At 42.2% G+C, this 110,767-nt stretch overlaps 3 protein-coding genes across 5 annotated transcripts; 2 read left to right on the top strand and 1 right to left on the bottom strand.

Annotated features, from left to right (window-relative positions):
- Positions 1-1,772: 1,772 nt before the first annotated feature.
- On the top strand, positions 1,773-24,975 carry myg1 (myg1 exonuclease). The gene is made up of 7 exons (XM_052075659.1): positions 1,773-2,109; positions 4,397-4,509; positions 12,964-13,123; positions 13,914-14,063; positions 15,753-15,875; positions 16,007-16,188; positions 24,087-24,975. The coding sequence occupies exons 1-7, from the start codon at positions 1,822-1,824 to the stop codon at positions 24,274-24,276; spliced, it is 1,206 nt and encodes a 401-aa protein (XP_051931619.1). The 5' UTR covers positions 1,773-1,821; the 3' UTR covers positions 24,277-24,975.
- Positions 24,976-28,118: 3,143 nt separating this feature from the next.
- Positions 28,119-36,162, top strand: LOC127607399 (leucine-rich repeat-containing protein 3-like). 2 transcript variants are annotated; one of them, XM_052075662.1, is made up of 4 exons: positions 28,119-28,739; positions 31,020-31,116; positions 32,981-33,094; positions 33,689-36,162. In XM_052075662.1, exons 2-4 carry the CDS (start codon positions 31,089-31,091, stop codon positions 34,480-34,482), a joined length of 936 nt encoding a protein of 311 aa, XP_051931622.1. In that variant the 5' UTR covers positions 28,119-28,739; positions 31,020-31,088; the 3' UTR covers positions 34,483-36,162. The 2 variants fall into 2 exon arrangements, with proteins under 2 accessions (XP_051931622.1, XP_051931623.1); XM_052075663.1 differs by lacking the exon at positions 31,020-31,116.
- Positions 36,163-40,312: 4,150 nt separating this feature from the next.
- Positions 40,313-98,632, bottom strand: col2a1b (collagen, type II, alpha 1b). 2 transcript variants are annotated; one of them, XM_052075625.1, is made up of 54 exons: positions 98,282-98,632; positions 94,733-94,942; positions 92,035-92,051; positions 90,779-90,811; positions 89,600-89,632; positions 89,453-89,506; positions 85,764-85,865; positions 84,641-84,721; positions 82,240-82,284; positions 80,809-80,862; positions 80,205-80,258; positions 78,828-78,881; positions 78,526-78,579; positions 78,372-78,425; positions 77,320-77,364; positions 76,432-76,485; positions 76,306-76,350; positions 75,578-75,631; positions 70,253-70,351; positions 70,125-70,169; positions 69,919-70,017; positions 69,746-69,799; positions 68,567-68,674; positions 66,829-66,882; positions 64,553-64,651; positions 63,649-63,702; positions 63,191-63,289; positions 62,147-62,200; positions 62,017-62,070; positions 61,854-61,907; positions 61,115-61,168; positions 60,627-60,671; positions 59,670-59,768; positions 58,404-58,511; positions 58,248-58,301; positions 57,016-57,069; positions 56,876-56,929; positions 56,746-56,799; positions 55,972-56,079; positions 55,782-55,835; positions 55,639-55,692; positions 54,657-54,818; positions 54,028-54,135; positions 46,480-46,587; positions 45,179-45,232; positions 44,987-45,094; positions 44,845-44,898; positions 44,157-44,264; positions 44,011-44,064; positions 43,820-43,927; positions 43,450-43,738; positions 42,400-42,587; positions 41,235-41,477; positions 40,313-40,571 (listed from the first exon to the last, which is right to left on the bottom strand). In XM_052075625.1, exons 1-54 carry the CDS (start codon positions 98,370-98,372, stop codon positions 40,425-40,427), a joined length of 4,476 nt encoding a protein of 1,491 aa, XP_051931585.1. In that variant the 5' UTR covers positions 98,373-98,632; the 3' UTR covers positions 40,313-40,424. The 2 variants fall into 2 exon arrangements, with proteins under 2 accessions (XP_051931585.1, XP_051931586.1); XM_052075626.1 differs by lacking the exon at positions 94,733-94,942.
- Positions 98,633-110,767: the final 12,135 nt, after the last annotated feature.

The raw sequence follows: 110,767 nt of genomic DNA, 5'->3' as shown, positions 1-110,767 counted from the left end.
AACACTCTAAATTGTCCCTAGGTGTGAATGTAAGCGTGGATTGTTGTTTGACTCTGTGTGCCCTGCGATTGGCTGGCAACACATTCAGAGTGTCCCCTGCCTACTGCCCAAAGACCGCTGGGATAGGCTACAGCACCGCCGCAACCCTAGTGTGAATCAAGCAGTTCGGAAAATGGATGGATGTATAAATAAAAAATACATTGTATTGTTTTGTGTTTTTTGAAAAGTTAGAACGGATTAAAGGCATTTCCATTCATTTCAACTGCGAAATGACGATTTACGATTAGAGTATTTTGAGTTAAGTGCGTGGTTATCCAACGAGTTAAACTTGTATCTCAGTTGTATTTCCGGTTTCACGATTATCATCACACTTTTCCTTCTTAAACCCCAAAAATCATATTCCCAAACAAATTAAGCAAGTCTGTAAAACACTTTAAGATTAAAAATACCGAAAGGTCAATCAATTTCCTTTTTGAAAATACAATTGGGAATGCTTTAAATCCAGGTTGAACCCCCCCTCCCACCACCACACACATAACTATCATTGACTTATTAAAAAAAAATCAATATTGCCAAACCTTTTTCTTGCGCTGTTCGTTCTTTTAGTAATATTAGTAAGGGACCGTTTATATGGTATTTTTTTAAACATCTTATGTCATTTTGTTTGTGAATGCTTTGAAATCCTGTAATTGTGATTATGTTTTAGCACATTGAGTTATCTTGTGAATGAAATGCCCTATATAAATAAAACAGACTAGCCTTGTCATGCCTTTGAAATCTTTTTTATTTTATTTTATCAAAATATAAAGTAAATGCATGAGAACTATAGCAGCCTCCAGCACACCCTGCGACCCTTGTGAGGATAATGAAAATGGATGGATGGATGGAAAAAAATCATTATTGAGGTTAACTGTCGTTCAGGTAATACCTGTAGTGTCCAAAACACGAACCCAATGGGCTTGACAGAATTGAACTACATCGCCCTCTGCCGGTTGTAACCAGCGCGAGGAGCCGTGAATCCTCTTTCAGAGACATGTTTGAGTTTTCTCCGGGTACTTGGGGTTCGTCGTTATATTTCATTTCCTTATTTTGGACAATAAACATTTAAGAAGAATATTTAATTGATATTTTAACCCCCCCCCCTGCTCAAATAAAGCAAAATAAATAAATATAATATTTGATATTTAGCCTTGAAAGTTAAGAAGTAATATACAGTATATTTAAAAAAATGTGAACTCGGCATTTAAACTTTAAATACAATGTTGGAAACACTTAACAACAATAATATTCAGACCCACTTTGGCAGTTTTTCTTTCTTTTCATCAGTCATCTGATCTTAAATGAGATACACGCACACACAACAATGTCCTCAGGTACTTCTAAGAGTACGCCTAACCTTAGTTGAAAACCCCTGCTCTAAATGTGAGAATATCTTTTAGTAACAGGGTTGTATGTTGAGAGACACTAGTTCGGGGTGTAATAACTACGATTGAAAATATGTCTGTGATAAGTACAATGTTTTAAAATTAGGAAGACAAACAAAATAATTCCCTCAAAGAGCTGATTTGAAACTTTTGTTGTTGTTTTCAATCTGTTACGCTATGCTGTAGAGCTATTTGGCATTTTGAATATTTAATGATCACTTTATAACTCTAATATTTGCACAAGAGCTGCATTTTTCTGTAATAGGCCGTCTATTTCGTTAGTTTGACAACAAGTGGAACTATTTACGGTTGGTCTCTTTTTCCACCGGTTCATAAAACAAAATGCATGACACGCGGTCCTACACTGAAATATGTCCCCCACCGTCTTGCTGCATTGATGTGGCGCGCGCGTGTGCTAGCGACAAATTTAGTTCAAACAAAATATCTCGCTAACACAGTCAATACAACAAACAGTGGCACATTGCAAAAGTTGAGTCCGAAGCTTTTCCCTGCACAGCGTGTCGCATTTGTTGTCAACGCCGCGGGGAGACGACACATGTCGAGTGAAGCCAAGAGGTCATGCGTTGACAACATGGCCGCCAAAAAGATCGGAACCCACAACGGAACCTTTCATTGTGACGAGGTTTTGGCTTGCTTCTTCCTCCGGCAGCTACCCGAATACAAGGTGGGCAAACTCTCCGTGATATCTACTATTATCACGGTAGTCTTGTGGGGGATTTACAGTATGTGTTTGGCCTTGCGTCACTATAATATACCACATCGGGGCGCTGTTGTAAAGTAACATGGAAGTGATGTGTTTTTCAGAGGAAACGTCACTGTGTCAAATAAATACTGTACCACAATTACAGGGAACAAAATGGGCACGTTTTTCGGTGTTGCTGTTCCTCGACATTACTACGGGACAGTCAGGGATTGGCTGATGAGTAGCACATGACCCAGCTTTAGGTGGACGTGCACAATCTACATTAATGGTTATCAGGCTGTAAATTTCCCCAGTGTGGGACGAATAAAGGATATCTTATCTTATAATTGTTAACATTAAGTACTCCCACGAAACATGGTTTACTACCTCCCTAACATAAAATAAATTAACGTTTAAAAAGATGTTTAAATAATTCAGTTACAGTTTAAAAAAGTGCTAGATATGTTCAATTCTAAATCAGTAGTTTTCAACTTCTCACCCAGGGAACCAAATCTTTTTTGCGCAGTCGTGATCCATTTTATAGAAGTTAAGAGCAACGAAGTATTAAGTAGCCATACATTTACAGTATGTTAAATTTTAAATAACTACTGAAGATAATACTTGTAACGTAGGGTCATATGATTATGTGCATACTACCTGTATATGCATGCCGTATGTGCTTTTTTTCATCCTCTCCAGTTAGGGTGCTTTGGTCACATCTTGTATCATCCATGCGTAATCACAAACCCGCTTTAAATAGAGGTTTTCAATGATTCACACATCTATCCCTGTGTTCACTCATTATACAATATGGGAATTTTTAATTTCATCCGTGCATCCATCTATCCACTTTCCAATTTCCTTTTCCTCACAAAGTTTGTGGTGGATGCTGGCGCCTATCCCAGCTGAGTTCGGGCAATAGGCGGGGTACACCTTAAACTGGTTGCCGGCCAATCACAGGGCACACATAGACAAACAACCATTCACACTCACGATCACAACTCAGGACAATTTTGAGTGCTCCATTCACCTGCCATGCATGTTTTTGGAATGTGAAAGGAAATGGGAGTACCTAGAGAAATCCCACACAGGCATTATGCACACTCCACACAGGAAGGCCAGAGCCGGAATCGGACCCTACACCTCTGCACTGTGGGGCGGACTAACCAGTCTCTCACTGTTCCGCCCTTTTTAATTTCGTTGAAAATGAAACTACATTTCACTGGTCAACAGCAAATTTAAGTCGGAAATAGCTTGATGAGACCCTAAAAGTATTTTAGATGCTGATTTAAAAATGTCTTTACTTTTTAAAGCATCAGGTTTTGGACATATTTATTTTTTTATTTTTAAGTGTAACCTATAATATATAGTAAATACTATATATTATAGGGCGGCCCAGTAGTACAGTGGTTAGCACGTCGGCTTCACAGTGCAGAGGTACCGGGTTCGATTCCAGCTCCGGCTTCCCTGTGTGGAGTTTGCATGTTCTCCCCGGGCCTGCATGGGTTTTCTCCGGGTGCTCCGTGTGCCCTGCGATTGGCTGGCAACCGATTCAGGGTGCCCCCCGCCTACTGCCCGGAGACGGCTGGGATGGGCTCCAGCACCCCCCGCGACCCTAGTGAGGATCAAGCGGTACGGAAGATGAATGAATGAATGAATAGGTTAGGTTAGGTTACTACTATATAGTTTTCTCTTGCATTATCATTTATCTCTATGATGTTTTTTTTATACAAATAAAATCAATCTGTTGCAGAACTTAACCCGTAATTCATATATATTATTACATATATCATATTATTATTATCATGATTATAAAAACTAATTATTGTAAAATATAAAAATTTGCAACCAAAAAATAACCATTTAGAAAAGTTTACTAGCATTTCCGGTAAAAGAAAATTACAAAAATCGGTGAGCCGTTATCCTTTGTAAGGGCAGATAAGACGGCTCACTCGTCCAATAGTGCTCGTTAGGTATTGGAAAAAGTGCCTAATAATGAAGTGTCTGGTGAGCCTTCAAATTGACCTAATGATTGATTGGCTTGTTAAAAGGTCAAACTTGGTTCCTCCTTCGAGTCCAATTAGGCCTATGCGTTCAACATTGAGAGCCAAGCAGGCTTCATTTAATTTCCCATTTAGTTATATCCTGTTGGTGTAGGGTGCCGAAATAAGCTATTTGGTTGAATTTAAGTATTGTTTCCCAAAGACTTCTCATCCCACTTGACCGCTGCTTGCTGGTTAATTGGTCGTCTGTTATGTTTCTCCCACAGAATGCGGAGATCGTGCGGACCAGAGACCCTGCGCAACTTGCTTGCTGTGACATCGTCGTCGATGTGGGAGGAGAATTTGATCCACAGAGGCACCGCTATGATCATCATCAGAGGTATTCGGCAGTGATTTACGGCTGTCCGGAGGATAACACAGCAGCTCCGGCTGACGGTTATTAGTCCAGTGGGAGAAGCCATGCCTGTGAACTTGATATACAACTTGTAAATTGTTTATGATTCCATGTATTGGGGATTAGACGAGGCTGTTGTGATGGGTGAACTGTCAAAGTGGAATGTGGTTTTCAAATGAAGCCAGTGTGACTCTTCTTTGACATTGATAGACGTCAAAGTAAACCACATTTCCCATTGAGATTCATTATACAGTGAAACTCCTCTATACAACGAAACCTACATGGATGAAAATACCCCCTAGTGTGAAAAAAATCTTCATGCATTAACACCATTCCCACTCTCCTGACCCCCACACAACGAAAAAAAACCCTGTTGCGTTATACGAAATCTTTTTCTCTGCTCTTGCCTCGCGACGAGGTTCACTACAACGAAGTCTAATCCAACAGCGACCTCTACTGCTTCGTTCGGAAATGGCAACCGCAACCACCACACTGGTTTAAACATCCGCAGTAGTCCAGGAAGTATTTGTTATTGTTAGTTTCTGACGCAGCAAGAACGTTGCATTGCTAAAATGGCTACAAAATGGACCTTTGGATGTCAAGCAGCTAAGACAAGAGCTGCTTGTCTTATGCTGGAAGAGAGGGTAAAAGTGATCAAAATGAAAGATGCGGAGGAAGCAAAATAAAAGACATTATGCAAGAAATTGATGTAAATGCTGATCATAAATTTCGCAATTTCTTTCCCTTTTTTTCTTTCTACACTGATTATATGAAGTGTCAAATAAGTTTCTGCTCATACTTATGCTCTACTACTGGTATAAAAATAAAGAATACACGTACGTTTGTGTGTGTGTGTGTGTGTGTGTGTGTGCGTGTGCGTGTGTGTGTGTGTGTGTGTGAGTGTGTGCGTCGATGGGATCACCACCTTATCGTGGTGAGGCACTTTGCGCGTCTCCATGACCCCTAGAGCTATGTCGGCAGGAGTCCCGCACTCCTGGCAGGGTCACCCAAGCCGAACAGGTCGAAGGGTACAGGCCAGACAAAGAGTGATCCCAAACCGGCACCTGGGGGCAGGCATAGGCGGAGTCCAACAGACCGGACTACCGGCAGCCCCCTGCAACTCTTGCCAGGAGAAGGTCGTCATGGGTACCCTCATGCCACCGGAAACCACCTGGCAGGAGTGAAGATGGTGGGAGTGAGGACTGTGCACCCACACCCTCACCTTAATCCGAACCTTTGCGCAAGCTTCTTGCCCAAACCCCACACCCAATCCCCCACCCTGCATCCCCCTAATCCCCCAAAGTCCTGTGGCGATGTGGAATGGCGGTGGGCACAGGCCAAGGATGTGGCTGGGAGTGCCTAGCCAAACCATGCACACAGGCGGCAATGTAGTGATGGTCGTTGACATTGCGGGATGGAGCAGCGTATCTCTTCGGCAGCTTCCATTGTGACTGAGCAGCTCCACACTGCTCACCCCTGTGATGGGGAGGGACCTAGAAAAAAATGGTCTAAAAATTGTCTGCTCTCCACACTCCAGACGGTAAACCGCAATCGTCGGAGCATCCCCCTTGCGGTCGAAAGGATAATAAACTAAATAGAAAAAATCTATGCATAGCTTCGTGGAACGTCCGCTGGAACCTGGCTGAAACTCCTGACAGACCCCACCGGAGGACAGCACTTGTGGCCACAGAGCTCGCGAGGTATAGCATCGATATCGCAGCTCTCAGCGAGACCAGAATGCATGGAGAGGACTCCCTGACAGAAGTTGGTGCAGGGTATACCTTTTTCTGGAAAGGAGTCCCCAAAGGCACTCGTCGAAACCATGGAGTTGGCTTTGCTGTGAAGTCCCAACTGTTGAAGCGCATCCCAGAATCCCCCACCGGCATCAATGAAAGACTGATGACATGGTGCATTCCCCTGGCAAAGGGACGCTTTGCCACACTCATCAGTGCCTATGCACCAACTCTGAATGCCAAGCACAATATAAAGGAGGATTTCTACAGAGCTCTGGACACCATCCTGCAGCAAACACCGGCTACGGACAAGCTCATAGTCATGGGAGATTTCAATGCTAGGGTGGGCACGGAACACCTGGTGTGGAGCAAAGTTATTGGCCAGCATGGAGTGGGAAAAATGAACAACAACGGCCTTCGGCTCCTCTCCCTCTGTGCAGAACATCAGTTGGTCATCACTAACACCATTTTCCAAATGAAGAACAGGTTTAAGACCACCTGGCAGCACCCCCGCTCCAAACACTGGCATCTCCTGGACTATGTGATTGTCCGTCAAAAGGACATACGGGATGTCCTCATCACCCGTGTCATGCGCGGAGCTGAGTGTTGGACTGACCATCTCATGGTCAGATCCAAACTCCTTATGAGCATTCAACCCCGTCATCCAAGGACAGCTCCCAACAAAAGGCTCAACTGTGCAGCATTGAACAACCCCACCACCAGAGCCAACCTCCGGCGACTCCTTGCTGAAAACCTTGACAAGATCCCGGAGGAATCAGGTGACTGGCCAGCTCTGCACCAGGCTATCCAGAGCACAGCTTTGGAGGTGCTTGGCCAGTCAAGGAGGCGCCACCAGGATTGGTTTGACTGCAACTCAACCGAGATACATACACTTCTGAAAGCAAAGCATGAGGCCCATAAAGCTCTCCTGTCCTGCCCTACATCTCTCACCCGTAAAGCCACCTTTTCTGCAGTTAGAACAGCGACCCAGCGAGCACTCCGTATCATGGAGGACACCTGGTGGGTGCAGAAGGCAAATGAGATCCAAAACCTGGCAGACTGTAACAACACCCAGGGCTTCTACAATGCCATCAAAGCACTGTATGGTCCCAAGAAGCGGGCAATTGCTCCAGTCCGATCAGCAGATGGCTCTGCACTCCTTAAGGACCACCATGAGATCCTTGCCCGTTGGGCAAACCACTTTGAAAATCTTCTCAACCATACCAACCCTGTCAACCCACACATTCTGGACAATCTTCCAGACCTGCCAACAATCATGAGCCTCGATATCCCACCATCCTATTCTGAAACCCAGCAAGCCATTGCGGGCCTAAAGAACAACAAAAGCGCTGGTCCTGATGGCATCCCTGCAGAGGTTTTCAAACACGGAGGTTATCTCCTCACGTGCCGACTGCACCTCCTGATTCAAAACATCTGGGAATACGGGACTGTCCCGCAGGATTGGAAGGATGCTAACATTGTTGTTATTTATAAGCAGAAAGGGGACAGAGCAGCCTGTGGGAATAGCCGAGGAATCTCTCTCCTCTCCACCGCAGGAAAGATCTTGGCCAAAATCATGCTCAGCAGGCTGGTCAAGCACATCTCAGAAAGTGTGCTTCCAGAAACTCAGTGTGGCTACCGGAAGACTAGATCCACCATTGACATGATCTTTGTTTTAAGACAGCTAATGGAGAAAAGCAGAGAACATCACAAGGACCTCTACATAGCCTTCATCGATCTCAGCAAAGCCTTTGACACCATCAACCGTGAGTTGCTCTGGAAACACCTCTCCAAACTTGGGGTGCCACCCAAGTTTCTCAGCATCCTCCAGCAGCTGCATGATGGGATGCAAGCCAGAGTGCTCATTGGAGGACTCCAGTCAGAGCTCTTCAAGGTGAAAGTTGGGGTGAAGCAGGGTTGTGTCTTGGCTCCAGTGCTTTTTAACATCCTCCTTTCTGCCATTACGTGCCTCTTCCACCGTGGCATGGGACATGAAGACGGTGTCCATATGGAGTACCGCCTAGACGGAAGCCTCTTCAACATCAGACGGCTCCAGGCTCACACAAAGACAAAAATCTGTCAGATCTGTGAGCTTCAGTATGCTGATGACTGCACTATACTAGCTCACAGTTCAAACTCTATGCAGCACGCCCTGGACACCATTTACAATCTGTACCAATCCTTTGGTCTTCAGATTAACATTAAAAAAACTGAGGTCATGCTCCAACTCACTACCCCAACTTCCACATCCCCCACCTTTCACATTAATGGCACTCCACTAAAAGTAGTGGACCATTTCACCTACCTTGGCTCCACTTTATCTTCAAATTGTTCCCTTGACACTGAAGTCCACACCCGTATTAATATAGCATCATCATCCTTTGGTCGCCTACGCAGCAGGGTCTTTGAAAACCGAAACCTGAAGACCCGTACCAAGATTGCTGTGTATAATGCAGTATGTCTCTCCACTCTGCTCTACGGGTCAGAGTCATGGACTCCATATCGCCGGCACATTACTACCTTGGAAGACTTCCACATCCGCTGCTTGCAAAAGATCCTCGGCCTGTCCTGAGAAGATCGAATTCCCCATACAGACATCCTCAAAAGCACCAATTCCATCTGCATGGAAGCGGCCGTGACGAAGAAACATCTTCGGTGGATCGGACACACCATTCGCATGCCAGACAACCGCCTGCCCCGCCAGGTCCTCTATGGCCAACTGAGAGGTGCAAAGCGTTCTGCTGGGGGGCAAAAGCGACGCCTCAAGGACTACAGCAGGGACCTCCTAAAGCGAGCCAACGTCAACCCCACGCAGCTTGAAACACTTGCACTTAACAGACCAACCTGGCAGATCACTTGTGCCACTGCAATCTCTCAAATACACCAAATTAACCAAGCCAGACGAACCGAGAAACGCATTCAACGACATCAGCGGGCAGCTGATACCCCCTGGTATCCGGTTTCCCTTGCTCCATCTGTGGTCGAGTCTGCGGCTCAAGGATCGGTCTCTATGCCCACGAGAAGTGGCACCAGCGACAATGACAGAGTCGCTGACCCCCGCCCCCACCCCCCACACAACCCATCCTCCCCTCCCTTGGAGCAAGTGTCATCATCAGACATGATGGACAGCTAGAAATGTGTGTGTGTGTTTGTTTACATCTGAGATCAAATTTGCTACAGTGAAAAAAAGCCTGTTATGAAACAATTCTTGCTGCAAACATGATTTCCTTGTAGATAAGTTTCACTGTATTGTAGTTATCTGTCCCAGAGTCCAACGCATCATAAAATCTATTTACTGTCAACTTCACATTTTAAGACTAAGACAAATAGAAGCAGAGGTCATCTAGCCTCATGGTAATACATTAAAAACACTAAAACACATCAAACAATCATGATGTTAAAGAGGGCGTATTATGGAGAAATAACTTCCGTTTCTAACTTTGCTTAAATAATCCATGTGTATCCCATATAAGGCTAATGGAGAGTACAGATTTTGTTACCATGACGACTGGGAGTGTAGGCTTGGCATTGATACTGGAGATCTTATGGGAGCAGAGCCCAGAGTGTGTGTGTGTGTGTGTGTGTGTGTGTGGGGAGAGGGGGGGCACATCTAGCTCCCATTTCACTCATGAAGGCAGACGTTCAAACACTACACTGCGCATGGATACATCAGCAAACACCAATATTCCCCAGTCACATCGGCAGTTGAGCCAAGCAATCAAATATGTGACTCATCAGAATCGTACCTTTTGCCTTTGATATGACAGGAGAGTCATCACACCCATGGGGGATGAGGGTGTTTCTACATGATAAGGTTTCACAGAGTCGGATTCTCACCTGTGGAGAAACTCAATATGGGGAAGATAAATATGTAAATTAGCTCCACCCAACATAACGTTTCACAACCTCTTGGTCACAGACATATTCAGAAAGAGGAATGTTGTTTCAGATTTACTCTTTAATTTTGCACATAATGGTTGAGCAGGTACTCCAGAACCCCATCTTTTTGTATAGCCATTAAATAGTCAATTTTCATTAAGATTTTCCCATTATGGCATGTTTTTCCTGGCTCCGTGTGTATGCGGAACAAATAGAAGACCCGCTGCATTCACATCATGCAGACCTTTGTTGCATGTATGAACCCCGTCGGGCCTCAAGAGTATTGAATGCTCTCATTCTGCCTCAAGTCATCTTGGGAAAAATATTTCACCCAATCAACAGCGCAAATTCTCCACTTGTAGATGGCATTGAGTCACTAATCAAGACTAGTCAGCTCGGTACCCTGATGTTGAGGGCCATAGATTTCACCGTCCCTCCACACACAAACACGCGCGCACACACACTTACCATATAATAAAGACAGAGCAGGTCTCTTTTCCCAGCAGGCGGCTGTTGATAATTAGTTTTCTTCTATTGATCGCCCTCCCTGCTGGGCGTTCACGAGGCACACCGGCTGTCACCACACTGCCAGTGGTCCGCAGGAGAACGTGGGTGTCACGTATATTGCACAGATGCGCGGACCGGTTGTGATTAATGGATCTAAGCAGGCTGCACTGTGCGTGAAGTCGGCGAGAGAAGGAATACTCAGTAGCAGTTTAACAGACGGACATGACAACAACACTATTAATATCCTTCTTTGACCAACCACCACAAGTATTCAAAATATTTGCAAACATTAAATGACAAATACATAAATATTAGAAAACAAAAACATTAGATATAAAACACACCAACCATACAAGAAGAATTCAAAAACATTAGGGGAAAAACACCGAGCTATGAGATGACATTTTAGTTGTCATACACAAATATTAAGGGGGAAAAATACGACAGAGAAATACTAGAAAAACAATAGAAAGTATTAGACAAAAAATACAGACATTTTAGGCGAAAACACAGTTGACATATGTTATAAAAATTTAAGCTGAAAAAAAAACACACAATTGGGATAATATCACAAATATCCCCGGAAACATACAAACATATATCTACTGCAGTACAAATAATGAACAAATACTAAAAAATAGTAATTGACAAATAATAAAACAGCAAAAATATTTGAATGAAAAACTCAATTGAAAAATATGGAAAATAATATCACATATAAGAAAAATCCAAATATAATATGGAAAAGTATTACCAGAAATACAAAACAATGAAAGAACATTTACAAAATAATAAAATGTCAAATGGAGTACCGGGAATTAGAAACGGCTACACAATTATTGACACAAATACTTGATTTTTTGGGGGCATTTTATAAACATCAATAAAAATAAAACCTCTGCTGTATAGAACATTAACCCAAGGCAGAATAATCCGGAATCCAGCAACACCAAAGTGGAACGAAATCCATTGCCTTCCAAGTTGTTAAAATTTCACTAACAACAAGAACAGTCAATTAAGTGCAAGTCGTGTCACAGTGAAAAGGGACAACATGATTCATTTGTAATTGGGAGGGGGGGACCAATTTGCACTGACTGTGACAAGCAAATCTAGCACCATAAAATCAAATCTTTGAATAAAAGAGAAACGAAGTAGCTCGGTCAGACTTTCTCGTTAAAATCTTTATCAGGAGTGTGGCGCCTCGGCCACACAAACATCCCTCTTTTTCTCAATTTTTCTGTTCACTTCTTCCCTCACATGTTAATGAGCACAGGGATACTCCAGCTTGGCCAATTAGGATTTTTAATGGTCCTGATTACCCCCCCATCCCTCACATGTCACTCATTCACTCGATAGTCACTTATCTGCTGCAGCTCGTGTGTCCCTTCCAATTAGGTCTGAACCAAATGGCCAGCAGTGCCTTGATGCCGCTGGATAAGACCCCCACCCAACGCTCCATCTGTGCACGTGGCCGTTTATTTATGTGCGCTCATGCCGGCAAACACGCCACTCATCTTGCTAGCTTCTAATCTCTACTCTTTGCAAACTGGAAATGAAGCCCAATCAACTCTTTATTGCATCCCAAGTTCTTGCTATTGACACCTGCTACACATCCAGTCATGATTTTAAAAACAGCTTGATCCTGAGTTTGCAGTACTATTTATTGTTGCCATCACAAATACTAATGGGCAATTGACCGCTCTTGGGCTATACTGTACATGACCCTTGAGAGCATTTGACCATCTGGTGTGCAATTCCAAACACAAATTAAAGTGAGGAGCAGCAGTGAATGGGCCCTCTTTCCCCCAATTTCCCATGGCAAATCCTTGAAAGATAATTAAATAAGCTTATAATAAAAAACAATCTCAAATGGTCTTAAATTCTGGAGGTTTTTCCTGTTATATTATACATGACCACAACATTTTGTGTGGAGTGGAGGCTATATTTTCATATATTTCCAAGGTGAGGTTTGAGGGCACGTGTGTAGGACTCTGAAAATATTTAAAATTTTCATCAAGACAGACACGTTTACAAAAATCTGTGAGTGTTCGGGCATGTCGAGGCCCCCGAAAGAGCGACAAGGTACACAGATTTTTATCACACTGATATAGGGCCACTGACTTAAAAAGGAACATTTCATGTGGACAAAAGAACACATCCCAAAGAAAACAAAGAGATACTTATTTCACTTTGCACATTCCCTTCATTCCTGTCAACTAATTTGACAGAGGACACGCGAAAGACTGTCACAAGCGTTCTAAAAATAACGATACCCTCCAATGGCCCAGCTCACTTTCATGTTAACTGTCTTTACTTTCAGGACCTTTGCAGAGACCTTTCACAGCCTTCGTCCTGACAAGCCTTGGGTGACCAAGCTCAGCTCTGCCGGCCTGGTCTATCTCCACTTTGGCCGTCGGCTGCTGGCCCAGCTGACGCACCTGAAGGACGACGACAAGCGGCTGGAGATCCTCTATGACAAGGTGGGTGTGGCACGGCGACCATATTTGACACTTCGCAGGGATTATTATGCATTCATTGTCCTCTGTCCGCTGCAATTTTCGATTGGACCAAATCATCCACTGCAGGGACCTGCTGGGGGAAAACACGTCCAATGCACTGATATACAGCAGAAGGAACTGCATGCACTCAAACTACATCAGTTCAATAAGTCTGACACTGGGAGGGATATTAACAAGATGCCGTATGACATCTGATTCGGGGGGGGGTCAAACTCATTTTTGTCATGGGCCACAAATTGCGAAAAGAAATCCATATCTCTTGAAAGCACGAAAATCACAATATGTAAGAATTTATTTAAGGCATTTTACCCCCATCAGACAGTTGGCCGCAGAGAAGGCCCAGAAATAAACGCAGCTAGTATGGAAATGTGACAATTCCGCTGTGCCAGGCTTCCAGCCGAGTATACTGCAGTTCTATTTATTTGATTTTGGACCCATCAGCAGGAGGCCCGCGCATCCGCCTCTTTGCATGGCACATTAGGCTCACCAAATCTTTGCTTGCCATGAATGTAATCACTATTAACTTGCACCATCTCCAGCCTATGTGAATCCTCAAACAAAAGCTTGCGATGCACTTCAGCACTCATTTTCTAGCAATACTTATGGACCTAATGGGCCTCAATGTCCCGTTTCGATTACTTCTGTCTTGAAGCAGGCTTAGCATCTGTGAATAAATATAAACCTGTCTTTTTCTGTGTCATTATGTATTCGTTAAGCTCTTCTTTTGCATCCCCTGTTCACTCCTTGGCAGCTCTATGAAAACTTTGTGGAGGAGGTGGACGCCATCGACAATGGCATTTCACAGTGTGACGGCGAGGCACGCTACGCCATCTCCACCACGCTGAGCGCACGTGTTGGTCATCTGAATCCACGCTGGAACAGCAAGAGTCAGGACACAGAGGTGAGCAATGTGTGTGTGCATATTCTCTTGGAAATCAGCGCGCCTCATGACAGAAAGGCGACGTGAAGCTCAGCATGAAAGGCGGTCACACCTCAAACATGGCGATTGTCGGTGAAGCTTTCATACCATCCCGTTATTCCCCTTGTCAGACCCCAAGCACAATAAACAATTTTCTTTTTTCTGTTCATCATTGCAAATGGCTAAATGGCTGACTAGCTCTAATAAAATTAGATTAGACTAGCTCTAATTTACATACAGAAATCTGTATGTAAATTATAATGAGTTTTTTTTTCTCAGCGATGAAGCAAAATCCAACCCAGTTCTGTTGTTCTCGCGGTGAGGTAACCCAAATTTGCATGCAACGCGTTAATACTAATGCAGGGGTGATGTCATAAACCCAGTAAATGTTTGCATAAAAAAAAACCAAAAAAAAAAACCCATTTTAGCCCAGAAACATAGAACAGCCCAAAGGAAAAACAGTGGGTACGGTGGTAAACAATATCCGGTTGTAGCTACTTAATATTTTTAGAAGAGATGACTGTATTCTACGGATTATTCAATTTTTAAAACCATACTTTAAAAATGACATGAACCCATTTTGTTTGTATGTCTGTTACCTCATTAGTGCAGAAGCAAGATGCCTCCAGAGGAAATGGTACATGCTATTGTGCTGACTCTCTTAAGACACCTTCAACCTACCTATGCATAACTGCCGTCTGTGTCACCACGTATTTTTCCACCATCCGGGCTGCCCATTTGTTTTGTCACTACTGTTGTCAAGTGAATCTATGTAATTACTTCCAATTGCCCTGCTTCTTACACATCTCACGCACCTTTGCGGTTGGCACAAAGGCACTCAGATTTAATTGAAAAAAATTGCTTGCCAAAAATTCTCAACTGAGACTTTTTAGGATGCAAAGAGATTCTCCTCATCACTTCTGTCTGTGAAAGTCAGAATCACCACAGGCCCATGTCTAGACCAGATTTTTTTTTCAAGCTATTTTGCCAACATTGAATCAATATAGGTTGACATCACCCGTGGGTTGTCATTTTTGGAACTGTCATCTCTTTTCCTTATGATGGCCTAACATGGCAAAGCTCCACAAAAACTCCATCGTAGTGAAATGAAAAATGTCACGACTAAATTTCTAAACTGTTTTTGATTGTACAAAAGCATGCAGCGAAATTCAGGATGTCTTGCTATCGAGTCACAACGTGTCACTTTTTATGTTGAATTCTAGTGTGTAAATATACTGTTGCGGTTCTTTCATCTCCAACTTTGGAAAGCCTTTTCTCTCAGGAACTCTACACGTCATTAATTCAATTATGAAGGATTAATGGTTCACACAATTTCAAAAAAACAGAGGTTGAGCTGCACTTTCTTTGTTGACCGAAGTAAACCCGTGGCCAGATTTCGGGGCAGGTACACTTGGTCACTAACCTACAGTGCTCATAGTGGCATCTTGACGCCTACGTCCTGCATCAGGAAGAGGAAACTACGGATACAACTTCAATCTTTTACTCTTGTAGCTCTCCGCGACTCACTGTTTGATCCTGACCCCCAGTTGAGAATCACGGCGATATATAACTTTGCCATCAGTCAATTAGGCAACAAAATAGGAAAAAAATAGACCGGGATTGCCAACAAGTGCCCTTTTTACTGCATCATCTACATCTTTCCATCTACAGGAGGGGTTCAAAAAGGCTTTGGCATTAGTTGGGAATGAATTTCTGGACCGTTTGGATTTCTACAAGTCCTCCTGGTTGCCAGCCCGCCAGGTTGTGGAAGAAGCTGTTAAGGAGCGGTACAAGGTACATGCAAAATGTCTGATGCAGCTGTGGTAGCATCTCTGCAATGTAAATTAAGTGTTGTCGCGTATAAAAAAACAACCAAAAAAACCCCCCTTTGGAGACAGACTATGATTAGCCTCTCTTGTTTCCAGGTTGATCCCTGTGGGCAGGTGATGGAGTTCTCTCAAGGCGGCTGTCCCTGGAAGGAGCATCTGTTCGCCCTGGAGGAGGAGCTCCAGGTGGAGATGCCCATCAAGTATGTGCTGTACTCCGACCAGAATGGACATTGGAGGGTCCAGTGTGTCCCTGCAGGCCTCAACACCTTCCAGAGCAGGTGAGAACAGTTGGCGGCATGATTTTCATAATGTCTGCTTGACAAGGTCCAGCTGCTTGTTATCAAACAAGCCCGAGTGGATACGGAGTGGTGACAGGCGTGGGCTCCACAGTCTCCCCCGATGTGTTTAGTTGACTCATTGCTCATTGGAGCATTTGACACGTACCGAAATCCTTGTTTGACGAATGGGAAGGATCCTATAGTTGAAGTAGAGGTCATTGCTCTGTGCAGAAACAGTGTTAAAAGGATGTAAACACATCCTAGGGCTCAACAGAGCCACCTGAGCCCGTGGCTCTTTTACTTATGGGAAACACTGCATAACCCAGGGGTGGGCAAACTTTTTGGCTCGGGGGCCGCATTGACTTTTAAAAATTGACAGAAGGGCCAGGTCAGCACGAGCTATGGTACATAAAAAAAACTGCATTGTTTGACAGTCCATATCAAACATCAAAAGACAAAAGCATAAAAGTACTGTATTAATATACAGTGTTGTTGATGACCTATTTTAGCCTGTGCATTGCTGCAGATGGGTTGTGATCCGACCAGTAGAAGTAGTACAGAGGTCCTAGGTGGTCGAAAAGCACCCCCCCCCCCCCCAGGGTTCTACAATTTCAACTCAATGCGCCACCTGGCGCTGAAATGCCTGTCATTACAAGTCCAATTGAAATGAATGCAAGCATTCACATCGAACCTTAATTGTGGACCAACCTTCGGCGGGACGGATTAAAAAGACCAATGGGACGGATACGGCCCGCGGGCCGTAGTTTGCCGACCTCTGGCATAGCCACTTGCCCTACTTGACGGATGCTTTCATTTACAGGCAATTATCGGCATGAACTCCAATCCTTTTCCAAAGGTGGGTTTTAATGAATGTGAGCTCCACAAGGGTAATCTCGCGAGCAACATCCTCATTGAACCAGTCTCCTTAATTAGCCCGTCACCATAGGCGACCTACCTCCACCCGGGGGAATGCAGTGGAACAAGGTCAGTCCAAATTTGCAGTCTGTGAGAGTCCACTGTGTTGATGACGGGATTGAAAATACAGGCGATTGTCCTAATGTTCAGCTGAGAGTTTGTGATTGTGTATTATGGACAAGGCCAAGAAAGAAAAAAAAGAATAATCGGATCAAATGCAAAGTGTCTTGTTCTCCAATATTGTGATTTTAGAAGTGGGTGCGGCTCTTTATTTTTACGCAACGAAGATTTTAACAATAACATTACTCTGAACGATACTGCTCATTGAAGCGGTAACTTAACGGTATTCTTATTGGACCTATGAATAGGCGTAGAAAAAAAAAAAGTAGTATGTTTCCGGTAACCCGACCGACTGAGAATTTCTACGTCGAAAAAAAACTTTATGGTCGGCATTTTTTTTTCAAACAACCGTCTACATATTTGTGTAGAGGTTTTACATCGGTGCAAATTCGCAATATTCAAGTTGAGCGCGTGTGTCGTTTGCCCTTGTCGTCTGTCAACACTGAAACATGGCGGCGGCCGCGATCTGCGACGACAGTTTAAACCGCCTTTTCTGTGTTACAGTTGCATGCTCGCACCGTAATGTTAAGAATATAGCATGTATCGATGTATCGAAAAAAATCTGCGAACTATTTGATGAACACCACGGGGCGAGTAAACACCTAGGGCAGAGGAGGATATCGGCGGAGGCGGCGGCGCACCCCAGCTCCCCCGAGTCCGAAGCGGGGAGAAAACTAAATAGGTGGTGGTGGCGCCGGCCTCGGAGCGGCGGGTTCAATGTCTTCTTGTTTTCTGTTTTATGGTTATTTTGTTTACATTTTTGATGGGGGAAAAAAAGATTAAAAAAAAAACTTTGTCCGACCTACCGGCCCTATGCTGAAATTTCATGTTACCGGAAACACACTATCTTTTTTGTTTGGTCTTAGGAAAAATACCCCAGAAAATATTGGCATTAACACAGCTTTACATTATTTTATTGTTTTGATGCTGACTCCACACATCAAAAGAATCTGCTCCTCATTACATTCTGTAGCCTAAGCATAAGCCTGCAGTCCACCTTGTTGGTCCTGCTTCATCTTTCATTTTTTTTTCTGTCTCGCTGATTAATGACAGCAACGATGGCGGGAAGCCGTCACTGTGAACGTGTGAGATGAGCAGCACCTATCAAGAATGGCTCCTGTTACCCCAGAGGGGAAATGTTTACCTTCTGAGCCTGCCCACAAAGCTGCTTGATTAACGTCACCAGCGGCCCCACAGGAACACCGTAGTTGCTGTTATTGACTCGCTGCACCGTCTCCCAGCATGCCACACACACAATTTGTATTTTGTGTGAGCTGCAAAAAAAGCGGGTTTTGTTTCCCTAGTTTACAGTCTGCCAGTCTTTTCTCTATGAGCTGTGGTCACTGTGCTGTCATTTGTGGTGTCACATGGAGCTGGCACTCGATCCCAGCTTGTCCCAATGATACAGTGCTGCCGAATGGACACACATTTGGCATGCATTTCCTTCAACATAAGTGCCTGTCAGATGGGCCCACAGCGGAGCGCATTAAAGCCGGCTTGGCTGTCTTCCTTTGGCTTTTTTTCCTCTCTCATTGGCCTGAATGTGCCTCTTTAAAAATGGCGGTAACAGCTTTTGTCTTCAGCCAGCTGTTCTCCAGAGACAACCTCGAAGCAGGTGTAAGGGCTTGATTTGTGTTTTACTGAGGTGCGGCAAAGAATGACAGTGTGGGGGAGGAGCAATTACTCTGCACAAACAAATACAGATAGTGCCTAAGGGATCAAGCTGCACGACCAATTGAGTGTGAACTACTACTTGGCTTCATGATTGTAATGAAGAATAATACGATTATCAGTCGTTAAAAATAAATAAGGAAACCAGTGTGTGTGTGTGTGTGTGTGCGCGCGTGCGTGCGTGTGAAAATTCACGTTAATTCCATTGTACTAATTAATCATTAAAAAGGAACAACAGATCTTAAGACTCTTAGACCCTTCCCATTCGGAGGCAAAAGCCAACAGTGGAAATAGCGTCAATGACAGTCCGGATGGGCACGACGTCCACAATTTCCAAAAACACTTTTGGACATCTGACTTGTACATTAATTTGACTCGTCAGACCACAAAAGGCTTATCCACTTGACAGAGTCCGGTGGCATTTCTGGATGTTGTTGATCAGTGACTTTTGCTTTGCATAGAAGAGTTTTAAGTTGCATGTACGCATGTTGTGCCAAACTTTGATGACAAACATTGGATTTCTCAAGTGTCCCTGAGGCCATGTGGTGGTATCTTTTACACATTGATGTTGGTTTTTGATGCTTTGCCAACTGAGGGATCAAAGGTTATGGCCATTCGATGTTGGTTTTCGGCCTGGCAGTGATTTCCCCAGATTCTCGGAACCTCCTGGTGGTATTATGTAAAGTAGATGATGAAATCCCAAAATTTCTGGCATTTGTACGTTGAGGAACACTGACATTAAACTGTTTGGCTATTTTCTCACCCAGTTGTTCACAAAGAGGTGAACTTTAATTTTGCCTGTGAATGACTGAGCAATTCAGGGAAGCTCCTTTTATACCCAATCACGACACCCACTTGCCATTAGCCTGTAAACGTGTCGGATGTTCCAAAAAGGTGTTTCGCAGTCTTTTTTTGACACCTGTCCCAGCTTTTGTTTGGAACATGTTGCAGCTATGAAATTCTAAGTTAATCATTATTTGCTAAAAATGAGAGTTTTTCACTTTCAAAATTAAATATATTGTCTTTTGTTGTATCTTAAATTAGATATAGGTTGGACTTGATTTGCCAGTCATTGTATTCTGTCTTGATTAATGTTTAACGCAACGCCCCAATTTCATTGGAATTGGATTTGTACAACCCCCTCAATATTAGTCAGGCATTTTTATGGCAGGGTGCGCATGATTGAATGTGAAGGGAGCGTTCCATTACAGGACATCTGACTCGTACATTAATTTGGTCTATCTTCACTGTTACCTACGTTGTATTGTCACTTCGCTTACTCATCACATGACAGTGAAGGAGCATTCTCCTGTGCATATGGACACGTTTGGCAATAGCAAACGTTTATTTCAATGCATCCCACATCACTTAGTTCCCCCGCCTTGAGCTCAAATCATCCACCATGCAATTGCTTTTTTGTCATGTTATTATTGTGACCTCTATTTTCCATGTACACCCCGCCTCCCAGTACACACACACACACACACACACACACACACACACCCCTCTCTTTCAGTGGCTAATTGAATTTCAACGCTTGACACGAGGATTTGTCCCATAAAAGAGCACTTTCCCTTTTTATACAATATGAATGCAGTTAGATTCTGTCTTTCTTGTCAAGGGCAGGCATGATGGAGGCATGAAGGTGTCGCTAATATTTTGGTTACCTTAAGTAACATTAACATGAACCTGTTTCAATGACGTGCACTGGTGCTCGTTGCTTGTTGGGTCAACCGATGTGTCATCACAATGACACATGCTAACGTTTCTGATGACCATTATCACTAACGCTTGATTTCAGTTCTTGGTACCAAGGGCGGCACAACCAATTAGTAGGTTTAGGGGGCAATTACTTTTACACGTCGGGACAGGTAGTTTATTTTTTTTTTGAGTGCATTAATAAATTACTTTTGCATTTAGAAGATGCTTTTTTTCCTAGGGTTGTCTGTGTGATACTAAAATTGGTTTGATGATTTAAAACTTTTTTGGGGGGAAAATATGCAAAGGACACAGAATTCAGGAAGGGAGCAAATACTTATTCACAGCACTGTATCATTCATTAGTATAATAAATGCATTTGTCAGACTCGACTTGTACCTGTCATTTTTTTCAATGCTCCGCTTAGATCATTTTTTGATACATGTACAAATAGTCTCTCCGTTTGTCCTATTTCTGACCTAATTGAGTTTGGAGGCTAAGCAATTTCGGGCTCGTTAGTCGTACTAGTCATGTTTCTTTCTCTCCCCTTGGTGTGATTGAACAGAAGTAATTAGTCAGAGCCACCGTTTTGCTCACTCTGTTCAGATGACTGCCACCGCAAAAAGTAGTCACATGACGCGCAGTGTTGTCGAGTGTTTCTTCATTATTGTCTCCTTGCACCAGGGCCAATTGGCGCAGTGAGCAACATCGTTTGGCCATCGCGCAAGTCTAAACTCGCACGGTTTCATATGTGTAAGGGCAGTGGGGGTTTTTTTTCCCTTCTTTTGATCCTCTTCCTGTATTGCCTCTCATTACATGGTGCGCTGGTGTTGTGTCTGTGCAGTGTGTCTTACTGCTTTGCACGCTATTTGCCAGTAACCAGGACATACTGTCCATTCTCTCTCTTACTGGCCTCCTCTTTATTGTTAGCCTCAACACTAGGGATTCTTTCACAACATGGAAACGTACTGAGTCTTCCGCGCCTTCCAAGGCAGTCTCATCTGGGAACATTCATGCTCAATTGAGATGGTGGGCACGGTTTAATTGTGAATCACCTGACTGCTTTTATCCTCTTATATACATTAGAAAGAGGCGTGGATGTTGTGTCCATAGGTGTTACTATTTTCACCTCAGTCTACAGCCTACTTCCACCCTCTCCCTATCAGTAGCTTTTTCATTGACGCCTTCCCTCCACCCACCCGCCTCCGCGCTGTCTCTTAGGCACAGTATGTATGCCTCTGCTTTTATCTATCAGCTTTTTCCACGGTCGATCTTTTGCCATCTTCCCCGCTGATTCCTTCCCTTCTCTTGCTCCCTTTCCCCACCCTCAATTCCCCCATCTTCCTATCTCGTCACCTTCCACACATCACCTCATCCGCGCTGCTTTCCACTCCGCTGCAAAATCTCATTAGGTGGCGGCGCCTGTTCAAGTCACCGCTGAAGCTCTCCAAAAGCTTTAATATACATACAGGAACGTTGATGATCGGGAAAGAACAGTGGCTTAGATGAATGTTCAAAAGAAGAGAAGGAAAAAAAATCCCTATGGCTTTCTCTTTGAGCGGTCCGCATCCTCCCGATAGACAAGTGCCAACTGTGTTATTGGGGTGTTGTTATCACCTGTGCCTGCCACTGCACCTGTGGTGGAGGGCAGGGGGGAAGGTTTATTTTTATCGCAAATGTGTGTGGATAAGGAGCAGAACGGTGGAAGCAGTCCTTCCTCAGAAAGGTAATGTAAGGGATAGGTGAAGCAGAAAGAAAATACGGGCTGTACCACAAAATATCATCTTTCACTTTATTGCTCAAGGAATCTGCTCGACATCCTAAAATGCAGATAGAAGCAATAATTGTTTTTCTGTTATGATGACTTTGATTCGTGAAGTTACAGTATGTTGTCAGCCGCACAAATGGTTGTTGGAATATTTTGTTAGTGAATAGTTGAATCTTTCGGAAAAAAAACTTTCCCCCCCAAGAACGTTGTCATAAAAGTGTGGTGAGCATTGTGTGACATGTTTGTTCAGTAAAACTTTTCAAGAAATCATTTTTTTTCAAGTGGGGTGGAAATGAAAGGTCGCATATCGATAGAGAGCGACAGATACATAGATACAGTATATCGAGGCAACCCACAAAAGCACATGGACCATGCAATGTCTGCATTGGAAGATCAGAGTTGAGATTTGAAGCCTGACCCTGATGATCACTAGTCCAGCATGCCGCCGCTTGACTTAAAGTGCACTTTTACGGGAAGAGGCCATTCTGCATCACAAAGTCTTTTGATATCAGACTTTTTCGGTTTTGGTGAGCTCTCGACATTTGAACATTTCGAAGACCAAAGGGGAACCAATACTGATCATTTGCAGCACCTTGGCGTCACATTAATTTGTTCATCATTCAGTGCAACTTCCCATATGGTATTTTCAAATTGAGATTTATTTCCATCCATCTCCAACATAAACATGGACACACACAATATTGTCATAGTCTGTAAAATACTGTCTCCGCATAACCTCAGATCATCTATTGCTACACAGGAAACGTGACTGGACTCGCTTTTTACGACTTAGTCGTGATGTTTTGGTTGACAACAGAGGCCCGATTAACTCTGAAACAGCTCCAAACTGGCAATAATGTTTCATATACATACATATGTGCACTGTATAAGCTACAACACCCGTTTTTATTGTCGACAAGTCATTCTTGAGTACGGTATCTTTTTTTTTTCTGAGCACTGAAACACCAACTTGTAGTGTCTGCCATCATGGCACGGTAAAGTAAAGGTCTCTGCGCGGCGCGTCTTATTTGTTAATTGTGGACTTTATATTTAGAGCGGTCATTGGGAGATTCCCAGCCTCCTGACCTGTCATAACAGTCGCTGCAAACCCTCCTACTCCTTCCGTCATTACCAAGCCTGTTGACCTTTTCCGCGCACGCAGCTATACAATGGAGATATCGACCGCTTGATTCATTTAGCGGGGATTATGGCTGTGCCTCACTCACCTCTCCAGACCGTCTTTCTCTTGATGATGTATTGACATGAATTCATGGCACAGGGGCTGCAACGTGATGTTTGGCACGTATGTTGTTGCCATGGACATAGAATTCATAGCAGGTGAATTTGCAGCGTGGCAAATTAGAAAAATTAAATAAATCTACATTTATTGTATTCATTTTTAAAAACATTTTTATAAATGTTCCACCTCCCATGCACTTCTTTAAGAGAACATTGGCGGTGAGGTCAGCCCGTCTGAGTCAATCTTTCTCCTGATTGATGGCAGACTCCAGCGCCCCTGTATGATTTTTCCACATAATTGGAAGAGAAGAATAAGGGCTGATTGCTTCCGGTGGCCTATTTGCAGCACCTGATTGAGGCCGCGTTATGGTTCACGCCCTTCAGCTACAGATGAGGACACGCATAGACACCACACGTGTACAGTGTGACAACAGGAGCTGAAGCAGCTGCTGCCGCATGCAAACTGACCCCTGCCTTTTGTTTTCAGACTGCCCCTGCTCGAGGAGTGGCGCGGTATCCGCGACGATGCGCTGTCCGAGCTCAGCGGCATCGAGGGATGCATTTTCGTCCATGCTGCCGGATTTATCGGTGGGAACAAGACGCGGGAAGGGGCCCTGGAGATGGCCCGCAGGACCCTGCAGGCCGCTGCAAACGCACCTGCCAATGGCGACTGCTGACCAGTACACCCATTTAATTTTTTATATTTTATTTTTGGCCAGGATGTCACTGTCACTAATTGTCACTTTGTTAGTCGAGAGATGGTGTACGACTTACCGCATTAGGTACACCTGCACAATCCAATACGACAAAAAGCTTCCTTTCAATGTGGTCATACTCAGTTTTGTTTGGGGGCCATCCGAGGTGTTTCTAGCAATGTAATACATGTCAACACTGCAAACCACAAACACACCTCTTGTTTACACGCTTGAGAGACGTGAAAATAATTAGTCAAATAAATACAATTGATAGCACAAAATTTGCATCGGCATCCAAATTTCTTGTGAAATTATGACATGATATTCGAAAAATAATAACAAATTATGTAAAATGTAGTCTCACTGTTTGTCGGGTATAGAGACCGAATAGCAAAGATATGGTTATAATTGATGCCCTTTGTAAGTAAGTGAGTTGTATTTAATATTTTAATGCCTTCTTCCCCACACCTCAGGAATGGCCCTAATACCTGGAGCCACATTGAAATAGTTTGACCCATTTACCTTCGCTCCACAATTTTGGTTCATCGAGAAAGTAAGAAAAAAAGAGAGGCAAGGGGGGTTGGGATATACAGCCCGTGTACTGGTTCTATTTGATTGTGTCTCTGAACCTAATGAACTCCTTTGTCATTCAATTCCAATAAAAGTGACCTATTAATACTTTGTAATCTCTTGTCTTTGTTCAGCAAGGCAAGGTGTTACTATGCCAAGTCAGATCATATTATCACTGTGGGACATCCGTCAAGGTGGGCCATCAAAGCCACCAGGGAATCGCCACAAATTCTACTTTCAAGTCCAATTCATGCAGACCGAGGGGACGGTGGCTCTTTTCAGAGGCTGAACACTACAAAGAGGCGTGCAGGCTATTTCTGCCAGGCTGCAGGAACGCGAGTCTTGATTAATTCAGAGAAATGACATTTTCAAAGGCTGAGAAGAAGTGATCCTCATGGCGGCTCAGTGGGCTAACATGCAGAATTTCTGTCTGATATTCGCACCAATTCCTTGCGTTGCACACTAACCCGTCCCTCTCATCATATTGTGTTAGCCCAGGGCTATCAAAATTATGGCCCAGGGGCAGGGGTTGATTTGCAGCCCGCAAGTCTGCCTTTTACAGCTGGAAGCATATACTCAAAATAGCACTTAGCAACGCATGCTTGGCAATCGCAGTCCTCCATTGGTGCAATACCCATCTCCTACAAACAAATGACAAAATACTTCAGAACTTGTGGCCCTTGCACCCTTTGCATTTTCTGTATGAGACACCGAGGAACAATGCAGACACCCCTGTTTAGGCACTTCTTGTTTCATCAGTGGAGGGGAAAAAAAATCCATTTGTCATGACTTGCTGCTCTCACTCATTGTTACTCACTGGGGTGGACTGTTTCTTTGTCTGGTCACTCTGCATTTCACACATTTTTTTTTGTGGTCCTTTCTGGTGTTATTACATGGATCCATCATGCTGTCGCATTGTAATTCACAGCAATTACTGTGCTGTTGTAGCATGGGGAGTAATTACTGAGTTGGATTAGGAGAAACGGAGACTTGGACGGGACATTGGTTCGGCACATTGATCGTTTTTCTTTAACTCTCATGTTTTTCATATCGTGAGAAGCCAAAACCCAAATCACGATTAAATTTCAATTTATTCCCCATCCCTAGTTAATACCATTTCCGTTCATGTCAATGTAGGAAGATTATTTCTTTTCATTACTGGTAATTTTTTTTTGTAGGGGTTAGGGCAGGGGTCGGCAACCCAAAATGTTTTGTTTTTTTTGCAACAGCTTCTGCTCATAAAACGTGTGTTGCAAATCTTAGTTGACAGAAATGTTGAAATTTAAATTGTATTCTACACATTTTTACAGCATTGGAAAACGTTAAGTCATTTTTTCCTCCTACATAAACCATATTTAAGCAAAAAATATATTTTCCTCCACCATCTTTTTCCATTTTGATTTTTTTTTTGAAAAAGCTTCCGGGAGCCACTAGGGCTGCGCTAAAGAGCCGCATGCCAAATGGCTACCGAGCGGCTGGCTGAGCAGAACCCCCCTGCTGACCCCGCTGTTAGTGCATTTAGTCCCATGAGATATACAAGAAATGCTCCAGTGCGTTTCTTTTATCACTCCACATTGTGTGGTGTGTATGTGTTGAGGTTGTCTTTGTCTTCCTGCGTTTGTCGCTGATGATATTTTTTTTCCACTGTCAGCGTCTGTTGACAAATGAGTGTGAGCTTCATTTCATTTGCTGGCAAACAGATGATGCCTCTCGCTTGGCCGAGTCTACATTGTCAACCAAGTTCATCGTCATGTTTCCAGACAGACTCTTGATGTTCCTGCATCTCATCTTTGCAGTGCAGTTGGTTTCTTTGCCCTTGTCATTGTTCTGGGGGTAAAGAGTGCAAAACCAGTCCCTCTCTGTCTCTGTCAGGAAAAATGCATTCACTTCCAAAAATAAAATAAAATAAAATAAAATGTAAAAAACGCCCTTCTACTCATCAAAATCAGCAGCTTCCCACTTGCAGCAATTTACATGATTGTTGTCAAGCCTGGAAATGTCACTTTTGACTAAGTTGGAAGCCCGACGGAGGAGGTTGCCACTAAACCCTTGAAGGTCCTTTGGGAGTACGGCACCACCTACCAGTTTGCATAATGAGAGCAGGCCGCTCAAATATAAGGCAACATGTTGCTCCATACAATGTGTGCACTGTGCACACTGCACAGTGTTTGTTTTTGCCGTGAGCAGAAAATCAAAATGAATGACTGGTGCCAGTTCAGCCATGTTTCCCGCACCTATTCTCGGGGCATTGAATTGATCGCAACAGGACTGTTCTGGTTCATTCCAGTTGCATTTGGATCAATGCCCTGAAAATAAAATGACCTGGATAAATGAGAATATGTACAGGCACCCTGCACCCATTTATCTTTTGGTGAATTCATTTGCCAATGATACCAAGACTAATGCTTAGGGTGGAAAGATATCTAACAATATTACTGATGACAGAAATGCCACACCAAGGCATCTAAATTGCTAATGTGACTTACTTATTAGGGAGTACCTGTACTGTCATGTTTTGGTTTGGGACCATCAGGTGGCACTGTAGGGCGCCACCTGTAGCTGCACACCTGTTGGTCGTTATGTAATTAGTTGTATAAAAGGACTCCTGCCCGACCACTCGTTGTCGGGTCGTTGTTTGTTTGCTTGTCCTGCCATGTTTGTTTCTGTCATGGTCTGTTCTAGTTTTTTGAGCTTCAGTCATGGTCTTGTTTGGTACTTTGGATTTGTTTTGTTGTGAGGACTTGGTTTGTTTAGGATTTAGCTTTCTGTGTTTTATCAATACACTTCTTCAAGTACACCCTGCTCCTCCGTCCTGCCTGCTTTTTGGGGTCCACCACCACTTCGCTTCGTGACAAGTACAAGTATTGCCAAAAATGAAATGTTACCGATTTGGTGTTGTATTTTGATCTGTGTAAGCAAATGATTGGCACATCCCTTAGTCATGCATTTTGTCTCTACGGGCTCTGATTGGTATTTTTTTTCTCCACACCGTGATAAGTTCAGAAATAATCATTAGAAATTAGATTGGAGGCAAGAGACGGGGCCATAGAGGTTTTAAGTTTCTCAAGGAGACATCACAGAAAACGGCACCTTCAACATTTCCTAAGCTTTTGAATGCACATGTCCTTGCCCAAATAACTAAATAATTAAAGAAATTAAAATGTGTAATGAGAAAAAAATAACTCCAATATTCTGATATTTTAAAAAAAACTGAGCAATAACGAGTTAATCTGAAAGTATGAAAACGTTTTTTTAACGATTCGATGCTGCAATCCATTTCAGTGTGCTGCTCCTTGTGGTGTGCCCGCCTTTGCCACCAGGAGGCATCATGCATTCATGTAGACACAATATAAGGAAAAAAGACTTCTTCAACACCATCCCATGTACCCTTTTCGCAACAGTGCCGTTTCATATTTCTTGCTCAGGCATGTGTCATCGCCTAACCCCCTTTTCTCACATTCGCACACACGTCCCCTTTAAATATTCATGCATTCATACTCCTCTTGAAATCCCTCCCCTTCTCAGGGCGCATGACGCCTGTAATCAATAAGAAAATAATATAGTCATTCACATGACGGGTACGCGAGGATGATGACACGTGAGATGCTCCTCGGGAGAGAAAGGGAGAGGAGAACAAGTGTGTGTGTTCGAGAGACAGGGACACGCCCACTCCTCTTTATTCCAAGCTGTCCCTTGCTTTCACTTCAGTCACTGATGCTCGCCTCACAGGCACAGCAGAGTAGATCTCAACATTCATTTATATTTGTTTGTGCGCACTACCGAAAATGACGTTGAATCAGCTTTGGTTGACCTGAATATCCCTTAAAAGGATTTGAGAAAATTTAACGACAAACTTCAGAGGAACACATTGACACGTAAGTTTATCCATGTATAGAGTTTGTCCAATATCCCATTAATTGCTTTCACTGGTCCGGTTAAACTGCTTGATGTGATTGAAATGCTAATCATGTACATAGGCTGAATGTTTTGTTGTTGTTGTTGTTGTTTTTTGCATGTCTGCCATGTAGTCCAAGAACTAATTGGAAATGTGTAAATGTGTCAAGTCTCTGCTTTGTGTCCCACACCACATTTCTATTATCATGCAAAGAGCAGGTCATGATGGTTTGCCGTTGATTTTCATGCTCCTTGTCCAATATGTAAATTGGAGACAATTCAATTGGAAGTAAAATTGATGATGTTGATGTTTTGTTCTCACACTATTTCATGAATTATCGGTGAACCATAAGCAGGTGATTGCAGTAGCAGAGATGAAATGAGTTAAGAACATCATACAACATATCATAACAAGAACCAGACAAAGCGGTGCCTTGACTTTGAAATTTAATTTGTTCCGCTGCTATCTTAAATCATCTCACCCCATTGAGATGGATAAAAATGGCATTAATCCGATCTTGTACCACACACAAAAAAAATGCCTCTGAAATTTTGGGTAATGTTTTATACAAACATAATGTAATAACATAATCTAATAGTAAAGTATTTTTGCATTGCGGTAATTCGATATTATGTGGCTCAATCTGGTGTGTCTGCCCTGGCGATCAGGGGGGCAGTAAAATACATAAAGATACGTATACTACTCAGGTTCGAACATGAAACTCTTTTTCAGAAAGGATAAATAATATGTCTTTGTATTATTGTATGTATGTTATTGCTTGTATTAAAATGGAATTTGTGTATAAGTTTATGACTAGCTCACCATTGACGCTGGTTTGGTTAGCTAGTCAATGGTGTTTTGTATTGTGTGTGAGCATTAAGCTAGCAGGGGTTCACAAGTCAATTCATGTGCTTTGGCTCAACACACTCCAAATCCCAGCCACATTTTTTTGGCCGCATGATGTCTCTTGCGGCATGCCTCGACCGCACGTGGTTTAAAATTTTACATGAGGACATTAAGCCTGTGCAAATGTGCCATGGTTGGATGTGGTCAGCAGAGGCTACATGAGGAAAAGCCTTACAAAGTATTGAAGGACCCAACCTACAAATTGTCTTTCTAGAATTTGGAAATCACATGCGGTCGAACTCCTCCCAAAGTGACATTAGACGGCCGAAAATGTGGCCTTCGGAGGATGCAGCCTCTGAATTTGGACAAAGCCCGAGGAGTGATTTTGTCTTACACTAAGCTTCCATAGCAAGCCTTCGCAATGGACTTCTTTCCCCGCAACGTTGACAAAAGATTTTGAATGGGAACAAAATGTATCAACAAGAAACATTTGGCAGCTGCAAATGGTAATTACTGGTACTATGAAAATCCGGACTAAAATTTTAGTTCGAGCCACAATATTCCCATGCCGCAGAATACAAATGATACTTGGTGTTGTCATTCTTCATGAACCAAAATGATTTTATCTGTTTTTGCTGTTTTGCTGCAATTCAATCCCAAAGTAGAAATGAGTTTTTATTTAATAACTCCCTGAAATTATTTTATTCTCTGTCTGCCCATGATTAGAGAAAGTGGAATTTTATCTTCATTAGTTTTATTTTGATTTAAATTGACATTTTGAGTTTTTAGTGCTCCTCCTTTGAAAAGTGGTATTATTTTTAATGTATTTTAAGTCTATTAAAAATATTTCCATATATAAGGGAATATATATATATATATATATATATATATATATATATATATATATATATATATATATATATATATATATATTATACTGCATGTGAAAATTATTCATTATTTGTATTTCGAGTTTTTAGTGCGCCTCCTGCTAAAAGTGATATTTTTTAATGTATTTAAAAAAATATTTCCATATATGATCATGAAAACAACATTTATTTGGCTTATATTTGTATTTTTATTTTTCATTTTTATATTTAAACTCCATAGATCTGTATAGAAAACGCTTCAGAATTATTTTTATTCTGCCTTGCTTTGAATGATATTTTGGATCTATCATTGTGAGCTGGAAAGTAGGATTTTTGAAGTGATTTTAGTTTAAAACAAATGAATTTAATTTGATCCTGATGAGGATGGTGGTTCAGATGATGAATGATTTCTATGTGAAAGGAGAAGTCAAGTCAAAAATGTTCTTTACAACAATTTTGAAGTCAAAACACCGTCTTCTGATTAATATTGTGTTTTTTTTTTAATGAATTAAACACAAAAATCCACCTGTTTTCATCCATCTCAGGTGGCGGCCATTTTGCCTTTTGCCGTCGACTGACAATGACATCAAAGTGCCTGAGGGCTCAGCTTGCGAATGTCACTTGACCAAAGCCAGAAAAGAGGTGAGCCATTATTGCAGTTACCTGAGCCTGTAGGCCAGGAGTGTCACATTCATTTTTGACGTGAGCCACTTTGGAGTTACGTCTTCCCTTGGCGGCCTGTAAAGACAGTGAGACCATAATGTTTAATCATCTCATCGTAGTATTAATAACACGCGATGACACATGATTTGCTTTCGCGACCCACATGAAATGATGTGGCGGGCCGGATCTGGCCCCCAGGCCTTGAGTTTGAGACCTTGTTTTTGGCTATTTGATGTCATTTTCAGTCAACAGCAAGTGGATCAAGCTAGCAGATCAAGCTAAAATGGATTTTGCTGCTTAAATCGAATCCCCCAAATGCAGTATTAATTGACTTGACTTCTCCTTTCATAGACTCTTTGCACTCAAAAGTTGAATACAAAATATTGGAATTTTTTAAAAGTCGTTTTTCCTCCACTCACACGAATAAAAAAAAAAGATTCCAATTTTAAAATGCACAGTCCCGTCATCTTCCATCCTTCCTTAGTGTGACTCACCGTTTCGACACGTTTTATTTAATTTTAGTGTTTAAAGTGCAAAAGGGATCAGAGCAGCCGCTCCCCCTTGGCTAAGGTTAACCTCCTTGTTGGCGCCGTGTCTCTTATCGACGTCGTGAGACTCCAGCTGGATTGATGTTCTCGTTGTTAATAGCTCACCGGGCCTTACTTACACATCAACCCCACCCACTTTTTCCTAACCTTCATCCTCACGACGCATGTGTAATATGCAGCGGCACCGCCGTGAAATATGATGAAGGGGCTGGGGCATGATGGGAAGATAAACAGAGCTATATAAGGGTGTAATAGGATTCTTTTATTCCGCGTGAAAAGCCAGTCAGGGAAAGGAGCCCGGATGAATCCTGTTTGCGGATTTACATTCGCCAATTAAACGTGCAGTTTGAACAACAGTTCCCCAATCTGTTTGATTCAGTTTACAAAAATTATGTCATGCCCCCAACACATTGAAGAGAGCCAATTAAGCCCGACATGGAAGGAAGAAGGAACCTTGACCCTGAATGTTATTTTTAATTGGCACTTTTGAGTTGAGCAGGTTAATTATTTTCTCTTTTTATTTCAAAAAAGCCTTGAATGACTGTTTTTTGATTTAAGTTTTTTTTTTTTCAAATTATATCTTTTTTAAACTTTTAAGAGATCAAACACTCAGTGTGGCACTTCCATTTGCACTAGAATAATTTTGTTCTTAAATGTCATTGGTATTTATTTAAGATTTGATTTGTTGATAGTAATTTTATAGATTGCGCTAGTGATTTAGTTCAGTGCTTAATATTTATTAAAATGGTAATTTTCAAACATGAGAACGAGCAGATTAGAAAATAGATAGACGGATGAATTTTAAAAACACAAGGGCTTGCCCTTAAAGACATGTATACAAATAGTCTCTGGACTGCCTGTCCAACCATCGTTTTTTAAATTACACAACAAAGTCATTCTTAATTTTCCTGAAATTGTTTTGATGCGCGAGCCATTCGGAATTTTGCCGGATTATTTGGCTGGTTCACGTAATACTGATTGCCTTGGATTACTGACAAAGTGAAAAGGCTGAAGTGAGGAATGAAAACAAGTTGACGTTTCATTCCATTTGCAGTTCAAATGGTTGAAACTCAAATGGCCAGCAGAGAGCCCAGAGTTTTAAATAAAACACAGCAATCGCGTGTCATAAGATTAAACCGGTCTGGAAAATAAGGTGGGTTGCTCCGAAAGTGACACACAGCGAATGCCCTTTTATTGCTGTCCGCCTCAATAATAGTGCGGCCTCCAGAAGGTCATTTCGAAGCATGTGTTAGTTCTGTGCCACAAAGTGAGCCCTTTTCTCCTCAATGTGTCAGACGGCGGCGGTGACGTCCGAGTGGAGGTGCGTATCGGGGGCCTACACCGAGGCCATGTGCCCAGTTCCGCCACAGCGACCATGGAGCAGACCTCGAACACAAGAAAACCCCCAGGTGAGTCTGTCCGTCCCTCTGGCTGGCGGGTGACACGTCTGGCAGACCCTTATTAGCGAGAAAATGCATCCGCTAAAACAAGGGTGCCAAACTAATTTTTGTCGTGGGCCACATTGTAGTGACGGCTTCCCTTGGAGGGCCGTTATGACTCTGAATTTTGTGAAACCAAAAAGACTGACCATGTATAGGAAGGCGTTTTGGGCCGAAAAAACCACCATGTATAGGAAGACGTTTTGGGCGGGGAAAAAAAAACGACCATGTATATAGTAAGGTGTTTTTGGCCGAAAAAAAGACCATGTATAGGATGGCGTTTTTGGCCAAAAAAACGGCCATGTATATAGTAAGGCGTTTTGGGCAGAAAAAAAAAGGCAAATAAAATTATTTGGCGGACCAGAGATGGCCCCCAGGCCGTGACTTTGACACCTGTGCGCAAAAAGATCAAGTCATTATTTCACAATATTTGCATACATATGCAGTATAGGTAGGTACAGGTAGAGCTAGATAGATATGAGAGAGAAAGTTGTGATGTTTGTGAGAGTAAAATTTGACCGTATTTTTTACAATTAATTCTCTCTCTCTCTCTCTCTCTCTCAGGAAGAGTTGTGGTGCCATGGTTGTGTAGCATCTTATTCTTCTGCTCCCTCTGGAGCTCGGCCCGGTCGCAGTGTCCCGACGGCTGCCACTGCGCCTGGGACACGGCCACCGTGCTGTGCTCGGACGCCGGCCTCCAAGAGATCCCCGTGGGGATCCCGCCGGACACGGTGTCGCTGCACTTGGAGCGCAACAATATCCGAAGCCTCCCCGAGAGCGCTTTCGTGGAGCTGGCCCATCTGCGGGACCTCTACCTGGCACACAACCGCATCGACTCGCTGTCTTCGGGGGCCCTGCGCCGGCTGGGTCCTGAGTTGCGCCTTCTGGACCTGTCGCACAATCAGCTGAGGCAGGCCAGCCGCGACGAGTTCGGGGGCACGCGGGCCAAGACGCGCCTGTACCACAACCCCTGGCACTGCGACTGTACGCTCCAAGAACTCATGGAGGCGCTCAACCTGGAAGCCGAGACGGTCAACGGAATCGTCTGCGAGAGCTCAGTGCGAGGGCTGGGTGAGGCCAGCCGTTGGGAGGACCCGGGCGTGTTGGGCGAGCACGCTGGTCAGCCTCTGGTCCGACTCCTGGACTCGGGCGTGAATTTCTGCAGCTTGCAGCGCAAGACCACCGACGTGGCCATGCTGGTCACCATGTTCGTGTGGTTCTTCATGGTCATCGTGTACGTGGTTTACTACGTCAGGCAGAACCAGGCCGAGGCTCGCCGGCACCTGGAGTACCTGAAGAGCCTACCGAGTCCTCGTAAGACCCCCACGGAGACGGACACCCTGAGCACTGGCTTCTGAATTTTTAACCCCTGTGACTACTGAAATACTGTACGGCTTCTTGGTCAAGCAAAACGGTTAATCTGTTTGCTTTTTTTAGCCAGAACAGTTTTTCTGTGAAACACACATAGTTTGATCACCCACGATTGTGCCCTCCTGCAAATTGCAAACATCAGCGAATGATCAAATACCCACTAAAATGATTTTGTAATTGCATCTAGATGCCGCAAATGGCGGCAAAGCCTTTAAAACCCAGACTGCAATTCAGTTTAAATGATTAACTGTAGAAGCAACGGACAAAAAAAAAAAAGAATCAGCAAAGGATCACTACCATGCCGCTAACATGTCCACAATTACAAAGCTGTTACAGAAACGACTATTCAGTACAGTGGTGCCTTGAGGTGTGAATCAATTTTTTTTTGTCTTCAGACACGCTCAAATTGCAGATGTGAGTACACTTCACACCCCCACCGCTAGATGGCGAGAGCACACTTCACATCATCAAGTCACCAGGGGGCATTCAAAGTTCAAAGTAGTCATGTAAAATTACCCCCCCCCCCCCAAAAAAAGCAAAAGACAATTCAAAACGAATCACCTCACACACGAAAGATGAACCTCGATGTAGCGGCCGTTCCTTGTATAGAAAAATGTATGAATCTTTTTTTTTTACTCTCTTTGTGCTCCTCTTTCACTTGATTTGAAACCACTATGCCCTCTACTGCCCTCTTCAATGTCTTATTCAGTTCAAGTGACTCAGATGAAAGGAGAGCGTCACCCTCGTCGTCATCATCTGGACTGTGCTTGTCATTTGATTGTGATTGATGCTTACATGGACATTTATTATTATTAGTTGTAGGGGTTTTTTTTCCCTTCAGGGCACCGGACCAAGAAAACTGTTGATTTTTCCTCAGGAGTATCATAACATTTCAAAAATGTAGGCCAGAGTTGGGCCTCGGTAGCTGTTATTCTCTTTAAAAAAAAGTTCAAAATATGATAATTATAATATTATTATTATATCGTAGCTGTCCTGTGAAAATCAAGTATGTCCATTTTTGTCATTTGTAAAATGTTTACATTTATGGGGTGTCCAATATGTATACTATGATTTAAAGTCATTGGAAACGTGACATTGCCAAATTAAAGTTGTTCGGGGAAAAAAAAGTCTGCCTCTGAGAATGTTGTGTTCAGGCTGACATGGAAATGTCCCCAATCGCTTCAAATTCTCAAGTTCTTTTTTTTTGTTCCAACTTTTTTCTCATCGGATTACAACTTCAGTCTTAGAGTATCATATACTGCATTTATTTTCTAGGTTTCAGAGTTGAAATCCTCTTTTCTTATTTCTTGACCATGCAACACCAACACAACATTCTGTTGGTCGCAAATTCAAATTTCTCTCAAGTGCCTGCTTGCCTTTTTTTCAGAATAACTAATAATCAAACACATTTATAAAACTGTTTTTCAGTGTGCCTCTTTGTATGAATGTATTTTTCTCACGTCTTGTGTCTTTTGTGTGACATAATAATGTTTGTACTTTCTATTGTCAAAACCAAATCAAAATGTTGCTTAATGTGATCTGTATGACATACTCCGTTATATGACTTCAATAGTTGCGTGATTTTTTAAAAATGTTATTTTCATTCGATGCGAAAAATTTGTTTCTTATTGTTATGTGAGCTTCATAATAAATGTGTACGTGGAAAACTGTGTTGTGTGTTGGCGTAACCTGCTACAGTAGTAGCACAGCGTTTTACCTGAGATGACAAAAGTATTGGGACACATGGCCATTGTGTGGTACCCACGCTCACCAAAATGCATCATCTACTATAAATAGTCGGGGGAAACTAATCCCAAAAACTGCGACTTTTCTTCAACTAATTTTACTTCATTTTTAAATAAAAACTTTATTCTCACAGGTTTGATGCTTTTTTTGTCAGTTCGACCTTTTGTGTAACAGTTTTTGGTGGAGTGTATTTATTGTCATAAAAAACTTTAAAACCATGATGACAATATTTTTTTTGTGTTTTTTTACAAAAGTTACCAGTGTAAAAGTTTTAAAATTGGTCTCATTTTTTTATGTTACAAAAATTTGATATTTGAACAGGGGTGTGTTGACTTTTCAGATCCACCCTATGTTTTACTTAAAAAATATATTTATTGATTGAACTGATTTGAAAAATTGTTGAGAAAAAAAAAGGTGTAGTCAGGCGTTTTTGGCCGAAAAAAACGACCATGGTAATAAACCGTTTTTGGCTGAAAAAAAAACACTATGTATAGGAAGGCGTTTTGGGCCGAAAAAAAACCGACCATGTATAGGAAGGCATTTTTGGCCAGAAAAAACGACCACATATAGGAAGGCGTTTTTGGCTGAAAAAAAAACGCCATGAAAAGTAAGAAGTCTTGGACCGAAAAAAACGACCATGTATAGTTAGGCGTTTTTGGCCGAAAAAAACAACGACCATGTGTAATAAAGCCTTTTGGGCCGAAAAAAAACGACCATGAAAATGAAGGTGTTTTGATCTGAAAAAACCCCCGAAATGTTGGCCCAAAAAAACCGACCATGTATAGTCAGGCAGTTTCGGCGGGAAAAAACTACCATGTATAGTTAGGCGTTTTGGGCCGAAAAAAAACGACTATTTATAGTCAGGCGTTTTGGACAGAAAAAAACGACCATGTAGAGGAACCCGTTTTGGCCGAAAAAAAATGACTACCGTATTTTCACGACTATTCGACGCATCGTACTAATGGCCGCAGTCTCATTAATGGGTGACATTTCTGTATTTTACACATACACAGGACGCATCGTACGAATAGCCGCAGTTTTACAGTGGTAAAACATACGCCAGCTTAAACATACGGCATGCATGCGCGCACTCCAACACGTTAGCTTGAAGCATATGTTAGCATGCCAAGACATATAGATAAGAAAAAATCACGTTTTTAAAAAGGCAACGAAAGCAGAACTGAGTTCGGGTGTATTTTATTTAGCCATCGTACAATGTTCTCACGTTTTTGGATCAATCATCACCCAGAAATCCATCAGAAGCAGAGGACTGCACATCTCAGTTGTCATTGAATGCATCACATGCTAGTGTGAGTTGCTACGCATTGCCGAGCGGAAAGAAGGAGTAGCAACAGCAAAGTCAACATTTCTCTCGTGTGAAGCTTTCCCACATTTGAAAGTAAAGAACAGAGCGAAACATGGTGGCAGCGCGTGTGTGTAGAAAGAATTGAACAATTGTGCAAGTACCGTAATCCATCAAAAACGCCGCGTTCCCTCTCGTTGTTGCGTATTGTGGCGTAACTCGCCAAGCGCTGCCTCTCACTCTTTGTAAAGTTGTGTTTTCCACCGATCATCCATTGTTCCCATGCCGTTTGCAACTTTACTTTGAACGCCCGGTTGATGCCAATGTCCAGCGGTTGGAGTTCTTTAGTCAACCCTCCGGGAATAACGGCAAGCTCAGAGTTCATTTGCTTGACTTGTTTTTTTCACCGCTGCTGTGAGATGGGCACGCATGCCAAAAGCATAACCGGTGGCTTTAAGTTTGAACTGAGCTTCGTAGGCGTGTCTCTTTGTCGAATTTTCAGGGGTTCTTAGAAACCAAAACCGGAGTTGTTTTGCGACAATGCACATTGCCACGCTCAATACAAGTGTTGGTACTGGCTTGTGGCGTCCCTTTAGCGTCCACTTACACGCCCATTGGCGGACTAGCTTGCCTGTTCTCTCTCTCTCCCCCCCCCCCCCCTCTCCATATATGTATATATACACGCCCACCCTTCCCTGATTGGCCGGCTTCTTTCCCGCATGCCTGGCCACAGTCACTTCCGCCTTTTCTCTATAAACAGCGTGTCGGCTGTCAGTCAGATCTTGGAACTCAGCGCATATAAAGGACGCTCCGCACCATAAGGCGTCCTGTCCATTTTGGAGAAAATTATATATAGTCAGGCGTTTTGGGCCGAAAAAAACGACCATGTATAAGAAGGCGTTTTTGGCCGAAGAAAAACAACCATGTATAGTCAGGCGTTTTGGGCGGAAAACAACGACCATGTACAGTAAGGCGTTTTTGTACGAAAAAAAAGGCCATGTATAGTAAGGCGTCTTGGACCGAAAAAAACAATCATGTATCGGAAAGCGTTTTGGGCGGAAAAAAACGACCTTGTATCGTAAGGCGTTTTGGCTGAAAAAAAAACGACCATGTATACGAAGGCATTTTTGGCCGAAAAAAACAACCATTACAACTACATTTTCGTAGGGCATTTTGGACCAAAAAAAACAACAACAATGTATAGGAAGACGTTTTTGGCCGAAAAAAACGACCATGCATAGGAAGGCGTTTTGGACCGAAAAAAACGACCATGTACAGTTAGGCGTTTTTGGCCGAAAAAAACGCCCATGTATAGTTAGGCGTTTTTGGCCGAAAAAATGACCATGTATAGTCAATGGTTTTTGCCTGAAAAAAAAAGGCCATGTATATATAGTACGGCATTTTTGGCCGAAAAAAACGATCATGTATCTTCTGGCGTTTTTGACCGGAAAAAACCACCGTGTGTGGGACAGCGTTTATGGCCGAAAAAATGTTTTTGGGCGACTTTTCTTCTCGTAATTTTCCTTTATTTTTAGTATAAAAACTTTATTCTCACAAGTTACCATAGATGTTTTTTCTTGTCAGCTCGACCTTTTGTGTTAGTTTTGTTATAAAAAATTTAAAACCATGATGACAATATTTTCGCAGTTTTTTTTAATGGAAGTGACCAATGAAAAGGTTTTACACTGGCTCTAATTTTTTTATGCCACAAAAACTTTTTTTTTGCATTGAGCTGATTTTAAAGATAAAGGATAAAAATGAAAGAAAGTACATTGTTGAGAGAAATGCTTGTGTCTTTTATTCTTTTATTACTGTTATCCTTCTGTTTTGTTAAATGATGGCATACAAGAAGACAGAATACGAGCCTGGAATCAATTTCATTTACAGGACACGTTTCATGTAGAAAATACTCACAACGACTTTTTTTTCCAGAGGCACCACTGGCTGAAAAATTATTTGACATATTTCAATCGTGGGGGGGAGGGAGGGTGGCTGAGAGCAATCAGAAAACAAAAATCAGCCGTCAACTTTGGTTTTTGTCATTTATTTCCCAATTTACATGAACAAAAAAAAACAAGTCATGATCATAATATTAATATACGAATGCTATTATCAATTTTATTATTACTATTAATAATAAAAAAATATACACAACCTCACGAATGTGCGTGAGCTTTAAAAAAAAGTCAAGTCACACCTTGGAAGGGGAATGAGCTTCTCACCTTTTATTTTCGTTTTTTTGGGGGGCGCTGTAAACAAACAGTCAATTTTTGTAATGATTTTTCCGTTGAGTGAGGTAGCTTTACAATTGGAAGACAAATAAAAAGACAATGTTTGAGTTGGGCGTGTCAAAAAAATCGTTTAGGGAAGGCACCTGCTCAGCAAAGAAAATGTGATGTATATATCTGCATGCACACACATACATACATATATATATAGTTCTTTGGAATAAACTAGAATAGAAGTATAGCACCATTGTAAGCATACACAGTCACGGTCATTCTGACAAATATCTGCTGGTATGACTTTTTTTTCTTTTTTTTGCAAGCGACATGTGTAAGTGGGCTTTTTATTGACTTAAAGCAACACATAGAGCCCAAACAATAAATAAATAACACAGACACATGAAGCTCTGAAGGTGAGATGCTGCTGTTGGTTGCTGTCTTTCAGTGCAGGTTTATCCTACGCCGTGAGTTCAATTTAGTAGAGGGGCCGGGGGCGAAAAGCACTTTTTTACTTAGAAAATGAAGAAGTCCCATTTATTAAAAAAAACAAAGAAAAAAAAAAACAAAGAAAAAAGTGTCTTGATTTTTCTCCTCGTGCTCCACTTTCATTTACTTGGATTTTGGTTCTCCCTCCTCCGACATTTTCTTGGTCCGCTTACAAGAAGCACACGGCGCCCACTTCCACTCCGAACTCCTGGTCGGCGCCACCGACGTCCATGGGGGCAATGTCCACGATGGGAAGGCGGGAGGTCTTCTGCGACCGGTACTCCAGGACTGTCTTGCCCCACTTGCCTGTGTGTTTCTGCACAGGCGGGCACAAGGCAAAGCCGTCAAGTCTCCTTTGTGGCCAAATGGACATTTCGTACCAACAGTGTTGAATTCATGTAATAGGTTTTTTACTTTGAAATTGCACCTTGTGTTGGTAAATGTCTTTAACTCCAACTCCACTTTTAAACTCTAATTTGAAAGCCGCACTCGAGTTTGAAACCCTACTTTGTAACCTAAACCCCAGTTTCAAAACCGACTTTAAAACCCTTAACCCCCAATTGAAACCCTACTTCCAAGCCCTAACCCTAGTTTTAAACCTTGATTTGAAACCTGAACCCCAGTTTGACACTAAGCTTAAAACTCAACTTTAAAACCCAACGGAAACCTGAAGCTCAATTTGAAACGCTACTTTGAAATCATAACCCGAGTATGAAACCGTACTTCAGAACCCATAACCCAGTTTGAAACTAAGTGAAAATGTGACCCCAGTTCAAAACCCTAATTTGAAACCCTGACCCAAATATGAAACACTATTTGGAAAAAACTAACCTGAGTTTGAAACCTTTTTGAGACCATAACCCCAATTTTACCATACTTGGAAATGGTAGCCCTAATTTGAAACCGTACTTTGAAACCCCAACACCAATATGGAGCATATATTTCTGAAAGACTCAACTCAATAACAGAATATTCCTACCGTGCAGCCGTCCTCCATGACGCTGTAGGTGAAGCGGCTGTTGCCTTCGGCGCGGATCTCCACGTCATTGGAGCCTTGCAGCAGCACAGCCTTCTTCAGGTTGCCGGCGGCAGCATCCATATAGGCCACGCTGTTCTTACAGTGGTACGTGATGTTCTGCGACGCCTCAGTGGACAGCAGGCGCAGGAACGTCATCTGGATGGCGGCCGTGTTGGGCGCTAGGTTGTCGTCGCCGTAGCTGAACTGGAGAGAAAGAAAGCAGCAAACGTGAGAATTGGACCTCAGTTGAGGAATAAGTTGCACGAACAAACAATCGTCAAGGAGGCGAAGCGGGATCTCCTCAATTTACTTAGAATGTTTTGCATTTGAGAGGAGACTGAGCGCAGGTGCAGCAAAACAGAGACTGTGGAGTACACTGCAGTACCCACAACCGACGCACAGCAACAGGATAAGCTAACATTAGCATGTGTTTTTATTTTTCTTCTTTCTTGCTGGGTTCTTTGATTTTGCAATGACACGCAGAAGGAAAACGGTCGATTGCAGCAAAATGGACATTCTGGAGTATCATACTTAAAGGAACAGCAATGAGGTTAAATACATGTTAGCTTGTTGTTTGTATTTTGCCATTTCTAGCTATGTGTCCTCACATCTTATGATGCAACAGAGAAAGCAAACGTGAGCATGTGGATTTAATTTTGTGATTTTTAGAATTATATGATGGAAAGAAAACAGAACACAGGCTGCTGCAACAAAGTGGAGACTGGGAATCAATTAACTTGGTATGCAGAGCTCAGGCATAGCAATAAGATTAAGCTAGTGTTAGCAAGTGCATCTATTTTCATAATTTTTAGCTGTAAATCCATAATTGTTCTATGACGGGGGTAATAAAAAAAATGGAGCGCTGCAGCAAAGTAGACTATGGAATACGAGATACTGGCGCAGCCTAAAGTGAGCTAACAATAGCATATGTTGTTTTTGTTATTTCCAGCTCTGTGGGGGGATTATGGAGGCTGTGGAAGACAAATCTGCATCAAGGAAAAGTAGCTAATGCTAACGTGTATGTTTATTTTTCTCTATTTTACTCCTAAAATTTCACGCAGAGTGTTGCAGCAAAGTGGAGACTGTGGAGTCTAAAACCGCAGGGCACACAAGCAAACACACTTACATGGAATCCTCCATTCATGGTCTCTCCGAACCACACGTGTTTGCGGTCCTTGGTCTTGCTGGACCACCAATTCTTGCGCGGGATGCTGGACGGTTTGGAGCGGACACAGGACTCGCCTGTCTCCATGTTGCAGAAGACCTTGATCGCGTCCACGGTGCAGCCTTGGTTGGGGTCAATCCAGTACTCTCCTGCGGGCCCATGGGGAGGCCAAAACGTACATTAGAAAACCAACTTCAGATCTCACTTGTCTGTAGGCATAACAAGCAGGATTAAAGAGGGGGCAATTTTCAATAAGCTTTAGCAAAAACTACCATAGTTTGAGTGAAAATAATTTCTGTTTCACTTCTTCTTTCAAATTTACACAGTGTCAAACTAAATGGTGTGCTGCTCTGCAGAACAAAATAGTTATAAAAGGTGGTGGGGGATGGGGGCGGGGGGGCATAAAAAAGCAAGACTGCAAACCCGGAACCTGCGATGCAGTGGGGTTTACTGTCTACTGATCAGGGAGTCGGGAATCAGGGAATGTTTGTGAACACAGTGGCTTGGCACAGTTCAGCACAAATCTCTTTACTGAAAAGTTATGTCCCACTCAACTGTACTTAGAAGGGTTATAACAGTTGATATATTATTTCATATTTTTGTTTTATATTCAGTTAGTTTTTAGAGCATTTGTTAGTTTTTGTAATGCTCCATTTTAATCAAATTATATGTATTAAATCAGTATTTGTTTTATTACACACACACACACACACACACACACACATACACAGTCTCTCCAGTTTCCTCCCACATTCCAATAACATGGATGGCAGGTTAGTGGAACACTCTAAAATTTTGAGTCAAAATTGTCCGAAGGTGTGATTGTGAGCGAGGATGGTTCTTCATCTATGTGTGCCCTGCACACAGAGTAGCCGGACTACTGCCTGAAGATAGCTGAGATAAACTCCAGCACGCCCACGACACTCGTGAGGATTAGCAGATTGGAAATTTTTTGGATGGATGTACACATACATTCCAAATTTAGATGCTAATGGCTAAATGCTAACTCACCGCTCTTCCAGTCGGGATGGCAGAGTTTGAGGTCCCTGCAGGTGCGAGCCGGGTTTTTCTTGGAGCCCTCGGGACTGCGGATATTCTCGATCTGGTTGTTGAGGGACTTGAGCGTGGCGTCTACCTCGGCATCGTGCTGACGCAGGTTTCCGGAGGCCTGATCGGCTCTCATGTACCTGAGAGGATCGGGACCTTTCTCCGTGTGACCCAGGCCTGCGAAGGCGGACATGTCGATGCCGGGACCGGGGGGACCGGGAGGACCCGGGAGACCGGGGTTTCCGGGAGGACCCTGACGAATGAAAGAGGGTGTTCTTTTTGTCCGTAATATTAGTCTTTATAGTTTCGTACACAGGCTCTAGCTCATACTCACTGAAGGACCGGTCTCTCCACCGCGACCACGCGGTCCGGGCGGTCCGATGGGTCCGGGCATACCGTTTGAACCCTCCTTTCCACTGGGCCCAATAGGCCCGGGTGGTCCCTGAAATAAAACCAACACTTTTTTTGTACCATGATCAGGACCAATGCAGAAAAGAGATGTTGGAGAAATGTTTGTCTCCTCACTCTTTGTCCAGAAGGTCCAGCAGGTCCAGTAGCACCCTGGTCTCCAGCTTGACCCTAGAAAAGAGGAAGAGGTGGTTTTTAATTGCCTTACTCAAATAATATCAGATTAAATCAAATTTCGAGAAAGGCGAATCATGGCTGCTCACTGGAGGCCCGGGCAAACCCTGCAGACCAGTGAAACCTCGATGTCCCTTCTGTCCTCTTTCGCCAGACTCTCCGCCTTCACCCTTATCACCGCGAGGTCCTTGGGGTCCCTGATAACCAAGAGTCAAACGACTAATAAGTGACTAATAAAATGACAACATCAGTAAATTACATAAACAATCACGCAAATGATCTATCATATAACATACTCAATAGCGGCTATAAAGTCTACACACCTCTGCTCAAGTCCCAGGTTTTGTCAAAGGCTATCATCATATCATATCAAGCATCAACCGACTTATAAACATTTTGAGAAGGGAAATAAAATAAACACGACTGAGATAATGTGGTTGCACAGGTAAGTAATGCGTCTCAGATGAGAGTCAGCACACACCTGCCACCATTTTTAGTGTTGCTTATTCATGTCAAATACAGTTCAGTTGTTCTTGTAGGCTTTTCCTGGCGTTTTTTTTTTTTTTTTTTGCTGTGTACTAACACTGACTGCTCTTTGCAACGATTTCCTTAATCTTGACTAAATTCCAGCTGAAGAAAAATAAACCCAAAAGATGTGCCGCGACCAGAATTCATCGTAGGTACGGGGTTCTTTTGGTCATGAGCAGTGTTGTGTTTGTTCCCAACATATCTTTGGGAATCATGGCTTTCGTTGGACCATATCCAAGGGTTACATACAGGCATTCCTCGAGCTCCAGCAGCTCCTGGAGGTCCGGAAGGTCCTTGTGCACCCTAAAGAAAAGGGACAGAAGAAACAGTTGGAGTGAGTTGCGTGACAGTAGGCCAAGGATGTGACAATGCCACCAATGGTCAAACTCACAGCCTCTCCTCTGTCTCCTTGTTTTCCGGTGGGCCCGACAGGGCCTGTGGAGCCGGGAGCACCTGGAGCACCGGGAGCGCCAGCAGGACCGGTGTTACCGCGGTCACCCTGAGGCAAAAGAAAAGGAAAAAAAGTTCAACTTTTGACAATAACAACCAATTTAGTGAGTACAATTCAGATGGATAGTTCTACCTTGATTCCAGGAGACCCATCTCTGCCAGGAGGTCCATCAGATCCAGGGTTGCCCTGTCACACGAGCAATCGATCAACATATTGTACAATTTATAACCCTGAAATAGTGACCTGCCACTTTTCCACACGAAAAATAAAATTGTCCCTTCAAAAATCAGGCGGTTGGTATCTAGAATTTAAGGCGAGATCTATAGGTTGAAAAGTGTATTTGGATATATATCTCATTCACTCCCAAAGACGTATTTAGATGTCTTTTCAGACGCCACACATTTAATCCCAGCTCCTCATTTTATAGGGACTGTACTTGAAAAGGATCTGAAAGGGTTGATTGCTTGATATATATTCGTTAGAGCTGTGTTTCCATTCACTGATGTAGATGCCTGGATTGCAGTAGCGCCACAAGTTTAGCGTTTTATTTAATAATTACAAGCTTATTTTTATGAAACACAACAATTTGTGTTATTTATTTTATTAAACCTTGTATTCATACGCATTATGAATAAATTACGTATTTTTCAAAGGAAAAGGGTCATTTTTACTTTGTAAAACATGACTTTATCCGAAATACATTTCTACATTTTAAAAGTTTAAATTAAAAAACAAGCATAATGTGACATAATTTATTGTTTAAATAATCAAACATGTATAAAATCCAAGACATTTTTGTTAAAAAAAGTGAATATAGTTTTGTATTTTTAATTAGAAAAAAATAATGAAGTCAAATTTTTCTTTATTAAAAAAATCTAAGCAACTTGACTTCAATACTTCAATATTATTCCATGTTTCAAAAAATTTTGAGAAAGAAAATGTTGATTTTATTTGTAAAATGTATCTTCAATTCATTATTTGTTATCATAAATAGTCATTTTTGCAGATAAAAAAGTGACAGTGGTTTTGTATTAAATTTTGAAATACTGGTAATTAATTCCCTTTTAAATTTTTAAACAACGCCTCAAATTAATTAAAAAATTATTCTCAAATAAATTACCCGGTATGTTTCATTTTTAATAAAGTCAAAATAACAAAAAAGAGACTTAATTCTTATGAGATATGACTTATAAAATGCATTACAGTATTGATAAGCAGCATAAAAAAGGGAATGGCAAAATTTTAACCACTAACACATTCCAATCATATCACAAACGAAAAAAGCATTTGTCCAACTAAATGCCTTCTCTGAAATAAACACCTGGTCCTCAGTGCTTGACTAGCTCAAGTCAAAAATGTGTGCTGTGTACACGTGATAAGAAGCATTTTAATGGCCTCTGCCAACCCCGCTGTGCTCTTGGCCTTTCACTGACCTCTCTGCCGGGCTCTCCCGCAGGTCCGGTGAGTCCGGGCGGTCCGACGGGTCCGGGGGGTCCTCGGTCTCCGCTACCGCCGGGAGCTCCTTGCTTTCCAGGCTCGCCCTGTGAGAGGAGGACGGGGAGGTAGTGAGTCAACAGCGTACGTGTATGTCAAGCTGAGAAAGGGCCGCGTGGATGGAGATGAGAGTGCTTTGAGTCACGACCGCTGTAAAATGTCGCCGTCGTGACTTTTTGGAGAAACATGGTGGGCAAGGAATAAATGAGCTGCCGCTATTTTTATGGAGAAGGCTCAAAATGTACTTTGCGGGATTAATTACAAATGGTCTAAATTTACAGGCATGTCGTCATCTGCCAGTACCGCGGAAGATTTTTCATTTTTTATCCTTCTTACATTTAAATTTGAATCCGTCAAAAGACCTACGGCACTCGTCGTCTTCATTTACGACAGTGTCTTGACAAATGTGATCTGCTGTAAAATGGCGGGTCCACATGCATAATTTACACGGCAAAATTGAGCTAGTTACACGTGTCTTATGAAGATAGTATTTCATTTTAGATGACGATATGCGCCAAATTGAAAACATTCGAGAACATGATTGCCAAAAATATTGATAACAGACACTTAAATGACTTAGTGCTTCCAAAAATGGCTTTAAAATCTTACTAAAACTGCTGATATAAGTTTATGTGTGATTATTATTATTATTATCATTATAATTATAAATGTATTCATTTCTTTATTTTCAGAAACAGCAAAAACATATTCTGGGTCAATTAGGCCCAGGGCATGACTAATTTACCTCAAGAATCAGAAACCAAAAGATTTAAATAAAAACATGTGGTCTCCATCCAATTATTTAACCCTCCTTGTTCCATTAATATGTCAGGAAGAAATGCAAAAGCAAAAATGTTCCTGGGTCGATTTGACCCAAGATACTGTAGATTTAGTTCTTAAAAAGTTTCACAAATGGGGGAAAAAAAAATCACATAAACATTGTTTATGTGCCATTATATAAACCCTGTTGTTTCATTTATTTCTTTGAAACAGCAAGATTGTTCAAGTCAAATTCTTTAACTATCCCAAAGTGTCAGAACCTGAAAAAAAATGCAACAAATCATTATTGCAATATTTCATGAATGAACTTCATGTTCTATCCGTTTCTCTGTACCGGGTTAAGAAAGCCAATAAATTATGTGAGTGTATGTTGAGTTCTCCAATCAGGAAAATAATCCACCTACATCTTATATTATTAATAGTGGTTGTATATAGTATATATATTTATATATATATATAAACACTTTCATCCAAACTAGTGGAACCTATGAAGTGCTGCTCTAAAGGCTTTAAAGGAAGTCAGAAGATGTCATGACGTGCTGATCTAGTTCAGAGTGAATATTCAATGTACAGTGCTCATTAGGAGCATTGCCACAAAGTGGAAAAAATAATGGATGGGGACACAAGCTAGAATTTGGTACATACACTCCAAACTACCGGTATTTCAAAAAAATCCACAATTCCAAGATGGCAGCCCTCAAATTCAAGATAGCCAGTAAAAAGCTATTTATTTCTTTTTCTGGATATCTCGGCAACAAATCAATGTTAGTTTCCAAGATAGGGCATAAAGGTACTTTTACAAACTCAATTGGAAACAAATAGTTTTAAAAAAATGAAAATTTTTGATGTTTTAAAAACAGTTTAAATGTAATAAAGTTGAATGTGAATATGGCTCAAAGTTAATGTGGCATGTCATATTTCCCAAACTGTGAAGATGTCACGTTCCGTGCCTGCCTGCAGGGGGCGGGCTTTCTTTTCCCCGACTGCACACCTGTTGTTAATTTCGGGCTGATCACCTGCCTTTATCAAGCGACTCCGGCAGTCATCTCACTGCCGGAGAATTCCATGCCGTGCCATATTGCACCCGCGCTCGATCTCGCTATTGTCAATTGACCCGTTGCCTTTTTGCCTTACGGCCGTTATTCGCGTTTTGCTCCTAGATTTTGTATTGCTCTTATTTCCGCCAAATTCAGGTCCTCCTCGCGTCGTGTTGTTTTCCGCGAGCGTTTTCTGTTAGAGTACCCTTCTTGTTATTTCCTGGTCCTTATTTGACCAGCGTTTTGTGTTACCGTTTTTCCCTGTCGGGCTCTTTCTGTTCTTTTTGTCATTAAAGACACTTTTTCGTTGACAAGATTTTTTCGTTGTCTGTTCTCCGGGGATCCAACCTTTATTTCATTTGTTTGCACGAAGCGATAGCTATCGCTTCGGACAGAACGTGACAGAATTCTCCGGCCACCATGGATCCCGCAGATGTCGAAAAAATATTGTCCGCTCTTGCACGACAAGAGCAACAGATGAGTCAGCAGGGCCAAGCCATTTCGGAACTCCGAGGCGCGGTCTCCATGCTGGCTCATCGGCTCGACGATTACGAGCCTCGTCTAACACGGGTGGAGGAACGGAGACCCCATTCCTCCGGGGCCCATCCAGCCACCCCGGAAGCGTTCCCCTCTCATACCATTATGTCGAGGGAACCATCGCTTCCACACCCCCCTCGCTATGGGGGTGAGCATGGGCAGTGTGGTCACTTCCTTCACCAGTGCTCACTCGTATTCGACCAACAGCCGTCTGCCTACGCTAATGATGCTGCCAAAGTGGCCTATATCATGAGTTTGTTAACAGGTCCGGCGGCGTCATGGGCGATTGCGACCAGCGAATCCAAGCCGAGTCTCCGATCATCGTTCCCTGAATTCGTGACAGCCTTTCGCCGGGTGTTCCACCATCCCGTGCGGGGCCGAGAGGCAGAGGGTCGGCTACTTGCCCTCCACCAGGGAAGACGATCGGTCGCCGACTACTCGATCGAGTTCCGGATTCTGGCAGCACAGAGCGGATACGATGATCGAGCATTGTGTGGACTGTTTCGACGCGGCCTGAACTCTCAGCTCAAGGACGAGCTGGCGACCCGCGACCACAGCACCGACCTGGAGGAGCTGATTGACCTCGCTCTCCTCATGGACAATCGCTTGAGGGAGCGGGGCCGGGAGCGTGGGGGAGATCGTTTCCCGTATCGACGCTCTCCACATCGTGAGGAACATCGGGGAGTATTCCGGGAGACAGCACCCGCGGCGGAACCTATGCAGCTGGGTGGCAAGGACGTTGGCGGAGAGGAAGGAAGTCGCCGTGCCAGCCGTCGTACGACCAGAGACAACACCCAAACCTCTCCTCACGCCACAACCAGTCTTCCGGGATCATCTTTTCACGTCTATCCCGAGTACTGTGAGTCACGATCCCGCGCGTTAACCCCCGAGCCTAGACAAGCCGACGCGCGATCGGGACACCCCAACAGACTGGAACTTGAGGGGGAGATATTTGGTGATTCCCGGTCGAGGCGGGTTCGGGCCCTGGTAGACTCAGGAGCAGACGATTGTCTGATGGACACCGAGCTCGCATCCGAGTTGGGTTGTTTCTTGGAGGAGCTTATTGATAGAAAGCGGGTTCGCGATCTCGATGGGCGTCTCCTGGCGGTCGTTACGCACAGAACGGAGCCATTGAAACTGCAACTTTCGGGTAACCATGTCGAGCATCGGCGTTTTCTGGTAATGCGGTCCCGCAACGCTCCTATTATCCTTGGGTTACCCTGGCTTAGGGTACACAACCCCGTAATTTCCTGGGCGCGCCCAGCAATAGATAGTTGGAGCCCGTACTGTTATCAGCACTGTTTACAGTCAGCCGTCGGGGGGTATAAACGCGTCACACCCCCCGAGGATATCTGCCTTGACGGAGTGCCGGATTGCTATCGGGACCTCAAGGGGGCTTTTAGCGAGGACCGCGCGCGCTCCTTACCTCCACACCGCCCCTATGATTGCGCAATAGACCTGCAGGCGGGCGCTCCGTTGCCGACCTCGAGGCTGTATCAGGTGTCTCGGCCTGAACGCGAGGCGTTGACGGAGTACATTAACAGCTCGCTCGCCGCAGGTCTCATTAGACCTTCGCGTTCACCGTTAGGGGCGGGGTTTTTTTTTGTGGGAAAGAAGGACAAGTCCCTGCGACCCTGCGTCGACTATCGTGGGTTAAACGAGATAACCATAAAGAATAAATACCCACTACCTTTGTTAGATTCCGCCTTCGCCCCATTGCAATCCGCCACCGTTTTCTCCAAGTTAGATTTGCGCAGCGCTTATCACTTGGTCCGTATCAGAGAGGGAGTTGAATGGAAGACCGCTTTCAAGACCCCTCTAGGCCATTTTGAGTACTTAGTGATGCCTTTCGGTCTCACTAACGCTCCTGCCGTCTTCCAAAACCTCATAAATGACGTGCTAAGAGACATGATCAACATCTTCTGTTTTGTCTACTTGGACGATATATTGATTTTCTCCCGGTCGTTACAGGAGCACAAGCAACATGTTAGGCGGGTGCTACAGCGCCTATTAGAAAACCGGCTCTTCGTCAAGGCAGAGAAGTGTGAATTCCACGTTCCCGTAATCTCCTTTCTGGGGTTTATCATTGAGCGGGGTAGGTTACGAGCAGACCCCATCAAGACACAGGCAGTCACGAACTGGCCGGTTCCCACTAATCGCAAAGAACTGCAGCGTTTCCTGGGGTTTGCCAATTTCTATAGACGGTTTATCCGGGCCTATAGCCAGAAGGCGCTCCCCTTGACCCGCCTGACGTCTATTAAGACCCCGTTCAAGTGGGATTCCACCGCGGACGCTGCGTTCGCAGACTTAAAGGCGGCGTTTACCAGTCCCCCTGTACTTCAACATCCTGACCCTGATCTTCCCTTTATTGTAGAGGTGGACGCCTCGGATTCAGGGGTGGGGGCGGTGCTGTCTCAACGCTCGCCCATCGACCAGAAGCTGCACCCCTGCGCCTTCTTCTCTCGTCGACTCACAGCGGCCGAATCCAACTACGACGTGGGCAACCGCGAACTGTTAGCTGTTGTCTCCGCCTTGCAGGAGTGGCGGCACTGGCTCGAGGGGGCAAAGGAACCTTTTACCGTTTACACCGACCACAAGAACCTTGCTTACCTCCGTACCGCCAAAAGACTAAACCCCCGTCAGGCCCGGTGGGCCTTGTTTCTCACCAGGTTCGACTTTATTCTCACCTACTCCCCCGGGTCGAAGAACACCAAGCCCGACGCCCTCTCCCGTCTCCACGACCCCACGGGAGGGGACCGGCCCCCGGAAACCATCCTCCCGGCTCAGTGCATCGTGGGGGTCGTCCAGTGGGAGGTTGAGCAGCGGATCCAGACTGCCCTGGAGGGGGTTCAGGTGCCGGCGGGGTGTCCGGCGGGGAGACTGTTCGTGCCTCCGTCCCTGCGCTCGGAGGTCCTGCAGTGGGGACATGGATCCAAGGTGGCATGCCATCCGGGGGTGAACCGGACGGTGCAACTCGTCGCCCAGCGGTTCTGGTGGCCGGAGCTCCGGAGCGACGTGACGGAGTTCGTCAGGGCCTGCACCTCCTGCGCATGCGGCAAGTCTTCCCGTCAACCTCCGGCGGGATTGCTCCAACCGTTGCCCGTTCCGCCACGCCCCTGGTCCCACATCGCTCTGGACTTCGTCACGGGCCTTCCCCCCTCCCGGGGCCGTACGGTCGTGCTCACGATCGTGGACCGCTTCTCCAAGGCGGCTCATTTTGTGCCCTTGTCCAGGTTACCGTCGGCGCTGGAGACCGCCGACCTCCTGGTCGAACACGTTTTCCGCCTCCACGGCATTCCGACGGACATTGTGTCTGATCGGGGGCCCCAGTTCGTGTCTCGCGTCTGGAAGCGGTTCTGCCGGTCCCTCGGAGCCACTGCCAGCCTGACCTCCGGCTACCACCCCCAGTCTAACGGACAGGCGGAGCGCGCCAACCAGGATCTGGGGGCGGCCCTCCGCTGTGTGTGTCTCCACCGTCCCGCATCATGGGTCGACCACTTGCCATGGGTGGAGTATGCGCACAACACCCTCGTCTCCTCCGCAACCGGCCGGTCACCGTTCATGTCTGCCTACGGCTACCAGCCGCCGCTGTTCCCGTCACAGGAGGGGCAGGTGGAGGTCCCTTCCGTCCAGCATCATCTCAAACGGGCCCATCGTGTGTGGAGGGAGGCCCGGGCGGCATTGTCCCGCACGGCGTCCCGGAATCGTCAAATCGCGGATCGTCGTCGGCGCCCGGCCCCCTCCTATCTGGTGGGGCAGAAGGTATGGCTGGCTACTCGGGACCTTCGCCTGGCCGGCTCCTCGGCGAAACTGGGTCCTCGATTCACTGGTCCCTTCGAGGTTGAGGCCGTCATCAACCCGGCTGCTGTCAGGCTCCGTCTACCTCCTACCATGAAGGTCCACCCCGTCTTCCACGTCTCCCTTCTCAAACCCGTCTCTTCCAGTGACTTGGCTCCTCCTCCCACGCCGCCGCCCTCTCCGCGGGTCGTCGACGGTGACCCGGTGTACACGGTTCGTGCCATCCTGGACTCTCGGTGCAGGGGCAAGGGCTTCCAATACCTGGTCGATTGGGAGGGCTACGGGCCTGAGGAGCGGCAGTGGGTGCCTCGCTCCTGGATCCTTGACCCGTCCCTTCTGCGCGACTTCCACACCGCTCACCCTTCCAAACCGGGAGGTCCGCCGGGAGGCGTCCGTTGAGGGGGGGGTACTGTCACGTTCCGTGCCTGCCTGCAGGGGGCGGGCTTTCTTTTCCCCGACTGCACACCTGTTGTTAATTTCGGGCTGATCACCTGCCTTTATCAAGCGACTCCGGCAGTCATCTCACTGCCGGAGAATTCCATGCCGTGCCATATTGCACCCGCGCTCGATCTCGCTATTGTCAATTGACCCGTTGCCTTTTTGCCTTACGGCCGTTATTCGCGTTTTGCTCCTAGATTTTGTATTGCTCTTATTTCCGCCAAATTCAGGTCCTCCTCGCGTCGTGTTGTTTTCCGCGAGCGTTTTCTGTTAGAGTACCCTTCTTGTTATTTCCTGGTCCTTATTTGACCAGCGTTTTGTGTTACCGTTTTTCCCTGTCGGGCTCTTTCTGTTCTTTTTGTCATTAAAGACACTTTTTCGTTGACAAGATTTTTTCGTTGTCTGTTCTCCGGGGATCCAACCTTTATTTCATTTGTTCTGCACGAAGCGATAGCTATCGCTTCGGACAGAACGTGACAGAAGACTGTGACAGACCAGAAGCCCCACAATACTTGGATAAGTAATTCCAATAATATATTTTGTAGCAAAGTATAAAATCAGAATTGTCTTAAGTATCACGGATTAACATTTTTCTTTCATCCTCACATGTAGACCTTCAGAGGTACAGTGTATGCATGCTGTAGCTCAAGGACTATAACAGCTCCAGACATGCTTTCAGAACTAAAACCTCCACATTAACCTAACTTTATTTTCAACTTTAACACATTTAAATATTAAAAAAATCTATATTTCAAAGTGATGGCCCATAAATCAATCATTTGGTTTTACAGTCCTGTCAAAGCGTCTGTCTGTAAGCTGCAGCTCAACAACCGTAATAGATACAGACATGCATTTAATGCCAAAATCTTTTGTGGTACAGAATCTTGGGGTACTTACAGAGGGTCCGGGCAGTCCAGGGAAGCCTCTCTCGCCACGCTGTCCAGGCAGACCCACAATACCACGCTGACCGGCCAAACCTTGAGGACCAGAGGGACCGAGAGCACCCTGGAGGAAACGGAGACAAAGACGCCATAAAAAGTAAAATCATAAGAAGCATCCAGGGCCATAGTTTACATTCATTTTCTTTATATTTCAGAAGTCAAAATGTTGAATAGGTCCTGAAGCTTCACAGTTTACATAAACAACACACTAATGGAACATGTATGTAGCCGATCGTAGGGGCCCATATTGTTGAATACGTTATCATTTGTCAGGTGGTGTTTTCGAGGCAGGCCTTGTCATCTGCGATTGTGCAAGTGTGTGTGCGTGTGTGTGTGTGTGTGTGTGTGTGTGTGCATAAGGTAGAAGCTTCGGGGCCTGCCATCAATCTGTCAGTAAGACGGCACGGCTCTCCTCTGCACTGCCTTGCTATTACGCTCAATGACAGCTGGCTGTATTAATGGACGGAATTCTCTCTCAGCAGGCTAGCAGCGCAACTTGAAGCATACTAAACAGAATCGGCGAAAAATTGTGCCCCACCACGCCGATCCTACAATAGTGCTTAAAAAAAATGATGGGGCACTCACAGGGGGGCCATCCTCTCCAGCGTCCCCCTTCTCTCCGGGAGCCCCAGCAGGACCGCGAAGTCCAGCGTCGCCCTGTCTGCCTGGGGGGCCGCCGTCTCCCCTCACACCCTTGGGGCCGTCTTTGCCAGAGGGGCCGGCGGGACCGGCGGGTCCAGGATTGCCCTAGGAAGCAATCAAGGCAAACCATTTAGGTGTACTTTTCATTTGAAAATTTGAAATAAAAATGCTTTTTTTTTTACTATTGGTGAATTGTTTTTCCAGATATAAAGACTTATAATATATCTCTGCTTATTAAATACAATTTTCCGCTTTAAACATAATTTAACCATTTTAACATACTGTAAATAAGAAAATATTTAATTTGGAGGCACTGTGAAGGATTTCCATTCCATTTCATGAAATAATAATCATGTCAACATTGACCAGAATACAGGCTGTAGTGCTATTTGCCACTTAAAAAAAAAAACAACTCATCTTTTTCCTTTAATAATAAAAAACCCAATATCATCTTTATAATGTGTTTTTTGAAAAAGCAAAAAAACATTTAGTCTTATTTGAAAAAATACTTTGACCAAATATGTCATTGTTGAACAAAGTATGTACCTTCAATTTTGTCTTTCTGGAGTAAAGAAATGACTGCTGTTTTTCCAGTCAATTCGGAGACAGATGCTTTTCAAGAGATGGCAGCAATACACAATTCAAAATGTGAGAATTTTGTCAATAGCGATGGAAGGTCTCTCAAGAGTGTCGAATGATGGAAGCTTTGAACATTGCTGGACTAAGTGCAGACGAAAATGGGTTTTCGTCCATCACCCAAATCGCCATTTGCCCATTTGTCGGAAGTCCAACAGTCAGTCCGTCAGTACGAATGACGGACTGGCAAAGTGTACAGACGCGCCCACCTCTGCACAATTTCGATGTGGAGTTTGCTTGTACAGTACTCTTGAATATAGTTTAGCGAAAAAATCATTGGCCGACTTACATTAGGACCGGGGGGTCCAACTCTTCCGGCAGCTCCAGGGAAACCAGTGGCACCCTGAAAGAGTGGGAGGGGAATAAAAATCCATCCAACAGAAAGTCAGCGGAAGTGATGGCGACAGTTCTGGGTGTCATGAGGTCACTTACGGGAGGTCCCTGAGCACCGCGGGCGCCTTTAGGTCCAGAAACACCAGTAGGACCCTGGAAAAGAAACACGTCTGTACTTTTAGTGTTAAATGCGACCTCGCCCGCTTGAGGACAATTAATTCCTCACAATTGGCCACATTCTTAACATTCAATCATCTATTGTTATGCCCATGTTTTATAAGTGACTCACGGCGGGTCCAGGGGCACCAGACGGTCCTTGTGGTCCGGGAGCGCCGGCATCACCCTTCTGCCCAGATTCTCCCATCTCTCCCTTGAGTCCAGGTTGTCCATCTGAGCCCTGATGGAGAGACATCAACACTTTTAGGTTGTCTCGATGAACATTGTGTTAGCTTGTGGTGGCTAACTGGTGTTAGCGTTCAGCATTTACATTTCATTTTAATAGGAAAACCTTAAATCGTAACATTTCAAAAAACTGACATTTATTAAATGTGTCCCATTTGAAAACATTTGAAAGTGACATTTTTTAAAATTCAATATTTATCCAAGATGAAGTCATGAAATTCTTTGACAGCGGTTACTATAGTGGACAGCTCACCATGTTATCAGGTTAGTGGGAGCATGAAAGGGTTAATGTTGGGCTATTTTTCATACTGAAAATTGTGGAAAATGCACATCATAGTTATACATTGGCCAGCAAGATATATTCTTTATCATCAAAGACGTTTGAATAAGGATTCTTTCAAGACTTAAGGTTAAGAGTAGAATTGAGCGCATTTATCAAAGTGCACCCTTCCAACTAAAGCTGACTCATTTTACAAGTACAAGTGACAGTAGGGGACTTGTTTTTGTCGCATCTCGATCTATTTTTAGTGTGTGTGGTGATACGCTGCAACGGCTATAAACATCTGAAAAGTGGAAGTGACCAGGACAATATTGTGTGTCATCCAGACGTATACTCGATCATTTGCCAAGCTAACATTATGGCTGTCTCTGTGTTACTTACAGGGGGTCCGGCAAAGCCAACAGGCCCAGGAGGTCCGGTCTCACCTCTGTCACCCTATAGGAGAACGCAACGTTAAACGTGTGAATGTACACTTGCAACATTTGGCAGGCTAAAAGGATTAAAAACCTACAGGAGCACCACGGGTACCGGGAGCTCCAGAAGGACCAGCAGGACCGGATTCACCCTGCAAACAAAACACAACAGTAAATACATGTCCCCTGTATATATTTCAAGATGAATTGCGTATACGAGGAATAATATCAACCTTACCTTTTCACCATTGGGACCACCAGGACCAGGAGGACCAATGGGACCAGTAAGACCCTGAAAATTAAATATAGAGTCAATCAATGGCCATTTCTGGTATTACTGATGAAATAATATGATGTAAACAACTGAACAAAAGTACATAACATATGCACATTTTTACTCATCTGGTATTAATTTACCTATGGTATTGGGTATTTCCTTTAAAATTGCCTTTAGGAGTTTTTGAAAATTCAGCACCCAAAACAAGTTCATCTTAGCATTAAGAAAATTGGTAGGTATGTCTAATTATTGAGTAAATGCACAAAAAAGTCTAAAACAACACCATTTAAAGGTCATTTCAGCTTGGTACAGGCCACTAGAATTTGTTTGAAAATTCAGGCCCCAATGTCAGGATCATGAACACTTGATCAGCACTTCTATCATGATTACACACACAGAATCAAAAATTAAAAAGCTATGCCTAAAAAACACAGAAAGGTGCCGAGTGTAGTTTTGAGCAGCCATTTCAGGGTCAATTTGTCTTGGTAGTGCCCCCAAGAATTTTATTTAAAAATTCAGCTCCTATACCAGGTTTCAAACAAATCATTCTCAAAGAGCCAAGCCCGAAAAAACAAAGGAAGTTGGAAATTTTGGTTTGAGGCCACCATCTTTGTTAATATTTCTTTGGCCATTTCTATGGGTATTTCAAAGATGAATTTGTCCCATAGATTTGCTCTCATTGATACCAAATCTGAACCACATACAGTATATGAGACAGACGAGCAACGCAAAATTCGCGAACATTTGCAGGATGGTCATTCCGACTTCAATTCAAGTCGAAACTTGAATTCAGTCCCCGAAATTCATAAACTTTAACGTAGAAACTCAAAATTTGGAGGGAATGTCTACCATGAAGACACATTCAAAATGTTCCAGATGCCACGCCCAAAAAGTTGACCTTTCACATCTGAACTTCAACTAAATTTCAACTATGAATACTAGGTATCCAGGTGATGTGAAATTGCAACATTTTAGTTTCATCATTGAATGACACTGAAGTTCAATGACAATTCACAAGCATACCAAACTACTCGTTTGAATCGAATGATTCATTATGTCGCTTAGAGTTGTGTTCAAGACTTGCACCAGAATGAAAATCAAGGTGCTGCAGCTTTTACGCTCAAGCACACATGCGCTATCTACGAAGGTAGAACCCTTAATAGTGTTTTTTTTTTTCATCACTCTAAACTTACTCTGCCACCATCTTTACCAGGAGCACCTTCAGGTCCCTTCTCTCCAAGGTCACCCTGTGAAGGTTAAAAAAAACATTTTATGATCAAGAATTTTATCAGCGCGTGTAAACGGAACATCACATCAGAACAGACACACATGTCGGTACACATTCTTACTCTGTCTCCTTTGGGTCCGGGAATACCAGAGCCTCCTCTCTCTCCGGGCATACCCTGCAGACCGGGAGGTCCCTGAGCTCCGCCGCCTCCAGCAGGTCCGATTGCGCCCTAAAGAGCAAGAAGAGATGGTAGAAATTATGAGGCAAGATAGATATGGTGGGTATTAGCGGTTGAGCACTTTCACCATCAGCTCATAACATTTTTAACTACAGGCTTGCTGGAAAATGTCAACAGTTGTATTTTGTTCCACAACGAGTCAATTTAGTATAAGCGTGACACTTGTCGTTTTCTGTTGTTTATCAGAGTAATAAAGAAATAATTCATCTATTTATTAGTGATTACATAAAAGTACACACACAAATAATGTTAATATCAAAAGAATAGTGAAAAATGAAAGTATTCGATTAGGTGAAAATATGTACAATAATTGTTTTTTTTTCGAATGACTGAAGATAATTTTCAAATTCATACAATTCATTCATTAAAGCGTTTGTGGATTCGTATAATCTCTTTCTTAATTTAAAAAAAAATCTCTCTCGCTCCTTTATGCCAATACTGTTGGGATGCAATAGGAGCATATGGCTTCACTTCTTTCCCACCTCTGTGGAATCAGATAACAACTTCATACACCTTGAGACCACCAACAGACTTCTGACGGAACAACAGGCCAACACCATAAGGACTGCGCGATGGTTTAGTCTAAAGACCCTGTCGAGGCACTGCACTGTATCTTATTTCATTGTATTATCTTACAAAATAATTGTATTTGTGTTTCCGTTCTGCAAATGCCTCTAGGACACGCTTTCTTTGTATGAATAGATTCTGTTACATTGTGCGCGTGTAGTACCATTGTCACTGTTGTGGCCAGTTGATGAATCCCAATTACCAACTCTGAGACTAATTCCAGATTGACTTTTAGTTGCTGCTTTCTGACATTACCCGCAGATAAGGACATCGCTTCAGATAACTGAGCGTGTGACAACAGCATCTGCTTCCACCATGTTGCTGCAATTAAACGGCTTAAATGTGCCGGTCGCTGGCTGAATTGGAAACAAAACAGCAGATTGCACCTCTGTGAAGTCGATTTGTACTTAAATAATCATTGTTTGCCGGTGAGTGTTGTGAAGCCTTATCACAAGGATTTTCTAATAACATTTTCCCTCCCAGGAAAAGCTGCCAAACAGAAAAACAGCAGACAGCTATTGATTGTGGATGGAATAAATGGAATGGTGAGCTAGGTTGCATTCATGACTCATAAGGACTCACTTTGGGGCCGTCAGTTCCAGGGGTTCCGGGCAGACCTCGGGGTCCCTGCAGACCCTGAGGACCGGCTGCTCCTCTCTCTCCGGGGAAGCCTCGCTCTCCCTGAATATCAACACAAGTCAATCCATCGGTTATCACTCGTCATTAATTAGTGTTGAAAGTATGCATAATCTTATGCTGTATAAACAACTTTTTTTCAATGCAGTACAGTACATTTATAAAGTGCAGGTCAGTTGTATTTAGCTTTAAAATACAAAACAGTTCTTCTTTTTGAAATGTTTTCTTTCATTAAGGTACAATTTTATTTACTGTTTATGTGCAATGGATTTTAATTGAATCATTAAGTTCAGATTTTTATTTGACTTAATTGAAGCGCATGGTTAATATTCAAACTAGATAATTTTACAGTGTCATAAAACACTATTTATTACAATGGTGCCTTTTGAAAAAAAAATGTTCTGAGACCATTCTCATAAGTCAAATTCAAATTACCTATGTGGAAAGGTAATGAATGAATGAAAGACCATTATTCTGTTCCAGCCTCCCCCCAAATGGACAAAAATATTTTGGAAGGAAAAATGGCACTCTATATAACATTGTACTTTACAAAAATATAGCGATAACATGATGATCATCACTTAATGCTGCAAACCATTTCACTGTCCTGCTTCTTTTGATGTGTCTGCCTTAGCCACTGGCAGGCAATATAACACAGTCATACAAACACAAACAAAGAAGAGTACTACTTCTTCTTCTACTGCTACCGTAAGTGACTCAGTAAGATGCTGAAATAGTAGACCTTTTTCATTGAGTATAAATAATATTTGCTTGGGCGCACTGTTGTTATCTATATACATGTATTTCTCCACAGTTCCAATCTATTGCTTCTAACCGCTAGCATGTCAATGGGATTTTGGAATGTTAGCATTCCGCTAAGATGCATGGATTCTGTCAACGTACCCTTGGTCCAGTGGCACCGGCAGCTCCGCCTTCTCCTGGAACACCCTGATGCAGGAGAGAGGATGTGACATGTGATGAATCAGGAAGTCGGCCTCGGAGAGTCAATGCATTTTATTACAAGCGTTCATGTGTAGACTGCAGTCAACTAAGAGACAGGTTTTTACTTTGACGCGATCAACGCATCCTGAGATCCTGAAGCAAAATGTACGTAAAGAACACATAATGAAAAAAAAATGGATTTGACATTTGACCAGAGCTGCATTAGCCATCTTGTAACAGAGAACCAAATCAATAGGATTTCTTCTTAGCCGTAGGACGAAAACATAGATACAGTGTGATACAGTATAAAACCTCAAATGGATGGCTGACATGCAGTAAAAGCAGTCAATTTCTAAACCCTTGCCACGCTCTTTGGGGTCTAAACAACATTGTCCTCAATCTCCCAAGTGGCTCCTGCATGATTGACTAACTGTTCCGTGTGCACGTACCTGATCTCCAGGCTTGCCTCCCTCACCAGGTGGACCAGGGGGGCCAGGCAGACCCTGTGTCAACAAGACATAAGCATCACCATGTGTGCGAGCATACATATATTTATCATAATTATTACTATTCTGTTGCAACACATACTCCAAAAATACTACAGTGATGGATGTACAAGAGTTTATAATAAGGGTTATAACAAGGGTTATTTTGAATATGCCTGGCAATTTCTTTTCTTTCTTACATTTGATTATGAATTTGCACCATAGTGTGTGGCTTTCATTGTTTTTAGAATTAATTACTGTTTTCCAGCTCTAATGGCAATTTTTTTATTGTTTTAGTAGTGATGGTGGAAGTGAAGTTTTAAAAAAAAATTAAATAGTTTTTTTCTGACATAAAGGTTCTTTTTGTTAAAAAGTAAAATCCAATCAATTTAAATCATAGACCTCTTAAGACAAAAAAGCAGGTCAATAGAAAAAAAAATCCTAAATATTTTGGATGATTATGTGAAATAAAAAAATAGTGTTTCTCTTTGGATATTGATATTCATATCTTTGTTGTCCTGTGAATGACAACCAAACTGTGTGAGATTTGTTTTGCTCGATTTGATCCGAAAAACACCACACTTTTTTCTTTGTAATATAATAAATGTTTCTTTGTATCCATCGCTGTTGTCTTTGGAAAAACACATGATACATGCTTTTTATTAGCTAGGTATGTGAATGAGTGCATAAGTGAGACTTTTACCTGGAAACCAGAGGGACCGGGTTGTCCTTGCTCTCCTCTCTCGCCAGCAGGGCCCTAAAGATGAACGTAAACATCAAATCAACTAAAATCAACTCAATATGTGTCAACTACTGCAATGAAATACACTTTAGAAAATTACAAATGCAACATTATCGATACGTACAGCAGGGCCGGGGGGTCCGGCAGCGCCAGTTTCACCATCTTTACCAGGTAGACCCTGAGGTGAAGGAAAAAGTGTAGTATTAACGTGTGTCTTACATGATTTATTTTGTTGATGATTGCTTCACACTTACCCTTAAACCATGAGCTCCTACCAATCCCTTCTCACCAGATTTGCCAGGCTCGCCCTATAAACCAACCACAAGGACACAGTGCAAAAGAAAGAATTGATCAACAACCAAATGTGTGATTTGCATCAGGTGGATGAGGAGGTCAATGCCAACACACCCAGCAGATGGTGACTGTGCCCAGTTTGGTTGGCCTTGAGTGCAAAAATAATGGGTACAAATATTTTTTTTTACCCTTTGTCTCAGTGTTGCGGAGCAACAAGTAGCCAATGTGCCGACCGAGCAAGCTGTTTATGGCCTTTATTTGCTTCATGGGGTAGAAGAAACCACTGATCCGTGTTGCCATGGAAACAGCATAGTGACTACAGTATTTTGTTTATCAAGCTTACAAATCCAAGGGCAGCAGATACAGTGAAAACAGCAGAGGACCCAGAATTCAACCTTGTGGAACACCATACAACAGTGGGACAGTGCGGGGAAACGAAGACTGACACAAAACGTTCTCTCAGCCAAATAGGATCTAAACCACTAAAGAGCGCTTCTAATGCCCAACTTGTGCGACAAACAAACCAAAAGAATATTTTTGGTCCACTCTATCAAATGCTGCATTTAGACGTGCCAAATACGGTAATTGTTCACCACCAATTATATACCTTGTAAACAGTGTCTACCTTGTCTGACCAAGCAAGTTTAGTGATGTCCACAACTTCCCAAAGAAATATCACTGTGTGCCTAATTGGCACGTGAATATTTTTCAAATTTGGCTTTATTATTTGGCAAATAATAAAGCCTCATGAATTCTGGCTAGCATTATATATCAGGCATGGAGGCATCAATGACCATGTCCCATTAATTCTGCTTAGCAACAAGTGACTATGCAAGTTAGTCCTGGATTTTGTCTGGTATGGAGACTAAGTGGGTCGTCCCCCAACAACTTCAAATATAGAAACAAACACAAATGCACATTAAATAACATAAAAGTATACAAGTACCATAATAGTCATATGGTAACAATGTGTGTTTAGCCTAACGCTGTGATAACTTCCTTACAGTTGCTCCTTTGGGTCCGGGGAATCCCATGACGCCAGGTTGTCCACGGGCACCCTGTGGGCCGGGGGGTCCCGGTCTGCCATCTTCACCAGGAGCTCCCTAGACAGTAAAAAAAGAATTAATAAATAAATAAAACAGTCAATTTTCAGTGTGCAGCACTTGTAAGTAATAAAATGGGAAAATTGTTAATATTATACAGAGGAATTCATCCGTCCAAAAAATAATGTGTATGCCATGAAATGAGGAACATAAAAATGTCAAAGTGACACACTGGGACTGCTGAACTGGAAGGTAATGATTGGATTTGTCATTAAATGTGGATTGCTCAATTACTAAAAAGCCTCTTGGCAGCTGCGAATATACTCCATCACATCATGGCTCCTGAAGCTGGAGATGGTATCCTTTTTTTTTTTGTTTTTAATCGGCATCAGTCACACAATTGGAAGGGATGCACTCACAGAAGGTCCGACTTTGCCTTGGGGACCAGCGTCTCCAGGACGTCCAGTAAGACCCTGCCAGAGCACACAAGCACACAATCAACAAACACATACCGGTAGATCATTTGCATAGAGACGAGACACATAGCTCCATCGTGGGAATTTCATCTCCTGCTAGACTGGATGGTGAATACGTTACTATCGCAAGAAATGGAAAATACATAAATAAACTTAGGGAGGTGGAACTTGTCCTGATTAGGGATAAAAGAGTTTACGGTTTATCGATCAACCATGATAATATTTCAGACCGCTTCAAATTGACATTATTTTTAGTTGCATATTTACTGTCACTGGGAGTAGTTGTCCTTGGGGTCCCAAACAAACAGAGAAATAAGAAGATGCCAAGGATATGCCCACTTCACGTTTCTGTTTAAATCTGAAAATTATTTTCTAATGCTTTGAATTATTTTCCAATATGTGTAATATTTTAGATTTGCTAATATTTTGTATTATTTTTGTAATGTTATTTTTATTCCAAGACTGTGGTGCCAAGAAGTATTGAGCAACTTAAAAATATACATTGTCAGGCAGAAGCCTCCTATGTCTAAATGAGGTCAATTTCACTTTTATTTATCTAAGTGAGTTAATTGATATCAAGGCAAACAGAAATACATACAATACATAATTACTCATTACATTGCGTTGCATCATAGCATGCGGGGAAAAAAAGTAGGGATGGGCGAGTACTTTTCGCAGTGTCTTAAAAACCACAGATAACCTTGATTGCAATTACTCACTGTCATCGCGATATGAAACTTCTATACCGTCATGATTGACCTTGTCCAGTGCGGAACTGACAATGAAGGATGATGAGCCATGAGCAGGAGCCATAACTAATGAATGTATTTCTTCCATTAGAACTTACTCTGGCACCAGGCAGACCGGACTCTCCAGGACGGCCTGGGTCACCGTTAGCACCCTTGGGACCACTTGCACCTGAGGGTCCACGCTCACCGGGTGCACCCTAAAGAAAAAAAAAGAGAAAGTGAGCGAGCATGAAAAACAGGCCTTTCATTCCACCCCAAAAAAGCCCGCAGGAGCAGACGGGGAGCTCCTTTTAATGGCGTGATGCCTTTCAGTGACCCGCTGAAGATGAGCAGATTAAATTCTGGCAGGTTCATTTGAGCGTAAATGAGATATGTGCGTAGGGAGATCACGTTTAATGAGATTCTGCTGCTGACATGTGAGACATTTGGGTCGCTTGTCAGAAGACATATTCGGAGCTATGCTACCATCGGGTGGCCACAGGATGGAAGGACACAATTCACTGGAAAGTCTGAGCCGAGTTACCATTTGCCAGGAAAGCAGAGAACAGCCTTGAACAAACTTTATTTCAAGCCGTGAGCCACCGTCAACATCCAGATCGAGTTGTTGCACACCTTGACCATAAAGCCAGACATCATGTTTCATCAGGCAAACCAAAAAAAAGATCCAAATTCAATTTCATGTCAGTTAAACACTACATAAACAAGAAAAAAACATAGAAACCTGCCACAGTTTTTTTTCCCCCTGTAACACTGGGGGTTGCTCAAACAAGAATTTGGGAACCTACTGGCCACGAGATGGATTTAGATGCTTTCGTGGAAGTCACCGTTCTTGTCTATATTACCAATTACACAGGGTGTACACAAATCGGTGGTGACTCAAAGAGAAAAGAAAATTGGCTGTTTCAAACAAATGCCGAATCTGAAAATTGAAAACAGGTCATAGCATATTGTCGCGTGTAGTGACACTAATGTCATTTTTGCTGGTCTCTTTTTTTGGAATAACAGTTGCTGGAGGAGTTGAAAAAAAATGTTGCTAAGTTGGCAAGACTGCAGTCTTAGCTCTCACTTGCTATACCTCGCTTGTACTAACGTCCACATTTGTGCACATAAAATAAAAACAAAGCGTTCGAAATAAAGCACCACATATTTTGTGTTTTACTTTGACTCCATGGCCAGTGTGAGGGCCGTTCAGAGACCGTGGGCGGGCCAGATGTGGTCCCCGGGCCGCACTTTCCTGAAAGGTCTGGCTTACAGTGTCATATTTTTCTTCTCTCTTAACTGCCCTCCAACATTCTCTCTCTTGTTACTTTCATGCAATGGAATTATATGATCCAGTGGAAGACGAACCTACAGTAAGTCACTACTACACATAAAAGTATAGAATAGCCTTTTCCAAACTTTGTTAAAGCCATGCACACCTCTTAAGCATCCCAACAGAGTAAACCACCCCCCACCCTCGACTCTCACGCCTTGCAATGACCCTTGAGAAAAAAAATACAAAAGCAATTTGGGTTCTAACGCTCATCAACTGTTCTGGAAGTGCGTGTGCCACATGTTGGGAAACTTGTGGAAATAAGATTGTGACTATGTGCACATAAAATACTGAAAAGCATTTCACAAACGTTCCCAAGCCAGCCATTCCTTTAACATGCTGAGAGTTGGCGCACCCCCACTCCCAGTCCGCATCCATCATTGAAAACAAATAATACAGCCAATTGTTTGGGCTATAAATGTGTAGTTGTTAAACATATTACTTTATTATATGAATAAATATAAATGCTCAGTAAAGCATTAGTGAAGGTGTGACTGTGGGCATTCATTTGATGTGAACACCTGATTTATTTTTGCTATTATTATAACATGCATCATTAAACACATCATTAGTGCATGGCTTATTTTGCAAGCAATTTCCCTAAATTGTCAAAAGGAGTTAATGATGTGTGAAATATCCTTCTGAAATCACACTGGCAGTACAACATAAGACGAAATAGGCTATTGTGAGTTTCCCGAAGTAAAGTTTCATGGCTTAAAATGTGTTGCCTTATTGCTAGAGCATTCTTTATGTGTCAGCGAAAATCGGAAGTGCTCTTTTCAGTGGGGCTGGCATTTGAAGGTTACGGAGTCCGGAGGATTAAAATTGAATTAAAGCCACGTCGAAAAAGATAACATTGACTCGTAAATGACATCATGCGAGCATGATAACAAAAAAACCTGCAAATTGTAAATTACAAGTTGACGAGGTTGGACTCTATGGGAGCCACTGCACACATTTCTTTATCTCGCGCGAATGCATTTTTAATAAGGGCACCTATCCAATTTCGGCAGCAATCACAATCATAAGAGCTCTCTGTTTGCAAATGAAGACATGACTCACCTTGGGACCAGCCAGACCATCTTGACCTGGGAACCCGCGGTTACCAGGAGAGCCCTGGAAACAAACCACAGTCACGATTATGAACACACTACCCCTTCATTTGCCAAGTTTGAACAAACACTTTTTAAAACAATCTACTTATTTGGCCTCATTGGAAATGATATAAAAACCATTTTGTGTTGTGGTTTGAAACTGCTTTTCATATCTACCTCTCTCTCTCTCTCTCTCTCTCTCTCTCTCTCTCTCTCTCTCTCTCTCTCTCTCTCTCTCTCTCTCTCTCTCTCTCTCTCTCTATATATATATATATATATATATTAGAGCTGTCAGTTTAGCGCCTTTTTATTGGCATTAATTTAAATGAATTTTAACGGGATTACATTTTTTCTCGCGAGATTAACGCGGCGCACGTCACAAGCGGATGTTACGTTGCTCTATAAATACACCAGAACAAAACAAGAAGCGCGCTGCAGAACTCCACGCCCATGTCTGTTTTGCCAGCCATGGCAGCGCGAGACACCAAAAACGGATACTTAAAGAGTTTATGAATGGAAAGTTTACTTTTAAAAAGTTGCCAGATTGGTCCACTGACAAGATCAAAGTTACCCGTTCTTCTCTCTCTGTGTATCATACAGGTATACGATGTATGCCACTGACGCGATTGTTACTTGTTTGGAACTATTTTGTGTGGAAGGTTACAGCGTTCCGTGTCCATATAAATAGAGCGGGTGGAGCTTCTCTGTGTTCGTCTGACAGTGACGGTGCGCAGAGGCGCTGACATGACAACGAAAGTTCAGCAGTGCAGTGGTAGCGACCTAGCGAAAATAAAACGTCTCCAGTGTTGTCATCGAACCAAGTGTAGTCATCCGAATTGAGGTAGACACAAAAACTGTAGAGAGACTTCCGCGCAAGAAGTACCAACATAATCAACATAGCCTGACTTTGTTAGGGGGAGTGAAACCCCCCTCTTTCAGAATGGTTTGCCCCAGCAGCACGGGGGAATGCTTGCGCTTGTTTGTGCGGCCGGCAGTTTTGAATACAGCGGCACATCTCGTTATTCTCCAACAAACATACAGAAACAGACTGCTGTGTTCAAAGCAAACTTGAGAAAAATGAATTATGCAACCATGGTTTAAATCCACTATAGGCTGAGTACTAGTGTGCCTTAGATGTGCACTTTACAATGTTATATTGCTCTGTTTTGATTTCATAAAAAAAGCTGTTAAAGCAGTGAAAAATGTTTATGTAAAATTTAAAATCGAAATTGTTATTTCAGTAAATATTTGCATTTGGCACATAGAAAACTGATTCATGATTCCATATTGATGAGAGCATTGAAAATGGGGAAAAATAGGACAAAAAATGTAAAAGGAAATTCAGAAACGATAAAAAATATGTGAGTAATCACGATTAATTTTTTAGTTCATTTGAGTTAATTATGACAATTGCATTTTTAATTAGATTAAATATTTTAATCGGTTGACAGCTCTAATATATATATATATATCGATAGATAGATAGATATATACACACACACATACATACATATATATACTGTATATATACATACAGTATACATATACACACACACACACACACACACACATATATATACATATATATATATATATATATATGGATTTATTCAAATTCCTCCTGTTTGGTTCTGCATCAAACAAGTAGAAAACCTTCAGACTGCTATAGTGTACTGTAGTATCCGTACATATTTCACAGTACTCACTCTCTCTCCGTGAGGTCCAATTGGTCCAGCAGCACCAGGTTCGCCTCTCGGTCCTCTCTTGCCCTCTTCTCCTTGTGGGCCAGGGGCTCCTTGAAGACCAGCCGGTCCCTGCACAGAACAGCCGTGATTAGAACTCATATCAGTACAGAACGACAACAAAATATGCGCATTGAAACATTTAAATAAATGCTATTTTTCCTCTAAGTCAGGCGTGACCACATGTAGATGCAAGAGCAAATGCCTATTTTGCAATTTGACTTGATGATTTTTCTAGCAGTCTGTTTCACAAATCATCACTCTTCAGGCTACCTAAACAGTAACGGTAAACAGTGACTGCTCAACCATCCATTTTCTATAGCGTTCAACATCGGCAGCATGTTTGCAGCAGCTAGACACTTTTGCCCCTTTTAGCGTCATGCACGTACTATTGTGTTTAGCCATAGTGTTTATAAAATAAGATAAGATATCCTTTATTTGTCCCACACTGTAGAAATTTACAGTCTACAGCAGCAAATTTGGGGATAGAAAGAAGAAAAACTGTTTGCATTCACAAAAATAAATGTTTCAGTTTCAATGTACACAGTTCAATTAATAGCAATATAAATAAAGATATAGATAAGGTGGCTGTGCTATGTACAATGGTTTTCCACGTCATTTTATTTTTATTCAGCAGCCTGACAGCAGTCGTTTATGGACTATCCACGCTGTTTTGACTATGACGATACAACCAAGAGCTTTGCCCCGCATAAAGCCGGCCGTACCATGTTGATTTGGAGAAGAATGCATTATCTGAGGAGCTATGGAGAGGGTTGGCTGCCGGCGCTAAAATAAAGTCAACTGAAGTCAGAGGACTAAATGGGACTGAAGAAGGTGAATGGTCGCTTGTCGATATGTACCCTGCTACTGGCAGGGGACACATGTATTGTGTTCCTAAATTCTCTTGCTAAAATATGGACAAATGCAATCAAAATTGGATGGTTGATGTGACTGCCAGAGTGTTGAGCACTACAGTTGACCGGCGACATGTATCCCACCATACATCTCTCACCAAAAGTCGACTGAGATAAGCTAGAAAGTGGATGAAATGTGATTTCGATGTCTATGAAAGTGGGTTGTGTCCTCATAATATGCGTCTCAAACCGGGTTAATGTCATTAAATTCTAAATAAATCAAACTTACAAGCTCTCCTTTAGGTCCGGCCTCTCCCTTGAAGCCTGTGATACCTGGATCGCCCTGAAGGACAAAAAAAAAAAACAGGCCGTCGTCCTCAAATATTTCTCAAGTGGAAATTCATGCATTTTCCAGATGAAAGCGACTATCTCTGCTGGCTGTATTATGCCGTGATCACGTACAGATGTTCCTTTTGGCCCGAGAGGTCCGGTTGCTCCCTGAGGCCCGGGAGGCCCGCGAGGTCCAGGGAAACCGGGAGCGCCTGCGATACCGGGAGCACCCTTCAAAGCAAAAACACTCAGTCTTAGTCTTTTATTTCTGATTTTATTAATAATTTTATTCAAAATACTAATTAAGGAAGCCCAATACATTTTTTTTTTCTACTTACAGATGATCCTTTGGCTCCGGGGATACCATCAGTACCTGGGTTTCCCTTTAAAGAATATAACACACCTGTAAGCCTCCCTGAGTTTAATGACAAACCACTGAGAAAATTTTTGATGTCAAATCACTCACGGAAGCGCCGGAAGGTCCAGATGAGCCAGGTGTGCCAGACTCTCCACGGGGTCCCTGTGCACCCTCGGGTCCACGAGCACCAGTGGGACCAGCTTCTCCCTGATGGACAACACAAGCAGATGTTGAATACGGGCTCCCTCCAGGGGTACGCAAAAAAAAAGTACAGTTCAGTTGTATTGATCTTTTAAGATCAATGCATTTACACTTAATCTTCATTAACTCTTTTAAACAATTTATGTGGGTAAAAGCTTTAATATTCATGTGCCATATATTTTAACTAAATTATTATTCTGTATGTTGTTTTTTACATTTTTCTATTTATGTTGAGACTACATAATATAGTGGCTTACAATGATATTACATTTACTTTTTAGGAATAAAACAATTTAGGCCTACGACTACTATTACTATGCATTTTTTGCTGGTTACAATGGTGGAACTTGGAGAGCAAAGTCGATTTTTAGGTGGTAAAGCATTTGAGAACCCCTAAAATAGACAAGGACTATGAAACTATGTGAGTTTGTTTTGTATTCATTTGATTAAAATAATGTTAAGTTTTATTATTAAATATGGATTTTAAAAATCTTAAATTGTGCTTCATTTTCATCAACCATGTTCAAACTGTTGTCTTCGAAATCCTATTATTATTCTTGAAAGGAATTAAGGTTTTTAACGTTTGGATTTCAACAGCTAAAGTTGACTGCAAATCACTAGGGCACAAATAAATGTTGGGCCCTGCTCCGTTCTCTATAAACAGTATTAGTGATTTAGTCCCACTATTTAGCCTGCATTTCAGCAATTTAGCCTGCTGAAATGCAGGCTAAATTGTGGAACTGAATCATTGTTTTCTAAAATACCGCCACAGCTCATATGCTAATGCTAGCTCCAACACCGCACTGCACTTGAGTAAATTTGGGTTTATTGTGATATTTACTGTAATTTCTTCCCCCTGAATTTTTGCTTGTGTGGTTAATGTCACAGTCATTGCTCATTCTTTGTGGTTAGAAGAGACTGAGCCCTGCCATAAATCGCAAAAAATGGTAAATGACACCCCCACAAGAATTGGTAAAATATTCCTATATCCATAGATTAAACCGCAAATATATCACAAACTATACTCCCCAAACTCATTTTACAACATTATCCTTAAAACAAATCACCAGTTACAGATGATATGATTTTGAAACATGCACCTCAAGTGCGCTTTGTCATTTTAACAGGGTTTGGGCGCCATTTTGTGATAATCCAGAAGGATCACAAAAAACACGATTAGGTGAGTTTTTCACCTAATACCGGTGGATAGTTAAAACATGAATAGGTGATTTTTAGAAATAGTGAACTAGGATTGCATGGATTATTATTTTACATTCAATAGTAATACAAATGCCGCATACAGTAAATATTGATTTGCTTCGAATGGCTATGATGACACGATAATCTACGGTTCATCACCTCACATCGCAGTATGACAGTTGCATAGACGCCCATTTTTGCTATATTTGTCATCTTCGGGTCACAAACATTAATGGTGCATTAGAGAGAGAAGTCTTTGCACTTTTTAAGTTTCAATATCGAGCGGCCCGGTAGTCCAGTGGTTAGCACGTCGGCTTCACAGTGCAGAGGTACCGGGTTCGATTCCAGCTCCGGCCTCCCTGTGTGGAGTTTGCATGTTCTCCCCGGGCCTGCGTGGGTTTTCTCTGGGTGCTCCGGTTTCCTCCCACATTCCAAAAACATGCATGGTAGGCTGATTGGACGCTCTAAATTGTCCCTAGGTGTGAATGTGAGCGTGGATGGTTGTTTGTCTCTGTGTGCCCTGCGATTGGCTGGCAACTGATCCAGGGTGTCCCCCGCCTATTGCCCGAAGACGGCTGGGATAGGCTCCAGCACCCCCCGCGACCCTAGTGAGGATTAAGCGGTTCAGAAAATGGATGGATGGATGGAAGTTTCAATATCCAATGAGGACGCGTAGCCCACTGAGTCACATGTGAGCAGAATTTCCATTTAATCCAGTTGCAACATTTTGATGTATTCTCTAGCTTCTTGTTTGGTATAAAAAAAAACCTACAACCTTGTTAGGAACTTGACAGATATCCCAGCCCACTTCCTAGTATTACATACAGCTTGGCGTTCACTGGAATTCCTCTCCTATAGGACTCAGGAGTATGACATAACTAGAGTGTATTTGAAGAAAAAAGTAGATGGACAGAATTCCTCTGCCCACATGGCGGACTGTTGATGTTATTTCACTTCATGGCCTTTAGTTAAGGAGAATAATTGCCAAAAACGTGTGGTTGCAGACAGAACCTGCAACTCATTTTGAAGTCAGCAAGAGCTTTGAGGTGGATGTTTATTTTTAGTCTTGGTTCATTCAGCCAACGTTCTAATAATGATTTGGTTTTTCTTGGGTCCTTTTAGTGCTTAAATGTGGTGCATGCAATACCAAATGGGTTTATTTAGCTGCACTTCTATAACAGTGCCCGGAGGTTTAGGAAGGCAAATTTTAACCCTAACATTCATTAAATGTGACCACAAAGAGTAGAGGATACAGACACAATATCATAGCATGATATTTTAAGAACATTTTTTAAAATACAAGTGATCCTCATTTTATGATGCCGTTCCGTTTTTTATGGTGATGAATTTGCATGGAAAATGTAATGTGCCATCCATCGCTAACCTCGGCTAATGCGGTAGTAATAAATGTGACAAAAATTAAGAATTGTGTTAATTTAACTAACAAACCGATGTTAAAAGTCATAAAATCCTAATTCTTAAGTAGTATTAAGTAACGTATTCAAATGATTAAATAAATAAATTATATATATCATATATACACACACACACACACACACACACACACACACACACACACACACACACACACACACACATATATATATATATATATATATATATATATATATATCGATATTAATCGATACATCAATGCGCACGTGCGCGATGCGAGTGCATCGGCTCATTCACTGGGTACGGCGCGATTGACGGGTGAAATCGAGATTCATCGCGATGCATTGGTGGGTATCGGTAAAATCCGATTCAAGCGCCGTTTTATTCGTGTTAAACGTTACCAATTTGCCCTTTCCTATGCGCAATGAATGCACCATCATTGTTTAGCGTTTTGTGTTGAATACTTTCGGTAGCCGTGCGTCACATACAGTCCAGTACACAACTAGCGAAACACTATGGAAGTTCGCGCAAGCAGCAGCGAGGAAAATGTATTTAATGCTTCCGCAACATTCAGATCTTATGTTTGGAAATACTACGGCTTCGAAAAGAAAGACGGAAAGATTGATAAAAGCTCCGTAATTTGCAAAGAATGTCGCACTACGAAGCCATACAACGGCAGCACCACAAATATTGTGAAAGCGCTATATAAATCAGCATGTATTGTATTGTATTGTATTGTAATATGCAGACCACTTAAAACGATGGCACCAGATTACCGACAAGTTTCCCGCCCCCTCTCCCGCCTCCCCGTCCAGTTCCTCGTTGGACACCGGAGAAACTCTTGGCAAACCAGGTCAGGATCAGAAAAAAATCGCCTCTTATTTTAGGGGTCCCCTTGCAGCTCACTGTGACCGCGCAAGGAAAAACTATATATGGATGACTCTTTTGGACATTTCATTTTGACACTCAGTGAGAGTGGTCTGTGTACGCTACAATACACACAGCAGCTTTGAGGCTGTGACTGCCACATTGTTTCAGTTGTATTTTTTTTCTGTCCTATGGAGATGGATATTTCATATAAGACACTCAGTGAGTAGTCTGTTTGTGTTTACACTACAGCAACAGCTGTGAGTCTCAGGTGCCAAATTGTTTACATTTTCTTTGCACAAAACCCAATTGTGAAAGGGCTTAAATAAGTTGTTTTACGCGTTCTACTGTTTATAAGGAATAAAGTGGTCTACTTTTTGCAATACCATACTGAATTCCATCTTTTTAAAAACTTTTTTTCTTTGCGTATTTGCATCATGTTTAATTGCACAATATCACAACAAATTACACTGTATCGTATCGGATCGCATATATTTGAACTAAATGTGTATTGTGTCGTATCACATCGTGAAGACGGTGAAACGTATCGCATCATGTCGCCAGAAAATACCATGTATCGTTTAAGTATCGCATCGCTGGTAGTGCATCGAGACGTGTATCGAATCGTCCTCAGTGCTGAGATTCACATCCCTAAATATATATATATATATATATATATATATATATATATATATATATATATATATATATATATATATATATATATATATATATATATATATATATAATCAATCTCATTTATAATCTCACATTTTGGGAGTCATGCCCACAACAAATTCTCAGTACAAATTTGGTGAATTTTGGACCGTGGGAAAACCCTGGCGATTAATTCTCCCAATGTCACACTGCTGGCGGTTACTTGCTGTTGGCCTAACCGACATATACAGTACAATTTGAAGAAATTGCATTTTTTAGACCTCTGAGCAGCAGAGATCGATAATTAAGGCGGCCTTCATTTTGGGAACCAATTAAGAATTTTTTTCAAATCTGTGGACATCCTGTCAATGAATTTCAACACTCCAGACACACCGAGTGCAAAATACAGTTACACAATAGGTCACTGAAAACTGCCAGACTTTCTTCCATTTGTGAATTCCCAAAAGATTGAGAAGACAGCACAGCATCAATGTTGAAACCTCTGAAGCAGCCCCGGAATTGCTGAGACTGTCTGCACATTCCGGATGAATAAATCAGAATTGAGAGAGGGAGAAGGGGAATGAGACCTCGGTCCAAGTTTCCACACAGACAGGCCCGCTTTTAAAGCGCTTTTCAATACAGCGCAACTTTCTCTCATTTCAAAGCTTCAACAATTGTCCTTAACATGATCTCTCCCCGATTAGAATGTTTTGTCTCGACTCAAGAAAGACAGTTCTAATCACAAAGACACCAATTGTTTCGAGTAATCTCTGTATGAGACCACAAAGAAAACACTTGAGAACATTGGTAGCGGGGTTCAAGGACTTGATGAAAACAAAAGTAGCAGGCTCAATGCTGATAATGCTGCAACAGAATATTTCCTTCTCCATACACTGGAGGCTTTTCTACCAGAAGCCTGTCATCTCCTTCTGGATACCTTCCATCCCATAAGTGTTCTATCATGTGAAAGACATCTTTGAATCAGTCGAAAAAAAAAGGACTACACCGTTTCAACATGACGTTCAAATGTTAATATGCATGGTAATGCGTGTCCACCAAGAACCAAAGTGACAACAAACAAACAGGAAGGTGTTCAGCAACTTTGAGACTGACCTTTGAACCAGGCGACCCAGGGAAGCCCGGAGCTCCAGAAGGACCGACCGGGCCCTATAGGAGGAACAAAAAAAGCCAACAACATTTTAGACGCTCAAGCAGGTGAGGTGTTACTTGAATATCATCAATTCTTCTCATGTCACCGATGTTGCAAGGAGGGAGAAAACGTGCACAATTTTCTGAAAACTTGAAGGAAGCTCTTCGGGGGAAAAGGGGGGGGGCTTTGCGTGCTTTCCAGGCAAATTTAAATAGACCTGGATTTTTATATTATCGCTAACCAATGAAAACCAAGCATCAGACCATTCTGTGTGTTTTTTGTAATCCACTTTATTCCACATCGTTATTTTGGTGCAATATTTGCAAATTAACGTATTTCAGTTCAAGAAAAGTTTCACATCAATTCCTATCTTGTTATTCTCTGATGCTCTCCCATGTAAATCAGGCATCACATTTCATCCTGGATCTTTTGCTTTTTGAATCTGACAATCGTACATTTTACGCCATTAAAAAAAAAAAAAAAAGAAAATCCCCAAGTGTTTGTCGATTTATCAAACAACAAAAATGACTTGACTCTTGATTCAACTAAAAAGCAATATACCTTACAAACTCGCTTTCATGCATGCTTTCCTTTAGACAGCATCCCTGTTGGTTCTCGTGTAAAGTTTCCAACATGAATTCCTACGATTGACCCTGAGGATGAACAATTATCTTTAACATTGGATACCTACCGGGGGACCAGCGGGGCCGGGCAAACCATCATTACCACGGGCACCCTGGAATAAACAAAATAAAGAACAAAGTCAGCATATGTTCGATGAAATACTGATTCCAGCGCAACTGTTTGAGACACTCACAGCGACACCGCTGGGTCCAGGACGACCTCTCTCACCAGGCAGACCTCGAGGTCCCTAGGGAGGTAACACTGGGGTCATTAACACTGGACCAAGGTTATTGTAGTAAATTAACAAAATAAATGGAACTAAAAATGAAAACACGAATCAAACCGTGAATGAAATAAAATAAGCTTGTGGGCTTATATTTAAAATAAAATGGGCTTTATTTTAAATGTATTTATTTTGAAATGGCTCTCCATCCGTTCAGAAGAAGGAAGGTCAAACAGTTTCAGTTTACTTGAGTAATCAATGCTTAATTGCCTGGGAAATGTTAAAAATACAACAACAAGTAAAACTAAAATTAAAATGAATAGAAAACAAAACTAAAACGAAGCATTTGTGAATAAAATAGCAATGAATATAAATGAACACACTTGCTGTAAAAATGAAAAATTTTAAACACAAAAGTCAAAACAAAATAAAAACTAAAGACAGTACAATGATCCCGAACTATTATCACCCTTCAATTTGAAACACAAGACCATAGCAACAGAGGTGCATTTGTATTAGCCATGTTTTGCAGAGGAGAAAGAATAGATGCCTGTGAATGGTTTGAAAGTAACCTTCAACTGGAGGTGGTAATCAAACAAAGAATTGGTCACTAGCTGCTAAATTACTCCCTGTCATTGCCAGCAAGCTATAGCATAACATAGCTAGCAACATACACTCCTCTGCACTGTGAAACCGACGTGCTAACCACTGGACTACCGGGCCGCCCAGACAATGTTGCAATAACCAGGGATCGAAAAACTCAACCTCTGGTGTGGCACTCCATCACTGAGCCAAAGTACCACCAAAAATGAGTTTAAAAAATAAAACAATTTTAAAACTGTCATATTGTAAACATACCATAGGCCCAGGAGATCCGCTCTCTCCGGGAGCACCAGCTTCTCCCTGCACATAGGAAGTTAACATCATCATCATCAGTTATCAAATGTTATTTAATAAGAGTACACTGGCTACATTGGAAAGAAAAAAAACGTATTATATTGTAATATTATTATATTAACTATTACATACAAATAGAAAAAAATGCATGCTATTAAGTCATTTTTTAAAGATAAAATCAGATATTCTTCCTGATAAAGTCAGATTGTTCAGACAAAGTATTTTTTTCCAGATGGGAAATTCGTAATTCTACGAGAAAAAAAGGTATTATTTCATCAATATATCATGTTCAGAAAAGTAAGAATTTCACCAAGAAAAAGTCATCTTCTCTCTACACATAAAAAGACAAGACTGATGCATTTTCAAGACAATAACATATGAATAATATTTAACGTTATTTTAAAAATAAAATAAAGCTCCCCCAAAAATTAAAATCATTATTTTTTTCTCTGACAAGTAATAATACCAGGAATTGTAATTATTATTATTTTTAAAGATAAAATTACACTTTATTCTTTAAAATTCCAACTTTCTTGAAAGTCAGAATTGTTTTCCAAAAAGAAAAGTCATAATATTACAAGAATAAATGTCCTTATTTTTTTCAGGATACAGTTATTTTCTTCTTCTACAAAAAGTCATTTTTCAATTTAAAAAAAAACTTTATAAAAAATACACAAACATGACAATTTTTAATTCAAGATAAAAAGGTCTTTTTTTAATTAAAAGGTCTTTTTTCCAAGAAAAAGTCATACCTCTAAGAAAAAAATACATCATCATTTTTCATTGCCAATTTACTTTAAAAAATGAAGACAAAATTGACAAAGTAAACATATTTAGTTTGGAATTATGTCTGTTTGACCTTATGAGTTGCCTTTTTTTGTCAAAAATCTTGACGAATAGATTTTATTCTCAATGATAACAGTAAAATGCCTGATAATGTCTTTGAATAAGATGCCCAATACATACATAATGGGGGCCAAAAGGATCAAGAAACATCATAAATCACACTGTACCTTTGACCCAAGAGCACCGGTCTCTCCCTTAGCACCATCAAGACCAGGGTATCCCTACACAAGCAGACCGAGTAAACATAATTAATAAACAATTCCCCTGTTCCCCCCAAAAATTGTCAAGCACGTAAAAGCCCCCGTAAGAGCCTCGACTGACTCGATGTCCCTTGATTCCAGGCAGGCCGGGTGTTCCGGGGAAGCCGCGAGCTCCCTGCAAAAGAGGAACACTTGACAGTGACTGTCTCGCTGTCAAATTTCAGCCTGTTTAGCTGAACACAAAGTGACACTATTATTGTGTTTTTATGAAAGGCACCACGTAGATACAAAGGTCAGCTAACACTTTATGTCATCTCATGGAAGAGAATTTCATTGTTTCTGAGGTCACCATACAACGCTGTCATAGGTAATTGTGTAATTAAGTGGCTCCCACCATCTGCATTTGAGTATTGTCACACTCACTTGAGGTCCAGAAGGTCCGCGTTCACCTGATTTTCCAGGTTTGCCTCCCTCACCCTAAATCACACACACACAAAAAAGTGTCATAATATTCTTCTTCTTCGTCTTATTAATACAAATAATAATGATGATAATAATAATAAAAGAAACGCTACAAATATTATGAACCTTGGTAAAGTGATGCATTTGGTCATGATAAGGATTGTTCGGGGATACTGAGTGGATACATGGTGACATTTAATTTTTACTGCCATCTCGTGGCTCAAAAGATAATTACATCTTAGTGTGAGGAACCTCAAAAGTGACTCATTAAAAAAAAGTTCAACGGTGAGGAACACAAAGTTCATGATCATTCAATTCTGATACTCTCACAGAGTTGAATGTGTAGTCTTCAGGCTTCAAATAGATTGGTACTTGGAAGACAAAATATTTAATCAAACACCTAAATCAAGATTTATATGAAAAAAATTGGATATGATATTTTAAATGCATTATTTTTTTACTGAATGAAGTAAAACAATTATTTTAAAACACTGTAAAATGAATTACAAAAATCAATAAAGTCAGTCCAATAAAAATACAATTCAGTTAAAACTGTGTTCAGACCAAAGCAAGTATTGTCTAAATTTCATACTTCTGAAAAAAAAGTATACATTGAAAATTATATATATTACAAAAAATAAAGAAAAACCTATAAAAAAAGAGTGCTTAGTCCCAAACACATGAAATTGTTGTTAAAATACAGTTATTTTCTTAAATGAAGTTTAAAAAATTCTTACAAATGTAATCAAAGTGCTTCTTTTGTTCCCCATAACATTTTAAACAATTTGAATATTCATCAATAATTTATTTTAAAAAAGGAATATTTGAAAATATTACCAAATAAAACGTAGCGTAAAATACTGTGAAGTGTATGACATTTTGATTGCTTTATCCTGGAAGTTGGAACTTTTTGTAGGCTACACATAGGCTGGAGCTACATCGGACCTGGGGGGTCTAGAGCCCCGTCGGAAGTCTGTGTGGCCCCAGTTAGACCCATCCATCATTCTATTTGATTTTCTAAACAGTATTTAATAATTCTTTTCTTAGCCCCGATATGTTTTGGTCAAGCGCCCCCTTTCGCTCCGTGAGAGAAAAAGAAATCCGGGCGCCTTCCCTGTTTCAATGACACTGTGTGTTTGGAACACTGGAACTGGATTCAACATTTTGTTTCACCAGGGTCGAAAAAAACACCTGGATGTGGTTGTATGTTGAGTTTTACTCTGCAGTTCTGACCTTGATTGAAACATTTGAGTTCCAGGAACGACAAGAGGTCAAAGATCCAGCAACATTGAGTGGAAATATTTCTTCATCATATTTGTTAAATCTTTACACACTCACATCATCTCCAGGTTTTCCAGAAGGTCCTGGGGGTCCGCGGGGTCCCATGGCGCCCTGTAAACAGCGAGGAAACAAGCACATAAGACTAGGATACCTGCGGCATTGTGCAGCCGTTCAGCTTGTCCCGGCTGGTGTGCAGTGATTTTAATCACACATAATGATGCGGCGTCAAGGAGGAAACGCAAGATAATCCCAAACTCCACGGGGGGAAGATTAGCGCAGCCTCCCCCCGGGTTCAATTTACCTGCTGAGGCATCGGGGAAAGAGTGACCCGGATCGTGTGATTTCTCGAAGCTTCATTTAGGGTAAATAAATGGGAGGAGGAAGCCAGGAGTGCAGGAGTGAGTAAAATGACAAGGAGACTTTGTCTACTAGCATAAGTCAATAAAAGAGAAACACAGATGTTATTATAATCTGCACATGGCCACTGATGGAGTTCAGTTTTCACTCACAAGTCGCGCAAAATGTTGAATTTGTTTTTAGTCGCTGCAGTAGGGGGGAATAGCAAATATGTGGCCGGACGGGATAAAGGACAGTTCTATGCATATAGCTGTCGAATATAGTGACGCAATGTGTTGAGAGAAATACGAGGCGGAACACTCACAGATTGTCCAGGCTCTCCAGCCTCTCCTGGACTGCCTTGGAATCCTTGCGGGCCCTACAGAAAGACACAAAGTCAAGATAACAATGTCAAGAAACAAACAAACAAAAAGAAGCTTCCAAAATGACGGATATTTTTCAGTTTTTTCTAAATAATACAGTTCATATCAAATAAATAAATGAATAAATGAAATGCAAATAATGAAGGTGTTCTCTAACAACAGATGAAATACAATTTAAAAAGTACAAATAAAAGTAAAAATGTTAACGAAGAAGCAATACCTGAATGAGCTATGGCATTCAATGACTAACAATGTAATATGAAAAAAAAAGAAAAAATTGAAATAAAAGAGAACCAAAAATGAATGTGCTAAAACCCACAACGATTCTTTAATAAAAGAAAAAGAAATGCAAATTCAAAAAAGCTAAAAAAAAAAGTCAAAAAGTTAAAATAAAAAAGTAAAACATAAAACGCTAAAAATAAAACTGTGTAATATCGTAAAAAATGTACAATAAAAAAATATAATAAAAATGATCCCATGTGATGTTTTCTAATATTATAAGAATGAAAATAAAAATAAAAGTTATTAAATACAAGACAAAAAGTGAGTAAAAGAGTAAAATTGTAAATCTGAAAAATAAAACTATTTCAAATTAATAGAATTAGAAAATAATAAAATAAATATTGTACTAAAAAGCTACATGAAACAATTAAGAGGCTGAAGGCAACAGATCTGTTTGCGTTTGCTTCTGGACATTTGAGCACAGCGGAGCAACATGATGTAACAAGACATATATTCTTTATCCTCCACAGTATGAGAAATGACAAATATTACCAGCATCATGCTAAGTACTTAGAGTAGCAGCAGGTTGTATCTGCATAACTGTTTTATACTGCCTTGAGGGATACATGTTATAAAAAAAAAAATTAAACCGATTGACATTATAATTAACCCTTTCAGGCACAGCGGTTACCACAGTGGACATCTTATCATGTTATCAGGTTACAGGGTGCATGAAAGGGTTAATCCAACGCAGTGGTTCCAATCCACAAATTTAGTCTACGCAAAGGATTTTTTTTCCTACCCTTCTGGAAGCACCTGGAGGTTTCCGCACGGGAACCACATCACGTTAAGACCCGTTTCTGGGCATCGCCTATCTAATGCTTTTCTTCTACAGGGTGGGAGAATCCTGCGAATCCTCCAGGTGAGGAGGAGGAGGTGACAAAAATGAGGGCCAGGTTGCCAGACATAAATTGGCAGGTGAAAAAAACAAAACAAAATAAAGCTGGTTGCTGAAAGTATCCGCCACTTTGTAAACACATAGTTTGTCCTGGCTGCGTTACAGTCGGAATTATCGTGTGTGTGTGTGTGTGTATATATGTGACAGGAAATAACTGCAAAGTGAATACCGGTACTTTAAAGTCAGTACTTACAGGAGATCCAGTGGGTCCAGGTGGTCCTCGGGGACCCATTGGGCCCTGGAAAGAGAAGAACAGCCCAATCAGAATGAACAATCATCACAGATTCAATATGGTACACCTGCTTCACATCGAATATGCCTTGGCAAAGATAATGCTCATTTTGAGGCAGGGTTATAATCGTTTGGGATTTTGCAGGTTTTCTTTTACTTATTTTGACTTTGTTATTTTAAATTCAGTTATTTTTTATTTTTAGAGTGGGTTTGATAGTCATTTTCTCCCAGAAAATGCTTAATTTTACTTTAGTTTTTAATCATTTTAATGTTATTTTTACTTTGTTTTTAATATGTGGCATATTTGTGGATTGAAAGATAAAAAAAAACAACCAAAAGGGTTCATGTCATTTTAGTAAAGTTCAATCTTGCTTCTTTAATATGGCCATAACGTCATATTGAAATAAACGCATTTAATACAAACTTTGAAATGCACTGTACAAAGACAAAAACAAAGGACTTTATTGCCATAATTTGTGTTAGTCGTTGTTTGTTTAATATCACTCATTCTTATTTTACTTTATTGCCAATTTTTTGTTGTTGTTGTGATATTTTAGTTTTAGCTTGTTAGTTTTTATCCACCAGCCGGCACACGTCTCTGAAATTACCAACATGGGGTTCAACCCACCTCTGCACCAAGTTGTGCTGTACAGGATTTCTGCCGTTCAGTAAATATATAGCCCTAAATCTCCACAATTCAGTGTGACATAGCTCTGAGTCTGTGCACATGCGTTCAGCAATTATATTCAAACATGTGTAACACATTTTGAAACAAATCTCTGAATTCACTTTACAGGGTCCTTAAGTATGGTAGTTAAGTAATTCTATTTTTACCTGTCTTTTTCAGCACAGGTTTCTGGACTTCTACTTCAATACAGAGTGTGGGTGATTTTGCCTGCTCTAGCTGTACAACCTCCACATGGAAGAAAATCATTTGAAATTCCACAGTGTCACCCTCCCTGGTTGTGTAGCTCTCAAGGTTGAGAGTTGAGTAGCATGTTTGAACTTTGCGTGACTTCTTCGAGGCAGCGACTCGGAAGGAAAAAGAAGACAAACGCGGCTCTACTCATTTCCCTCAGCAGTAGGTGAGATTCCTACGACTCATTTCTGTTCCGCTCAGCCTCAATCTCAACCCCCCCGCATCCCGACCACTTACAACGCTTAACAAGAGAAAATCACATTCGGTAAAGGTGACGAGCCAAACCCTTTGGGGAAAAGACGTGGGGAAAAAAAAGTTATTTCAATGTGAAGCACTGTGGACAAGCCGTAAGCATGCCTGACATGTCAATTTTGATGTTCGGGGGTTGGAATCTTGGCTCCAGCATTCCTGTGTGGAGTTTGCATGTTCTCGGATTTGGCTTCAGTTTAGCTGCGAAACCTTGGAACTCATTTAATGCTATTGGTGAGGCAATTATGTTTTCCATTGGGGAAGGGAAAGGGAGATTCTGATGCTGCTCCAATGTAAAGTTAAAGCATGAACTTTGCTTACACACAACCACCAGTAGATGGTAGTGATGCAACTATTTTAGCATCGGCTTGTGAGTCCACTGAGAGAAACTGATTATAATAATATTACTGCTGATTATAAAAAAAGAATGGGAAAAAGTCAGAATTCTGGGGGAATCAAACCATTTCTTGTGTGCATATATAATAACTGAACACAATATCATGTCTTAAAAAAGTCAAAATGCTAAAAAATGGATGTGAATTAATGTTAAAGGCAAGTAATATAGAAAATGAATGGAAGTTCTTCAAATATTTGGAGAGTTAATCATCGTGCCTTCTAAACCTTGCTTTCAGCATGTTGGCCCATCTTCAAAATATTCCTCCTCCAAATTAAATAAATGTGGCACAGTAGTCCTCAGAATTGAATGAAAGTCACCTTTGAGTGAGAGCGGGAAGACTTCACCAACGTGGTTTGAGGATTATCAATGGTGCTCTGTAGGGTCAGAACCTCTTCATATACTGTACGTGTGTGTTTAAGAGGGTCTCACTAGCAGTGTTGTTCAACACTGTGGTACAAGACGGGATCCAGCGGGTGTGTTTTTTCATTAAGTGTCACTCTTGCAGACTGACTGGGAGCCAAGGTAAAGGCGCCGATCCGATCTTGAACTTTTAATTCCATCTTCCAGAACATTTCCAGGTTGAATAAGCTTCTTTTCAACTTTTTTCTCCTTCCTTGATCATTTTAAATCCCCCTCACGATGACGATGTGTACTTCTTGTGGAGCTGCTGCGGTCCAGCAGGCCAGCTACCATCTCGATTTTTTGTTTTTTCTCTTTTTAGCTTTTGTGACAGGTTGGTGTGCACTCGCAAAAAGAAAGAAGATGAGGAAAAAGAAGGAGGGGAAGCTGCTGGCTCACCATGGGTCCTTGCATTACGCCCATCTGAGCTCCACCGCCGGCCTTCTCATCAAAGCCACCTGCCATCTGAGCAGCAAAGTTCTAAAACAACACAACCCAAAACGCATTATTAGGCTTCAGAACAACACAGTGCACTAATTTAATCGATACTAGCTGTTTTAGAATTTTATTTTTAATTAAATTGATTTTTTTTCCATTTCAAGACATTACCACATGCCAAAGATACTGACATTCAGACAGCCACCCCCGCTCCCTAAAAAAATGATTGCCGATTTTTCTCTCTGTTGTAAAGTAAATCAAATATTCTATTGTAAAACAGTAAAATGGTCTGCCTCTAATTAATATACATATACTGTTGTAAGTGTTATGGGACCCCCGCCCCCCCAAAAAAGTTATTCGACCCATATCGCGCTAAATTGTCAGTAAGTGTTATTGTGAGTGTGAATGGTTGTCTATGTGTGCCCTGTGGTTGGCTGGCAAGCAGTGCAAAGAGGAAACCGCCTACTGCCCGAAGTCACCTGGGACAGGCTCCAGAACTCCCGCAGCCCTCGTGAGGATAAAGCGGTTCAGATAATGGATGGACGATTAATTGGCTAAATCGACATTTTAAGCTAACCCATTTTAGAGCTCGTCCCAAATCCGAGGGGACTAGGTCGGGTTACAGTCAGGAAGGGCTGTCAAAACTGTCAGTTAAAAAAAATGAAGCCAAAACTTAAATTGAAATGAGCCTAAAAAAAAGAGAAACATTTCAACAAGGCTGATTCGAAACCCCAGATCGGAGAAAGCCACGAAGAAGAAGCATTTTGACTAACTCCTATGAGGGAATTTGCCCAAATGAGCCCCAATGGGAAGCAGGCATCCTTTTGACAGACGGACAATGCAACATTACAAAGTGCTCTGCACATGTCATCTTCGGGTTGTATGTCTCAATCCAAAATGGGGTTTTCATTTCAAGATTAGCGTCCATCTCTCACCAAGAGTATTCTTGTTTTTGCAATAACAACACCCTCCCTTGTTAAGCTACCCCCTTGCCCTTGTCCTACTCTCCCTCCCCCCCTCTTTTACATTCAAGCCCAGCCCCTTTTTTTTCTTCTCGAAAGAATGAGCACCTCAGGACACTTACTCCGCCAAGGCCAGGTGGTCCATTAGGTCCTGGTGGTCCAGGGGGGCCAGGGTTTCCGGGGGTGCCAGGCTCACCATCTCTTCCACGGGGTCCGGGTGTTCCCTGGAATCAATAGAAAAAAAGAACTGATTGTTTGGTGCACAAATAAACACATTCCTAATGTTTTATTTGCTTTACGGCCTTTTGGTAAGCAACAAAAAGGGGCAGTAATAGACAGTTATTGATCGCCTACTTGACCGTACTGATCAAGACCTTGCAAGATGATGTTGAAAGCTTTTGTATTGATCTCACCTTTTGTATTCTCATTAGATTGTGTCATTTTATGCCTCACAAGTTTATCAGCATTGATAACTGCTAGTTAAATATTTTTGTACCAGAAACACCAATCGCTTTACAAGGTAAAATATCCGAGCCTAATCTTAGACTTAGATCTTATTCAGAAACAGCACTGTTGCCACGTGTTATCTTACCCCTTAAGCAGCCTTGGAAACTTCCCTAATTCACCCCACAAAGACTTGAGATTTTTATTTCAACTTTATATTCATTGTGTTTGGGAGATATGAAGTTGGTAGAAATGCATATTGGTCAAGCTCCCCCACTTGTTTTTTTTTTTTCAAGCAGATAATGTACGGTAAACATGAACGTAGTATGTAGTGTTTTATCGACACCATATGGTACCCAAAGCGCTTAACAAAACCTCACATTTCAGCCATTCACACACACGTACATACACCAATGGCAGGCTGCTTGCAAGGAGCACTGGGATCAAATTAGGATTCTGCGTACATGCAAACGGCAAATTATGTGATCTTGCTGACAGGGTGGACATTTTTGGCTAATGGTAGCATTTAATGAGCACATGGTAGACCCTGACTTAGCAGCATGATTCAGTTAGCAAGCTGACAATGTACTGCAAATAAATAAATAAATGAACACTCTACATCAGGCATGTCCAAAGTCCGGCCCGGGGGCCAAATCCGGCCCGCGGTCGAATTTCATCCGGCCCTCGGCCCCCGTCATAAAATCAGTGCCGTCTGGCCCGCAGTTTGGGCGCAATGGAACACGTGTTGCATTGACTGAGGTCTCGTAGACTGGTGAGTGATGTTTCATAGAGTACTGCTTCCCTCTAGTGGCTAAAGGAGTAATAGCATTCACTAAATGAGTAATAGCATTTAGACACTAGAGGGCATCACTCACGAGTTAACAAGACATCACTCCGTGTTTATATTGACTGATATGTCATATTTCAAATTCCTGTTTCAAATGAACTAAAAGAAATTCTTAAGATTGTCGAAATTAAAATAAAAATGGAAATGTGAAACAGACTGGCTTACTAAAATTTGTTGAACAATATTGTTGTTCAATGTAAAGAATGTCAGCCAAGGTCGGCCCCCCGACATTTTACCACATAAAATCTGGCCCCCTTGGAAAAAAGTTTGGACACCCCTGCTCTACATTGTCCCTAGGTGTGAGTGTGGGCCTGCGCGGTTGTTCGTCTCTGTGTGCCCTGCGATTGGCTGGCAACAGGTTCAGAGTGTCCCCCTCCTAATACCCAAAGTCAGCTGGGATAGGCTCCAGCACCGCCCGCGACCCTAGTGAGGATAAAGTGGTTCGGAAGATGAAGGAATGAATGAATGAAAAAAATTGAACTTGAGAAAAAAATTATATTACCGGTAATTGATACATCACAATGACAGAGTGTTAAAATCACAAAACATAAGCGCAAATATTGATTGAACTTTTCACTTTGTCAGCCTTCATTGAAGAAAGACAAAAAACTCTTTGTCATTGAAACCCCCAGAGGGCTTATTTAATGGCCATTTGCCCTGTAATGACAGAGTGGACACAATTTCAAGGACTCTTGCGAAATATGATTATGGAAGTCTATGGGAAGATAATTACTATTTTCATCACCAAAAACGTTTTGAGAACAATAAAAACATGTAAGTAAGTGTTTGATTTAGTACAATTTAACCATAAGTATACTGCCCTTTACTACAACACGAGTATGCCTCACACATTTTTGTGGATTTGGACAAACATAGTACCGAAATAATATTGACTTTAGAGTGAGTTGATTTTTGTGAGAAAAAAAAAATGCCCGAAATGACTTTATGTTGATTTGGTCTTCAGCAGTTTTGTGCCGTCCTTGAATTGAAACAAATGTCTGTAAAAAGATGTTGACTAGTGATCATTTTTATGCATGAGAGGCCTTTGCATGGAACCAAAATGTGTATGTGATTAATTTGTGATTGGTCAAACCCTTTGTTGTTGAAGACTGGATCTTGTATACATGCATTGAGAAATCTAGAAACTACTATGAAAAATAAAACATATTAAGAGTACCGGTACGTATTTTTGCACAAATGGAGGTACCGGTACGTATTTTTGCACAAATGGAGGTACTGTGCCCATTTTTGTCAGACATCTGGGTACGAAGTGTGTGGCTCCAAGTAGCACCCTCATTCATGCAAGTTTCCCATCCCTGGCTTAGAGCATATCCCTACTTTTATTATTGACCTTCTCTCCGTTTGCGTTGTGTATAATTTCCCTCATGTAGAATATGTTGGGAGACACGTGTACCTTTGTAATCGGCCACAATTCTGCTTCTTATTGTTGTCAATCAACGGTGATTAAAATCTATTCTATTTTGTGGCCCCGGACTTCATGAGATCTCGAGAACACGACACTACCGCTGGTAGTGGCTAACTATCCATCATGCCTCAACTTTGACTTGAAAGCATAAGGAGTGAGAAGACAAGTGTAAATATTCTCTTTAAGCCTTTAATGCATCCTGTAACCTGACAACACGATTAGATGTAGATGTAGTAAGCGCTGTCCCTGAAAGGGTTAACGACATGTTTGAGGAGGCAGATGATGATTCACAAGGTCGCGGCAGGCTGGACTCGAATGCATGCGCCGACAAATCACAAGAATATGATGAGACGGGGATCGGCCCGGTAGTCCAGTGGTTAGCACGTCGGGTTCGATTCCAGCTCCGGCCTCCCTGTGTGGAGTTTGCATGTTCTTCCCGGGCCTGCGTGGGTTTTCTCCGGGTGCTCCGGTTTCCTCCCACATTCCAAAAATATGCATGGCAGGCTGATTGAACACTCTAAATTGTCCCTAGGTGTGAGTGTGAGTGCGAATGGTTGTTCGTCTCTGTGTGCCCTGCGATTGGCTGGCAAGTGAACGCTGGCGCGTTTTGGCTGCCGCTGCTCAACCTGCATTATTTTGTGTTTTTTGTTATTGTAAAGTGTCCTTGGGTGTCTTGAAAGGCGCTTATAAATAAAATTTATTATTATTATTATATAACCGATTCAGGGTGTCCCACGCCTACTGCCCGGAGACAGCTGGGATAGGCTCCAGCACCCCCCGCGACCCTAGTGAGGATCAAGCGGTTCGGAAGATGAATGAATGAATGAATGAATGATGAGACGGCTGGCCATGTTTTTGATATGCATATCATTAAAGGCTGCGTAGTTTGCCGTGTGTCCACACCGAGAGGTCAGAGAGATTAAGACAGGACCGCCTGTGTTCAACAAGCCCGGTGGACCACACCGCTTAATGCAAATGACACACGGCTATATGAAAGGCTGCCTTTTTGCGCACCTACAGTATGTCGGCCCATAGCACCTGAAACACGAACATACTGTACCTCTAAAAAATAAACACAAATATAGCAGACTTACCTTCTCTCCCTTGTCTCCTCTTGGTCCGCGATGTCCCTGCTCTCCTGGTGGGCCCTGAGTGAGCACGTCATGTTAAATTGTGAACTTTATGCCCAGCGAATGAATGAATGAATGAATGAACAAAAAAAAATATGAATGAGAATGGACCATTGGGCCTGCTGGTCCTCTGGGTCCTACGACCTGTGTTGTCAGAGAACAATGAAGACATCCGTTAGTAAACAGGGAATGCAATTTCTGTCAAAGTTCTGTGTAAATGCTACAGTAAATAATCAAATCACATATACAATTTGAATATGGAATAACAAATAACTCACTAAAATGGAAAAATGTGGAATGTGAGACGAAAAATTTAAATGAGAGAGGTTTGAAAAAAAACAGGCATTATTTGGGGATTTTTATCGTGGGAGGTGTGGAATACTAAAAACATACTGGAATGTGATAAATACCTCACAAGGTGTCTCGGATGAGCTTAACAGTTTGACGTTGGAGTGGTGGCAATTGTTTGAGAAATGTTGTAAGGAGGATGTAAATATGTTAAATGTGTGCAATGCTTCGGGAATGTTGTCACGGAAAATGGAGAACAGTGAAAATGTGGAATCCTGAAATATGTCAGAATTTGGGGAAGGGCTCCCAAGATGTCCTGAATTCTGTGAAAATTTTGAAGTGGCAATGATTAGAATCGGTGAGGCAATGTGGAAAGATGATGGAAATTTAACAAAATGTGTTGAAGGGATTTATGTAAATGGATAATGTGGAAATGTGGGAAAAGTTGGAATTTGGGCAACTCGTAAAAATGATTCTCCAGATGTCTTGAAGGTTGTCAATATTTTGGAAGTGGGAAGGGTTTGAATTGTCGAAGTGAAAAAAAAAGTGACAGCTATAATAACTAGAGTCTAAAGTATTTGGGTGCAGAATAACATCATTCACATGCCAATTGTTCATGGTGAAAAGTAGAACAATAACAATAAGTCCTTTGCAGAGTTTCAAAAGCTTTCCGCATTTTGGTTGTCTTTCCACTTCACAAAGAGGGGGAAGCAAGGCATTCTCTCTTCCCCCATCACCACTCATCAGAGTAGACTCGCTAATGGCTAATCCTCAAAAGGGAAAAGCATTTCGACGAAAGATAAGCTAAACAATTCCGTTTTTATTTGCAACCACAAAGTAGCGTGCGCTCGGAGTGGGACAAAGCATTTCCAGGTGGCTCCAGCCAATGAAGACTTTGTAGAGCTTGGATAACAATTGGGCCTTTCTTTTCCACTGAGTACACACCAAAAGACAATCTGATCTCACATTTGGAGTAGCGATCACTCAGTGGTGCTCACTTACATCGGTAATATCGCCGGGTTCGCCTTTCTGGCCCTGTGAGATGAACCAAAACAAAGAAAAAAAAACAACAATAACACATTAGGAAACAAAACAAAAAAAAAACATTCGGGTATTATACATTGTACTTAAACTACATTTGTTCTTTCTTTTTTTTTGTCCTCTCACACTCCAAAACCATACACATTAGGTTCCTTGAAGACTATAAATCAGGGGATGTCAAAACTATTTTTGTCAAAGGCCACTTTGGAGTTACATCTTCCCTCGGAGTGCCGTTACGACGGTGAAACCGATTAGATGTTTTGTCCATATTGTATTACTACTTGTACGCAACAAATGGGATTGATTATTAGTTTGGAAATCAGTCAAATATTTGTTTGTCGTTTGGTCAATTATTCTTCAAGTAATTGTAAACAGGGTCACAAAATTATTACAAAGTCTCAACGTTATGTATTACACAAGACGGATTTGATCAAGGATCATGGAAGTTGACACACATGATTTGCTTTTGCAGGCCACATAAAATAATGTAGCGGGCCAGATCTGGCCCCCGGCCCTTTAGTTTCACACATGTGCTCTAAATTGTCCACACGTGTGAATGCGAGCAAGAATTCTTGTTTGTCTACATGCGTTGTATAAAAAAAATGGATGAATGTGTTCAAACTATGGCCTTATTTGAATAGCAGAGGTGGTATCTGTCAAGCTGGACTTTACTGTGCCGTCATGAAAATTGGCGATCGGTAATGGACAATTTTGTTTTTACAATTATTACATATTTGAGGAAAACCATCATGAAAGAGACAAAACATGTCCTGTCACCAGTGTCACCCACTCGATAGATGGCTTACAAAAACCCTTTGCAATGCTCCATGATGCCTGCTAACTCTGCGGGTGAACATATAAACACCTTGCAGATGAGAAAACGCTGTTCGTGTTTTTGGTTATTTATGACATTATGAGGAATAATGGGAGTCAAGCCTAAATCCTTGAATTGCCATACTGTATTAGGATATTTTTGTAACCATAGTATACGCCGGGGCATTCCTAAATCAAAGTCATCATACAATCCATTCTTAGCATTATCGGCTAAGTAAGATATTGAAAACAACATCTGCTACAGTCTCGCTAGACCCCCGAAAGCAGCAGCCTGCACGAAATAACCACGGGCACTCAAATGTCTAAAACCTTTAGAGCACAGGCTCAAAAATGAACACAGGACCTTCATTACACACACATTCACGCACACTTGCAAAGCTCACCTTAGCTCCAGGTGTTCCTGTGACGTGGCAGTAGAGATGAGAAAAAGAGTTAGCACGCGGGTTCACAAACAAAACAAAACCAGCACATCTAAAACTTCTCTCCTCACTCCACATGCTGATAACCTTTTTTTGGTCATCTTACTTTAAAGATTTGCGCACTCTAAAGAAAAACCTGCAAAAATGTGCTATTTTGGTTCCCCCAATTGCCCATTTGGATGTTGCTGACGTTCCATCTTAAGGGTTAAAGCAGAAAGCAGATGTTTCAGACCATCCACCAGGGAGCGGGCGATGGTAGAAAGCAGAAACAATGCAGGGTGACCACCAAAAATGTACTCACTATGTCAAACCATTTCCCCCATACGCTTTGTTTTGACATGTGCTTATTGACATATATATGAAGTTTGATAAGGTTAATTAAGGAAAACAATACTCGATCTAATACATAATAAGTTAGCGGCATTAAAGAAAACAGCCTATAAATAATTCGAGAAAAAGTGGTACACAGTCTCCCCCTACTGGTGTATGAAAGAATCACTGAATTAAATGTTCATACTGACATTGCAGTGGCTTCAATTTGTTGTTGTTGTTTTTTTTAATCCAGTGCTTTTAATCCAATGTTTTTAAACTACAGTTGAGTTGTAATTATTGTTATTATTCATCTTTTTCTTTTCAAACATTTATTTACATACAGCATTTTTATTCATCTTTTGTGCAGTATATTTTATTTGATTCATTAGGCCATTTTTTTCCATTTTCTGACACTGAAAAAAATGTACTCAATTTCCTTTTGTTAAGTGGTTGCATCAAATAAAATCAATTACATGCAGATACATTTTTTGAGGGGACGTGGTCTACTTACAAAATGTATCTGGATCCGGATTTTTTTTTTTTGTGCAACCACGTGACAAAATAAACGTGTGTAAAAGTTTTGTTTAAAAAAAAAGTGTATATTTAGGGCTAGTCTTCATGCGCAAACTGCGTGGATTAGAATGGCTGACAAATAATATTAAATGTACTTTTTAGGAATAAAAACCTCTGCCTCATTTTTGAATGAAGTTTTACGCCTACTACCAACTGGATTTGAACTTTGGCCACTTTGATGGTACTTGGAGAGCCAAGTATTTTTTGAGGCAGCATTTGGTGTGAAAGGTTTTGAGAATCACTGTTCTAATCAAAAAAAAAAAATATCGGGCAGTTAAGATTGAGTACATTTTTGGGGCACCTCGTATATATGCGAGTAATATTTCGAGATTGTTGCCTTTGTTTGAAAGCGCCATTTAAACATGAATCTCTTAAAGGGAGGGAAATATATTTGCACTGTCCAATAAAAAAAGAGCATTCCTGTTTTTGATGTACCTGTACTTTTTTTGTACTAGAACTCAAAAAGAAATCAACAAATAGGATTGGGGATTTTTTTCAAAAAAATTGGGGATTTTTTGGGGAAAAGTATTCGACGGTTCGACACAGTGTAGTAGTGATTAGTATGTCAGCCAGGGAAATTCTGAGGTTTGGGGTTCAAATCTGGGTTTTTGCCTTCCTCCGTGGCTTTGACATAGTCGTCCCATGCTTGAGTGGGTTTTCTTCCACAGTCTTTCTTCCACAAAACGTTCAATTTGACTTAATTGAAGACTAAATTGTCCACAGGCGCGAATGCGAATGGTTGTGTGTGTGCTAATTAGCTGGCGACCAGTCCAGGGTGTGCAAAACTGCCAGGTACAGACGCTCTCGCCCAACAGTGAGGATAAGTAAGTGAAGTAAATGTTTATACTCAGATTTTTTTTAAATGTGTTTTTCATTGGACAGTGACAATATTAAAATGATATTTCCTCATTCTGACCTTCCTACTGCCAGTCAACAAAAAAGAAAAACCAGCACATGTGAAAGCCAAATGTGTAATTCTAAAAATAAACTACGCCATTTAACACTTCTAATAGCTTCATGGCTACACAGGTGTTTATTGCTGCCATTTTGTGTTGCACTACTAACAAGCATAATTTTTGCTGGCATCGGGTCGAAACCTCCAATGTCACATTTTGGAAAAAATCGTGTTTTCACAAATCTTTAATATTGGTCTGATTTATATATTTATTTATTATTGACCAATCTTAATTTTTGAAAATGACTTACTCTCCTTGATGATTCAATGCTAATGGCTGAGTAAATGGGACATTTTTGGGATCTACTGAAACATGATAATTTGAGGTATATGGATTCCACCCGACGCCAGGCAGGCACTTGATTTCACTCACGCTTCCTCAGGGAGTTTTTTTTTGTTTGTTTTTTAAATATAAACCTCATTCATGAAGCCCTAACCGGCGAGCCACCACCATTTTCTCACCACATCTCACACATAAAAGCAAAGAGAAGAGTGAGGGATGTGAAGGAGAAATGTGAAGCTGCGTCTCATTGACTTGAGGTATTTCTTTTAATGGCTACCACATGTTTTTTTGGTTGTTTTTTTTTTTACATGGCGAAGACTATTCTGGCAAGGTGCAGCCAAGGTGAGCTTGTGGAAAAAGAAAAAAAAACTTTAAGGAAGCATTTCAGTGAGATCTGCTCTTTTTCGAAAGTCATGTCTTTACTTTGAAAGGGCAAACTGAATAAAAGGTCAATCCAATTGTCCCCAAAGTAAACAACATGATTTTGCAGGTGGATGGGTAATTTATTTATGAGATGTTTGAGTTAAATAAATTACAACCAATGGGCGGCGAAGGGTCAGCGGCGCAGATGGGGCAACACTCTCCGAATGGGATTTCAGGCTTGGGGCAGTCTCTGAGCTCCTCGCAGACTATTTCGTCGCATAGGACAGTCCCGGTGTCACACACGCAGATGCGACATGGCTCGGGCTTCCACACGTCCTTGTCGCTATAGCGTTGGCCGTCCTGCAAGCAGCTAAGAGCACCCTCCTCTGCAGCGGGCCAGAGGGCACGGGTGTCAGGGTGCATGCGGAGGGGGCGATGAGATGGAATAACAACATGTCAACATCAGATAGATTTCACAGTAACAGGTGCATCCCAATAAAGTCGACTAGTATAGAAAAGCTCGTTTGTTTCAGTAGTTCAATTCCACACCTTCATTCAGGCCAATGCCTACATATTTTCCCCCAAAAATAATCTTGCTAATTCTTTTTTACCTAATATTCAAATTTATTGATTTGGTCTTTTCCTTAGCTGTAATATATACTCATCAACACACGGAGGATGAAGACATACAGTATTTCACGATCTGTAGTGAATCTACTGCGTATATGAGTTTGACTCTTAATCAACAATGCGTACTCCACTTGGGTTTACAAAAAGTTGTAATGTTTTGAGAGTAAATTACAAATAACAAAAACATTTTGTCGGGTGTGGTATATTGTCCCCAAATGTATGTATGCAGTCTTTTACAATCACATAAACTGATCATTTTTTTGTATTATATTTCGTGGACTGCAAATCTTACAACTCATGTACCCCCGGATGTCGTTGGACCGCAGTTTGAGACGCTGTTACAATTTGTTGAGAAGCATCTACATATGTGGGAAACAGGAGGACACTCCTCATACATACATTGTAAGCGCTTCATCCAATGCATAAAGTCGATATGACTGACTGAGCTCCATAAGAGAAGAAAAATATTGCATACAACTCTGGAAATGACACAAGTCGGCCTAAGTGGCAAAAATTGTAAAGTTAAAATGTTCTTTCTATCTATTTCCAACTGGTAATTTAGCAACATGCACTACAGCTGGTAATGGGCAACCTACCAACCGTGCCAATAGAAAACTTAAAGCCAGCCTGCTAGATGCAAATCTAGAGACACAAAAATTCAGGGGGGCTGTGATCAACAAAAATCTCCTAAAACATTGAACCTTCAAATGTTTAAAATGCCTGATTTAGTTGCCGCGTTGACATTTGTTCATGAATCAATGTAAGGATATTTAAACATGGAACTTTTCACTAGTCTTTTTTTCAAACGCACACAAACACACATTCACCACAAATTGGCTCAGTTATGAATCACATCATTTACCAAATCCCAAATGGGATGCTTCAATCCCATTTCAAGGTAACCTATGACATGACCACTGGGTGGCAGAGTAACGTTGCAGGACTGAGAATTGCAGGCACGAACTTCAAAAGAGCTGGACGCCCTCCCAAAAACATTGGGCTGCTTTCCATTTATTGGACATGAGAGACTGACTTGACACTCAGACATCAACTTGGCACGTCAATCTGATGCCTCTCAGTGCTATCCCCAACAATGAGCTTGTTGGTCTTTTGTACCACCAGAGTTGATTTTTCCACTCACAGATGCTTGGATTGCGTGCGCAATCCTTTGGAGGGGATACAGAACACCCCCCCCCCTCCATCCTCCAAATACAGTAGCTGTGTTTACCTTTAGAAAAAGCGCTCAGGTGGAGGTGATCTTAAGGCCCCCACTGCGTAAACCATCAATGAATGCGCCCTTTTTAGAGGGGTAGACAGAGCGGGCAATTCACTAACTTTTAGGGCCTTATGGAAACACAGTGTGTGTTTTTGGGAGCCCACCTTGGTGCCAGTGGTTGGGGGCGGCAAGTGGCGGATCAGCTTTTATACGCACACCTTTTGATGTGCGGTCAAAAGACGTACGTCCGCCTCGATCAAAAGAAGAAATTGTGATTATGCAAATAAGACGCTATAATGTTGGCAATTTTTCTATCCAAAAGAGTGCATGTGCTGGTGGCGGGGGTGGAGGGGGGTGATGAAAAGCATAAAGTGTTCCCAGGTGCATCTTGAAGACCTGTTTTCCATCTTATACTGTCTAGTTCGTTTGTTGCACTTTTTTTTCCCTCAAGCTGAAAAGGTCAAAAAGAGAGCCAAGCCTGCCTCAGCTGACTTTACTACCACTCTCCAGCCAAAGTTTTTTTTGGGTAGCGTAACCTGAGACCTGACTGGCCCATTTTTAGGTGTAAATTCACCTTGAATCTGCTCCTTCTCTAGAAGATAACAAAAGCCCCTCTCTTCTATGTCTTTCCCCACCAATCATCCCTCGCTTGCACACAAGCCAACGGTCGCATTTTATGGCCAATCTTTAAAGCAGATGGAAAACTTGCTTATGGAACGTTACTCTTGGAGCCGATCCCTCACTCTTAAATCGCTTGTGGATACTCAATTTGACTTTAAAGGGACGAAAGGGCAAACTTATGTGATTATTGATGGGGTGCTGTTTATTTAATTTTTTCACACAAATATTACCCAAGGCTGAACTTGAAAAGAGGAGGCAAGCTCGGATTTGCCTGGGTGCCCTCTGACGGCAATGGAATGTGATCACTTTTCACCAAAGGCCCTTGAGCCTGACCACCTTTCATTTTTTCTTTTTTGCCCACCCCCTCCTCCTCACCCTCAATATCAGTGAATCTCAAAGTATGGTACGTCTAGTGGTCTGTGTAACAATCACTGATTTAATTAGATAGCTGGACAGTTCATTTGTTAAGTACAGTTCAGTTGTGTTTCACTTTAAAGTACAATAGAATTTATATATTTTTTAATTTTCAGATATTCATGTCCAGTGTTAATGATAACGAATAATGTTATAATTATTTACAATAATATCCATTTTTTTTTAGGAATAAAAAATTCATTTTTGATGAACACTTGAACCTGCTGCATTTTAATCTTGGTCATTACGGTGGCACTTGAAGAACCATGGATACTGAAAAAAAGTACATCGGTGGCACCTGATGATAATGTAGTCAAATGACGTTAACAACAAAAAAAAATCTACCAAAAAAAGATATTTTAATCAGGTGCAACCGATGCACAACTTGAAATTAGGAACATTTAAAGGACTTTTTTTTCAATGTATTTTTGAATGTACAAACTTTGAGGTATATATTAATTGAAAAGGAGAGCCTGGTCATGTTCATAAAGCACCCACAGGTGTTCATCTTAAGGCCGCAGCAGGACTGGAGGAGGGTGAGAGTTAGGAAAACACCCTGGGGGAATCAAAGCTAACGTTTGAGATTTAGCTCCAACTTTTGTGTGAATGATCATTTTCCTCACTTATTTTTATGCCGCTGAGGAAAGCAGCGGATTCTGGCAACTATCCCACTGAGTCGGCAAAAGGTGCACACAACTCTTAGTCACACACACAGACACACACCTGCACTCCACATCTTGCCAACCGTTTCCAACCAGTGCGTAAAAGCGTTGCCCCGTGCGCAAAAATGACTCCGAGACCTCATAGGAAGAAAGAAGCGGACAGCAAAGTAAAAGGCACTTACGATTGTCGTCCTGACATCTGACAATGGCTAATAGGCACACTTGTGCGGCTGCAAATAGCAGTAGAGTCCTTGAATCCAGGAAGCTGACCATGTCTAAATATTAGACACGCAGTGGCCCTGGAAGGAGAAACTTCTTGCGCAAAGGGAGTCTCTAAAGTGCGTGTGTCCTCCAGCGATTTCAAAGCAGCACCATTCAACAGTCACCCCTGTCGAGCGGCAACCAGGGGAGAAGGAGTGGGGGGAGGGAATCCAGCAGGCAGGACTCAAACCTGCAGGAACAAGCTCAGCACCGACCACTTTGAGGGCCACAAGCAGTAGTCTTATGTCCCCGTTACCTTGAATGAATCTTCGTATATTCCCAAGGACCAGCCCAGCCCCTTACCCCCAGTGAGGCTGAAATCTGAGCCCACTTTCCCTCCCATTCTGTCAACCAGGACACACACCCAACCACCCTGCACACACACAACTCCCTCCATCAGTCCTAGACCACTCCCTTCCCCACGTGCTGCCACCGGAGCCCCCTTTCTAAAAAATCACTTTCATCCTAAATTCGGTGCCCTCCCCCTTTTCCTTCCTGTACGGTTCATAGAAAGCTTTTTATGCTTCCCCCTTGCTTTGTTGTGACCTCAATGCACTCCCAACAGGTGACATGTGGGGGAAAAATACACAAATCACCAAATAAACGGAGGAGCACACATGAATTTCCCCTCAAACTAGAATGTCGCTTCAAACATGACAGCATGTCACAGCAAATCTCATACATCACAAAATATGCCTTCTAGTGGAATCCGACAAAAATAGGAATCAGATCCCACCCCGAGGCTGACCTGAAAATACCGACGCGTTTGCCTCGACAGGTTTGTTCAAAAGTGCGCATATTTTGGGGTGGTTTGCTCTGGACCACAATAACTCATGAAATATCTCACTTGAGCTTTTGTCATTGCAAAACATGACACGCTTAGAAAATTAGGCTCCGTTACACATGCTATCCGAATCAATTGGACTAGCATTTGGATTACAGGGGACATATTGTTGAAGGGAAATACTACTATTTAATACCTACAGACCTGTGGCTTTCTGAAGTGTCTGCCCACACCACAAGTTCAAAAATAGAGAAACAAGTACATCTTCTTTTAGCTGCTTATTTCTGAAAATGTATCGTCGAGAGAGTCGTTTTGAATTCTGGGAGATTGTGAAATAACAGCCGGGCTAATTTACACAATGCCGCCAGCGCATTGATTTTCTGCGCCCATGAGTTGATAGCTCAGCATTTGGGGTAAGCAGAGCTGCAGGGTTAGCACATGTTAGCAACAGCATTACCAGCATTAACATTTGTAAAGCAGGACATACTCGAATCTTTGGCTTCGATGTCATTGTGGAAAATGGGGTTTGTTTGTGTTTGGTGATGAAGTGCTGCCTCCATGACTGAAAATGCCAATTATGCTTTGACTTCATCACTATGGCGTGCCTTTTTTCTCTTCTGAATATCAGGTGTATGACAACTAGTTCCTAGCTACGCTACGGTTGTCACGGTGATGAAAAGCAGGCGAGCTGCAGCCTTTCCCAGCTGACTCTGGGCTGCAGAAGCGGGGTACACCCTGGACTGGTTGCCAGCCCATCACAAGGCAAATATAGACAAACACCAATTCACATTCACGACAATAGAGTCCTTAATAAACCCACCATTCAAAGCTTTTGACTCCACGTAGAACACCTTCAGGCGAGATTCAAACCCAGAACTGCGGAACGATGAGGCAAACGTGTCAAGTGCTACATCAACACAAAATATTGTAAATGTTAAAAGACTACTTCAAATTATGCAAATGATATCTATTTTCTAAATGTAATCACGGTTGAGACAGTTTTGGCTGCATCTTTTGTAAGGTCCTCACCTCGAAGCAGGTTGTGTGTGACCTGTGCTCTTTGACCTTGGGCCACTTTATTGGCTACGGCGGCAGCTGGTGCACTCCAGAGTCTCTTTTCCCGATCCACTTGGCCAATTGGGTGAAGGGGTGGGTGAGGGTTGTGTGTGTTGCTTTGCGAAGATCATTAATTGAGTTCCTACATGATTACGGGGATATCCCGTCATAAACACCTGCAAGCCTCACAGGCTCCACGCCTGGACAGGAGGAGACGACTAATGCCAAAAACAATTTCATTCAATGACACAAGTGCTTGAGCCAAACAGGGAAACCTCTGACTTAATCCTACACTACACGATGACATTTCCACTTGTTAATTTACACACTGCCACAAACATTTCTGGTCCGCATTTGGATGCGGAGCTATTCGCAGGTCACAAAACGGAAAAAGTTGTCAATGAACCTGACACGCATGCTTTTCAGCCTGAGGTGCAAACTCCAAACAGAAAGGCCGTAGCCGAGATTCGAACCCTCAAGCTCAGAACACTGAGGCCGTCATGCTTACTACCTGGTTATCCTGCGGCTGTCAGTCTGACTATGTAACTGAAACTAATAATTGTTTCATTTTAACAATTGGGGCCATCCCATAAAGCCTGCAACTTCACGATCAAAGTCACAAGATCAAAGAACAACCAATTACACATTCGTGGACTGCAGACCTAATATCAGCTTTGGAGGCAGCCGACTCTACAATCTGGTTGAGTTTAGGGCATTTTTGATGTGGAGTTTGCATGTTCAAACCCCCACGCATGCAGTTTAAGTTCAGTGGTGTGTTTATAGGAATGAAAATGGTGGGGCATCATCAAACGCATACGGCATGTGGACTACATACCAGGAAAACGACTTTATCTTGCTGGATGATGATGTTCTTCAACTTTCTAAACTTCTATTTTCTCTTGCTCAGCACACAAACAAAAAAAGTGTACAGCGGCTTGGCTCAACACAATTATTCACGTTCTACTTCCTGGTCACATCGTATTCTTGCATAGTCTTTTGTTGTTTGTTGCCAGAGAGGAATCATCGGGTAAAAATTGAAAAATGGCATCATCAGGCAAACTCACAGTGCTGTTTCCTTGGCAACATGGGGCAGATGGCAAAATAAAAAATATAACAGTTATAGAGGCAGGAACACAGTCAGATAACAATTCAAACAATCCCTCGTGGGACATGAATCAGCCTCTGAGTTGTTTGCGTTTAGAATTTTTGCTCTGCCCCAAACTGTGTGATACAATAGCCATCATAAAACTTAAAATAAACTGCAGGCAACTTTTCCAAATCGAATATTGTGAAAAAATAAGTTCACCAATGTACTCGTATAATACAATCACTGATTTATACGTAATGGATTAACAAGATGTCTGTATGGAATAATGAGAATCTCTCAAAGAACTTTACTGTTTGCATCGACCATTCAGAGCATATGATCACTACATCGTGAATCTTGACTTGCATGTTAGGTTCAAATTTCGCAGCAAATTTTGTCCCAATGGGATTTGCTTTCATTTTACCGTTCATGGTTCTGACAACATAATGCAGACAAATCTTTGAGTGGAGAAAATTTCTGATCACACATGAAATGTGCATGTTGCAATTCTCCCAGACTTTAACGGGACAACCGCACACCACACGTTGTGGCATTTCCGTCGTGGAGACAGAAAATAACGTGAAAACGCAGCGGAGAAATCAATGCATTCAAGTTCGGTTAGCTTCGCGAGTAAGGTAAAACACAGTTTTAAATCACATATCATGTTGATTACTCCTTCAAAGCCCCAATGGAGCTACAGCAAACTCAGCCAAGCCCTGGTCAATTTACTGAGCAATGTACTGTAATGACAGGAACGTCATACGGTCAAGTGTGTGCACTCACAATTCAAGTACACTTTAATGGAAGCAAAAATGATGGGAAGCGTCTCCGTCTGAAGCTGTTTGGGAATGAGGTCTGGAAAGACAATCAGTGGGGTAATGATGAGAGAAAGGGAAGAGGAAAGGGGCTGGTGCAGTTGCAGGAAAAAGAAAAAGAGAAAAAAAAAGAAAAAGAAGAAAAAGAGAAAAAGAGAGAAAAAGAGAGAGCCGTAAGGTGGGTGGGAAAGATGGAATGCAGGAGGGATGGATGACGAGAGGGAAGGATCGGGGGGAGAAAGTGGTGAAAGTGAGTGGGTGGGACGCCGCCGCCGGCGCACAAAGTAGGGCTAGTGTTCAAACTGAGGCCATGTGTCATTGTGGCCGGGATAACAAAATGTTATGACATCAATAACTGCTCCCTGCCAGTTTGCCTATAGAAGCAATAAAACGGCTTCTCGGGTAACGACGAATCATGGCTTAACTTGCAAACGCCACATGACCAAATTCAAAGAATAGGAACGTCATGATTGGTCGTTTTAAGACCCGATCAACGGGGATGTCATTTTCAGTTGAGAGCAAGTGGCAAAATGGCCACCCTCAGAGATGGATGATAATGGCTGCTTAACTCATTCAATCCCAGCCATTTTCACTGGAACAACCCCCTCAATCTCAGTGTTTTACTGGATTTTGACTGCTCTTGCAAGGCCAACAGAATATTTGGTTCTAATCTACATATATATTGCGCGTCGTCCCGCACGCGGTCTGTCCTTCCGTCTGTCCCTTTTCAAAACGTACCTACTTCACCGCGCCGCTGCGCGCCGCCACTGCGCGCCGCCACTGCGCGCCGCCACTGCGCGCCGCCACTGCACCGCTCAGGCAGTGGCTCACTACGATCGCGCGGGCATCTTAGCGAAAAAATGTTGTCTACCCACAAGCATTGCAATAAAGTTGTTAGTTATTTAGTAGAGCTAAACATCTCTTTATTTTCGCGATAAGCAATGAAGATGAACAAAAAGTTGAACAAAGCAACAACACTTTTGTGGGCCGAAGGCCCACCTTACCAGCCTTCCGCAGGAACTAGCTGATGAGCCGCCCGGAGGGCGGCGAACCAGCTAGTGTTATATAAACATGGAGCCTACCAAAATTAATTTTGGATGCTCTTCTTTCAGCAGAATTTTTTTTCTCCAGTCTTCAGCAATCGGCATTACAAAATGGCTAAGTTTCATGAAAATGGCGATTCCTGGGCAAAAAAACTGAGAAAAAGATCTTTTTGTAAAAGCATAAATTTCAAGCAGGTGAGGCACCACTGCCACCTACTGGTTGCTTTTTTACATGATTAACAACGAAATGGCTTATTCTCATTCACAGATTGCATCAGACCCTCCTCCTCTCCACGACGCAAAAAAAAAAAAAAAGACTGACGTACAATTACGTCCTTGGTAGGCGGGGCCGAATTTTAAAAAGACGTACAAGTACGTCTTGTGGAATGAAAGAGTCAATTTGGATTGCGCAATCATAACATTAATCACAATACTGTTTTTAGACTGGTGGCATCGGATAGAACATGATTGACAAAAACTTGGCTTCTCCTTTAACTTTTATCGAGACAAGGCAGATACTGTATTTCACATCTTTGCCATCTGTATATGTTGGCACTCGTTCCTTTGCGTTTCTGTTCATTTGCATAAATGAGTCTCTGTAGAAAAATGTTCAGTACGCATCCTATCAACGTTTTTACACCTCCAACAATCCTAAAGTCACATCCTCCCCAAACACTGCTCTTATGAACTGCAATGTTTATTGACGGAAAGTACAGAAAGAGTGGCTGGGAACCGGAACACCGATATGCCTCCAGAATGTCCAAATAAATCAGACAATTGCCCATAAATAAATGATACTTTATTTTTTACTGGTGTCGAGGACCGCCCTGGGAGTGAGGCTTTCTCCGTTAATTGTGTTTGGAAGCAGCGTTGGCGTTGATGCTGCCGCGTGTGTTTTTCCCATTTTTGCACAGGATGTGAAGCTCGAGCTTTTGTATGAATAGAATGCAGCATAGTCCGTGTGGATGATATGACGCAGATGGAAATGCTTCCACCGCAAGCTCCTACAAAAGCTTTGATACTAGCCTGAGTGCGGACACGTGTGTATGCGGGGATGTGTCAGAGAGGCCATCTTTGTGTACCTGCTCCAGACTCAAGACACACGCCTCTGTCTGGCTCGCAGCATGCAGAGTCAACAGGCCAACCCCGGCGTGTTTGCAGAAGTCAGTGGCCGTCTCGAACAAAGTGCGCACTATTCTGGCGAGTAGTGGCCGACGCCAAAGTGCCAGTCCGGCTTCAACCAAAATCATCTTTCAAAGAGAAAGTTTTGTAGGTTTTGTCCAAAAAGGCAACATGCTGGAATTGGTGGGAAACCGGCCTAATTTCATGTTTTAAGGATTTTTTTTGTGGTAGGATACATAAAGTAAAGTGCTGTACTGGAATGGGTAGAAAATGGATGTAATTTTGTGTGGTGATGATGAGGAAAAAAAGCAGCGGTGGAAATTTCATGTGTGTTCACGAGTACTGACGCATAACTCAACTGTGCCACATCAGATTTCACACTCCAATACTGTCTTTGATGACTGAGATCTGAAGTCCAATGTAGACCTATAGACAAAATTAAGCACGGTCATCTGGTGTAGTATCAAGACTGTCCTGTGAGAGGTATCATGAAGCCTACAGCATTCAGACTGCTGGAAAAACCTAATGAAGAAGAAAGAGTGGTAGAAGATTAAACTCAAGAAGCTATGCTAGGCTAACCTTGACTCTAACGTAAAACTACAGTCTAACAACAGCGCTAGCTTCAGGCGGCTTCCTGTTTAGATCTCGTTCCGTTTCCTGTCACCAATCAAGGAGTCTGAGGCTCGGCCCAACTCAGTGTTGACTCACATGCCATCGTAAACGGTGAAAAGGTTTAACATTTACGATTCAAGTTCTCTGACGTTTTGCGAGCAGAGGCTGGGAGAAAATTCACTCTTAACATAATTCACAGCACAGGATAATCATTTTGTATCTTTTAGAGACACGAGATGATAGGCCACTTCTGCCCTTGATCAGGAGTTGTAATCTGGCTCAATTTAAGCCTGATTATCAGTTTGTGTGGTCATGTCTTTTGTGTAGATGTGGGTGCGTGTACCTCACCGATCTGTACATTCTGATGAGGTCAAGTAGCCGTTGATGCAGTACATCTGACATTGACAGAAACATATCTGGTTATTTTTCCCCACATTTGGAAGAGGCCTCTTTTCATTCTGACGATATTAGATTCCACACGATTGTTTTCAATTCACGCTATGAAGGTCAATGATTTATTATTATTATTGAGCATAACCATTTATTCAAATCACAATTTCCCACTAACGGCAGAATTTGACACGGTTCGAGATCATGGTGCTTTGAAAGTAGACAATGTTTAGGGGTGATGAATTACTTTTGAAAGCAGGAAGCCAGGCAGCCTAACTGAAACAAATGCCTTTGCACATCCAAACGCAGGACCTGCTGCAGATGTGGACATGCTAATAGAGAAAGCAGACATATTCAGAGCAGCAGACAGAAGCAGGGAGTCGAAGTCTGTACACTTTTAAAGTTTCAAATGTCACTTGTGCAATTATTAGAAGCCTCTTGAAATTTGTCGCTTGGTCTTTCTTATTCTTGGGCTATGTAAGTCATTGTTTGAGGATGAAAATGTATGTATGGAAAGATTTGAGGGCATGTCACCCAAATTATTGACTAGGTACAGCTATGACGCTGAACAGGGTCAGTGGGATAGAAGATCGAAGTATGGATGGTTGTTAGTGGAGTGTTCTACACTCAACTTTGTGTCCATCCTATAGGATGCAAATACAGTACTGTGCAGGAAGGAAAATGTGAACAAAAATGGGAACAGAGTGAGAGAAAGAGAGAGAGAGAGAGAGAGAGAGAGAGAGAGAGAGAGAGAGAGAGAGAGAGAGAGAGAGAGAGAGAGAGAGAAAGAGATAGCAAAGAGTGTGGACTAGGACTCAGTGCTTTACGTGACATTGAGCTGGTGAAAAAAGGGAGTCTACCCTGAGTGCTGATGAAAAACAGACAGCATTTCATGACTTAGGTCAGCTCGGTCTTCAACCAGAAAGGCACTATAGCGCCATGAGTGTGAGCTGTCACGGTCGTCCACCGTGAAGGATTTCTTCACCTCCAGCTCCTTTTAACTGAACCATCTGGAATCATTCTCTTCAAGGAAAACAAAGGAAAGTGGGGAGGGGGACAGATAATTTGTGGTTTGACTTAAAGGGGACATCAAATAGAAATTGACTGTTTAATTGCATGGATACACAAGTTGGCTCTTGGAGTGCTCATACGTGGTGATTTCTGTTGAATATGAAGTGCTGCCATCACGAAATGCCGAAATGTCTTTATGGGTGCTCACTTGTGTTCAATACTCTGGGGCTGCACGTCGTTTGGAACCTCAAAACACAGTATGTCAGGAACGAGGACCAGGAGTGGCATGTGGTTTCCAGACACACTTTAATGAATTAATATCAGTGTAAAAAGAAAGTTAATATGTATCTTTTAAATTTGAGCCGCCACAGAGAGGAATATTAATTGCATGCTGTCAACTCTGCCGGAACAGCTTGAGGAAGGCCTTTTGCTTGAGAACAATACAAAGTCCATAATGGCGCTCCTGGATGAGTTTGCTATTGAAAACCTTGTGCTGAACTTTAAAAAACATGGTTTCTAAGTTGATTGGCAAAAATCCATCCATCCATTTCTAACCCGCTGATCCTCACGAGGGTGGCAGGGGTGCTGGAGCCAAATTCTAACTGACTTTTAAACACTCAGTTGCCAGCCCAGCAGAGAACACGCATAGACAAATGACTATTCGCGCTCACAATCACACCTCGGGACAATTTTGAGTGTTGCATTAACCTGCCACGCATGTTTTTAGAATGTGGGAGGAAAACAATGTACCCGGAGAAAACCCACACAGGCATGGGGAAAACATGGAAGCTTCACACAGGGAGGCCGGAGCCAGAATTGAACCCTAAACCTGTGCACTGTGAGGTGAACATGCTAACCAGTCGACTAACGTGCTAGACATTGTCAAAAATAATGCGGGTAATATCTATAAATCTTCTTCTGGCCTGATGGCAACTTGCTCCTTTCCCAGCTGAATCAATACAGTCCTGCACTGTCACTGTTGTGTTCCGCTCTCACTCCCTCCATTACACACACAGCAACAGGCAACATTGACTCCGTCATGTAGGCGGACACACTCACACATACAAGACACCAGACTTCCTCAAACAGAGGATTCCTCACACCCAAGTGAGATTTCGAGCTTCTTCCTCGGCTCTGTGCCCTTTTGGATGAGTCGAGTTGAGCAGCGTGCAAACTTGGTGTTTCGACACAGGAGGGATGACATCACCATGTCTACGGCCACTGTCAGTCCTAGAAAGCGGCCAGCTTGACTGACTTTTGAATTGTTTTGCTTTGTGCGCACCTAAATCGTTAGGTGGTATCACGTTTGAGTATGTTTTTACAAACAGTTACAGCTGATGAGCCAAAGCGTCAAATGGGAAGTTGAGCCCATCCAGCGATGTTGATTTGCTTAAAAAAAAAAAAAAGACAACTCATCCAATTCATGTCAGTAACAAGGATGAGCTGGAGGCTACCTCAAATACTTTTTGGTGAGAAAAGCAGCTTATACCCATGACTAGTTGCCCCAGCTGACTTTTAAAGAGCGAAGCGGAGTACATCCTGGACTGGTCGAAAGTCACTCACACAGCAAACAGATCATTGCACTCAAATTAAAATTTTGGATCAGGAACTTAACATACATGTCTTTGGAATGTGAGATCACACACAAATTTCACAGACAAAGACAGGAGCTGAGACCTGAACCCAGAATCTCGGACTTTAAGAAAGACAAACAACCCAGATACCCCACGATTAAAGTAGGTGTCAGGTAAATAACTGAATGCAATCATTCTATTAAAACCGCAATGTTGATTTGAATTCCAATAATTGTGCAGCCCTAGTTAAGGATAATAAGAGAGATTTCAAATTTTAATCATATTAAACTATTTGGGGGATCATAGTCTGTGGAATATTTTAAATTATGAGTAGAGAAAATTCTAAACATTTGTCGGTCGTGTCAACTATTGGCAGGACATTAATTTCGCAGTGGAACCTCAGTGGCCTGCGATGTCTTCTGAACTTTCCAACGGAACACGAGACTCGAGAAAAGAATTCACTGTGACAAGAACTCGATTAACAGCCTAATGGGGAAAGTGATACTAGCTGTACTCCCATCACTGTGGTTACGTTGAATGGCCTAATAGGGCTCAAAACCATCCACATGCTGTTTTATCTGCTGAGAAGATCCCCTCGGTGTGGTTGCTCATTCTTTTCAGCCTCAACCTAAGCCTCTCAGGAATGCCGGAGTGACGGCCCTGAGTGTGCGAAGCGTGCATTGTGTGTGCAGTCGGGCGTTGTGATTCTGCTCGCAGGTGTGTGTGCGTGTGTGTGTGTGTGTGTGTCAGATGCGTTTAGTCGCAAATGTACACCAGAATGATAACATAAATGCACCACGGATGTCAGCTGGAAGGATCTCCGCATATGCTTTTCAATCGGTGGCATCAGACCTTTTCTCAGGAGGGAAACAGCATTGCTGTTCAAGACTGGTTGTGGAATCTCGGACACTTACAGAATTATATTTCTCAGTCACAAGTGGTAATCTCTCAAATGGTTCCAATTGAACTCATTAGCCTGGAGGTTGATGAAATGGGTCAGACCATATGCAACTTTCTGATACGTGGGAGAGTTTACGAATGATACAAATGTATATGTACAGTATATGGACGTGATTCATAAATCGCAATATTTTGCCATGAAAAACCTAAAATATGCCATGATGTCACACCTCCTCAAAAGTATCAGAACAGCGAGACAATGAATGCCATGAAGTGGAGCTCTGTGATGATGAAGCGCCAGTGTGGCCGCACAAGGGCGGAGGTGCTCTCACTCTGGCATCTCAGGTATTTTATAGAGGAGAAGGTGGCCCCCGCAAATTATCTTTCCTTCCTTCCATCTACCTCCTCCACCTCTTTGAAAACTCTGAGGCTCATCAATGGCCTTTTTTATTTGGGATGTTTGGTTATAAACATGGCGTTTCATTTTTTTAAAAAATGGGGGTGGAGATTGTTGATGGTGGCTTATGTCCAAAAGCAGTGTAAGTGAGAGCGGAATAAAAAGGGAACGATGGTTGACAGGGATGGAGTGAAATGAAGGTACAAAAACGTGGGGAGAAATGTGGAGGGGACCAGGTCAGATGGGTGTTACTTTAGACGTACAAAATCCTACTCATGGCTCATGGTGAGGTTTGGTTAGAGTTGTGTCCTCAGGAAATGGGTGTAATTAGATCTAGTGCATGTATGTGTATGTGAGTGTGTGGTGTCCTAAGGTGGAACTCCCTCCCCGACCCAGCGACACAATGCAGCTCTGTGTGGTGAACCTGAGGAATGCTGAGGATGGCAGGCCAGGAAGGAGAAGAGAAAAAAGGGTTCAGACGAGACGAGTGATGGAGAGATGGAGAAGGTTGTGGCTTGGGAGGAGTAATGGAACACGGGGCGGTAATACAGAAATGACAATGACGGGGATGAGAGAAATTAGCTGGCGGTAGAGTTACAAAAATTGACTGTAATGTCTGTAATATCTGTAAGTTAAAAAAAAATGTTATTTGCATTTCCCATTGTGTCCGCTGCATGCAACGCATGCACGGATCGGCAAGTGTGTGGCGTGCAGGATATAAAGCGCAGCCTCCACTGTTCAAAACACTACATTGAAGCCAGAAAGTCAGCAGAGATGAGTTTTTGTTGGATCCACATCTAAATGTTCCAATAAGCGGCACATACTGTACTTAACTGGCGGGGCATTCAGTGTACAGTATTTGTGTTTAGTGGCATGTCTGCTGCATGCGCCACAAGAACCAATCCACACACGAGTTCATCATTTATGAGGCTTAGTGTATAAAGTGCTACCTTCTTTTTGTGTCTTTTTTTTTGTGATACCCCCCCCCCCGCCCCTACACACACACACACACACACACACACACACACACACACACACACACACACCCTGGGCTTTACTTGTGGAAGAAGTCACCAGTTGCCTCATTGTCACACCCGTCGCCATGGGCGTGCCTTAAGGGGCCATGCCCGCCCACCAAGATGCTTATGCACACCCCCAACTTGAGGAGTTGGAGGACAGTAAAGTCAGTGATTGTAAAGGCAGGGATGAGAGAGAGGTGATGGCAGATTTGGTTACGGACTCCCCTACACTGAGCAGGCTCCTGAGGTCTTAAAGGAGAGAGGGACTGATCTGCAAACTCAGCTCAAGTTTATATGTTGTGAAGATGTTTTTATGAAATATCATCTAGTTCCTACAGAGGATGACTCAATAGTGAAGTGACAACAAAGTGTCCAGAGGTGCAAAAGCTAATCGATCCAATTTAGCCATCTGTCATGCTTAGCGCTAGTTATTATGATAATGAATTAATCGTTTGGAGGTCTTGTTCAATTTTAAATTGTCCAAATCCTTTTACAATTTCATCTTTTCAACAGTAAATATTCTCAGAAATAAGCAGTCCACCATGAAAGCAGATGTATGATCTTTGTTTTAAGGCAATTACAACATTTGCAAAATGC

The sequence above is a fragment of the Hippocampus zosterae genome, chromosome 9 (assembly GCF_025434085.1).
Source record: "Hippocampus zosterae strain Florida chromosome 9, ASM2543408v3, whole genome shotgun sequence".
In the NCBI taxonomy this organism is placed as follows: Eukaryota; Metazoa; Chordata; class Actinopteri; order Syngnathiformes; family Syngnathidae; genus Hippocampus; species Hippocampus zosterae.
This window is presented reverse-complemented; position numbering and strand designations above follow the sequence as displayed.

Excerpts from the sequence above, each read along its gene's own strand:
- myg1 (XM_052075659.1), top strand. The coding sequence starts at position 1,822 with ATGTGGCGCGCGCGTGTGCTAGCGACAAATTTAGTTCAAACAAAATAT. Across the intron at positions 13,124-13,913 it reads TGGAGATCCTCTATGACAAG|CTCTATGAAAACTTTGTGGA; the intron begins GTGGGTGTGGCA and ends ACTCCTTGGCAG. Across the intron at positions 15,876-16,006 it reads CTGTTAAGGAGCGGTACAAG|GTTGATCCCTGTGGGCAGGT; the intron begins GTACATGCAAAA and ends TCTTGTTTCCAG.
- col2a1b (XM_052075625.1), bottom strand. The coding sequence starts at position 98,372 with ATGGTCAGCTTCCTGGATTCAAGGACTCTACTGCTATTTGCAGCCGCA. Across the intron at positions 59,769-60,626 it reads CCGGTGCCACTGGACCAAGG|GGAGAGCGAGGCTTCCCCGG; the intron begins GTACGTTGACAG and ends GTTGATATTCAG. Across the intron at positions 58,512-59,669 it reads CTGGAACTGACGGCCCCAAA|GGCGCAATCGGACCTGCTGG; the intron begins GTGAGTCCTTAT and ends CTTGCTCTTTAG.
- LOC127607399 (XM_052075662.1), top strand. The coding sequence starts at position 31,089 with ATGTCACTTGACCAAAGCCAGAAAAGAG. Across the intron at positions 31,117-32,980 it reads TGACCAAAGCCAGAAAAGAG|ACGGCGGCGGTGACGTCCGA; the intron begins GTGAGCCATTAT and ends TCAATGTGTCAG. Across the intron at positions 33,095-33,688 it reads GAACACAAGAAAACCCCCAG|GAAGAGTTGTGGTGCCATGG; the intron begins GTGAGTCTGTCC and ends TCTCTCTCTCAG.